General features: G+C 49.9%; 5 protein-coding genes and 2 long non-coding RNA genes across 11 annotated transcripts; 5 read left to right on the top strand and 2 right to left on the bottom strand.

The window, feature by feature from the left end:
• Nucleotides 1-18,554: 18,554 nt before the first annotated feature.
• On the top strand, nucleotides 18,555-31,129 carry LOC140911214 (regenerating islet-derived protein 4-like). The gene is made up of 4 exons (XM_073343836.1): nucleotides 18,555-18,621; nucleotides 21,390-21,484; nucleotides 21,775-21,912; nucleotides 31,040-31,129. Exons 1-4 carry the CDS (start codon nucleotides 18,555-18,557, stop codon nucleotides 31,127-31,129), a joined length of 390 nt encoding a protein of 129 aa, XP_073199937.1.
• A 12,605-nt stretch (nucleotides 31,130-43,734) lies between these two features.
• Nucleotides 43,735-51,100, top strand: LOC140911174 (C-type lectin BpLec-like). Its single transcript, XM_073343693.1, has 5 exons — nucleotides 43,735-43,845; nucleotides 46,881-47,099; nucleotides 47,484-47,621; nucleotides 49,184-49,298; nucleotides 51,033-51,100. The coding sequence occupies exons 1-5, from the start codon at nucleotides 43,735-43,737 to the stop codon at nucleotides 51,098-51,100; spliced, it is 651 nt and encodes a 216-aa protein (XP_073199794.1).
• A 14,053-nt stretch (nucleotides 51,101-65,153) lies between these two features.
• Nucleotides 65,154-73,887, top strand: LOC140905519 (C-type lectin mannose-binding isoform-like). 3 transcript variants are annotated; one of them, XM_073328983.1, is made up of 5 exons: nucleotides 65,154-65,274; nucleotides 68,459-68,576; nucleotides 68,873-69,010; nucleotides 70,451-70,529; nucleotides 73,735-73,887. In XM_073328983.1, exons 2-5 carry the CDS (start codon nucleotides 68,556-68,558, stop codon nucleotides 73,803-73,805), a joined length of 309 nt encoding a protein of 102 aa, XP_073185084.1. In that variant the 5' UTR covers nucleotides 65,154-65,274; nucleotides 68,459-68,555; the 3' UTR covers nucleotides 73,806-73,887. The 3 variants fall into 3 exon arrangements, with proteins under 3 accessions (XP_073185084.1, XP_073185083.1, XP_073185085.1); XM_073328982.1 differs by having other exon boundaries at nucleotides 70,451-70,532; XM_073328984.1 differs by having other exon boundaries at nucleotides 70,451-70,536; nucleotides 73,735-73,774.
• A 22,411-nt stretch (nucleotides 73,888-96,298) lies between these two features.
• Nucleotides 96,299-105,557, bottom strand: LOC140905514 (uncharacterized). The gene is made up of 4 exons (XR_012156873.1): nucleotides 105,139-105,557; nucleotides 103,512-104,538; nucleotides 99,486-99,592; nucleotides 96,299-99,344 (listed from the first exon to the last, which is right to left on the bottom strand). It is a non-coding gene; the product is annotated as an uncharacterized lncRNA (long non-coding RNA).
• LOC140905511 (interferon-induced protein with tetratricopeptide repeats 5-like) lies at nucleotides 103,907-107,351 on the top strand. The gene is made up of 2 exons (XM_073328970.1): nucleotides 103,907-104,170; nucleotides 105,248-107,351. The coding sequence occupies exons 1-2, from the start codon at nucleotides 104,166-104,168 to the stop codon at nucleotides 106,683-106,685; spliced, it is 1,443 nt and encodes a 480-aa protein (XP_073185071.1). The 5' UTR covers nucleotides 103,907-104,165; the 3' UTR covers nucleotides 106,686-107,351.
• A 1,507-nt stretch (nucleotides 107,352-108,858) lies between these two features.
• LOC140905515 (uncharacterized) lies at nucleotides 108,859-129,229 on the bottom strand. Of its 3 annotated transcripts, XR_012156875.1 has the most exons (5): nucleotides 128,811-129,229; nucleotides 127,184-128,210; nucleotides 123,154-123,251; nucleotides 122,860-123,012; nucleotides 108,859-115,620 (listed from the first exon to the last, which is right to left on the bottom strand). It is a non-coding gene; the product is annotated as an uncharacterized lncRNA (long non-coding RNA). The 3 variants fall into 3 exon arrangements; XR_012156876.1 differs by lacking the exon at nucleotides 108,859-115,620 and having other exon boundaries at nucleotides 119,957-123,012; nucleotides 123,154-123,260; XR_012156874.1 differs by lacking the exon at nucleotides 108,859-115,620 and having other exon boundaries at nucleotides 119,957-123,012.
• Nucleotides 127,540-131,023, top strand: LOC140905510 (interferon-induced protein with tetratricopeptide repeats 5-like). The gene is made up of 2 exons (XM_073328969.1): nucleotides 127,540-127,842; nucleotides 128,920-131,023. The coding sequence occupies exons 1-2, from the start codon at nucleotides 127,838-127,840 to the stop codon at nucleotides 130,355-130,357; spliced, it is 1,443 nt and encodes a 480-aa protein (XP_073185070.1). The 5' UTR covers nucleotides 127,540-127,837; the 3' UTR covers nucleotides 130,358-131,023.
• Nucleotides 131,024-141,565: the final 10,542 nt, after the last annotated feature.

Here is a 141,565-nt window from a genome sequence, read left to right as displayed (position 1 = left end):
CTGCTTCCAGTCAAGAATGATATGTGGGGATCTTGTTTGCGGGCAGCCCAGAGGAGGAGGACGGTGTAAAGGTTTGGGCTGCCCCTACAAGCTGCCTTGTGGCCTAGGGTGGTGCTGCAGGTGGGCCCCACCTGAATTCCCCACGAGTAGAGAGGGAACAGGTTTGCTTCAACAGCCCGGGGCAAGCAGAGACCAACACACACATTATCCAAACAGAACGTCCAATTTGACTGAGGCTTCAGGACAGGAGCAATTAGAACAAGCTGTTCATAAGGTCCTCTCCTGCACGGCTTCCACCCCCTCTCTCCTGCACAGCTACCTTCCTGTTCCTGTTTAAATAGCCCAGCCCTAGGGCCGCACCCCCTTGATTACCCCCCAGCCTGTCCCTTAAAGGGGTAGTGCACTCCTCCACAGACGGTCTGGGGTATAACTGTCCAGGCTGCGGGGGGCTGGAGCACACCAAGCCCCAAGGGAGCCAGTACCACGCTAGCTGGACAGCGATTTGGGGCCAGCACTGCAGGTGGCTCAGCAGCTTGGCCTTGTAGGTGCCTGCCCTGGTGGGCCCCAGATCCCTGGCTCAGGGAAAGGGAATTGTACTGGGCTGGCCGCGCCGGGAGGGTTGCCGATTCCCTAGGTCCGGAGGCTTAACGGTTACAGCTGAGGTGAGCAATAGCAGCTCTTGTTTCAGTCCAGTCGAGGTTCGGGGCTATTCCAGGCTGGTGCCTGCAGGGTCCTCTCCAGTCCAGTCTCCAGTCAAACAAACAGATGCTTGTGGGTTTCCAAGCCAGGCTCAGTTAGTTTCTCGCATTGCGGCCCCTCTGCGCTGGCTCGCTGCCCAGCCACCGCTTTTCCCCCATGAGGCTGACACAGACCTGCCCCAGCTGCGATGTCCGGCACGCACAGGCTGCTCCACACGTGGCTCCGCTTGTGGGTTCAGAGGAATCCTTTCTGCAGCCAGCTTCCCAGCAGCCCCTGGCCAGCCATGGGGCTGCTGCCTCCCTAGCAGAGCCAGACACTCCCGGATTCAGGACCTTTCCCCTCACCTGGCCAGGAGGAAGGGGATGTGCATTGGGGAGGGGCTGATGGGAGTAGTCCCCGGTTTCGCAGATCCATCCCAGGAAGGGTTGAAGCAGGGGCCAGGAGCAGGGAGATCCGGCTTCTGTACCAGTGACTCACTGAGTGCCCCAGGGAAAGTCCTAGATTCAGGCTCCTATTCGCATATTTACACAATTAGATCCATGCCCTGATTTCCAGAGAGACTGAGGCCCCGTTCTCACCCAGATGCCTTCAAAGGGGGACTCAGGATTATCGCTGTCCCTTGCTTTCTGGGGCAGGCGTTCCTGAAACGCGAGAGCTCCAAGCGGGCCGCATACGACACGGTCAGCAGCACTTCTTCAGGTTCTGGACAGGGCTGAACTACGACAATGACATCGGGAACTGGACGTGGGCTGACGGCTCCCCTTTCTCCTTCCAGCTGTACGTCTCTCCTTGCCCACCCAGGGGCACTGGTCGAGCTCTGTGCCAGCTCTGAATGGGGTGGCTCCTCCCCTGTCGATGGGGAAACCAGTCAGAGCCGACCCCTCATTTTCCACTGGGACGTTCTGGTCATTGGCAAATGGCTGTTGTGGAAAATTATAATTCTTGTCAACACTCGCCAATGGAAATGAAAAAAGTTTTGATAAAACCTTTCAGTGTTCAGTAAAAGGTTTTGGTTTTGAGAAAGCAGACATTTTTATCCAAGGCTGAAACTGTGTACCCAAAACGATGTTGGAAAACCAAACCAAAGCAAAACAAAAATTGGGAGAGGACATTTTGGTTTTCCATCAAAAAATCCATGTACAGGAAATGTAAGAAACCCACAATTTAAACAAATGTCCCCAAGGGAAATAATGGGCATTTTCTGAGCAGCTCGAGTGACACCATTTGCCTTTGCAAAGCGCTTTGGGACCTTTGGCTGGAAAGGGCCAGGCATCGGTTATTACTAGTGTCCCCGCGCCATCCCCATCCAGAAGGTGGCTTCGTGCAGAGTCTCCCTCACACTAGACAGCTGTTCACCAGCCCCCAGTCCCTGCCGCTCTCGTCATCTCCTACCTGGCACTGAGACACGTGGTGACGGAGGGGGCTGTGTAAAAACTTAGCAGAGACCTAGCTGGGGACTGACTCACCAGAGCCTGGCCCTGTGTGTCAGGCAAAGTGGGTGTTAAATAGCAGCGTTCAGGTGTGGTTTTCCTCCCACTTTGCACAGGGGTCAGTGACGACCCAGGTGCCGGGCAGGGGAGACTCACCAGGACTGTCCGTCTGGCCCCTCTTGTTTATGCACTATGGTGAATGCACTTGAAGACAATTCTTACCAGTGCAGCCGAGAAGGGGCAAATGCCCCAGCCTGCGGCTGTCCCCCCAGGGCTGGCAGTGAGACGGGGCTTGTGCTTGGCAGGTTCCAGGTCCCAGGAGCAGCTGGCTGCGTATACATGCAGGAGGGGGACATCCACATGCAGAGCTGCACCAAATGGGAGGTTAATATCTGCAAGAAGCCAGCCAGGTTTGGCAGCAACTAAGCAGCCAGGCAGGCGTGGAAGAAGGAGCAGCCTGGCGGTTCCTGTGGATCTACCCCGTCCTGGCACCTTGCAGGCGTCACACTCAGATCCTGTTCAGCACAACCGCACTGAGCGCAGCGGGGACGCGTGGCCAGGAGCCGGCTGCCAAGTTCTCCCTGTCACCTTCAGTTAAGGGGCTGAGGACAACAGTTGTAAGTTGCTCAGTTATTGATTGTGTTTGAGGCAGTAAATAAAATGCTGATGCTAAAGGCCCAGGCTTCCCTTGTGGTTTAGTCTGCGACTTCTTGTAAATCGCTCGGGGTGGGGCTCTTTAAATCGCTGTGCTCCGAGCAGTGGCGTTGCTGGAATGGCCCCATGTCCTGGCTGAGATGTGGCTGCTGGGCTAGTCAGTGCTGCTGCCGCCCCCTGCTGGCTAGTGCCGTACAGCCTGGGGCACCGGGACCTCCCCGCAGGCCTCCTCAGGTGGGCTCTTGAGGGTTCTCTTCTTTGATCAATACGACGTCAAATAATCACAGTCATTCAGATTTATTAACCAGTGGGTGTGAGTGAAAGATTAATCAGCAAAAATATAGAAAGATCTGGGTTAAATCCTTTCCACTCCATTGCTCTAGGGAGACAACCAGCAGCCTGGACGGTTCTGGAAATATAACTTTTAGCTGAGGAGTACATACCTTAGGCTGTTCCCATGGGCACAAACTCCCCCAGACTAGTTTGCCTCATTCTTACACTAATATTTCCATGTCCTTGCAGTCTGCACTTGCTAGCCAAGTTTGTTTGAAATTTGTACCTAGTGTCTAGCAACAATTATATCAAGTGATAATTTTTTTCATAAATCTCAGCAAAATACTACTTCAATTCTGTGTACAGCAAGAATAAAAACTTACACACAGTTCTTGATCTACGTTCGTAGACAGGGTGCTGGGGAAATGGTTCACTTTAGCATCAGTTTGGATTCTCTTACTGATACGCACTTCTTGGCTAAATAATGGCATTAACAGTCCCACTCTTGACGGTCTGATTAGACTGTTAGGGCCGCCCCTTCTTGCAATCCCACGTGGCCGATGGGAACGCATCCACAGGACAGTTACACTTTTTTTAACACATGGAAACAACAAAACAAAATTAGTACAGTCAGACCCCAAATCTCTTGGAAAAACAATCAAACCCTTGAAACGGAATTGCTGTCCATGGGTTAGAAATCACCATCATGTGTATGATCACCTGTCACTCTTTCTGCCATTTCCTCTAAGGTGCCCCACGTCCTCCTGTTCTTTTTGCGGCTACCGGCGAACACGGCTGCTGCTCTGGCACCTGCTGTTTCCTTATTATTGTTGATCTGAATGAGAAGGGAGGGGTCTGTGATTTAATAATAACTTCAGACTATTAAAATTGTAAAATATGTTTATTAAATATATAGAATGGAAAGAAAGCCGGTTAAAGCGCTTCCAGTGTAAAGTGTTAGGGGCAAGACTTTTTTATTTTAATGAGACACAGTGGGTGAGGTAATACCTTTCCTTGGACTGTAGAAGGGACTTTACTTCATCCACCTGCTCTGTTTAGTATCCTAGACTATCCGGGCTGGAAGGGACCTCAGGAGGTCATCTTGTCCGGCCCCCTGCTCAAAGCAGGACCAAGCCCCAGATCCCTAAATGGCCCCCTTAAAGATTGAACTCACAACCCTGGGTTTAGCAGGCCAATGCTCAGGCCACTGAGCTCTCCCTCCCCTCAGTATCCTGGGACTGACACAGCTGTAGTTACACTTGTATTTTAATAGCATTTTTTGTTTTCTTTTTAGCTAGGGAGAGTTTGTAAGAGGAAACGCCGCCCCCCTTCTCCCACTTGTGTGCCAGCTTTTCGATGGTGTTAAAGATGGTAATAACTATTCTGGGGGTGGGGAGAGAAGATGTGAGTTGATCTGGGCTGGAGCCATTCTTGCTGCCATAGATAAAATTTCATTTCATTTTGGGTGGTGTTTGGGACTCAGCGGGCGTGGGTGGAAGTGATTACGTTGGGCTTTTGGGTCTGGTTTGGTAAAAATATTTTTAGGATAAGGATGAAGAAGGGCCAGGGTCTAAGGAAACAGTGGGGATGCTAGCCAGGATGGTGACGTTTGTTTTAATAGCTTTTGTTTGATTTCTTTTTTTAGATTCATTGGTTGAGGGTTTTTAATTATTTTTTTTAATGACGTAAGGGAGGGGAAACAAAAAAAATCCATTAAATGATTAACGTTCATAACAAATTGATAATGGTCATGACCCCGTGATAATATTGACGATAATGTGGTACCACTAAAATATATATGTTTTAAAAAAAATATGAATTTGCTTGTAAAATTAATTCTGTGGTGGAAACAAAAAGTAAATAAGTGAAAAATAAAAAACCAAAATGAATTTTTTTTTAAATAGTTATGTGACACACAAAATCATTACTTTTAGGAAAACTTACACTTAAAGACAAATACAGAAAATAGCACATTAAAGAGAGGAGGGATAGCTTAATGGTTTGAGCATTGGCCTACTAAAGCAACGCTTGTGAGTTCAATCCTTGAGGGGGCCATTTAGGGATCTGGGGCAAAAATTGGGGATTGGTCCTGCTTTGAGGAGGGGGTTGCACTAGATGACCTCCTGAGGTCCCTTCCAACCCTGATATTCTAAGAACTTAAATTTAGGAAGATAATGCATACTGAAAAATTTAACAAGCAAACAAAATTATGCAATTGGTTAGGCAGATTATTTGTTGCCTTGTCCTTTAAAGACTTTTAATAAGAATTAATAAGCATTTTCCATTAATTGTATTCACCAATTTAACTGTATTAATCCAAATCTTAGGTACCGTCCCAAAGGCAGTGGAGGTGCGTTCAGTTAGAGTGTTATTAGGAGCTATGGGATTTGTTCAGGATTTTATACCAAATTTTGCTGAAATTTGCAGAGCCCTGTGGTCCCTAATAAATAGAAACCGACAATGGGCCTGGGGCCCAGACCATGATGAGGCGTTCAGAAAGTTAAAGGAAGCAGTTATGACTGCGCCGGCATGAGCAGATCCAGATCCAACTCCGTCTCTTTAGTGACCGGCATTGCACCGCTTGGCAGCTGCAGGTGCAGCACTGCAGCAGGAAAGCAGCGCCCTGTTGCTTATGGAAGCCGCAAATTAACACCCCATGAGTCCAGATTTTCCCCATGTGAACTGGAATGCTTGGCTATTATATGGGCCTTGCAGAAATAGAAATAGGACAGGACAAGCACCTAGTATTGTAACCACAGCTGTGACCAATGAAGAGGCGGGGGGAGTAGCTCCCTTTGATGGACAGCCAGCCAGCCCGTTAGCGATAAAATCCCTCTTGGTCTGTTCTCTGCTTGCTTTACCTGTAAAGGGTTAACAAGCCCACAGGTAAAAGAAAAGGAGTGAGCACCTGACCAAAAGAGCCAATGGGAAGGTAGAACTTTTTAAAATGGGGAAAGAAACTTTCCCTTTGTCTGTTGCTTTTGGGGCTGCAGAGACCGGCAGCAGGAATGCTGTGTAAAGTTTGAACCAGATATGAAAACCATCAGATCATATCTAGAACTCCTTTTAACAACCCAAATATGTAAGTAAATTAGGGATGTTTAGGAAGACACAATTAGGTTTATTTCTGTTTATTTTGGCTTGTGGATCTCCTCTCTGCTAACCCCTGATGCTTTTGTTTGCTTGTGTCATAAATATAAAGGGAAGGGTAAACCCCTTTGAAATCCCTCCTGGCCAGAGGAAAAATCCTCTCACCTGTAAAGGGTTAAGAAGCTAAAGGTAACCTCGCTGGCACCTGACCAAAATGACCAATGAGGAGACAAGATACTTTCAAAAGATGGGAGGAGGGAGAAAAACAAAGGGTCTGGGTCTCTCTGTATGCTGCTTTTGCCAGGGACAGAACAGGAATGGAGTCTTAGAACTTTTAGTAAGTAAGCTAGCTAGGTATGTGTTAGATTATGATTTCTTTAAATGGCTGAGAAAAGAACTGTGCTGAATAGAATGACTATCCCTGTCTGTGTGTCTTTTTTGTAACTTAAGGTTTTGCCTAGAGGGATTCTCTATGTTTTGAATCTAATTACCCTGTAAGGTATCTACCATCCTGATTTTACAGAGGTGATTCCTTTACTTCTATTAAAAGTCTTCTTGTAAGCAAACTGAATGCTTTTTCATTGTCCTAAGATCCAAGGGTTTGGGTCTGTGGTCACCTATGCAAATTGGTGAGGATTTTTACCAAACCTTCCCCAGGAAGTGGGGTGCAAGGGTTGGGAGGATTTTGGGGGGAAAGATGTGTCCAAACTACATTTCCCAGTAAACCCAGTTAAAGTTTGGTGGTGGCAGTGGAAATCCAGGGGCAAAGGATAAAATTAATTTGTACCTTGGGGAAGTTTTAACCTAAGCTGGTGAAAGTAAGCTTAGGAGGTTTTCATGCAGGTCCCCACATCTGTACCCTAGAGTTCAGAGTGGGGAAGGAACCTTGACAGCTTGTAACCTTTAAGCTGAACCCCCAAGAAAGCTACCTTGGGTGCTTAATTTTTGTAATTGTTTCTTTTAAGATCTCGCAAAAAGCTAAGTTCCAGATGTAATTTTTTTCCTTTTTGTTTTTAAAAAATTTACCTTTTTTAAGAACAGGATTGGATTTTTTGGTGTCCTAAGGGGTTTGTGCATGTTGCTTGATTAGCTGATAGAAAACAAAGGAAATTAGCTGTGGCTTTCTCAGCTCTTCCCCGGAGGGGGGATGAAAGGGCTTGAGGGTACCCCACAGGGAGGAATTCCCATGTGCTTCTTCCTGGGTTCAAAGGGAATGTTTTTGCATTTGGGCAGTGGCAGCATTTACCAAGCCAAGGTCAGAGAGAAGCTGTAACTTCTCTAAATACCGGGCCAAGCTCTTGAGCTTAGCCCACGATCATCCTAGTGGCCATGCTGGGGTGAACAGGACCAAAGACCGTTTGGGGGGGTCAGTCCACTGGGAGGGAATGGGCAAGGATGTTTCTACCTATGTCCAGTCTTGTGAGGTGTGCCAAAGAGTGGGAAAACCCCAAGACCAGGTCAAAGCCCCTCTCCAACCACTCCCCATCATTGAAGTTCCATTTCAGCGAGTAGCTGTGGATATTCTGGGTCCTTTTCTGAAAAAGACACCCAGAGGAAAGCAGTACATACTGACTTTCATGGATTTTGCCACCCGATGGCCGGAAGCAGTAGCTCTAAGCAACACCAGGGCTAAAAGTGTGTGCCAGGCACTAGCAGACATTTTTGCCAGGGTAGGTTGGCCCTCCGACATCCTCACAGATGCAGGGACTAATTTCCTGGCAGGAACTATGGAAAACCTCTGGGAAGCTCATGGGATAAATCACTCCTTACCGCCATCAAACAAATGGCATGGTGGAGAAGTTTAATGGAACTCTGGGGGCCATGATACATAAATTGGTAAATGAGCACTCCAATGATTGGGACCTAGTGTTGCAGCAGTTGCTCTTTGCCTACAGAGCTGTACCACACCCCAGTTTAGGGTTTTCCCCATTTGAACTTGTATATGGCCGTGAGGTTAAGGGGCCATTACAGTTGGTGAAGCAGCAATGGGAGGGATTTACACCTTCTCCAGGAACTAACATTCTGGACTTTGTAACCAACCTACAAAACACCCTCCAAACCTCTTTAGCCCTTGCTAAAGAAAACTTACAGGATGTTCAAAAAGAGCAAAAAACCTGGTATGATAAACATGCCAGAGAGCGTTCCTTCAAAGTAGGGGACCAGGTCATGGTCTTAAAGGCGCTCCAGGCCCATAAAATGGAAGCATCGTGGGAAGGGCCATTCATGCTCCAGGAGCGCCTGGGAGCTGTTAATTATCTCATAGCATTCCCCACCTCCAACCGAAAGCCTAAGGTGTACCATATTAATTCTCTAAAGCCCTTTTATTCCAGAGAATTAAAGGTTTGTCAGTTTACAGCCCAGGGAGGAGACGACGCTGAGTGGCCTGAAGGTGTCTACTACGAAGGGAAATGTGCTGGTGGTGTGGAAGAGGTGAACCTCTCCATGACCCTTGGGCGTATGCAGCGACAACAGATCAAGGAGCGGTGCACTAGCTACGCGCCAACGTTCTCAGCCACCCCAGGACTGACTGAATGGGCATACCACTCCATTGACACAGGTAATGCTCACCCAATTAAAGTCCAACCTTACCGGGTGTCTCCTCAAGCTAAAACTGCTATAGACCGGGAGATCCAGGATATGTTACAGATAGGTGTAATCTGCCCCTCTGGAAGTGCATGGGCATCTCCAGTGATTCTAGTTCCCAAACCAGATGGGGAGATATGTTTATGCGTGGACTACCGTAAGCTAAATGCTGTAACTCGCCCAGACAACTATCCAATGCCACGCACTGATGAACTATTAGAGAAACTGGGACGGGCCCAGTTCATCTCTACCTTGGACTTGACCAAGGGGTACTGGCAGGTACCGCTAGATGAATCTGCCAAGGAAAGGTCAGCCTTCACCACACATCTCGGGCTGTATGAATTAAATGTCCTCCCTTTCGGGCTGCGAAATGCACCCGCCACCTTCCAAAGACTTGTAGATGGTCTCCTAGCGGGATTAGGAGAATATGCAGTCGCCTACCTTGACGATGTGGCCATATTTTCGGATTCCTGGGCAGACCACCTGGAACATCTACAAAAAGTCCTTGAGCGCATAAGGGAGGCAGGACTAACTGTTAAGGCTAAGTAGTGTCAAATAGGCTTAAACAGAGTGACTTACCTTGGACACCAGGTGGGACAAGGAACAATCAGCCCCCTACAGGCCAAAGTGGATGCTATCCAAAAGTGGCCTGTCCCAAAGTCAAAGAAACAGGTTCAATCCTTCTTAGGCTTGGCCGGTTATTACAGACGATTTGTATAGCAATACAGCCAAATCGCCGCCCCACTGACAGACCTAACCAAAAAGAAACAGCCAAATGCTGTTCAGTGGACCGAAAAGTGTCAGAGGGCCTTTAACCAGCTTAAAGCGACACTCATGTCTGACCCTGTACTAAGGACCCCAGACTTTGACAAACCGTTCCTAATAACCACAGATGCATCCGAGCGTGGTGTGGGAGCAGTTTTAATGCAGAAAGGACCTGATCAAGAATTCCACCCTGCAGTTTTTCTCAGCAAAAAAACTGTCTGAGAGGGAAAGCAACTGGTCAGTCAGTGAAAAAGAATGTTACGCCATTGTCTATGCTCTGGAAAAGCTAAGCCCATATGTTTGGGGACGGCGTTTCCACCTGCAAACTGACCATGCTGCACTACAGTGGCTTCATACCGCCATGGGAAATAACAAAAAACTTATTTGGTGGACTTTAGCTCTCCAAGATTTTGATTTCGACATCCAACACATCTCAGGAGCTTCTAACAAAGTGGCTGATGTACTCTCCCGTGAAAGTTTCCCAGATTGGAAAGAGTGGTCAGGTCTGGTAAAGGTTATAATGAGGAGGAAGAACTGGATGTGGGAGATGGAGAAGCTTGGCACTATATGGTAACAGAAGCTGTTAATCCCTTTGGGACCAAAAAAAAGACACTCAAGGAATATGGACCTTTCATGTAATAAATAGAGCATGTGTTTCTGTATGGATACAAGAGTGAAACTCTAAAATATTGACAAAAGGCTGGCAAGGAACATCAAAAGAATACACTTTGGTAGTTGAATGGGAATATGATCCAGATAGTAAATGATGTGTATGGATCTCAAGTGTAACTAATTGTTTACATAAGTCAGGAATTCACGAATACCAAATTATCGATACTAGAAGTGGGGAACTGTGGAAAACAGATGTACCCCAAGAAAGGTCCTTCGAACCAAAGCACCCCAAGAATGTAGAATTCAAGGAGTTTGGTTTGAAAATGGGACTGAGGTTCCTGCCATAGATATAGGCGCAAGTGTGAAATTGTATAACATCGCTGAGAATATGGACATATGTCAGTGGGACTGTAATTGGTTTACCCAGACCACGTGTTCATTAGGGTATGGCAGTGAATCCGTGTTCGAATGGAAATTAGGAAATGAATGGATAATGGTGAAGGGACATTGCCATAACACCCGATTTGAGGGATGGGAAAACGTTCTGAGGAACAGCAATGTGCTTTAAGATGACATGCCTCATATACAGGGAGTATACAACATAGAAAAGGTAAAACATGGGTTAATATAACTAAAGTGACCCAGGAACATCATAATGTAACCAATTGTTCCCCAAACAAGCTTTGCGGAAAACTCATAAGATTGAGTTGTTGAATTATGCAACTAATAATTGTAAAACAATGCTTTAAGTTTTATAGAAACCAGAAAAGGAGACACATGATCTAACAGTTAGCGTACAAATTGCTGGTATGACTGATGTGATATTACAATTATCTTTGGTAACTGAATATCGAATGGGGGACTGTTGGGATGGTGCCAGATTGGTGTGGCCATGCTGAACGAATGGTGTGAGCATAACTTGATGTGACTTAAACATGGCTGAAGAGCTGCAGAGGATCCTGGGAGAAGGGTCCCTTTAAGCAGAAGCAGATTTGATAAAGGATTGGCAAAGCCTGTGTGTGCAATCAATATTGAACCTATTGGTCGGCAAATATGGGCCCATGCAAAAGTAAATATCACATGCATAAAGTTCCAGCGTGGAGCTCAGGCCGACCTAGTTATAGTGACCCTACAGCAAGGACACAACGCAGAGAGCCAGAGTGAATGATTGATGAGGTGAGTAAATGTGGAGTGATCTGCATTCGGTATCACACCACCCAGCTTCTTCTAAAATACTGATCAGATCAAATTAATAACCACATGCCCACTGGGCATGTTTTTGAGACATGTGACTCCTTGGAGGAAAAAGAGTATAAGAATCAAGCAAAGTAAATGACTGGGACTCTTGAAGATGCTGCTAGACAGAGTAGCCAAAACTCTGCTCCATGGGCTCGAATAGGACTGTGAACTAGAGGGGTTTCAGGGCAGCCAAGGCCTTGCCTTGAGGGAATCCAAGACAGAGCAGAGGGCTGAGGAGACCAGACATGGAGAGAAGAAATCATTAAGAGGAATGTATAGCTTTTAATGTATACTTCTTAATGTCTACCATAGGAGTTATGTTCTTAATGTAACCTTTTACCACTTGTGTAATTCCTTCTCAAATAAACTGCAGTGCATTGAAGATAATTACTGTGGACCTTTTTCACTGGTATGACAGTAATCTGCTGCACTGGGAGCCAGTAAAGATCCATTTCAGGGGTAGTAGCATCTCCTGGTGCCAACAGTGGATGGCCCCAAACTGGACACAATACTCCAGGTGTGGTCTCCCAGTGCCGAATAGAGGGGACTAATCACCTCCCTTGATCTGCTGGCAATGCTCCTACGAATACAGCTCAATCTGCCGTTGGCCTTCTTGGCAACAAGGGTACACTGCTGACTCATATCCAGCTTCTCATCCACTGTAATCCCCAGGTCTATTTCTGCAGAACTGTTGCCTAGCCAGTCAGTCCCCAGCTTGTAGCGGTGCATGGGATTCTTCCGTCCTAAGTGCAAGACTCTGCACTTGTCCCTGTTGAGCCTCATCAGATTTCTTTTGGCCCAATCCTCCAATTTGTCTAGGTCATTCTGGACCCTATCCCTACCCTTCAGGGTATCTACCTCTCCCCCAGTTTAGTGTCCTCTGCAAACTTGCTGAGGGTGCAATCCACACCATCCTCCAGATCATTCATGAAGATATTGAACAAAACTAGCCCCAGGACCTTAGGGCACTCCACTTGATACTGGCTGCCAACTAGACATGGAGCCATTCATCACTACCCATTGAGCCCAATGATCTGGCTAGCTTTCTATCCACCTTTATTGTCCTTCATCCAGCCCATACTTCTTTAACTTATTGGCAAGAATACTGTGGGAGACCATGTCAAAAGCTTTGCTAAAGGCAAGGAACAACATGTCCACTGCTTTCTCCTCATCCACAGAGCCAGTTATCTCATCACAGAAGGCAATTAGATTAGTCAGGCATGACTTGCCCTTGGTGAATCCATGCTGACTGTTCCTGATCACTTTCCTCTCATCTAAGTGCTTCAGAATTGATTCCTGCTCCATAATTTTTCCAGGGACTGAGCTGAGGCTGACTGGCCTGTAGTTCCCAGGATCCTCCTTCTTCCCTTTTTTAAAGATGGGCACTACATTAGCCTTTTTCCAGTTGTCTGGGACCTCCCCCGATCACCATGAGTTTTCAAAGATAATGGACAATGGCTCTGTAATCACATCCGCCAACTCCTTTAGCGCTCTCGGATGCAGCGTATCTGGCCCCATGGACTTGTGCACGTCCAGCTTTTCTAAATAGTCCCGAACCACTTCTTTCTCCACAGAGGGCTGGTCACCTCCTCCCCATGCTGTGCTGCCCAATGCAGTAGTCTGGGAGCTGACCTCGTCCGTGAAGACAGAGGCAAAAAAAGCATTGAGTACATTAGCTTTTTCCACATCCTCTCTCAGTAGGTTGCCTCCCTCATTCAGTAAGGGGCCCACACTTTCCTTGACTTTCTTCTTGTTGCTAACATACCTGAAGAAACCCTTCTTGTTACTCTTAACATCTCTTGCTAGCTGCAACTGCCGGTGTGATTTGGCCTTCCTGATTTCACTCCTGCATGCCCGAGCAATATTTTTATACTCTTTCCTGGTCATTTGTCCAATCTTCCACTTCTTGTAAGCTGCTTTTTTGTGTTTAAGATCAGCAAGATTTCACTGTGAAGCCAAGCTGGTCGCCTGCCATATTTACTATTTTTTCTACACATCGGGATGGTTTGTCCCTGTAACCTCAATAAGGATTCTTTAAAATACAGCCAGCTCTCCTGGACTCCTTTCCCCCTCATGTTATTCTCCCAGGGCATACTGCCCATCAGTTCCCTGAGGTTGTCAAAGTCTGCTTTTCCGAAATCCAGGGTCCGTATTCTGCTGCTCTCCTTTCTTCCCTGTGTCAGGATCCTGAACTCGATCATCTCATGGTCACTGCCTCCCAGGTTCCCATCCACTTTTGCTTCCCCTACTAATTCTTCCCGGTTTGTGAGCAGCAGGTCAAGAACAGCTCTGCCCCTACTTGGTTCCTCCAGCACTTGGACCAGGAAATTGTCCCCTACACTTTCCAAAAACTTTCTGGATTGTCTGTGCACCGCTGTATTGCTCTCCCAGCAGATATCAGGGTGATTGAAGTCTCCCATGAGAACCAGGGCCTGCGATCTAGTAACTTCCGTTAGTTGCCGGAAGAAAGCCTCGTCCACCTCATCCCCCTGATCTGGTGGTCTCTGTTATTCCAGTCACATCATAATTCCTTGACTGTGCCAGGACTTGCAGTTCTCCCTGCTTGTTTCCCAGGCTTCTTGCATTTGTGTATAGGCACTTGAGATAACGTGCTGTTTGTCCTGCTTTCTTAGTATGAGCCAGGAGCCCTCCCCTCTTGCGCTCTCCTGCTCGTGCTTCCTCCCGGTATCCCACGTCCCCACTTACCTCAGGGCTTTGGTCTCCTTCCCCTGGTGAACCTAGTTTAAAGCCCTCCTCACTAGGATAGCCAGCCTGCTTGCGAAGATGCTCTTCCCTCTCTTCGTTAGGTGGAGCCCGTCTCTGCCTAGCACTCCTCCTTCATGGAACACCATCCCATGGTCAAAGAATCCAAAGCCTTCTCTCCGACACCACCTGCGTAGCCATTCATTGACTTCCACGATTCAACGGTCTCTACCCAGGCCTTTTCCTTCCACGGGGAGGATGGATGAGAACACCACTTGCGCCTCAAACTCCTTTATCCTTCTTCCCAGAGCCACGTAGTCCGCAGTGATCCGCTCAAGGTCATTCTTGGCAGTATCATTGGTGCCCACGTGGAGAAGCAGGAAGGGGTAGCGATCCAAGGGCTTGATGAGTCTCGGCAGTCTCTCCGTCACATCGCGAATCTTAGCCCCTGGCAAGCAGCAGACTTCTCTGTTTACCTGGTCGGGGCGGCAGATAGATGACTCAGTCCCCCTGAGGAGAGAGTCCCTGACCACCACCACCTGCCTCCTTCTCTTGGTAGCGGTGGTCGTGGAACCCCATCCCTAGGATAGTGCATCCCATGCCTTCCAATCGGCGGAGTCTCCTTCTGTTCCCTTCCCTCAGACGTATCATCTAGTCCACTCTCCGCATTAGTACCTGCGGAGAGAACATGAAAACGGTTGCTTACCTGTATCTGCGCTGCTGGTACATGGACACTCCCCTTTCTTCTTCTGGAGGTCACATGCTGCCAAATTTCTTCACTGTCCTCCTGTCCCCGCTGCGTGGCCTGCTCTGAAACTTCAGAACATTGTGCCCGTAGAAGCATATCCTGACGTCTGTCCAGGAAATCTTCAGTTTCTCTTATGCAACGCAGGGTCGATACTTGTTTCTCCAGACCTTGAACTTTCTCTTCCAATATGGAGACCAGCTTGCACTTTGTACAGAGAAAGTCGCTTCTGTCCTGTGGAAGAAAGACAAACATGGCACATCCAGTGCAGGTCACAACAGCTGAACGTTCCCCATCCATATTACCTTCCTTCTGCGAGCTTCCTCAGGAGTTGTAGTAACTACTCAGAGAAACTGGCAAGATGTAAGTGTAACCCTTCTGCCCATCAGAGTTGGCAGCAACAAGGGCCGGGTTCAATATCTAGGGGATCCATTCCAATAACACAATGCAAACTGGCTCGAGCCCCCACCCAGTGACCTGGGACAAATATATACCACCCCCGCTGGGCGCCTCCTAGAGGCAATACTTCCCCTCTCGCAAGCACATAGTCTGAGTGTAGCAAAAGCCTTTTAATAACAGAGAGAAACACTGTGGCATTATGTTGGGGAAACACCACCAACAGGATTCATAACACAACCCATGAGCAAAAAAAACCCACCCCAGGCAAATTGGGGCATGCCCTTTTCCCTTTGGTTCTTGAGTCCAGCAACCCCAAATCACCCAAAGTCCCAGAAGTCCAATGCCCCAAAAGTCTCTGTCCCTGGTCAGGGCAGCCCCAGAGTTCGAAAGTTTATCTGCGGAGCTTTACCTCCCAACCTGGGTGGAAATGGGACGGGGGTAAGAGGCACCTTACGTGATCTGAAGCTGACCGCCCCATAGCTCCATAGCGGCACTCCACTCCGCCAGCCGCCCCACAAACTCCTTCGCTCAGCTGCGCTGCGCTCCGCCAGCCGCCCCACAAACTCCTTCGCGCAGCTGCGCTCCGCTCCGCCAGCCGCCCCACAAACTCCTTCGCTCAGCGGCGCTCCGCTCCGCCAGCCGCCCCACAAACTCCTTCGCTCAGCGGCGCTCCGCTCCGCCAGCCACCCCACAAACTCCTTCGCTCAGCTCCACGGCCCACAAGCAGCTCCTGCCATCCACACACTGCTCCGCGTCGAACTGCTTCACCAGCCGCCCCGCAAACTGCTCCACAATATAGCTTCAGGCTCCCCCACTACTTAACACAACACTCAGTGATTTCAGCTCTTAGGTGAATTCAGCTTATAGTAGGGGAGCCCCAGTGCTGGTGCACTGTCAGCCCAAAGTGAGCTCAGCAGCCTATAACTAGACTTCTAATGAAATCAAAATTAGCTCTGATATTCCACAGTGGAGAGAGGAGGAAGCGCAATTAGCATGTAAGGCCCTCACCAAGGGGCCCATGCCACCAAGTATTAATACTTGTCCCCAGCCTCTCTCTATTCACACAATTTTGGAACCCATGACCCTTGCCTAGCGAGTGCTACTTAGTTGATGGTGAATCCCTCCATCATAACAAAAGGCCACATGCAGTTCCAAGCACAGTTCCCATAATCAGGGTAATAACAATTTATTCTTCCTGCCCCAATAACAGAGACACTGGGGATCCCACAGCAGCCAAAGTGACCATTTGGGCAGCTATGGTCTCATTCTAGGCGTGGTGGGTGTGCCTATGCAAATGAGATCGGCCCCTGAAGTTCTTTTCCACAACTTGCCACACCTCACCACCAGATGTCAGGGTGGAGCTCATCCTGACACTGCTTACATAAGCCTCAGTGGGCTCTCCCCAGGCGAACTCCCTCACTTAGCTTCTCTGCTGTTTGCCACTCAGCTGGTTCGCTGCTGACTGGCTTTTTATAACAGTCAGGCCCACTCAAGGCTCACCTGGAACAAAGCACTCCCAGTTCACACTTTTCAAACAACCAGTCGAGCACACGGTCAAACTGTCCCCACAACAGACACTCAGACACTCACCAACACAGCCTCCCTAATGCAGTCCTTAGCGTAGCTCCTCTCAGACAGATCCCAAGCAAACTTCCTCTGTGAGCCTCTCTGCTGTTCCTCGCAGCAGAGAAGCTAACAAAGGGGGGATCCCACCCACTGACTTCAGTAGGCCTCCAGCTGATTTACACTCCCTGGGGATCTCCCAAAACTTTTCATTGCACAAGATGGACGTGAGCAGTTGGGCAAGTCAGGGCCAACGCATGAGGCTCATAACAGGGACACTGATCTCAGCGCTTACAGACGGGTGCAGGAGATGGGGGGACAGCTTTTATTTTATCTGTTATCTGAGCCCTGCCAAGTGCTTCTTCCTGGTCACTGCCTGGCTGGTGGCTAGGTCATGGCTCCTCTTATCTCTGTTTGCCTGGGCATTAAATTACTGTATCCGTCATCAGCACAGATTTGCGTGTTCAGTATTGACCCCTGGGCCCCTCCTACCCTGGACTGGTCTATAAATGCCCCAGGCACGGCCAGTGTCCCATGCAGGCTTCACTTGAACTGGTTTGCACCAAAGCGGCTACGCAGAGAGACAATCAGGTGAGACCCTGCATTCCTCCAGCTTCTTCCCCCTCCTGCACTGGGTGGCTGGCAGCAGCTGATCCGTTACAGGGGCGAGTGCCCTGTGTGAATCCTCTGACCCTGGGGCCGTCTCTGTCTCACCCCTTCCTCCCACCCAGCACAGTGTTGCACGTGGCACCCTAATGCCCTGCGTAGCTGTGTCGAGCCCTCTGCCCCTCCCAGAGCTGGGCCCAGCCTCCAGTCCTGTGTCCAGTCCCCAATGGAGTATCACTCTGCAGTGCAGCTCTCCCATTGGACCCCTTCACCCAGTCAAGGTGCAACGGGGATCCCAACCCCCATCACGAGGTGCAGTAACTATCACCCCTCCCCTCCTCCCCCCACCCCAAACACAGGGTGTTGGATTTCCAGACACTTGATCTCCCTGGAGACAGAAATAGGAGTGTGATTCAAACACCTATTAGTGAGGAAAAGGCCCCGGGATGGGTCAGTGGGTCTTTCGTGTACCAGGTGCTGGGTGATAACACAAGAGGACTTCATGTTTCTAACACTAAACTGTCTCTCTAGTCAGAGAACTATTGTAGAGGTGCTGCATCTGCAGTTGGCATTCCAGCCACGTGCACACAGACTGGCCTCCATCCTGGTGGCCCTGGTGCCTTTTCCAAACTCTTCCTTCCTCCCACCTGTGCTCCTCTCTCCAAGTTCTATGTAGGTGGCTACCGTGGGGACCTGCCAGCCCCAGAACTGGGGAGAGAGGGACAGCAGGAGATGGCAAATGCCCCTTCTGAGAACCGCTTTGTTCTGCAAATAGGACCCTGTTGCTTGAGACCCGGCCTCCCTGCTGCCCCCGGGCTCCTCCCTACCTTCAGCCCTGGTTCAGGGAGTCCCTGGCGGTGCGGCTTGCAGAACACAGCCACTGAGGAGCTGGGTCCTGGCTCCCTGCTTGGTGTCCTGTTCTGTCCCTGGGGCACAGCTCAGTGAGGGCTAGAGGTGGAAGGATCCTCCAGAACCAGGGACATGGGCTCCGAGCTGGGTCCCCCAGGGCTGGGAGGATGGGATCCCTCTTGGAGCCTTTCTAGCACAGCCAGGCCCTTTACCAAACATCCCCAGCTCCGAAGCACTTCCCCCTGTGAAATGCCACACAGGGGATACGGGTCTCTCGAGGGGGCGTCTCAGGCTGTCGTGGCCCCATCTCCCTTGTGTGTTTTCTCCCCAGGGGGAGCACGAAGATGGGACCAGTCGCCTACTTCAGCCTCTGCCTTCTTGGCTGCCTGATCTTTAACCCCTTGCTGGAAGGTGAGTCCCTGCCTGGACCCTTGTATCTGGAGACCCCAGGATCTATTTTCCCTTGATGGGAAATGAATTTATTTCACCACTAATCTGGACCCCAGAGAGGCTGCTTCCCGCTGCCCCTGGCTCTGAGTGCAGAGGGAATCTTTGAGACCTCCTGGGGCTGAGTGTGAGAGACAGGCTGGGAGCTAAACCCGCCCCATCTCCTGCTGCAGGTTAGAGGGTGACTCTCCCCACCGGGGCAGAGGGGTCCCGTCCCAACCAGGGAGAAGAATGTGCCAATAACATCCCAAACGAGTGACCACCATCTCTTTTCAGGGGGTTCAAAATGGCACCTCCTCATGAGCTTGATCCCTGTGCTATGGATAATCCAAACCCTTCCCCCCTCCTCCTGTGCCAAGAAGAGTCCTGGGACCCACAGACTATTTCTCTCCCCCGGCCCCCCTTCCTTACTTATCCCCACCAATCTCTGCACTTACTCCACATGCTCCTAATCCCTCCCCCCACCCCCCTGTCACTAGCTCCCTGCCTTCCCTGACCTCTCTGGGCCCTCAGCTATCAGAGAACCATAGAAATGGGGGGCTGGAAGGGACCTGCAGAGGTCACCTTGTCCAGCACCCCGCCATGCTAAGGCAGGATCAAGTAAATCTACATCATCCCTGACAGGTGTTTGTCCAACCTGTTCTTAAAATCCTCCAGTGACAGGGAACCCACAACCTCCCTCGGAATCCTCTTCCAGAGCTTAACTACCCTTAGTGTCAAGAAGTTTTTTCCCAATATCTAATCTAAATCTCCCTGCTGCAGATTAAGCCCATTGCTTCTTATCCTACCATCAGTGGATATGGAGAACAATTGTTCTCAATCCTCTTTATAACAGCTGTTCTCTGCTCACCCCTCAGTCTTCTTTTCTATAGACTGAACATGTCCATTTTTTTAAACTTTCCTCACAGGTCAGGTTTTTAAACCTTTTAGCATTTTTGTTGCTCTCCTCTGGACTCTTCCCATCTTATCCACGTCTTTCTGAGAGTGCGGCACCCAGACCTGGACACAGAACTCCCGCTGAGACCTCGCCAGAGCCAAGTAGAGCGGGACACTAACCATCCGTGTCTTCCATACAACACTCCTGTTAACGCACCCCAGAACGATATTAGCCTTTTTCTCAATTGCATCACACTGTTGACTCATATTTAATATGTGATCCACTAGAATCTCCAGATCCTCCTCAGCAGTACTACTGCCTAGCTAGTTATCCCCATTTTGTAGTTATGCTTTTGATTTTGCCTTTCTAAATGAAGTACTTTGTACCTGTCTTGATTGACGTTCTTCTTGTTGATTTCAGACCAAGTTTCCAGTTTCTTAATGCCATTTGGATTCTAATCCTGTCCTCCAAAGTACTGGCAACCCCTCCTGGCTGGGTGTCATCTACAAAATTTATAAGTGTACTCTCCACTCCATTATCCAAGTCATTCATGGAAATGTTGAATAGTACCAGACCCCGGACAGACCCCTGGGGGACTCCACCAGACATGTCTGCCCAGTTCGACAGTAAACAAGTACACCTCCCCAGTTACTCTTTGAGTAGGGTCTTCCAAACAGTTGTGCAACCACCTTATAGTAATTGCATCAGGATCACATTTCTATAGTTTGCTTATGAGAACATCATATGGAACTGTCAAAAGCATGACTAAAATCAAGATACACCAAGTCTACAGCTTCCCCTCTTTCCTGGGGCCACTAGCCCCGTTAAAGAAGAAAATTAGGTTGGCTTGGCATGATTTGATCTTGACAATTCCATGTTGGCTTTTTCTTTTAACCTAATCATCCTGTAGATGCTTACAAATTTATAGTTTCATAAATTGGTCCAGTATATTTCCAGGTTTTGAAGTTAAGCTACTGGTCTATAATTTCCCAGATCTTCTTTGTTCCCCTTTTAAAAGGCAGTTAATATGTTTGCCTGTCCTTCCTGAACAAGCTATAACTTTCCCTATATTCCAGTCATGAGATTTATCCCACCAAGTCTCTGGGATGCCGATTAAGTCATATACTAATACTTCCAGTTCTTCCATTTATTCCCCTTACTCCTTGCATTTGTGTATAGACATCTGAGATGCAGAGCAGATTCCTGCACTGTTATCTCTCTTCTTGCTCCTATGATTCAATTGTAATTTTCCATTTCCCTCCCAACATTTAGCCTTCTGATAAGGTCACCTGTGGGATTTTGTCACCTGCCACTTTTGAACCTACTTCAAAGCCCTCCTCACTAGGTTGGCAAATCGATGTGTGGGTGTCCCTTCAGCGTCTACTATACTCCAGTGCCCCCAACTTAACCTCTGCTCCCAGTCCCACCAGTATCCCCATGACACCCAGTGCTCTCCATCCTCATCCCACAGTCCCCTGTGTACTCTGACTCAACCCCCTTGATACCCGTCCCCGTCAGGTTCCCCAGTGCTCCTGCACAGAAGATAGGAGGCGACCATCTTCCCTGAGGACAGCCCAGCCCCTGTCCCCTTGGAAGGGAGACAGTGGTAATTCTTACTAGGACAGCCTCACTGCCACAGACAAAGGTGGCAAGGGAGGGGCAGCTGTTTTAACTGAGTGGCTTCAGCCCCACTGAAAGTAACAGGAGAAAGTGGCCATTTTGACAGAGGACAAAATTTCACAACATTTTTGGAGATCCAAATGAGCTAGAATGACGGCAACTGACAGCTCTTCTCCCATTCTCTTCTCCAAAACAGCCTCTCCCCACAGTGTCCTCTCTCCCCGTCTCGGACCAGGAATAGGGGTCACACCCTGTCCTAGTAGCTGGCTGCACTACAATGACCACTGCTATGGGTTCTTCCCCAAAAAGATGACCTGGTCAGCAGCTGAGGTACGAGACGCTTCTCAGGGATCCACAGTGTGGAGCAGGTTAATTGGGAGGGGCAGGGGCTGAAGGGGTTTGGTGACATCACCTCTGGTCCCTGGGTGTATCCCTGCAAAGGTGGGGTGGGGAAGGCTGGTGCCAGGCCCTGGGGCTCGGGAAGAGGCACTGAGATGGGGCTCTCTCCCCTCACAGCCGTCCCTGCTCCGGCTGCAGCCTGGTGGGGCAGGACGCCACACCGGTGCCAAACAGCGCCCCCTGCAGGGGGGTAACAGGCCTCGCTGATGTCCCTGCCGCAGGTGCAGTGTCAGCTTCACTGCAAAGGGGCCCATCTCGCCTCCATTCTCACTGAGGCAGAAAGGGACATGGTGGCCAACTATATGGCCAAGTCAGGCTCCAAGGATTACGTCTGGATCGGACTCCATGACCCCAACAAGGTGAGTGCCCAGCGCCTGGTTTGCCTCTGGCAGTTGCATCTCCCATTGGCTATTTCCCAGGGGCTGTGCAGAGACCCTGGCCCATGAGCCCTTCCTAGGGGCTGCCAGGCTCAGTTCCCTGTAGCCTATGAAGTGCCCCGCAGGCGCTCAGGGAACCTGCCCGGATGGGACCTGCCATGGCCGGGGGAGAGGCACTCCTCCCCTGGCCCCAACTCAGCCCCAGACCTGCCTCGACCAGGGGAGGGGGCCCCTCCCCAGGCCCCAACCCAGCCTCAGCCCTGGCCTTCCATGGCCGGGGGCAGGGCTCCTATCCCATGGCCCCAGCCCCAGAGCTGCTGAAGGGAGGGAGAGCTGGGGGGAGTCCTCTCTCCCCACCGTAGCCCCAGGGCAGCCTGCACCCCAAACCCCTCACCCCGGGCCCCACTCCAGAGTCCGCACCCCCAGCTGGAGCCCTCAGCCCCCCTCCCCACAACCCTATGTCCCAGCCCTGAGCCCCTCATCCCCGGCCCCACCCCATGGACCGCACCCCAAGCCGGAGTCCTCAGAGCCCACATACACACACAACCCTCTGCCCCAGCCCTGTGTCCTCTCCCACACTCTGATCCCCTCGGCCACACCCCCACCACATGAATTTTGTCCTGTGAACCAATATGGAGGTGATGTGTCACATATCACCTCCATATTGGTGCACATAACTGTGATGAAGTGGGAATGTTCTTAATGTTTTCTTTGAATATTGTGTGGGTGCCTCAATGTCCCCTATGAATTTCTTAAGTATCGAAGTGATGAGATAAGGGTGTGTGATTGTTGTGGAGCCCTAGAAGGCAGGGGTGTGCAGTGGTCTACACAGAGAATGGCTAAAACCCTGTCTTGTGGCAACTGATGGCCTGGGCCCCTCCCCTGCCAGGTGCCAACTGAAGGTGTTGGAGAACAAAGAGACCAGGTGGCCTCCTTGCCCAGGAAAGAGACAAAGGCCAGAGGAGGGGCTGGAGGGAGTTTCGGTTTGAAGCTGGCTGGGGAAATGGAGGGAGGCCCAGCACTGGGGTCTAGGCTCCCTACCCCCCAAGATGGACCTGACTAAGGGGTCCTGTTCTCTGTACCTACAAGCTCTGTTTTGGACTGTATTCCTGTCATCTAAAAAACCTTCTGTTTTACTGGCTGGCTGAGAGTCATGGTGAATCACAGGAGGCGGGTGCAGGGCCCTGACTCCTCCACACTCCGTGACAACTGGTGGGAGAAGTGGGATGTACTGCACCCAGTAGATGGCACTTCCTGCAGTAAGTGACTGGGGAGCAGTAACACGAAGGGGGATTGCCGAGGACCAGGCGTGCTGAAGGCTCAGAAAGGAGTAGTTTCAGGGGGTGGAGGAGCTACGCTTAACCCCTGGGAGTGCGTGACCAGTGATACCCTGGGGACTGCAGTGAGTGGTTCCAAGCTCAGAGGAATCTGCGGCTTGATCCTGGGAGAGAGAAGGGCTGTTGCAGTAATGGGGTCCCCCTGGGGACTCTGGTGAGCATTTCCAGGGGCAGAGGAGTCTGCTGCTTGGCCCTGGGAGAGAGGTGGTGACCTCGAGAAGGGCTGGCACACTAGGGGTTCTTCCTGGAAACCGTGGGGAGCTGAGAGCACACAGGCCTGCGAGTCCACAACAACTTGGGAACAGCGAAGTGATGGCCTGTCACCATCTCCTGAAGAAGGACATTGTAACCCTGTGCAAAAAGAGAGGGTTACGCATTGGAAAGTTCACCAAAGCACAGTTAACCCTGCAGCTGGAGGATGATGACCACTCCAAGGAGCAGATTCCTGACCCAAATGGGGCTACAAGAGGGTCTGGGGGCAGCTGGAGCAGTAGCCAGGCTTCCCCAAGACACTTGTCCCCGACCAGATGGGGGTCTTCACGATCGGGTTCCCCATCAGGTGATCAGAGACGGATGGGATTGGAGCTGAGTCCGAGAGAGCTGGAGGACAGTGAGAAGGAGCGAGAAGACTGTGGGAGACAGCGAGAGCCCGAGAAAGAGCTGCAGAAGCAGCAGCAGCACGAACTGGCTATGGTGGAGCGGAGATGGCATAAGGGACTTCCCAAGGGTGAGCGGGGATAGACCCTGGGGTGCCATTTCTGCAGGGAACCTCGATACTAATTTGCTGCCCCTGGTTAAGGGTAGGGGGATGTGCATGACCACCTCACTGCCTTCAAGCAGGCTGGTGATTTGAACCAGGGGGTTCCTGCGGAAAAGCCCCGATATCTAGCTCCCTTGCTGGGTCCCAAGGCCGTAGACTCCGTCAGCCAGATAGGTGGGGAGGTGGACAGGCTTCCACTCCTGGCCCCGGCCTATATATCTGCGTGGACTCTCCTGGGCTCAGGCCCCTCCGACCCCCCAGTGGGAGGAGAAGGGGATGGTCAATGGGGAGACATTCCTGGGGTGGTGAGACCCTGGGACACAGAGAACTGTTGTCAGGCCCTGGGTGGTGCAGCCCCCCCAGATGCTGCAGGGCTGAGAGACCTGGGTAAAGGTGCCAGGGACGAAGCCCCTCACCCTGCCTATGGCCCAGATCCCTGTGCAGACACAGGAGGGGTGGGGCTGGCTGGTGGTTGGGGTTCTCCAGGATATCAGCTGTGAGACCCTGTTGTGGGGTGACTGTGTCTCTTTGGGACAGGATCCAGGCCCGGCTCCTGTAACAGACAAGGGTTTGAATTTGAATCCAGGGAACCAATTGGCAGAGAGGGAAATGGTTAGTGAAAATGCAGATGACCTGGCTGGGGGGAGGAGCTGCTAGGCTTGGGCTACCTGCCTGCCTGTAATCAGAGCCCTGGGGCTGGGTGGGTCAGAGAGATGCTCCCCACCCCCCTGCACACCGGAGAGGGGCTCACGCTGGCTCTGATGCTGTGACCAAAGCAGCGAGCTCGCTGCCTGCCCCCGCTGGGACAGCAAGGGCAGCACTGAGCATGGGGGGAGCTGAGACCCCAGCTGAGCAGGGGGACCCACAGGCAGAGCAGGTCAGCTGCCAACTAGGTTTGACTTCTCCAGAGGCGCTGCTGGGAAGTGATCCCACGGCAGGAAGGGAGCGACCAGGGATAAGGTTCAGCGGGGCTGTGACCCCAGGCCCAGCCCGCGAGAGGGAGCAGGTCCCACTCCCTTCCCCAGCAGCTGAATCCCAGACCGAGCTGCAGAAGGATCCCTCCTTGGAGGAGCTGAGGGAACGTGCTGGCCGCAGGCTGCAAACCCCCTTGGGGAAGGCTGCAGGGACAGATTCCCGTGGGAGAAGGGATTCCTGTACCAGGAAGGGGCTCCCCAAGGGGAAGTAGAACTGTGGGGGATCAGGAGGCAGCTGGGGTTGCCCCAGAAGTATCACCGCAGGCTGTCGTATCTGGCCCACCATGTCCCTCTCTCGGGACACCAGGGGATCCAGGCCCCAGGCAGCGGCTGCTGCAGAACTGTGACTGGCCCAGAGTCTGGGACGCGGCCCAGCGGCACGGCAGGTCCTGCGACGCCGGCCAGAGAGGGGGGAAGGCCAGGATAAGGGAGAAGCCCCCTTGAGACCCCTGCCCATCACAGAGGAACCTTTCCAGAAGGTGGCTATGGACATTGTGGGGCCCCTCAGCAAGGCGACCCGGTCAGGGAAGGAATATGTCCTGGGGGTGATGGATTTTGCCACCCACTACCCAGGGGCGGTGGCTCCGTCCTCCACCGAGGCAGACACCAGGGCAGACGCGCTGCTGAACATCTTCAGCAGAGGGGGGGTCCCCAGCAAGGTCCTTACAGACCAGGGGTCCAATGACGTCAGCCCTGCTCCAGGGCTTGTGTCAGAAATGGGGGGTCTGGCCCACCTGGGCCTCTGCAGGTCACCCTCAGTCCAACGGGCTGGTGGAGAGATTTTATGGGACCCTCAGGATGATGCTGAGGACTTTTATGAATCAGCATCCGCAGGACAGAGACAAGGATCTGCCCCACCTGTGGTACGGGGAAGTGCCCCAGGAATCCACTGGGTTCTTCCCTTTGAGCTGCTGTATGGGAGGAGAGTGAGGGGACCCCTGGACCTGGTAAGGGACAGTCGGGAGGAGAAGGGGGAAGACCCCTGGTGGATCTCTTCCCTGAGATGGGAGCCAATCCTCCCGTCAGGTGTGCCCCGTTCAGAGTCCCCACTCAGCTGGGGTTGCATCCCAATGGAGCCTGCTCCTCCCATCCCAACACAAGACTGCTGCCTGGGATCAGGCTCTTGTGCGCAGTTGGGTGATTGGTTTCAGAGTAACAGCCGTGTTAGTCTGTGTCCGCAAAAAGAAAAGGAGGACTTGTGGCACCTTAGAGACTAACCAATTTATTTGAGCCTGAGCTTTCGTGAGCATCCGATGAAGTGAGCTGTAGCTCACGAAAGCTTAGGCTCAAATAAATTGGTTAGTCTCTAAGGTGCCACAAGTCCTCCTTTTCTCGTTGGGTGATTGGCTTTCCATGGATGGAGCCACCCGGACCCCTTCCTTCCCCGGCCGCATGTCACCACTCCCACCCCCAAACAAGCCTGCCCCACCCCCACCAGTTCCTGCTCCCTGTGTGACCTGGGGCCAGCGGGCAGGGAGGAGGCACCGAGCCAGCAGGGCCACAGCGCGGCAGCGACGCGGGACGTAGGGAGAACAGGACAGCGCAACGGGCTCCGTGCGACTGCCCGTGCCTGTGTGAAGACGCCACTGCTCCCTGGCCTGTCACTTCAGGTGAACCCCAACCGGTGGGGGATGGAGCCAGCTGCAGGGACTGGGGAGTGGGACTGTGGGGCGCAGCACCTCCCCGCCCCTGTGCGGGAACAGCACCCTGAGCCCCGCTGCTGGCAGACAGGCCAGCGGACATCGGGCCAGGGTACTGGAGGGGATGGAAGACACTTGCCCCCAGAGGCTCACGTCAAGCCTGGGGACATCTGAGGTCTGTGCTGTATTTTTTAAATACAATGTTGGCAACCCTAGCCGGCTGGGAGGAGTCACCCCAGCGCCCGACCCCACACCGCGCCTGGCTGGGGAAGGAAGCCACAGCTCCACACACAGGCTATGGTCCTCGGTGGGGATCCCACGGCCCTTGGGTGCTGAACGCACAGGGCCCAGACACACAGCTGAGCTCAAGGCATCTGGCTCCACCAGCCGTATACCCCTGGTACCCACTGGGCGCGTGCTACCATAACCCACAGCAGCGAGCGCCCCTCTGCCCGCCCCCTGATCGCCATGGGGGGCCGCCGAGCTGTGAGCGCGCTGCTGGGGGCTGCCAGGGGGTGGCACCACGTGTGTCCCTGCTGTGAGGGCCTGGGGTAAGGGCCGTGGTTCTAGCGGTTGCCGTGGAGGCCGGGAACCCCCTCCTGTCGCTGGGTTCTCCTGGCACAATCTACCTTTTGTAGCCCATGTTGGATTCTATCCAATTACCATTTGCCTCTGTGTCCTTCACTTCTCTCTCCTCAACATTTGTTCCAAGACCTTGCACACAGCTGATGTCAAATTAACAGGCCTGTAGTTTCCTTGATCACCTTTTTCCCCCGTCTTCAAAATAGGTCTTATGTTAGTAGTGCTCCAGTCACAGGGTACGACCCCTGAGTATACAGATTTATTAAAAATCCTTGCTATTGGGCTCCCAGTTTTCTATGCTGGTTCCTTTAGTATTCTTGAATGGAGACTATCCAGGCCCCTGATTTAGTCCCATGAAGACAGTGGTCCCTAATCTGTGGGGCACACCCCCTAGGGCAGGCATGAAGGAATGTTTGGAGGGCCGGGCCAGCCCCCATGGGAGCAGGGAAGCAGTGCCACCCAGCCCCACTCTGCCCCCAGCTCTGCTCCAGCCCTGCCTCTGGCCCCAGCCGCACCTTCGGCCTGCAGCTCCCAGCCCCACTCCTGGCTGCGGCCCCCAGCTGCAGCTCTGGCCCCGGCTCCCAACCACGGGCCCACCCTGGCCCCAGCCCAGCCCTGGCTCCGAACCACAGCTCTGGCCCCACTCCCAGGCCTGGCTCTGGCCCCGCTCCTGACCCTAGCTCCCGGTAATGGGGGCAAACCAATTTCATTACAGGTAAGGGTTGGCGAGAACTAAAAAGTTTGATGTATTAAGCTGTTTGACTTCCACCTTGGATGTGGTATTTTTGTATTTCCGTAACCTCGTTCCCATTGGCCCTACTCATTGCCTCTACCCCCAAGCTCTTCATTAGCCTCATTAAAAACTGACGCAAAGTATTTGTTTAGGTGTTGGGCCATGCCTAGATTATCTTTCATCTCCACCCCATCCTCAGTGCTTGGTGGTCCCACTTCTTCTTCCCTTGTTTTCTTTTTACTTCTAGAGCTACAGTACCTTTTACTAGTGGTTTTAATTTCCTTTACAGGGTCACCATCCAACTCTGCTTGGCTCTTGGCAGTTCTCACTTTATCCCTACACTTTCTGACCTCCAAGAGGCAGCTTTCCTTGCTGATCCCTCCCTTCTTCCATTCCTCGTAGATCTTTCTGCTTTCTCTTTAGCATGACTTTGAGATGCTTGGTCTGCAACCGTTCCCTGTGAATTTTCTCCCCTTGCTTGGGATGCAGGCTTCAGATAGTTTCTCCAACTTTGACTTAAAGTAACTCCAAGCCTCCTCCACATTCACATCCTTGAGTTCGTCAGTCCAGTCCACTTCCCTCGCCAATTCCTTTCATTTTTTTAAGTTTACCCTTTTGAAATTTTTTAAAGTTTACTCTTTACCCTTAGTTGCAGATCTGTTTTGGTTTATCCTTCCATTTAGTTTAAACTGAATTAGCTCATGATCATTCAAACCAAGGTTGTCCCTGACAACCAGCTCTTCTATGGCTTCCTCACTACTCACCAACACTAAATCGGAAACAGCATCACCTATTTATAAGGTCTAAATACCAAACACCCTCTCACAATGCTAATATCTGTCTTAACAACACTAACACACAGGCAAGCCAGCCTGGTTCCAGCTATGTATTTCTCAGTGATCACTGAGGCCTGGGGCCCAGTCATGAGCTGGCACCTGCTGGGCCAGCATCTCACACACACTGCTTAATATAGCTCTCCTATCTGATGATTTTCATAGTCACAGAGTCTTACAATGCAAATGCTGAAATATCGCCATATAACATGGGACACAGATGGTGTATGTGAGATGAATGCTGGTAGCAACTCACGAGCGTTCCATACATTCTAAACCCTCAACACATTCTTATAATTCTAATACAGGAGCTCCTCACTTAAAGTCGTCCCGGTTAACGTTGTTTCATTGTTACATTGCTGATCAATTAGGGAACATGCTCGTTTAAACTTGTGCAATGCTCCCTTACAACGTCGTTTGGCAGCTGCCTGCTTTGTCCACTGCTTGCAGGAAGAGCAGCCCATTGCAGCTAGCTGCTGGGGGCTTGGAACCAGGGTGGGCCGGCAGCTCCCCTATCAGCTCCCCACTCCCCTAAGTTCCCTGTGGGGCAGCCACCCAGCAGGCTATCAATTGCCTGCAGTTCAGCTGGCCCTCCCCCTACTGCCGTGTGCTGCTCCTGCCCTCTGTCTTGGAGCTGCTCCCCGAGCCGCCTCCTTTCTGGGGGCGAGGGGGGCTAATGTCAGGGTGTCCCCCTCCCCCTTGCTCCTGCACCCCGTGTACCCCATCTCCATAGAGCAGGGGGACACATGACAGGGCTCAGGATGGAGGAAGCTTCCTGGCAGCGGCTGTGGTCTCAGCTTGCTGATTAACTTAAAAAGGCAATGTATTTAAGAGTGGGTCAGCATACTTAAAGGGGAAATGCGCATCTCTCTCTCTCACACACACTGTGTGTGTGTCTCTGTCTCTTTCTGCCATGCTGTCTCCCCTCCCTCCATTCCTGCTGCTTTGTAGAGTGAGAGGCTACATTAACAACGAGTTAAGCCCTTGACGGCTCAGCCAATTGCTAGTTCATCATTTATCAGTAAGGCATTCCCTGGGAAACATCCTGCCTTCTGACTCCACCACCTCAACCAAGCTTCACAATCATCATTGCTGTGTATAGTATAAAATTGTTTGTTTAAAACTTATACTCTGAGTGTGTGTGTGTGTGTGTGTGTATATATATATATATATATATATATATATATATATATAATATAGTCTTTTGTCTGGCAAAAAAAAAATTTCCCTGAACCTAACCCCCCTATTTACATTCATTCTTACGGGGAAATTGGATTCGCTTAACATCGTTTCACTTAAAGTCGCATTTTTCAGGAACAGAATTACAACGTTAAGTGAGGAGTTACTGTACCTGTTTTAACGACCCTAACACCCAGGTGAGCTGGCCTAGTTACAGCTCTGTATTCTCAGTGGAGACGTGGGGATCTTGGCATGAGCTGGCCCCTGGTCTGCCAGCATCACAGTCAGCCTGAGCGACAAGGGGGGAAATAACATTTCCAATAGTTCCCACGTGTTAAGGCCAGACGGGTCTGATTTCCTGTAAAACACAGGCCAGAGTATCTCCCTGGCTGAGTCTGGCAGGAAGCCCATAGCTCATGGCTGAGCTAGAGCATGAAGGTGCTAGAGAAGGGGGGGGTGGGGGAAAGGTGGGGTGGTCCGTGAGCTGGCAGCAGGAAGAGATGTCAGCGAGACAGCTGGAGAGTTGGGCTTGACTGGGGGAGGAGAGGTAGGTTGGGAGTCACTGGCTGAATGGCCAGATACCAAATCATCAGCAAATATTGACCTGCTTTGCTTTTCATCTGGAGCAGAGCATTTGCCTACAAATTCTTATCATTTCTCTACTTCTCAGGGCTGATTAACTGGCCACCGGCATTTCTTAGAAACTAAGCTGCTGTTGATTTAAGGGGCACATGATCTTGCCCCAAATCAGCATTCGTCCCTGCTGTGGGGACACTGATGCTCTGCAGGCAGCCCATGGGGAGAAGCAGTGAGAGGCAATGGGGGTGCAAAGGGAAGGACCTTCCTGCTCACAGACACATTTGCCATGCTCCAGATAATTGCATTTAGCTGGCATTGGGGCAGTGCAGTGTCGGGGAGGGATTGGGCCCTAGGACCAGCCTGAGGCCCAGCAGAGCAGCTGCTTCCTATCAAGGGCTGCCAGGGTTGGGAAGTAGACGTTCAAGCCTCCCCAAAGTAATGTCACCCCGACCCTACCCACAATGCATCCCCTGCATCCCCTCTCCAATGCAGACGTCGTCAGCTGCCTCCAGAGCCCAGATGCCCGCTCACCCCTTCCGGCTGGGCAATGGCCGCCACTGCCCCTTCCCCAGCAGCCACTAGTCCCCACCCCTTCCCTGACCCCTTCTGCAACGCAGCAACATGCTACCAAGCCACCGCCCTGCACCAGCTGGGAAATCCGGGGCTGGGACTTAAAACATAGGGAATCTGAGTCATAGAATCATAGAATCATAGAATATCAGGGTTGGAAGGGACCCCAGAAGGTCATCTAGTCCAACCCCCTGCTCAAAGCAGGACCAATTCCCAGTTAAATCATCCCAGCCAGGGCTTTGTCAAGCCTGACCTTAAAAACCTCTAAGGAAGGAGATTCTACCACCTCCCTAGGTAACGCATTCCAGTGTTTCACCACCTTCTTAGTGAAAAAGTTTTTCCTAATATCCAATCTAAACCTCCCCCACTGCAACTTGAGACCATTACTCCTCGTTCTGTCATCTGCTACCATTGAGAACAGTCTAGAGCCATCCTCTTTGGAACCCCCTTTCAGGTAGTTGAAAGCAGCTATCAAATCCCCCCTCATTCTTCTCTTCTGCAGGCTAAACAATCCCAGCTCCCTCAGCCTCTCCTCATAACTCATGTGTTCCAGTCCCCTAATCATTTTTGTTGCCCTTCGCTGGACTCTCTCCAATTTATCCACATCCTTCGTGAAGTGTGGGGCCCAAAACTGGACACAGTACTCCAGATGAGGCCTCACCAATGTCGAATAGAGGGGAACGATCACGTCCCTCGATCTGCTCGCTATGCCCCTACTTATACATCCCAGAATGCCATTGGCCTTCTTGGCAACAAGGGCACACTGCTGACTCATATTGAGCTTCTCGTCCACTGTCACCCCTAGGTCTTTTTCCGCAGAACTGCTGCCTAGCCACTCGGTCCCTAGTCTGTAGCTGTGCATTGGGTTCTTCCGTCCTAAGTGCAGGACTTATCCTTATTGACCCTGCACTTATCCTTATTGAACCTCATCAGATTTCTTTTGGCCCAATCCTCCAATTTGTCTAGGTCCTTCTGTATCCTATCCCTCCCCTCCAGCGTATCTACCACTCCTCCCAGTTTAGTATCATCTGCAAATTTGCTGAGAGTGCAATCCACACCATCCTCCAGATCATTTATGAAGATATTGAACAAAATCGGCCCCAGGATCGATCCCTGGGGCACTCCACTCGATACCGGCGGCCAACTAGACATGGAGCCATTGATCACTACCCGTTGAGCCCGACAATCTAGCCAGCTTTCTACCCACCTTATAGTGCATTCATCCAGCCCATACTTCCTTAACTTGCTGACAAGAATACTGTGGGAGACCGTGTCAAAAGCTTTGCCAAAGTCAAGAAACAATACATCCACTGCTTTCCCTTCATCCACAGAACCAGTAATCTCATCATAAAAGGTGATTAGATTAGTCAGGCATGACCTTCCCTTGGTGAATCCATGCCGGCTGTTCCTGATCACTTTCCTCTCATGCAAGTGCTTCAGGATTGATTCTTTGGGGACCTGCTCCATGATTTTTCCAGGGACTGAGGTGAGGCTGACTGGCTTGTAGTTCCCAGGATCCTCCTTCTTCCCTTTTTTAAAGATTGGCACTACATTAGCCTTTTTCCAGTCATCCGGGACTTCCCCGGTTCGCCACGAGTTTTCAAAGATAATGGCCAATGGCTCTGCAATCACAGCCGCCAATTCCTTCAGCACTCTCGGATGCAACTTGTCCGGCCCCATGGACTTGTGAACGTCCAGCTTTTCTAAATAGTCCCTAACCACCTCTATCTCCACAGAGGGCTGGCCATCTCTTCCCCATTTTGTGATGCCCAGCGCAGCAGTCTGGGAGCTGACCTTGTTAGTTAAAACAGAGGCAAAAAAAGCATTGAGTACATTAGCTTTTTCCACATCCTCTGTCACTAGGTTGCCTCCCTCATTCAGTAAGGGGCCCACACTTTCCTTGGCTTTCTTATTGTTGCCAACATACCTGAAGAAACCCTTCTTGTTACTCTTGACATCTCTGGCTAGCTGCAGCTCCAGGTGCGATTTGGCCCTCCTGATATCATTCCTACATGCCCGAGCAATATTTTTATACTCTTCCCTGGTCATATGTCCAACCTTCCACTTCTTGTAAGCTTTTTTTTTATGTTTAAGATCTGCTAGGATTTCACCATTAAGCCAAGCTGGTCGCCTGCCATATTTACTATTCTTTCGACTCATCGGGATGGTTTGTCCCTGTAACCTCAACAGGGATTCCTTGAAATACAGCCAGCTCTCCTGGACTCCTTTCCCCTTCAAGTTAGTCCCCCAGGGGATCCTGGCCATCTATTCCCTGAGGGAGTCAAAGTCTGCTTACCTGAAGTCCAGGGTCCGTATCCTGCTGCTTACCTTTCTTCCCTGCGTCAGGATCCTGAACTCAACCAACTCATGGTCACTGCCTCCCAGATTCCCATCCACTTTTGCTTCCCCCACTAATTCTACCCGGTTTGTGAGCAGCAGGTCAAGAAAAGCGCCTCCCCTAGTTGGCTCCTCTAGCACTTGCGCCAGGAAATTGTCTCCTACGCTTTCCAAAAACTTCCTGGATTGTCTATGCACCGCTGTAGTGCTCTCCCAGCCGATATCAGGAAGATTAAAGTCACCCATGAGAATCAGGGCATGCGATCTAGTAGCTTCCGTGAGCTGCCGGAAGAAAGCCTCATCTACCTCATCCCTCTGGTCCGGTGGTCTATAGCAGACTCCCACCACTACATCACTCTTGTTGCTCACACTTCTAAACTTAATCCAGAGACACTCAGGTTTTTCTGCAGTTTCGTACCGGAGCTCTGAGCAGTCATACTGCTCCCTTACATACAGTGCTACTCCCCCACCTTTTCTGCCCTGCCTGTCCTTCCTGAACAGTTTATAACCATCCATGACAGTACTCCAGTCATGTGAGTTATCCCACCAAGTCTCTGTTATTCCGATCACGTCATAGTTCCTTGACATCACCAGGACCTCCAGTTCTCCCTGCTTGTTTCCAAGGCTTTGTGCATTTGTATATAAGCACTTGAGATAACCTGTTGATCGCCCCTCATTGCCAGTATGAGGCAGGAGCCCTCCCCTCACAGACATTGCTGCCTGTGCTTCCTCCCGGTATCCCGCTTTCCCACTTACCTCAGGGCTTTGGTATCCTTCCCCCGGTGAACCTAGTTTAAAGCCCTCCTCACTAGGTTAGCCAGCCTGCTGGCAAAGATGCTCTTCCCTCTCTTCGTAAGATGGAGCCCGTCTCTGCCCAGCACTCCTCCTTCATGGAACACCATCCCATGGTCAAAGAATCCAAAGCCTTCTCTCTGACACCACCTGCGTAGCCATTCGTTGACTTCCACGATTCGACGGTCCCTACCTAGGCCTTTTCCTTCCACGGGGAGGATGGACGAGAACACCACTTGCGCCTCCAACTCCTTTATCCTTCTTCCTAGAGCCACATAGTCCGCAGTGATCCGCTCAAGGTCATTCTTGGCAGTATCATTGGTGCCCACGTGGAGAAGCAGGAAGGGGTAGCGATCCGAGGGCTTGATGAGTCTCGGCAGTCTCTCCGTCACATCGCGAATCTTAGCCCCTGGCAAGCAGCAGACTTCTCGGTTTTCCCGGTCAGGGTGGCAGATAGATGACTCAGTCCCCCGGAAGAGAGAGTCCCCGACCACCACCACCCGCCTTCTCCTCTTGGGAGTGGTGGTCGTGGAACTCCCAACCTCAGGACATAGCATCTCATGCCTTCCAACCAGTGGAGTCTCCTTCTGCTTTCTCGCCCCAGACATATCATCTGGTCCACTCTCCGCAACGATACCTGTGGAGAGAACATGAAAGCGGTTAGTTACCTGTGTCTGTGTTACTGGAACCCGGACATTCCGCTTACCTCTTCTGGAGGTCACATGTTGCCAAGCTTCTTCACTAGCCTCTTGGCTCCTCTGTGCAACCTGCTGAGAGGAACAGGGCCAGGATGCTGGTTCTTCACCTTCCTGCTGAATTCAATGGAAACCTGCGTTTCCGAGAGACCGGTGACTCTGCCACCGAATGAATCTCCAGCCTGTCCCACAGCAGCACTGCAGAAAGTGAGGAGGGAGGAACCTTGCTGCAGATTTTACTGCCAGCTTGGCCCTGAGGATGGGGTAGAGATGTGCAAATCATCAGTATTTTGGTTCAGTGACTGAACTGAAAAACCAAAAGGAAAAAAATTGAGACTCTGGCAAAAAGAAAACATTTTGTTTCGGGTCAAAGAAATGTTTTGTTTCATTCTTGATGTTTTCAAACCTTTTTAAAAGTTTCTGTAAAATAAAACTCAATGCAATGCCAAAATGGCTTTCTCAAATGGAAAGTCAAAATGTTGCATTTGAGAAAGGCCGAGACAAACCATTTCAACATTTCCAAAATGTGTTCATTATAATCCAACAAAACCATTATCCAGAATCGACCTGAGTTCAGGAATTTTTGCAGTCGACTTGCATCTGCATTTTTCAGCACAAAAATAATTTGTATAAAAAATTCTCTATACACAGGGTCCTAGCCAGAGTTACCATGGGGTAGTGCTGATCGGTGTTCATGAGTGGGTCTCTCTTAAGAAGAGACCATGGTATAACGGTATCTGAGAGCTGCTGCCCCACACCCCATCCTCTCCTACAGCCCCCTGTTCCCAGGCGGCACCCACGTGGGAATATGGGGCAGAGCTGAAGGCTCAGCCACGCAATCCCCCTCTCAGTGTTGAAAGAGAACTGGAGCAAATGAGTGAAACTGCAGCTCTCAGCCAGACCTTCTATGTGAGAAGAATACGGACCCCTGAAGAGCCCACTTTCCCCACCCTGCCTGGGACTGCAGGTGCCGGGGGTCCCACAGTGAGGCCCAAATTGTTTAGATATTTTGGCTCTGCCCCCCCTTTGGTGCCTTTCACTGAACTTCTGGGTGTTTGACCATCCCTAAGGAGGGATCAACAGCTGCAAAATGAGCCAGAGGGTCAACTGGTCCCCACAGCTATTGGCTTCTGGGGGTTGATCATATTTATTCTATAATATATGATAGTCAGGGTGAGCAATAAAGCAGCTGCTATATGTGCAGGGGCTGATAACAGGTTCCAGAAATGGCAGTAAACTGTGAATCAGTGTTTGCTGATGGAAACATTTCTGAGGCAAACCTTTGGAGACCAGGATGTTAATTGTATTTGATGTCTGTTGCAGGAACTGGTAATTAATGAAGATGACAGGTCATTGGTATGTGTTTTAGTACAGCTAAATGGAAATGGAGACATCTAGGAACAAAGAACATAGGCCAGACTTACAGGATGCAGGACTCTGTCCTGTAAAAGATTTGGGGGTGGGGGTGGATAATCAGCTGAACATGAGCTCCTGGTGCGACACTGTGGCCTGAAGGGCTCATGGGATCCTGCGATGCACAAACAGGGGAATCTCGCTTAGCAGTGGAGAGGTTATTTTTTCCTCTGTTTCTCTATTTTTTCCTTTCCTTTGGCAGTGGTGCCTCTGCGGCTGGAATCCTATGGCTAGTTCTGGTGCCCACGGTTCAAGAAAGACGTTGATACCTTGGAGAGGGGTCAGAGAAGAGCCACGAGAACAATTAACGGATTACAAAACCTGCCTTATTGTGATAGACTCCAGGAGCTCAATCTGTTTAACTTAACAAAGAGAAGGTTGGGGTGACTGGATCATTCTATCAGTACCTACATGGGGAACAAATATTTAGTGATGGGCTCATCAGACTAGCAGACAAAGGTGCAACACAGTCCAGTGGCTGGAAGTTGAAGCTAAACAAGTTCAGACTGGAAATGAGGCATGAATTTTTAACAGTGAGGGTAATTGGAACAACTTACCAAGGGTCTTGGTAGAGTCCCCATCACTAGCAATTTTAGAATCAAGATTGGATGTTTTTTAATAAGCTCTGGTCTAGGAATGATTGTGGGGCAGGTCTCTGGCCTGTGTTTTACAGGGGGTCAGACGATATGATCACAATGTTTCCTCCTGGGATTGGAATCTATCCATAAAATTCATATTAGGAGTCAGCTGGTGCTTGAAAATGAAATGAGTGAAGTTACCACTTGTCATGAATTCACAGGGTCTGGTCTATGCCCGACCTTTTTAAACAGTCTCTGGAGCACAACCCCTTTGGTCTGTTGGACCCCAAAGCTCCAAGCTGTTGCAAAAGGGCAAGCCCACAACTTCAATGATTCCAAGTCTGGGCTTTTGGCTCCAGCAGCCACCATGTCTGTCTGTGGCTCCCTGCAGCAAGTCCACCTGAAGCCAGACTCCTGAGAGCGACATTTTACCCCTTCCGGATGTAATGCACTTCAGTGTTTGCAGCAACACTGGGTGACCGTCTCAAAACATGGTAACATTTATTAGTCACCGGATATCCAGCAGCTGGGAGAGTCTTTAGGCCAGCATGAGCGGTAAGCTTTGGACAGAATTCACCTTGGGGAAGCCAGGGCTTCGCCATACCCTGCTTCTCTGACCTCCTTCTTCTCTCTTCCGCTCTCTGAGTCCCAAAATGAAAGCTGCTGTGTCTGTGAACCCTGCTGTTAACAGGGGCCCCTGACACCTGCAGTCCATTGTCCTCCTGCTGCCAACCACGCTGAGTTCACATGTTCAGCCTGCCTCGACTTCCCAGTCATGAAGTGTTAGTGGCCTGGTCTTTGGCTCTTCCTTCGTGACGCCCGATCCTCCTCTCACCTGTGCAGGTTCTATTCTGTTCATGTTCATGATTCTGGTCTCCAACCTGAGAGCCACGGGAGTCAAACACCTCATCCCTTCCCTCCATTCCAGGGGAAGCATTTTAACCCCTCTATGCCCAGTGAGTAACTATGCAAAGGCCAGTGGGTAAACTGAAATGCACAGAGTTCATAAAAACATTACAGACCATTCCCAGTTCTGTCACACCAGGAGAGAACAGAGGCCCAGTGTGGGGATCATTTGTTTCAGACTGGATCTCCCTTATTCCCGTCATGACAGTGTAGGGACTAAGGCCCCAAAATTATGATTCATTGTTATTTAAGCTTTGGCTACACATCAGTGCCTTTTAGTAAAGATAGGACAAAGGCCCAAGAGAATTAAATAAAACCCTCAAAGTCTAATGGCAGGATCTTCAGAGTTTCTGAAGCCTTCCACAAGAGTGCAACACAGCCCAGAACTAACCTGTCAAACTAACTTGAGATTTTTTTTTGATGCAATCACAAATTTGGTTGATAAAGGTAACAGGGTTGATGTAATATACCTGACTTCTGCAAGGCATTTGACTTGGTATCACAGGGCATTTTGATTAAGAAGCTAGGACCATACAGACTCCACATGGCACACTCTGCGCCAGAGCCCAGTAGAAACCTAACCCTGTGGCAAAAGCCCCCACACGGTAACAGGAGCCATGATGACCATATCAGAGAGTCAGTAAATATCCCCAGATATAAGCAGCCAAACCACAGACATGTGAGAACAGAGTCACGTATAGTGCAAGTCTTACACCGCTGTCATCTTGCTATGGTCAGCACCTAGATACCAGGGCAATGGGCTCCCTGGAAATACAGTAGAGACGGACACAAGGGAGCGTGGGGAGCCCATTACAGGGCCAATACCTCGGCCACAGGCAGCACCCTCCAGTTATAATCCAGTCGTTGTGGGCCTGATTTTCCAGTCTGAATTTGTTTAGCTTCAACTTCCAGCCACTAGATTGTGTTGCACCTTTGTCTGCTAGATTGATGAGCCCATCACTAAATATTTGTTCCCCATGTAGGTATTTATAGAATGATCACTCGTCACCCCTTCACCTTCTCTTTGTTAAGCTAAACACATGTCACTATATGCACTAGGTGCAAAATGCCGCCCAGTCAGGATGGTGCATTTCCCAGTCTCTGCACAGGTGTAAAGGACAACACCCAGTGCAGGGCGCTGACTAGCCAAGCACAGGGTGCGTGATGGGCTGAGTGGCTCCCTGGGCTTGAGGGTCGGGAATTGGAAAAGTTTTCATTTTACCCTGCACTGACGGGGGCCAGGTCCCAGCTGGTGTGACTCCATTCACTCCAGTGGAGCTATGGCCAGTTTACACCCGCTGGGGTTCCAGCCCCAATGATTCCAATGGAGCTCTGAGCAATGCCCACCCGCTGGGGGTCTGACCCAAGGACTCCAATTGCCCTACACCAGACTGTACCCACTGGGGATCCTGCCCACTGACTTCAGTGGGACTCCAGCTGATTTGCAAATAGAGGAGTGGCCAACAGAGGGAGTTTGCCTGGGAGTTCACCTGCAGGGAGTTCCCGCAGTCTTTTTTTGCCTTTCTAGCTTCTGTGAGCAGTAAATACAACATCTGAAGAGGCTCTTAGAAGGAAGACAATATGGATAGTGAGCGAGCAGCTGTTGTGACCTGCACAGGATGTTCCACGTTTGTCTTTCTCCCAGACAATAGAAGCAACTTTGTCTGTACGAAGTGCAAGATGGTCTCCACACTGGAAGAGAAGGCTAAAGGACTAGAGACCCAAGTATCAACCCGGTGTTGCATCAGGGAGAACTGGAAGTCCTGGCAAAGTCAAGGAATTATGATGTGATTGGAATAACAGAGACTTGGTGGGATAACTCACATGACTGGAGTACTGTCATGGATGGATATAAGCTGTTCAGGAAGGACAGGAAGGGCAGAAAAGGTGGGGGAGTTACACTGTATGTAAGAGAGCAGTATGACTGCTCAGAACTCAAGTATGAAACTGCAGAAAAATCTGAGAGTCTCTGGATTAAGTTTAGAAGTGTGAGCAACAAGAGTGATGTCATGGTGGGAGTCTACTATAGACCACCGGACCAGGGGATGAGGTGGACGAGGCTTTCTTCCGGCAACTCCAGAAGTTACTAGATCGGACGCCCTGGTTCTCATGGGAGACTTCATTCACCCTGATATCTGCTGGGAGAGCAATACAGCGGTGCACAGACAATCCGGGGACAATTTCCTGGTGCAAGTACTGGAGGAACCAACTAGGGGCAGAGCTCTTCTTGACCTGCTGCTCACAAACAGAGAAGAATTAGTAGGGGAAGCAAAAGTAGATGGGAACCTGGGAGGCAGTGACCATGATATGGTAGAGTTCAGGATCCTGACACAAGGAAGAAAGGAAAGCAGCAGAATACAGACTCTGGACTTCAGAAAAGCAGACTTTGACTCCCTCAGGGAGCTGATGGGCAAGATTCCCTGGGAGAATAACATGAGGGGGAAAGGAGTCCAGGAGAGCTGGCTGTATTTTAAAGAATCCTTATTGAGGTTACAGGGACAAACCATCCCGATGTGTAGAAAGAATAGTAAATATGGCAGGCAACCAGCTTGGCTTAACAGTGATATCCTTGTTGATCTTAAATACAAAAAAGAAGCTTACAAGAAGTGGAAGATTGGACAAATGACCAGGAAAGAGTATAAAAATATTGCTCGGGCATGCAGGAGTGAAATCAGGAAGGCCAAATCACACCGGCAGTTGCAGCTAGCAAGAGATGTTAAGAGTAACAAGAAGGGTTTCTTCGGGTATGTTAGCAACAAGAAGAAAGTCAAGGAAAGTGTGGGCCCCTTACTGAATGAGGGAGGCAACCTACTGATGTGGAAATGTGATCTCATCCATCCTCCCTGTTGAAGGAAAAGGTGCAGGTAGGGACGATTGAATTGTGGAGGTGAATGCATGGTTACACAGGTAGTGCCGGAGAGAGGGCTTTGGATTCTTCGACCATGGGATGTTGTTCCCAGAAGAAGGATTGCTAGGAAGAGATGAGATCCACCTAATGAAGAGAGGGAAGAGCATCTTCGCAGGCAGGCTGACTAACCTAGTGAGGAGGACTTTAAACTAGATTCACCAGGGAATGGAGACCTAAGCCCTGAGGTAAGTGGGGAAGTGGGATACCAGGAGAAAACACAAAGAGGTGGGTGCAATAGGGGAGGCCTCCTGATTCAGACTGAGAACATAGGGCAATTGGCTAGTTATCTTAGGTGCCTGTACATGATCGCAAGAAGCCTGGGAAACAAGCAGGAAGAATTGGAAGGCCTGGCACAGTCAAGGAACTCTGATGTGATTGGAATAACAGAGACTCGGTGGGATAACTCACATGACTGGAGCACTGTCATGGAGGGGTATAAACTGTTCAGGAAGGACAGGTGGGGTAGAAAACTTGTGGCAATCAGGGGAGGTCCCGGACAATTGGAAAAAGGCAAATATGGTGCCCATCTTTAAAAAAGGGACGAAGGAGAATCTGGGGAACTACAGACCGGGCAGCCTCACCTCACCTCAGTCCTCAGAAAAATCATGGAGCAGGTCCTCAAGGAATCCATTTTGAAGCACTTGGAGGAGAGGAAGGTGATCAGGAACAATCAACATGGATTCACCAAGGGCAAGTCATGCCTGACCAACCTGATTGCCTTCTATGAGGAGATAACTGGCTCTGTGGATATGGGGAAAGCGGTGAATGTAATATACCTTGACATGAGCAAAGCTTTTGACGTAGTCTCCCACAATATTCTTGCCAACAAGTTAAAGAAGTATGGGCTGGATGAATGGACTATAAGATGGATAGAAAGCTGGCTAGATCATTGGTCTCAACGGGTGATGATCAACGGCTCGATGTATAGTTGGCAGCTGGTATCAAGCGGAGTGCCCCAGGGTTCGGTCCTGGAGCCGGTGTTGTTCAACATTTTTATTAATTATCTGGATGATGGGATGGATTGCACCCTCAGCAAATTCTCAGATAACACTAAACTGGAGGGAGAGGTAGATACACAGAGTGACTTAGACAAACGGAAGGGTTGGACCAAAAGAAGTCTGATGACTTTCAACAAGGATAAGTGCAGAGTCCTGCACTTAGGATGGAAGAATCCCATGCACCGCTACAGGCTGAGGACCGACTGGCTAAGTGGCAGTTCTGCAGAAAAGGACCGAGGGGTTACAGTGGATGAGAAGCTGGATATGAGTCAGCAGTGTGCCCTTGTTGCCAAGAAGGCCAATGGCATCTTGGGCTGAATTAGGAGGAGCACTGCCAGCAGATCAAGAGAAGTGATTATTCCCCTCTATTCAGCACTGGAGTACTGCATCCAGTTTTGGGCCCCCCAAAACAGAAGGGATGTGGACAAATTGGAGAGAGTCCAGCGGAGGGCAATGAAAATGATTAGGGGGCTGGGGCACATGATTTATGAGGAGAGGCTGAGGGAACTGGGCTTATTTAGGCTGCAGAAAAGAAGAATGAGGGGGGATTTGATAGCAGCCTTCAACTACCTGAAGGGGGGTTCCAAAGAGGATGGAGCTCGGCTGTTCTCAGTGGTGGCAGATGACAGAACAAGGAGCAGTGGTCTCAGGTTGCAGTGTGGGAGATCTAGGCTGGATGTTAGGAAACACTATTTCACTAGGAGTGTGGTGAAGCACTGGAATGGGTTTCCAAGGGAGATGGGGGAATCTCCATCCTTAGAGGTTTTTAAGGCCTGACTTGACAAAGCCCTTGCTGGGATGATTTAGTTGGGGATCGGTCCTGCTTTGAGCAGGGGGTTGGGCTAGATGACCTCCTGAGGTCTCTTCCAACCCTAATCTTCTATAATTCTATGATTTACACTCCCTGGGGATCTGCCCAGAACTTTTCACTGGACAAGATGGACGGGAGCAGTTGGGCCAGTCAGGGTCCGGGCATGATGGCTCCCAACAGCAACACTGATCTCAGGGCTGACAGACAAGGGGGAGGGAACAGCTCTTATTTTATCTGTTATCTGAGCCCTGACAAGCACTTTCTCCTGCTCACAGCCCAGGTGGTGGGTGTGTCAGGGCTCCTCTTATCTCTGTTTGCCATGGCTGTAAATTATTGTATCTGTCATCAGCACAGATTTGCATGTTCAGTATTCACCCCTGGGCCCCTCCTACCCTGGACTGGTCTATAAATGCCCCAGGCACGGCCAATGTCCCATGCTGGCTGCACTTGAACTGACCTTGCACCAGAGCGGCTACGCAGAGAGACAATCAGGTGAGACCCTGCATTCCTCCAGCTTCTTCCTCCTCCTGTGCTGGGTGGCTGGCAGCAGCTGATCCGTTACAGGGGCAGGTGCCCTGGGTGAGTCCCCTGATCCACGGCTGTCTCTGTCTCACCCCTTCCTCCCACCCAGCACAGCCCTGCATGTAGTACCCTCATGCCCTGCAGAGCCGTGCCGAGCCCTCTGCCCCTCCCAGAGCTTGACCCAGCATCCAGTCCTGTGTCCAGTCCTTGCTGGAGCATCACTCTGCAAGGCAGCTCTCCCATTGGACACCTTCTCCCAGTCAGAGTGCCACGGGGGTCCCAGCCCCCATCACGAGGTGCAGTAACTATCACCCCTGCCCTCCTTTCCCCGCCCCAACCACATGGTGTTAGCTTTCCAGACACTCGATCTCCCTGGAGCTGGAAATATGAGTGTGATTCAAACACCTGTTAGTGGAGGAAAGGCCCCAGGGGCAGGGGCAGTGGGTGTTTCGTGGACCAGGGGCTGGGTGATAACACGAGAGGACTCCATGTTTCTAAAACTAAACTGGCTCTCTAGTCGGGCCATTTAGCAAACAGCCCCAGTTCCAAAGCACTGAAATGCCCCATGAGGGATGGCAGGGGGTTGCTCTGGGGCGCATCTCAGGCTGTCGTGGCCCCATCTTCCTTGTGTGTTTTCTCCACAGGGGAAGCGAGAAGATGGGGCCAGTCACCTACTTCAGCCTCTGCCTCCTCGGCTGCCTCATCTTTAACCCCTCATTGGAAAGTGAGTCCCTGCCCGGCCCCTCGGAGCTGGAGACCCCGGACTCTGTTTGCCCTTGATGGGAAGTGAATTTATTTCACCCAGGGCCCCCAGCCCCACCATGTGGAAGCAGCCAACAAAGCCAACCCCAGCCAGCAGCTCAGCCCCTGCCCAAGGGGCGAGGCTGCTTCCTGCTGCCCCTGGCTCTGAATGCAGAGGGAATCCCTGAGACCTCCTGGGGCTGAGTGTGAGAGACAGGCTGGGAGCTAGACCCGCCCCATCTCCTCTTCCTGCTTACGGGGTGACTCTCCCCACCGGGGTGAGGGGGAGGCATCCCAACCAGGGAACAGACTGTGCCAATAACATCCCAAACGAGTGACCTCCATCTCTTTTCAGAGGGCTCAAAATGGAGCCTCTTCGTAAACTTAATCCTTCTGCTTTGGGATAATCCAAACCCTTCCCCCCTCCTCCCTGCCAAAGAAGAGTCCTGGGACCCACAGACTATTTCTCTCCCCCAGCCCCCCTTCCTTACTTATCCCCACCAATCTCTGCACTTACTCCACATGCTCCTAATCCCTCCCCCCACCTTCCCTGCCCTCTCTGGGCCCTCAGCTATCAGAGAACCATAGAAATGGGGGCTGGAAGAGACCTGCAGAGGTCACCTTGTCCAGCCCCTGGCACTGAGGCAGGACCAAGTAAAACTAGATTATCCCTGACAGATGTTTTTCCAACCTGTTATTAAAAACCACCGCTGACAGGGAACCCACAACCTCCCTCGGTAGCCTCTTCCAGAGCTTCACTACCCTGAGAGTTGGGAAGTTTTTTTTCCTAATATCGAACCTAAATCTCCCAAGCTGCAGATTATGCCCATTACGGCTTGTCCTAGCATAGGGGCCGGCAAACTTTTTGGCCCAAGGACCACATCTGGGAATAGAAATTGTATTGGGGGCCATGAATGTTCAGAAAATTTGGTTTGGGGTGCAGGAAGGAGTGAGGTCTCTGGTTGGGGTGCAGGCTCCAGGGTGGGGCCAGAAATGAGGAGTTCAGGGTAAGAGAGAGGCTCAGGGCTGGGGTGGGGGAATAGGGTGCGGAGGGGGTGAGGACTCTGGCTGGGGGTGCGGGCTCTGGGGTGGGGCGGGGGATGAGGAGTTTGGGGTGTAGGAGGGTGCTCTGGGCTGGGACCATGGGGTTCAGAGGGTGGGGAGAGGGATCAGGGATGGAATTAGGGGATTGGGGTGCGAGGAGAGGCTCAGGGGTGCAGGCTCCAGGTGGCTCTTATCTCAAGGGGCTCCCAGAAGCATTGGCCATGTCCCCACTCTGGGTCCTACACAGAGCCATGGCCAGGTGGCTCTGTTCACTGCTCTGTCTGCAGGCGCCGCCCCTGCAGCTGCCATTGGCCGCAGTTCCCAGCCAATGGGAGCTGTGGGGGTGGTGCTTTGGGTGGGGGCAGTGTGCAGAGCGGAGTCCCCTGGCTGCCCCTACACATAGGAGCCAGAGGGGGCCATGCCACTGCTTCTGGAAGCAGGATGGAGTGGCTCCCAACCCTACTCCCCAGCTGGAGCGTGGCAAGCCCCAGGCCCTGCTCCGCAGCAGGAGCTTGAGGACCAGATTAAAACGGCTGGTGGGCCAGATCCTGCCCATGGGCCATAGTTTGCCCACCCCTTGTCCTGCCATCAGCGGACACGGAAAACAATTGATCACCATCCTCTTTATAACAGCCCGTAACAGGTGTGAAGACTGTTCTCTGCTCACTCCTCAGTCTTCTTGTCTCTAGACTGAACAAGCCCAGCTTATTAACCTCTCCTCACAGGTCAGGTTTCAAAACCTTTTAGCATTTTTGTTGCTCTCATTTTCCGGACTCTCCCCATCTTATCCACGTCTTTCTGAGAGTGCGGCACCCAGACCAGGACACAGAACTCCAGCTAAGACCTCGCCTCATGGTCACTTTCACCCAAATATCTTCAGAGTTCAGATTTGCAACCAAATCCTCCCTGTTAGTCAGAATGAAGTCTAATGTGGCTCTTCCCCTTCTTACTTTCTCCACCTTAGGAAATAAGAAGTTATCCCCAATACATTCTAAGAACGATTTGAAAATTTTATGTTTTCCCATATTGCTTTTCCAACAGATATCTGGGAAGCTGAAGTCCCCCCATTAGTACCAGATATTGTCTTTTGGATATTTCTGTTATTTGTTCTAGAAATACCCTATCCACCTCCTTCTCCCCGAGATTTGGTGGACTATAGTAGACCCTTAACGTAACATCACCCCTCTTTTTTCCCCCTTTTATCTTTACCCAGAGACTTTCAGTTGGTCTGCCTCTCACCTTCTGGACCTCAGAACTATATATTCTTGATGTATAATGGAACACCTCTTCCTTTTTTCTCTGCCTGTCCTTCCTGAACAAGCTATACCTCTCTCTACCAATATTCCAGTCAGGAGATTTATCCCCCCGGGATGTTAATTAAGTAATAATTTAGCTTAAATACTAATACTTCCAGTTCTTCCATTTACTCCCCATACTCCTTGCATGTGTGTATAGACATCTGAGATGTACAGCAGATGCCCACACTGGTCTCCCTCTTGTTGCTCCTATGACCCCATTGTAATTTCCCTTGTCCCCCACCAACATTTGGCCTTCTGTTAAGGTCACCTGTGGGATTTTGTCACCCATCCCTTTTGAACCTAGTTCAAAGCCCTCCTCACTAGGTTAGCAAATCAGTGAGTGGTGTCCCTTCAGCCTCTACTATACTCCAATGCCCCCAACTTCCCCTCTGCTCCTAGTCACACCAGTGTCCCATGACACCCAGTGCTCTCCATTCTCACCCCCACAGTCCCTGTGTACTCTGATTCAACCCCCTTGATACCTCTCCCTGTCAGGTTCCCCAGTGCTCCTGCACAGAAGATAGGAGGAGACCATCTTCACTGAGGACAGCCCAGCTCCTGTCCCCTTGGAGAGGAGACGGTGGTAATTATTAGTACAACAGCCTCACTGCTACTGACAAAGGTGGCAAGGGAGGGGCAGCTGTTTTAAGAAAGTGGCTTCAGCCCTATTGAAAGTAATAGGAGATAGTGGCCATTCTGAGAGAGGGCAAACGTTCACAGGATTTGGGGAGAACTGGAAAAGCTGGAATGATGACAGCTGGCACCTCTGCTCCCATTCTCTTCTCTGAAACAGCCTCTCACCACACTGTTCTCTCTCCCTGTCCCATCCCCTCTCTCGGATCAGGAATAGGAGCCACGTCCTGTCTCCCTGAATGGCTGCTCTACCAAGGCCGCTGCTATGGGTTCTTCCCTGAAAAGGTGTCCTGGTCAGAAGCTGAGGTACGAGGCTCTTCTCAGGGATCCACGGGGTGGGTTAGTGGGCAGGGGCTGAAGGGGTTTGGTGACATCACCATTAGCCCCAGTGTGTACCCCTGCAGAGGATGGGTGGGGAGGCTGCAGAAGTGACGTGGCTGGTGCAGAAGCGGGCCAAGGAGGATGAGGGAGGAGCCAGGGTTGAGCTCAGGGGTGAGGGGCTCCTAGAGGGTGCCCGAGGGCAAAGCCCGGCACAGGGAGTTTTTTATTCAGCACTCAGTAGGGGTAAAACACGCCCAGCTCCCTCCTTTAGCTGTGTGTTCCTGTGACTGGGCCCTGCCCTTCCTTGTTGCCTGCCAAACAGCGCCCCCTGCAGGGGGGTAACAGGCCTCGCTGATGTCCCTGCCCCAGGTGCAGTGTCAATATCACCGCAAAGGGGCCCATCTCGCCTCCATTCTCCATGGTGCAGAAGGGAACACGGTGGCCAGATACATCACCGAGTCAGGCTCCAAGAATCATGTCTGGATCGGACTGCACGATCCCCGGGAGGTGAGTGCCCAGAGCCTGCTTTGCCTCTGGCAGTTGTTCACCCTCTCCATGACTCTGTTTCCCAGGGGCTGTGCAAAGACCATGTCCCATGAGACCTTCATAGGGGCTGCCAGGAGCTCCCTCCCCCACTCCTACACCCTTCCCCTGTCATGGGCACCAGACTCTCCCATATGCACTCCATCTTTAACCCCTGCCCTCCCGCACCCTTTCCATCTCCATCCTTCTGTAGGTTCTGACTCCCCTTTGGCTTTTCCCTGCTAAATACAACCAGGCCCTGGTCTCTCCGGTCATCAAACCAACCTTTGACCAGCACCTGCCTCTCCAACTACTGACCCATCTCCCTTCCCCCTTGCCAGCTCATGCAATGTGCCGTGCCCTCCCGCTGCACCCCGCATCCCGTCTCCACTCCACTCTGACGAAGTTTTCCAGCCACTTTTTCCTGCCCAAGACTTGAGCCTCTGCTCCCCCTTGACCTCTAAGCTGCCCCAACACTGCTGGTCACTCCCTCAGCTTGGGGATCCCGTCCTTGCCTGGTTCTTTGTAGGAGAGCCCCCAGCTCCTTAGGGCAGGGAAACAAAGGGGGAGCCGTCACAGGCTGGGAAGGAGCCCCAGTGGAGGAAGGAGTCATTATGAACAGAGGACTGGAAAGAACCTCTCGGGTCACCGAGTCCAGGCCGTGCTATGGCCGGCAACCCCGTCACGCCATCTCTGTCACGCCACCCCCTTCGTAAACTTACCAAGCTCCACCTGAAGCATTGTCTCCATCTGTTTCCTCTCCCTCCCCACCGCTAGGGAGGCGCTGGGGTCAGGAGGCTCCCCGAGCATGCACAGACTCAGGCCCTGGATCCCCCTCCCCAGACCAGAGGCTGGGCTGGACTCAGAACAGGAGGAGTGAGAGACTCTGTGTCCCGTTCTCTAGTCTCCTCAGGCATCCAGCTCCCCACAACCTGGCACTGGATTGGAACTAGTTCTCTGACCCCCAAAGCCAGCTAGTCCCCCCATGAGCTGAGGCCAGGCCAGAGCCAGCACCCCTAGAGAAGAAAGGGCCTGTGTCCCCTTCTCTGATTCTACTGAGCTAATCAGTCCTGCTAACCTGGGGTCAGACTGACGCTGAGCCCACTAGAGGGGAAAAGGTCCCGTGTCCCATTCCCTGATCCATCCAGCATCTCCATCACAGACGCCCTTTTATTTTGCTTAAGCAGGAGGAGATCACCCACCTTAAAACCACTAGTGCCCCCCAGCGGGCCTTGCCTATGGGGTTTAGGGACTAGAACACACTCCAGAGTGACTCTGCTCCATAACCAGGTAATTCATTAATTCAAGCAACGGGCTTGGAAGGTAGAAGGTGACGTTCATGTGCTGTGTTACTATTAGATCAGCGTCTCCAGGTCCTGTCCCCCTGAGCTGGTCTCTCCCCACTGACTGCCCCACGGCCCTTCCCCGACTCTCTCCCACTGCCTAAGTAGGGCACTTCTGTGTTGGGTTTAGGTGTTTCTATGGTGCCTTGTCACCAAGGTCTCTTCTCCGTGGGACCCCACAACCTTTCTCCCCTGTCTCTGCAGAACAGACGCTGGAGGTGGACAGATGGCTCCCCGTATCGCTACAAGGCTTGGAACGCCGGGGAACCAAACAATGATAATGGTGTCGAGTACTGTGTCGAGCTGCTGAGCTACACGGGTAAGCAGTCGGTTCAAACACACATGCACCAACAAAGAAGCCAAGACACACACCCTGGCCACACACTCCAGCTCTCTCTGCGGAGATGGCCTCCTGTCCTGTCACCCTGCCTCTCTCCCTCAGCTCACACTGCCACTCCCTCTCCCCTCACCTGGTAACTCCTCCTGCAAGCATCCCAGTCTGAGGCTCAGCTCCAGTCAGAGGAAGGCCATCCAGTACCTTTGGCCCCAGACAATCAGTTGAAACGAAAGACCAGAGCAGAGCTATTGCCCACTAGGTGCCATGTAGGTGGGGTCTGGGTCCTTCGGTTGGTGCCTCGGTGGCTTTTGGCACTCTGATTCTGGAGTCAGCCAGGGGCTATTTTGGCCCCAGGACAATTTAGAGCAGCCCCAGAGCTGCTCTGACAGTGGCAGTAACAAACTGGACGGCCAGAGCACAGGGGCTTCAGACACACCCCAGCCTGTCCCCTATGTTGGGGAGGCCAGGGCTGGGCAGGGCAGCTCTCTCTGCTGGGCTCTCCTATGTGAGAAGAATCCTCAGCTGGCCATTAAGCCCGCTTCCTGCTGTCCGTGTCGCTGGAGTGAAATAGGGGGGTGGAGCGGGGCTGAAAGTCTCGTCTCATTTGCTGGCAATAGGACGGAGAGCTGCGTGAACAGGGAAAGCTCACTCACTAATTCATGAGTGACTCATTCTTCATGGGCCACGCTAGTCACACGGACTCGCCCACCCATCCGATGCTCACGAGTCTGAGTGTTCAGCAGCGTTGGTACGAATGCTCCTTTCCCCACAAACTCACACTGGGCAGGATTTTTCCCCCCACTGTCCCCTACTTAAAAGTGTCACTCGTCCAATCCTGGAGTGGGAACAGTGCCATGTGACCTGCATGACCAATCACACACACAGCTAATAGTTGAAGTGAAAACTACTGCAAAACAAGTGTGGGAACCGTTTCTGAATAGCGCTCCCGGGGCTGTGTGGCTCTGCGAATGGGGAAGAGGGTGAAATTCATAGCAATTCATCAAACCGAATCCTTAGTGCTGTCCCCTGGGAAGAGATGCTGCCGCTGGGCCATGCCCAAACCCAGATGTGTAGGAGATGGAGGTAGGGCCGGCTCGTTCAGCACAGAGCGAGCCAGATTCCCTCTTCCTGAGCTTGTCTCCCCGCTGGCACCTGGCCAGGGCTCTGTGCTCTCCTTTCTGGCCTTTTGAGGGGCGTTGGTGGGGACGGAACAGCAGTCACAGATTGAGAGGCAGCCTGGTCTAGAGGACAGGTAAGGGATTGTGACACAGGAGACCTGGCTTCTATTTCCAGCCCTGTCATTGAGCTGTTGGGTAAACTTGAGCAACTCATTTCCCCATTCCATGCCTCAGTTTCCCCTCCCACCTCTTGTCTATTTAGACTGCGCGCTCTCTGGGCAGGGATACTCTGTCAGTGTGTGTGGACACAGCACCTAGCACCAAGAGGCCCCGTCCTGCTCTCATCAGACACTTTCCAACACAATAGAAGAGGGTCTTCCATGGTTACGCTGACTCAGCGTCCCTCAGGGAACAATGGAGCCTGTCCCTGTCTGAGGCACATGGGCCTTCATCTCCAGCCTCCTCATCCTTGCAGCCTCATGCACGGGAGCTGGGGTCTTCTCTCAGCAGGGTGCAATGAGGGGGGTTGTCACTGTAAGGGCAGGAATGGCCCCACTCGCCCTTCCCCTGCCCCAGTGATTTCTGTTTTGCCTTCTAGATTTTAAGAACTGGAATGATAAAGACTGTCATACGAAAAACGGCTATGTTTGCCAGTATGAACTCTAGCGAGGGGAGTCGCTCGCCTGCACCTTAAGGGGGAGCTCAGCGCCTGGGATGCAAAAGAACTGGGCTCCTTGGGCACGATCAGGCAACGTTCCAGACTTTCCGATGCCTTTGCTGCATCAAGGGACAGTCCTCTCCCTCCCTGAGAGGCCAGATCTCACTTCCCCAGCTGCCAACTCTCTTCCCCCAAGTGTCTCTGGTCTAGTTACACTCCTGCCCCTTCCCTCTCTTCCCCTCAGTGACAGAAGCCCACCACAAGAATAAACTTTCCTGAGCATGCAGTTCTGTGTGTGTCTCCTCTGTCCCAATCCTGGCCCCTGCATAGATTCGTCCATCCAGCCCCCTCTGACTGTGTCCTGAGGCGCCCAGATCCCACTCGAGGAGAAGAAGGGAACCCCCAGAGGGAGGCAGGATGGGCCTGGCCTTTGAGACTGTTAGGGGGCTTATTCCTTCACCCACTCACTTCCCTGGTCCTTCTCGCATGAACAGAGAGCAACAATACCCGAAGTCCGAAGGTGCAAACAATTCGATGTTTATTGGGGTGAACTTCCAGCAAGCTTAAATACAAGTTCCTTTTTTCCTTATTTTCGAATCCCAACTTACTTCCTGTTTGCCCCTAATTTATATAGTAATATTCTTAGCTATACCTTAACCAATCATTCTACTAAAATTTAACTAACCAATCCTAACATGGATTAGCTAACCAATTATATCCCACCACCTTAATTAGTTTACACCCAGCAAAATTAATTATACAGCAGACAGAAGCAATCACAGAACCAGACAGAGACCATGCCAATAAACAATAGCAAAGTGGGAACTATAATGACAAAACAATACAGAAGTGAGGATTTCACAACTACATCTGTAAAGACATAAGAGTTTCCCAGCTATGTCTATTGATAAGTGAGTTCTTACCAGACAGAAAACTATCAACCTCAATTTCCTTTTACAGCTTCTAGGCACTTCCCTTTCTCTGGAGGTGATAGGCACTATAAGGACAGGATTAAATTCCTAACAGCCCAATAGCACCTTATTTCAATGTGACTAGTTTGGAATGTGAGGATGTGACCATTCACTTCCCAGCTTATGGCTGCCTCTGTCGCTTAGCCAAAGGCCTTAGCCTAAGAACAGGGCCTCAGACTGTCACAGTAAGAGAAGGCCCTTACACTGGCAGACAGTGATTTTGATTCTTTCTTTTATACCTCTAACTAGCCAAGTGATAGGAATACACCTAAATTCTTAGAGTATAGGCCTTTACAGACAGGCCTGAATATCTATATCCTAACAGAGACAACAGACAAGACTTGTTTCAGAGTAGCAGCCGTGTTAGTCTGTATCCGCAAAAAGAAAAGGAGGACTTGTGGCACCTTAGAGACTAACCAATTTATTTGAGCATAAGCTTTCGTGAGCTACAGCTCACTTCATCGGATGCATACTGTGGAAACTGCAGAAGACATTATATACACAGAGACCATGAAACAATACCTCCTCCCATCCCACTCTCCTGCTGGTAATAGCTTATCTAAAGTGATCACTCTCCTTACAATATGTATGATAATCAAGGTGGGCCATTTCCAGCATAAATCCAAGTTTAACCAGAACGTCGGGGGGGAGGGTAGGAAAAAACAAGGGGAAATAGGCTACCTTGCATAATGACTTAGCCACTCCCAGTCTCTATTTAAGCCTAAATGTCTGGATTTGAAGTTTTTGTTGTAAGATAGCGACCTTCATATCTGTAATTGCGTGACCAGAGAGATTGAAGTGTTCTCCAACTCTTTTATGAATGTTATAATTCTTGACATCTGATTTGTGTCCATTTATTCTTTTACGTAGAGACTGTCCAGTTTGACCAATGTACATGGCAGAGGGGCATTGCTGGCACATGATGGCATAGATCACATTGGTGGATGTGCAGGTGAACGAGCCTCTGATAGTGTGGCTGATGTTATTAGGCCCTGTGATGGTGTCCCCTGAATAGATATGTGGGCACAGTTGGCAACAGGCTTTGTTGCAAGGATTGGTTCCTGGGTTAGTGGTTCTGTTGTGTGGTATGTGGTTGTTGGTGAGTATTTGCTTCAGGTTGGGGGGCTGTCTGTAGGCAAGGACTGGCCTGTCTCCCAAGATTTGTGAGAGTGTTGGGTCATCCTTCAGGATAGGTTGTAGATCCTTAATAATGCGTTGGAGGGGTTTTAGTTGGGGGCTGAAGGTGACGGCTAGTGGTCTTCTGTTATTTTCTTTGTTGGGCCTGTCCTGTAGCAGGTGACTTCTGGGTACTCTTCTGGCTCTGTCAGTTTGTTTCTTCACTTCAGCAGGTGGGTATTGTAGTTGTAAGAATGCTTGATAGAGATCTTGTAGGTGTTTGTCTCTGTCTGAGGGGTTGGAGCAAATGCGGTTGTATCATAGAGCTTGGCTGCGGAGGGTGAGAAAACCTGGATTTGTGCTGGAAATGGCCCAACTTGATTATCATACACATTGTAAGGAGAGTGATCACTTTAGATAAGCTATTACCAGCAGGAGAATGGGGTGGGAGGAGGTATTGTTTCATGGTCTCTGTGTATATAATGTCTTCTGCAGTTTCCACAGTATGCATCCGATGAAGTGAGCTGTAGCTCACGAAAGCTCATGCTCAAATAAATTGGTTAGTCTCTAAGGTGCCACAAGTCCTCCTTTTCTTTTTGTGGCACCTTAGAGACTAACCAATTTACTTGATCATAAGCTTAAGACCTAGGACAAGACTTGGTTTACCTCCAGATAACTGCAATACCCAGAGTTTCCTCTCTCTTCTGGCCCACCCATCTCCTCCTGGTCCCATCTCCACTCAGACACCGAGCTCCTCCAAGCAGGGTCGTGTCTAGCTGTTGTGTGAACATCAGGGCGTGGAAGTCTGAGCCTGCAGAACCGTAGCTGAGAGCTGTAGCAGACTCCTGGGGATCCGGCACTGAGAGGCAGGGGCGCCGGAATCGGGAGGGCTCTTCCCTCCCCCTTTTTAACACGAAGAAACCGGCCTCGGGGGCCGGCGAGAGCAGGGAGCGCCATCTCATCAGCGCCAGCCCCTGCTCAGCCAGGACGGGGGAGGAATCCAGCTGGGGGCTGGTTGCCGTGTTGGGAGACAGACAGGGAGGGGATGGACAGAGTTTGGGCGGGGGGCTGCTTGGGGGTCACGTGCAACTCCCCACTGCCCCAGCAGAGGGGGCTGGATGGAGCTGCTGTTCTCCAGCTGGGTGCTCTGCTCTGCAGCAGGACATGGCCTCCTGGGTCCTAGTGCCCACCCTTTCGCTGCACAAAGGTGAGTGCCCGGCGGGGGCGGGGAGGCAGGGCAAGAGGTGCTGGGGGAAGGGGGACGGGGGGGAGAGACAGTGGGGAATGGGGGTGGGATAGGGCAGAGGGGAGAGAAGGGGTTGGGGCAGGGGGCGGTGAGGAGAGGAAGGGGGATGGGGAAGAGAAGGGGATATGGGAATGGGGCGGGGAGCAGGAGCCTGGCATGCGCCATGCCCTCAGCAGCAGAAGCCGCCCCGAGAGGAAGGCAGCCGCAGCAGCACCAGGAGGCGCATCTCTGCAGCAGCTGGAGCTGGAGTGGCCGCATCGTTGCGGCAGCAGGGGGGCTCCCCCGATAACCTGGCCCATCTCCCCGCCTCCCCCGCTCCCCAGCACCGGCAGCCCAGGTACCACTCCAGGCAGGGGGAGAGAGCCAGGGAGCCAGGGGAAACGGCTTCAGTGCACACCTGCCCCAGCAAATACAGTAGGCAAAGTATGCCTACGGGGGACGCACCTAGCCGAAGGGGCTCACCTCGGCTCTCGCTGCTCTTTAGGCAGCGTTTCAATCCGCAGCTCATCCGAGCTCCCCACCCCGGTCATACGAACATAACGACGGCCATATTGGATCGGGCCAAAGGTCCATTTAGCCCAGTCTCCTGTCTTCTGACAGTGGCCAGTGCCAGGTGCCCCAGAGGGAATGAACAGAACAGGGAACCATCAAGTGATCCCTCCCCTGTCGCCTATTCCCGGCTTCTGGCAAACGGAGGCTAGGGTCACCCTCCCTGCCCATCCTGGCTAATAGCCATTGATGGACCTATCCTCCAGGAACTTCTCTAGTTCTTTTTTGAACGCTGTTATAGTCTTGGCCTTTACAACATTCTCTGGCAACAAGTTCCACAGGTTGACCGTGCGTTGTGTGAAGAAATATTTCCTTGTGTTTGTTTTAAACCTGCTGCCTATTAATTATTTGGTGACCCCTAGTTCTTATGTTATGTGAAGGAGTAAATAACACTTCCTTATTCATTTTCTCCACACCTGCCAAGATAGTATAGGCCTCTATCATATCCCCCCTTAGTCGTCTCTTTTCCAAGTTGAAAAGTCCCTGTCATTTTAATCTCTCCTCATACAGAAGCTATTCCATCCACCTAATCATTTTTGTTACCCTTCTCTGTTCCTTTTTTAATTCCAATATATCTTTTTTGAGATGGGGTAACCAGATCAGGCCAGAGAGAGGGACCCAGGTGACATCACCTCCTTTTGGGGCTTTGGCTGAATCCCAAACACCACCTGGGATTTGAACCAGGATTAGACTTTAACAACAGCACCAACGCCGGCTCCAGCCCATTGTACCTAACGTCTTCTTCCCCAAAAGGACAGTTATTACCACCTTTCATCCCACCGCAGAGATTGTCACACAGGGCGGGGAGGGGACCTTTTACACGGTCTCTGCTGCTAAGAGGAAAGGGAACAAGGGTGAAGATAAAAGCCTTGCTTAACACTACATTTCAATACTCCTGGCTCCCATTTGGGTTTTTTCCTTTTTGTGTTTCGGTCAATCCATTTCTAACTCTGCTCGGAATTTTATAGTGTATATGCCACAATTCTAAACTGGTTGAGGTCGCTAAATACCCACCGCTGGACCTTGTTTAACACTGTTCAGTGCTGGACAGCGACTGGGTTATGTTAACACCTTTCGCCTATACATTCCATCTAAATTAACACAACAGGCCCCGGCATGGGTGGGGCCTCTATGCATGGCCTACCACAATGTAACTTCATCCTTCAGCCAGGTGGAGTCGGCAGCACCCACAGACAGGTTCAATATCTGGGGGTTCCTCTTAACACTGCCACAAAGAACCAGCTCAAGCCCCCACCCAGTAATCTAGGGAAATTAAACACCATCCTCGGACATTCATAACCATCCCGGAGGCTTCCCCACTCACAGGCACTGAATCTGTGTGTAACCAAAGAGAACTGCTATTGATAGGGAAAGGGAACCCAGCATTAGTTTGGGAAAACACCACAACCACATTCAAACACATGTGATCATAAGCCAACCCAACCCCAGAGTACTCTGGGCAGTGTCCTTTGCCTCAGTTTCCCATCTTGTGGTTGGAAAGTCTGACAAACAAATGTCCCGTTAGCACATAGCTCCCCTCTCTCTCCACTGCACCCTACTCACAGTTGGCCGTCCTTGGTCATCAAAGACCCAGAGTTCAGAGGGGTCTTAATTTGGGTTCACCACCCACCCCCAGGACGTGCATCGAGCACAACTGACCCTGCTGCCACCATTCGCTCTGCCACCATCAGTCACTCCGGCGCTGCTGCTGCTGTGTTATTTTGGATTTAAGGGAAGTGTGTACTTTAGAATGTAATTAAGCTAACTGGAACTGTATTATGTGCATTTAATAAAATAAAAAACTACATAGTTAAGGGTTAATTAAAAAACAGGCTTTTAAAGGCAAGGTTAAAACTAGCTGGCAGTTTTCGCTAAGTAAAATTAAAAAAACGTCAACAAGTATAACTAAAAGCCTTGATCAACAAAAGACCTTAAATCTGGGCACCTTTAATATAAAAGTTTATTGAAACTCAGGAAATGTAATAATTTAGTAGGGGTCATTATAACCTATGTGTTTTGTGAATGTTAATTATAAAAAACTAGTTAATATAGTGTACTATACAACAGTCCTCTGAAGCCATCTTCAGAGACTTTTTCCCTGACACCTTTTCTCCCTGGTGGGCGAACAACTGGCCATTGTGCACCCGCTGTTAATTGACTCAATACCATTCCAGATTTTAGGTAAATATCTGAACTGTTCGAAACCTATTGCTTCTGTCTGTGTGCTTAAATCTAATAAACTGCAGTTTTAAATAAAGCAGGCTTACTTGCGTTAATCTTTTATCGGACGGAATTGCTATGTTCCCATTGATTTATTCGTGACACCGCCTAACATGAAAGAGTTAAGTTGCCCCTGCTGTGTTTTCTGAAAACCCTGGGTAACAGACTTTGGCAAGCTAGCCAGGAGTGGTGTAGAGGAAGGGAGTTTCTTTGTTTGTTGCAATAGGTGAAGGGGGCAGTAGAACAGGGTCGCAACCTATAATTCTCCACGCCATAGCCCTTGAGTTGATTTACAGTCCCATTCCGTTGTTGAGTTACGGGCTCAGGCTGAAAAGCCTGGTTGAGTAAAAGATATGTCAGAAGGACAGGGAACACCTGGAGAGAAAGAAAAGCTGGAAGTAGATTTGTGTAATAGCTTGGCAGATTTCATGCAGGAGCATGATAATGGTTTCGGAAGCCTGGGAGCTGTACCGGTCCCAGAGCCTTCCTGCAGCTTTATAAGTAGATGGTAGAATTAAAGACAAAAATTAAGAAGTTAAAAAAAATTAAAAAGACAAAGAAATACCCAGGCTAAGGGCAGCTCAGATAGTGGTACTGCAGAAGCAGACATGTGACAGTAAGAGAGAATGGAGCAGGCTGGGGCAGAAAGTGTCTGGATTGAATCAACAGCAAACTAAGAGTGGACTTTGCATGGGGAATCAGGGCTGGTGCGTTAGCTGGTATGTTGTGAGGTCCATGGTAGATCAGGGCTCTCTGGATAGACAAAGCCCAAAAGTGCCACCACGAGGGATTCTGGTTGTACAGGCTGGCTTTGAACTCCTGGACCATCAGGAGTCAAAGGTTATTGCCATGGCCATTGGAATGGTAACTGTAGGTGCCTAAGTACCATGGTGATGGATACTAGAGAGAGAGATTCTTCCCTTAGTGTGTGCCCAGAGGCACTCTGGTCCTGTGGTGACACTGGCTGTATAAATACCTGCTTAGGTACACATTAGTATAAGAAGGATTTGTCCAGCGACCTCTAGGTCATGGGATGTTGCAGCTCTCCCTCTACAAACATACAGCCTTGAGTACATTTGCTGGAATATCTTGGATGTAAATGGTGACAGTTCTGTTCCCGGGATGGGGGATGGATCCAGTGGCCAAAGAGGTCTTTGTCATCCATCATGTAATGAGTTCACTAACGTTTGTCATCCCCATCTGAAATGTATGATATGCAAGTGCCAAGCATTGTGATTGCTGTTACTGGATAAAACGCAGGGAGTGCCCATCTCCAATATTTCCTGCAGAGACTCCAGTTTCAAAACAATGGTGTCGATTCCCCCCTTTCATAAATATAAAGGGAAGGGTAACAACCTTTATGTATGCAGTAACATAAAATCCCTCCTGGCCAGAGGTACAGAATCACTTTACCTGAAGGGGTTAAGAAGCTCAAATAACGTGGTTGGCACCTGACCAAAAGGACCAATAAAGAAAGAAGATACTTTCAAATCTGGGTGGGGGAAAGAGAGATTTTGTTTGTGCTCTCTTTGTTGTTCCCTCTCTGGACAGAGAGAGAGATCAAGCAGGAAAAACATCTCCTGAAAACATACATCTAAAATTACAGAAGTTGTAAGTAAAGACAAGGAAATGCGTTAGATTATCTTTTGTTTTTGCTTGTCAATTTTCCCTATGCTAAGAGGGAGTTTTATTCCTGCTTTTTGTAACTTTGAAGCTGAGCCTAGAGGGGAATCCTCTGTGTTTAAATCTTTTTATTACCCTGTAAAGTTACCTTCCATCCTGATTTTGCAGGTGTGATTCTTTTACTTTTTTCTTTAAATAAAGTTCTTCCTTTAAGAACCTGTTTGATTTTCAGCATCCTAGGGACAAAGGGTCTGGTCAGTACTCACATTATTTTCAAGCCTCCCCAGGAAAGGGGGTGAAAGGGCTTGGGGGAATATTTTGGGGAACAAGGGACTCCAAGTGAGCCTTTTCCTGAATTTTTGTCTAAATCACTTTGTGGCGGCAGCAAATACCGTCCAAGGACAAGGAAAGGATTCGTGCCTTGGGGAAGTTTTTAGACTCAGCTGGTAAAAATAAGCTTAGGGGGTCCCCACAGCTGTACCCCAGAGTTCAGAGTGAGGAGGGAACCCTGACATGGTGGCAGCACGGTGGGATCATTTTGAACCAGAAGCACAGACCTCAGGATTTTAAAAGGACACATTTTTTCTTTTCGCTACTTGAAAACCAAGGAGAGTGTTTTTGGTTTTTTTTAAAAGGACAATTTTTTAGGTTTTTTTTTTTTTTTTTTTAGTTGAGAGCAGCTGGAGTTTTTTTTTTCTTTGCTTGAGGGCAGAGTAGTTAAGTTACAGCAAGGGAATTCACAAGCTGTTTTTTTTTTCTTTCTTTCTAGCTGTCATAAATATAAAGGGAAAGGTAAATCCCTTTAAAATCCCTCCTGGCCAGAGGAAAAATCCTCTCACCTGTAAAGGGTTAAGAAGCTAAAGGTAACCTCGCTGGCACCTGACCAAAATGACCAATGAGGGGACAAGATACTTTCAAAAGCTGGGAGGAGGGAGAGAAACAAAGGGTCTGGGTCTGTCTGTGTGATGCTTTTTCCGGGGACAGAACAGGAATGGAGCCTTAGAACTTAGTAAGTAATCTAGCTAGGTATGTGTTAGATTATGATTTCTTTAAATGGCTGAGAAAATAGCTGTGCTGAATAGAATGAATATTCCTGTCTGTGTGTCTTTTTTGTAACTTAAGGTTTTGCTAGAGGGATTCTCTATGTTTTGAATCTAATTACCCTGTAAGGTATCTACCATCCTGATTTTACAGAGGTGATTCCTTTTCTACTTCTATTAAAAGTCTTCTTGTAAGAAAACTGAATGCTTTTTCATTGTTCTAAGATCCAGGTGTTTGGGTCTGTGGTCACCTATGCAAATTGGTGAGGATTTTTACCAAACCTTCCCCAGGAAGTGGGATGCAAGGGTTAGGAGGATTTTGGGGGGAAAGACGTGTCCAAATTACATTTTTTCAGGAACCCAGATAAAGTTTGGTGGTGGCAGTGGAAATCCAAGGGCAAGGGGTAAAATAATTTGTACCTTGGGGAAGTTTTAACCTAAGCTGGTAAAAGTAAGCTTAGGAGGTTTTCATGCAGGTCCCCACATCTGTACCCTAGAGTTCAGAGTGGGGAAGGAACCTTGACACTAGCTCTCGGGTTAGGCTAGGCTAAGCGCAGGAAGGCTGGGATGATGGAAAGTGAGGTCCAGAAAAAATGGGAATTAGCCAGATTGAAGGATGACCAAAAACAGAAAGAACATGATAGACAAATGGATTTAAAATGCTTGGAGTTGGAAGCAGAGGAGAGGAAAAAGAGGTGAAACGCTTGGAGGCGGAAATGCAGGCAAAATGCTTGGAGACGGAGTTAGAGCGGAAGCGCTTAGCTCTGGAAAGGGTAAGCTGGGTCTACCAGACAACCCTAACAATCCTTCTCCAGGTACCGCTCCCCATTCCAAAAACTTCCCCACCTACAAACTAGGCAATGATACAGAGGCCTTCTTAGAAAATTTCAAAAGGGCCTGACTTGGGTACAGCATCTCTCCACACCAGTATATGGTGGAGCTGATACCTCAGCTCAGTGGACCCTAACAGAGGTGGCAGCTGAAATGCCAAGGAACACAAGAACAGCTACAAACCTTTTTTAAAAAGGCCAGAATTAGAATGGAGCTAACACCTGAGCATGCCTGTCAGTGGTTCAGAGCCCTAACGTGGAAACCAGACGTGGCATTTTTCCGGCACGCCAACCACATAGTGAAAAATTGGGATGTCTGGATATCAGGAGCAAGCGTTAAATCTCTGGAAGATCTGTCTCTCCTAATGCAAATGGAGCAGTTCTTAGAGGGGGTTCCTGAGGGTGTTGTCCTGCTGTTAATTATTTGTCAGAGTGGGGAGGGAACCTTGACAGCTGCTGTGTGGATTATGTATCAGGCTGTGAACAAGTAGCGGGAGATTTGGAAACAGGAGAAGGAAAGTTTGCAATAGGAGCTGGAGAAACTGAGATTGCAAAATGAGGGGATGAAAAGAGACCTGCAAACTGCTCTGACACAAAATGTAACTAACATCCAGCAGATGGCCACTTTCACTCAGATTTGTCAGGAATTGGCATGTGATATGGATGCACAAACTAAACAGGCTACAAAGCCACCTGGAAAAGAGCATCATAAGAAATGCATTGAAGTGATTAATAAGATGGAATCTGCTTTGGTGGCTAGGAAAACTATGTGCAGCATGGCTTTTGAACATAATCGCTGGGACGAGGAGGATAGGGAAAATGCTGTGACGGAGTGGCAGAGGGGAAAAGCGCAAGACAAGGAGGAGGAATATGTAAAGCCAAGTGCCCTACCACCTCCACATGAATATATGAAAGAGGAAAAGAAGGGCAAAAGGGAGGGGGTGTTATTATGACCTGGCAAAAAGTATGGGAGTGAAGCAGCAAGTCAGCCCACCTACCATAACATTGATATACCGATGTGAGCAGAGTCAGGATGAGCTCTACCCTGACATCTGGTGGCGAGTCATGGTGGGTTGTGGAAAAGAACTTCAGGGCCTGATCTCATTTTGCATAGACACTCCCACCCCACCTAGATGGTCACTTTGGCTGCTGTAGGAGCCCTAGTTTCTCTGTTATTGGGGCAGGAATAAACTGTTATTATCCTGATTATGTGAATCAAGGACAGTGGAACTGTACGTGGCCTTTTGTTATGATGGAGGGACTCACCATCACCTAAGCAGCACTCGCTAGGCAAGGGTCATGGATTCCAATTCCTAGTGAATGGAAAATGGCTGGGGATAGGTATTGATACCTGGTGGTATGAGTCCCCTGGTGGGGGCCTTACATTCTAATTGCACTTTCTTCACTGTGGAATATCAGAGCTAATTTTGATTCCGTTAGGAGTCTAGTTACAGGCTGCTGAGCTGAATTCACTTTGGGCCAATGGTGCACCAGCATTGAAGCTCCTCTACTACAAGCTGAAATCCCAAAAGAGCTGAACTGACTAAGAGCTGAAATCCCTGAGTGTTGTGTTAAGTAGCGGGGGAGCCTGAAGAAATAGTGCGGAGCAGTTTGGGGACAGCTGGCAGAGCAGAGTGGCTGGTGGAGTGGAGCAGTTTGTGGGATGCCTGGAGCAGCTCATGGGGGCGGCTGGCAGAGCTGAGTGATTTGTGGGACAGCTGGTGGAGCGATCATCTTTGGACCATGTAAGGTGCCCCTTAACCTCCCTCCATCTCCACCCAGGTGGGGAGGTAAAACTCTGCAGATAAACTTTCAAACTCTGGGGCTGCACTGAACAGGGGCAGAGACTTTTTGGTTGTTGGACTTTTGGGACTTTGGGTGATTTGGGGTTGCTGGACTCCAGAACCAAAGGGAAAGGACATGGCCCAATTTGCTTGGGGTGGGTTTTTTGCTCATGGGTTGTGTTCTGAATCCTGTTGGGGGTGTTTCCCCAACATAATGCCACATTGTTTCTCTCTGTTATTAAAAGGCTTTTGCTACACTCAGACTCTGTGCTTGCAAGAGGGGAAGTATTGCCTCTAGGAGGCGCCCAGCGGGGGTGGTAACAGATTTGTTATATGATGGTTTCAGGGAACCTATTAAGGTGTTTATAGGATCTCAAGAGGAGTTGGACTGATTAACTGGCCCGGGAGGCAGAGAAGGTCGTAAGCAGAATAAGTGGCTGCTCCTGGAAGGCAGTCAGCGAGGTTTCTTAGAGCCACCAAGCAGGCTACAGGGGTCCTAATCATGCCGGTATGAGACGTGGAGTGGGACGATCCAACAAAGGACGGGGTGGGTCCGGTGGAGGATCAGTGTGAGCACCAATATGGGCTTTGCTCCAGGAGAAAGGCGCAGATCTGGTTTGTTTAGATGGACAGCCTTTAGAGGTTTTGTTAAATGCTGTGAGTGATTTGGCAGGGACCAAGTCACAGCCTGTGCCACAACCTGGGGCTAAGGCTGTTGAGATTGTGGGAACAGGTGCGGAGATCTGGTAGGCCCTTACGGCTTGTTAACCCAGGAATTGGCTCAGATGGACGTGGCAGCTTCCCATCAGGGTAGCTCCACCTCTCAGTAGCGTTGCCTCACCCTTAGCAACCCCAGCCCCCAAGACTGGACATTAGTGGCTAAATTGCAGCCCCACCTAGACCTTAGGTGGAAGCGGGGCAGGTGGGGGCGGGAGGAAACATACAATGGATGCTAGTATTAATTGATACAGGAGCGGAGGTAAATCTGATGAAATCGGGGCAGGGGGATGTGCAGAAAGGACAGACTATTCCTTTATTTGGATTTCAGGGCACAGGAGTGAAAGGGATTTTATTAAAAAATCTGTCATGGATGATAGGACACAGTAAGTTTTGGACAGATGCAGTGGTCTGGAACAGCATGACCGAAAATGCCATCTTAGGTGCAGATGTGGTACAGCAGGAGAAACGGATGATTGATCTGGCAGGAGGTTGGCTGTAGAAAAGGGAGACCAGGATTGTGAGTGAGCAGGTGATTTCAGGAGGATTAAGGAAAGGAGCTTGCAAAGCCATAGCAGCTGTGGCGTTACCAGATAACGAATGGACACAGGAGGTCCCTGTGGTGTGGGCCGAGAAGAAATCCGAATTGGGGCATACAAGCAGCAGTGGAAATAGTAGGAGACTTTGTAAAACCAGTTCCTCAATATCCCTGTCCTGCAGAAGCTGTTCCGCATGTAGAAGAATTGCTACAGGATTTAAAAGAACGAGAAGTGGTGGCGGAGTGCCAAAGTCCATACAATTCTCCGCTCTGGCCTGTGCGGAAAGTGGACGGAAGGTGGCGCCTCACAATTGATTATAGAAAAATCAAGGCAGCTATAGTCCCGATGGCACCAGTCGTAGTAATCTCCCAGCTATACCGGCTGGCACAGCGGCAGCTGCTAAGTGTTTCTCTGTATTGGATATTGCTGACTGTTTCTTTGCCGTTCCGTTAACCCCTGAGAGTCAGTCTCGATTTGCTTGTACGTTCCAGAACAAACAGCTGACATTTCGACGTGTCCCCATGGGATACCACGATGCTCCAGCTACAGCACATGCAACGTGACAAGGGTGTGGGCTCAACTCCCTGATTCGGATAAGCCGTGGGTTACTTCTTATGTGGATGACATACTGATAACAGCCGCTTCCCAGGAGGAGTGTAAACATCGAACTAAGCTGGTCCTGGGAATAGTGGAGAAAACAGGCTTTACATTATCCTGGGACAAGGCACAGCTGGTACAACGAGAAGTTGAATACTTAGGTACTATCAGTAACCAAAGAGTGGAAATCATAAGTACCGTCCCAAAGGCAGTGGAGGTGCGTTCAGTTAGAGTGTTATTAGGAGCTATGGGATTTGTTCAGGATTTTATACCAAATTTTGCTGAAATTTGCAGAGCCCTGTGGTCCCTAATAAATAGAAACCGACAATGGGCCTGGGGCCCAGACCATGATGAGGCGTTCAGAAAGTTAAAGGAAGCAGTTATGACTGCGCCGGCATGAGCAGATCCAGATCCAACTCCGTCTCTTTAGTGACCGGCATTGCACCGCTTGGCAGCTGCAGGTGCAGCACTGCAGCAGGAAAGCAGCGCCCTGTTGCTTATGGAAGCCGCAAATTAACACCCCATGAGTCCAGATTTTCCCCATGTGAACTGGAATGCTTGGCTATTATATGGGGCCTTGCAGAAATAGAAATAGGACAGGACAAGCACCTAGTATTGTAACCACAGCTGTGACCAATGAAGAGGCGGGGGGAGTAGCTCCCTTTGATGGACAGCCAGCCAGCCCGTTAGCGATAAAATCCCTCTTGGTCTGTTCTCTTCTTGCTTTACCTGTAAAGGGTTAACAAGCCCACAGGTAAAAGAAAAAGAGTGAGCACCTGACCAAAAGAGCCAATGGGAAGGTAGAACTTTTTAAAATGGGGAAAGAAACTTTCCCTTTGTCTGTTGCTTTTGGGGCTGCAGAGACCGGCAGCAGGAATGCTGTGTAAAGTTTGAACCAGATATGAAAACCATCAGATCATATCTAGAACTCCTTTTAACAACCCAAATATGTAAGTAAATTAGGGATGTTTAGGAAGACACAATTAGGTTTATTTCTTTTATTTTGGCTTGTGGATCTCCTCTCTGCTAACCCCTGATGCTTTTGTTTGCTTGTGTCATAAATATAAAGGGAAGGGTAAACCCCTTTGAAATCCCTCCTGGCCAGAGGAAAAATCCTCTCACCTGTAAAGGGTTAAGAAGCTAAAGGTAACCTCGCTGGCACCTGACCAAAATGACCAATGAGGAGACCAGATACTTTCAAAAGATGGGAGGAGGGAGAAAAACAAAGGGTCTGGGTCTCTTTGTATGCTGCTTTTGCCAGGGACAGAACAGGAATGGAGTCTTAGAACTTTTAGTAAGTAATCTAGCTAGGTATGTGTTAGATTATGATTTCTTTAAATGGCTGAAAAAAGAACTGTGTTGAATAGAATGACTATCCCTGTCTGTGTGTCTTTTTTGTAACTTAAGGTTTTGCCTAGAGGGATTCTCTATGTTTTGAATCTAATTACCCTGTAAGGTATCTACCATCCTGATTTTACAGAGGTGATTCCTTTACTTCTATTAAAGGTCTTCTTGTAAGCAAACTGAATGCTTTTTCATTGTCCTAAGATCCAAGGGTTTGGGTCTGTGGTCACCTATGCAAATTGGTGAGGATTTTTACCAAACCTTCCCCAGGAAGTGGGGTGCAAGGGTTGGGAGGATTTTGGGGGGAAAGATGTGTCCAAACTACATTTCCCAGTAAACCCAGTTAAAGTTTGGTGGTGGCAGTGGAAATCCAGGGGCAAAGGATAAAATTAATTTGTACCTTGGGGAAGTTTTAACCTAAGCTGGTGAAAGTAAGCTTAGGAGGTTTTCATGCAGGTCCCCACATCTGTACCCTAGAGTTCAGAGTGGGGAAGGAACCTTGACAGCTTGTAACCTTTAAGCTGAACCCCCAAGAAAGCTACCTTGGGTGCTTAATTTTTGTAATTGTTTCTTTTAAGATCTCGCAAAAAGCTAAGTTCCAGATGTAATTTTTTTCCTTTTTGTTTTTAAAAAATTTACCTTTTTTAAGAACAGGATTGGATTTTTTGGTGTCCTAAGGGGTTTGTGCATGTTGCTTGATTAGCTGATAGAAAACAAAGGAAATTAGCTGTGGCTTTCTCAGCTCTTCCCCGGAGGGGGGATGAAAGGGCTTGAGGGTCCATTGTGTTTATTCTGTTGCTGTAATTCCTACAGCAACTCCAAGAGTAGGAGCAAGAACTCTGTTGCTGTAATTCCTACTCTTCCTTAGAATCATAAAATCTTTCATTGCATGGTCACTTTCACCAAATTATCTTCAAACTTCAGATTCACAGCCAAATCCTCCCTGCTGGTCAGAATTAAGTCTAATGCGGCTTTTCCCCTTTTTATTTCTCCACTCTTGGAAATAATAAGTTATTCCCAATACATTCTAAGAATGTTTTGAAATGTTATGTTTTGCCATATTACTTTTCCAGTAGATATCTGGGAAGTTGAAGTCCCCCCATTACTACCAGGTCTTGTCTTTTGGATATTTCCGTTATTTGTTCTAGAAATACCCCATCCTCCTCCTGATGTGGTGGGCTAGAGGAGATCCCTACCATGACATCACCTCTCTTTTTTCCCCTTTTTTCTTTACCCAGAGACTTTCAGTTGGTCTGCTTCTCACCTTCTGGACCTCAGAACAAGTTAATATTCTTGATATCTAATACAACACCCCTTCCTTTTTTCTCTGCCTGTCCTTCCTGAATTAGCTATGCCTCTCTCTACCAATATTCCAGTCAGGAGATTTATCCCACCAACTCACTTTGATACCAATTAAGTCATAGTGTAGCTTATATACTAATACTTCCAGTTCTTCCATTTATTCCCCATACTCCTTCCATTTGTGTATAGACGTCTGAGATGTACAGCAGATTCCCGCACTGTTCTCCCTCTTGTTGCTCCTAAGACCCCATTGTAATTTTCCTTCTCCCCTCCCCCACCAACATTTAGCCTCTGTTAAGGTCACATGTGGGATTTTGTCACCCATCCCTTTTGAACCTAGTTTAAAGCCCTCCTCACTAGGTTGGCAAATCACCACAGGGCTGTGGTGTCCCTTCAGCCTCTACTATACTCCAGTGTCCCCAACCTCCCCTCTGCTCCCAGTCCCACCAGTGTCCATGACACCCGGTGCTTCCCACCCTTACCCCACCATCCCCTGTGTACTCTGACTCAACCCCCTTAATACCCCTCCCTGTCAGGTTCCCCAGTGCTCGTGCACAGATCATCTTCCATGAGGCAAGCCCAGTCCCTGTCCCCTTGGGAAGGAGACAGTGGTAATTTTTACTAGGACAGCCTCACTGCATGGCTTCAGCCCCATTGAAAGTAACAGGATTTTTGGAGATCCGGGGAAGCTGGAATGATTCAGACTAGGGACCGAATGGCTAGGCAGCAGTTCTGCGGAAAAGGACCTAGGGGTGACAGTGGACAAGAAGCTGGATATGAGTCAGCAGTGTGCCCTTGTTGCCAAGAAGGCCAATGGCATTTTGGGATGTATAAGTAGGGGCATAGCGAGCAGATCGAGGGACGTGATCGTTCCCCTCTATTCGACATTGGTGAGGCCTCATCTGGAGTACTGTGTCCAGTTTTGGGCCCCACGCTTCAAGAAGGATGTGGATAAATTGGAGAGAGTCCAGCGAAGGGCAACAAAAATGATTAGGGGACTGGAACACATGAGTTATGAGGAGAGGCTGAGGGAGCTGGGATTGTTTAGCCTGCAGAAGAGAAGAATGAGGGGGGATTTGATAGCTGCTTTCAACTACCTGAAAGGGGGTTCCAAAGAGGATGGCTCTAGACTGTTCTCAATGGTAGCAGATGACAGAACGAGGAGTAATGGTCTCAAGTTGCAGTGGGGGAGGTTTAGATTGGATATTAGGAAAAACTTTTTCACTAAGAGGGTGGTGAAACACTGGAATGCGTTACCTAGGGAGGTGGTAGAATCTCCTTCCTTAGAGGTTTTTAAGGTCAGGCTTGACCAAGCCCTGGCTGGGATGATTTAACTGGGAATTGGTCCTGCTTTGAGCAGGGGGTTGGACTAGATGACCTTCTGGGGTCCCTTCCAACCCTGATATTCTATGATTCTATGAGAGCTGGCAGCTCTGCTCCCATTCTTTTCTCCGAAACAGCCTCTCACCACACTATTCTCTCCCCCAGTCCCATCTCCTCTCTCGGATCAGGAATAGGGGCCACGTCCTGTCTCCCTAACTGGCTGCTCTACGAAGGCCACTGCTATGGGTATTTCCTTGAAAAGATGACCTGGTCAGATGCTGAGGTACGAGGCTCTTCTCAGGGATCCACGGGGTGGGTTAGTGGGCAGGGGCTGAAGGGGTTTGGTGACATCACCATTTACCCCAGTGTGTACCCCTGCAGAGGATGGGTGGGGAGGCTGCAGAAGTGACGTGGCTGGTGCCAGGCCCTGGGGCTCGGGAAGAGGCACTGAGAGGGGGCTCCCTCCCCTCACAGCCGTCCCTGCTCCTGCTGCAGCCTGGTGGGGCAGGACCCCACACCAGTGCCAAACTGCGTCCTCCTGCAGGGGGGTAACAGGCCTCGCTGATGTCCCTGCCACAGATGCAGTGTCAGTACCTCCACAAAGGGGCCCATCTCGCCTCCATTCTCACTGAGGCAGAAGGGGACAGGGTGGCCAGCTACATCAGCAACTCGCACTCCAAGGATAGCGTCTGGATCGGACTGCACGACCACCGGCAGGTGAGTGCCCAGAGCCTGCTTTGCCTCTGACAGCTGCTCCTCCTATTGGAGGCTTCCCAGGTTGTCAGAGACAATGACCTATGAGCCCTTCATAGGGGCTGCCAGGGTCTCCCATCTGCACCTCACCCTTAACTCCTGTCCTCCTGTACTCTTTCCATCTCCATCCTACCATAAGCTCCGACTCCCCTTTGGATTTTCCCTTCTAAATACAGCCAGGGCCTGGTCTCCCCCATCATCAAACTGACCTATGACCCACACCTGCCTCTCCAACTACTGTCCCATCGCCCTTCCCCGCTGCCAGCTCACGCAATGTGCCGTGCCCTCCCCCTGCACCCCGCATCCTGTCTCCACTCCACTCTGACCAAGTTTTCTAGCCACTTTTTCCAGCTCAAGACTTGAGCCTCTGCTCCCCCTTGACCTCTGCGCTGTCCCCGACACTGCTGGTCGCTCCCTCAGCTTGGGGATCCCGTCCTCGCCTGGTTCTTTGTAGGAGAGCCCCCAGCTCCTTAGGGTAGGGGCACGAAGGGGGAGGAGTCACAGGCTGGGAAGGAGGCCCGAGAGTGGGATGGAGCCGTTATGAACATAGGACTGGAAAGAACCTCCAGGGTCACTGAGTCCAGCCCGTGCTATGGCCGGCAACCCCGTCACGCCACCCCCTTCGTAAACTTATCAAGCTCCATCTGAAACGTTGTCTCCATCTGTTTCCTTTCCCTCCCCTCTGCTAGGGAGGCGCTGGGGTCAGGAAGCTCCCCAAATAGCACGCACAGACTCAGGCCCTGGATCCCCCGACCTGGGACTAGACTGGACCCAGAGTGAGAGAAGTGAGAGGCTCTGTATCCCATTCTTTAGTCTCCTCAGCCATCCAGCTCCCCCTGGCCTCGCAATGGATTGGAACTAGTTCTCTGACCCCCAAAGCCAGCTAGTCCCCCCACGAGCTGAGGCCAGGCCAGAGCCAGCACACGTAGAGGTGAAAGGCCCCGTGTCCCATGCCCTGATTCTACTGCACTAGCCAGTCCTCTTAACTTGGGGTCAGACTGGTGCTGGTGCTGAGTCCCATTCCCTGATCCATCCAGCATCTCCATCACAAATGCCGTTTTATTTTGCTTAAGCAGGATGAGATCACCCACCTTAAACCAACAGTGCCCCCTGGCGGGCCTTGCCGACACTCCAGAGTGACTCTGCTCCATCACGAGATAATTAGTTAATTCAGGCTTGTAAGGTAGAAAATGAGGTTTATGTGCTAAGTGTTAATATCAGCATCTCCAGGGCCCCTCCCCCTGAGCTGGCCTCTCCCCACTGACTGCCCCACGGCCCTTCCCCGACTCTCTCCCACTGCCTGAATAGGGCACTTCTGTATTGGGTTTAGGTGTTTCTATGGTGCCTTGTCACCAAAGTCTCTTCTCCGTGGGACCCCACAACCTTTCTCCCCTGTCTCTGCAGACCAGAAGCTGGAGGTGGACAGATCGCTCCCCGTATTGCTACAATGCTTGGGAAGCCAAGGAACCAAACAATGATAATGGTGGCGAGTACTGTGTCGAGCTGCTGAGCAAAACGGTTCAAACACACATGCACCAACAAAGAAGCCAAGACACACACCCTGGCCACACACTCCAGCTCTCTCTGTGGAGATGGCCTCCTGTCCTGTCACCCTGCCTCTCTCCCTCAACTCACACTGCCACTCCCTCTCCCCTCATCTCACCTGGTAACTCCTCCTGCAAGCATCCCAGTTTGAGGCTCAGCTCCAGTCAGAGGAAGGCCATCCAGTACATTTGGCCCCAGACGATCAGTTGAAGCGAAAGACCAGAGCAGAGCTATTGCCCACTAGTTGATACGTAGGCAGGACATGGGTTCTTCGGTTGGTGCCACTGTGGCTTTTGCCACCCTGATTCTGGAGTCAGCCAGGGGGCTATTTTGGCCCCAGGACAATTTAGAGCAGCCCCAGAGCTGCTCTGATAGTGGCAGTAGGAACCTGTACAGCCAGAGCACAGAGGCTTGGGGAGGCCAGGACTGGGCAGGGCAGCTCCCTCTGCTGGGTTCCCCTACACAAGAGAACCCCCAGCTGGCCATTAAGCCAGCTTCCTGCTGTCCGTGTTGCTGGAGTGGTGTAGGGGGGGAAGAACGGGGCTGAAGGCCTCGTCCCCGTGGCTGACAATAGGACGGAGAGCTGGCTGAACAGGGAGAGCTGGCTGAACAGCTCACTCGCCAATTCATGAGCAACTCTGTCAAGGCTAATTCCCCACTCTGGCACTTTGAGTGCAGAAGGTGGGCGTCTGCAAGGACTCTAAAATTAATACTTGCCACTCCAGGCTTGTATTATTTCCAAGGTTACAACTTTTCTCTGCCCTTGGATTGGTAGATGCTACTACCACCCAAGTGCAGACCCCCTTTGAGAACCCAGGAAGGCACACTTGGGAATTCCTTCCTGTGGGGTACCCTCAAGCCCTTTCACACACCCCCTCCAGGGGATAGCTGAGAAAGAAAAAGAAGGAAATCAGCTGTTGCCACAAGCTAATTAAACAACATGTGCACAAACCTCTTAAGACACAGAAATCCTATTCTGTTCTTTAAAAGGTAAATTTTATTGAGAAAGAAAGAAAGAAAGAATCTGGAAACTCAGGCTATTGCTAGATTTGGAAAGAGTAACTACAAGGATTAAGCACCAAGAATAGCTTTCTTGAGGTCCCGCTTGAAGGTTACAAGCAAAACAAAAAGCACCGGGGTTAGCACAGAGGAGTCCACAAGCCATAAAGAAATCAAAGGGATAAACCTAATTGCATCTTCCTAGACAATTCCTGATCTACATACATATCTGGGGTTCAAATGAGCAGTTTCTAGGTATGATACTGAGGATTTTTCATACCTGGCCCCAAGCTTCTTATAGCATCGCTCTGCCCTGTCCGCCTCTCTCCAGGAGAGGAATAACAAACAGACAAAAGGGGAGTTTTTTCTCAATTTTAAAAAGTTCTAGCCTTCCCATTGGCTCTTTTGGCCAGCTGCCCACTCCCTTCCTTTTACCTATCCATCGCAGTGAGACTTTTTAACCCTTTACAGGTAAAGCAAGTAGAGAACAATTACTAAGAGAGATTTTATAGTTAACTGGCTGGCTGGGTGTCCATAAAAGGGAGCTACCCCCACCCTTTCATTTATCACAGACTCATTCTTCAGGGCCCATGTTAGACACACAGACTCACCCACCCATCCGATGCTCTCAGGTCTGAGTGTTCAGCAGCGTTGGTACGAATGCTCCTTCCCCCACAAACTCACACTGGGCAGGATTTTTTCCCCCATTGTCTCCTACTTTAAAGTGTCACTCATCCAATCATGGAGCAGAAATGATGCCATGTGACCTGCATGACCAATCACACACAGAGCTAAAAGTTGATGTGAAAACTTCTTCAAAACAGTTGTGGGAGCCGTTTCTGAATAACGCTCCTGGGGCTGTGTGGCTCTGCGAACAGGAATGAGGGTGAAATTCACAGCAATTCATCAACCTGAATCCTTAGTGCTGTCCTGTGGGGAGAGATGATACCTCTGGGCCACATACAAACCCAGATGTGTAGGAGATGGAGGTTGGGACAGCTCGTTCAGCACAGAGCGAGCTGGCTTCCCTCTTCCTGAGCTTGTCTCCCAGCTGGCAGCTGGCCAGGGCTCTGTGTTCTCCTTTCTGTCTTTTTGTTGGGAGCCGGGGGGTAATGGGAGGTAACAGCAGTTGCAGGTGGAGGAGCAGTGTGGCCTAGTGGACATGTACGGACTGTGACTCAGGAGACCTGGCTTCTATTCCCAGCCCTGCCACTGCTCTGCTGGGTGACCTTGGTCAACTCACTTCCCCACTCTGGGCCTTAGTTTCCCCTTCCACCTCTTGTCTATTTAGACTGTGCGCTCTCGAGGGCAGGGATTATCTGCCTGGACACAGCACCTAGCACCAAGAGGCCCTGTCGTGCTCTCATCAGACACATTCCAACACAATAGAAGAGGGTCTTCCACTGTTACGCTGACACGCGTCCCTCAGGGAACGAAGGAGCCTGTCCCTGTCTGAGGCACATGGGGCTTCACCTCCAGCCTCTTTGTCAGGGGCGGCACGATGCTCTGGCACCTGGGGAGGCTGATGCAAGCTTCAGAAGCTTCCCCGGTGCCCAGACCATGAACCCCCCACCCAAGGCCTTCTCACACTCGGCCTCCTCCCCAAGGCCCCACCCATGCCCCGTCCACACTCCATCCCAAGCCCCGCCCCAAGCCCCAGTCCCGCTCAGCCCCCTTCCTGCTCGGCCCCGCCCGCCCACCTCTCAGCGTCGCCACTCGCTCCTTTCCTCTCCTCCTCCTTGGGTTGGAGGAGAAGAACGACGCGGCGAGGAAGGGAAGAGATGGAGTGGGGACGGGAAAAGGTGGAGCAAGGGCAGGCCTCAGGGGAGAAGAGGAGGAGCGGCGGCAGAAAGGGGCGGAGCGAGGCTGGGCCCAAAGGGGAAGAGCCGGAGAGGGGCCTCGGGGGGGAGTGCAGGTGGGGCCAAGGCCCAGACTCCTAAAGGCAGCGGGTTGACGGCTGGTTGCGGAGTCTTATCCTCCTCTGGCCTATTATACCTGCCGTCCATGCTCCTCCTCCTCGCAGCCTCCTGCACGGGAGCTGGGGTCTTCTCTCAGCAGGGTGCAATGAGGGGGGGTCACTGTAAGGGCAGGAATGGCCCCACTCGCCCTTCCCCTGCCCTGGTGATTTCTGTTTTGCCTTCTAGGTTTTAAGAAATGGAACGATATTCCCTGTAATAAGCAAACCAACTACATTTGCAAGTATGAACTCTACTGAGGGGAGTCGCTCGCCTGCGCCTGAAGGGGGAGCTCAGCACCTGGGATGCAAAAGAACTGGGCTCCTTGGGCACGATCAGGCAACGTCCCAGACTTTCCAATGCCTTTGCTGCATCAAGGGCCTGTCCTCTCCCTCCCTGAGACACCAGATCTCACTTCCCCAGCTGCCAACTCTCTTCCCCCAAGCGTCTCTGGTCTAGTTACGCTCCTGCCCCTTCCCTCTCTTCCCCTCAGTGGCTGCAGCCCACCACAAGAATAAACTTTCCTGAGCATGCAGTTGTGTGTGTGTGTCAAGGTTCCCTCCCCACTCTGAACTCTAGGGTACAGATGTGGGGACCCACATGAAAGACCCCCTAAGCTTATATTCCACCAGTTTCGGTTAAAAACTTCCCCAAGGCACAAATTCCTTTCCTTGTCCTTGGATGGTATTGCTGCCACCACCAAGTGATTTAAACAAACATTCAAGGAGGGGCCAATTGGAGCCCTATCTCCCCCCCACACCCGCTTTCCTGGGGAGGCTTAAGAATAATATACCAACCAATAGGTTAACAAGGTGAGCACAGACCAGACCCTTGGGTTTTTAGGACACTGAAAACCAATCAAGTTCTTAAAAGAACTTTATTACAAAGACAAAAGTAAAAGAAGCACCTCTGTAAAATCAGGATGGAAGGTCATTTTACAGGATAATGAAAAGATTTAAAACACAGAGGAGTCCCCTCTCGGCTCAACTTCAAAGTTACAAAACAGGAATAAACCTCCCTCTTAGCATAGGGAAAATTCACAAGCTAAAACAAAAGATAATCTAATACATTTCCTTGCTTTACTTACAATTTTTGTAATCTTAGATGCTTATTTCAGGGAGGGTTTTAGGAGATGTTTTTTCCTGCCTGGTCCCTCTCTCTGTCCCAGGGGGCACACACAAAGAGAGCACAAACAAAACCTCCTCCCCGTCCCCCCCAGATTTGAAAGTATCTTCTTTCCCCATTGGTCCTTCTGGTCAGGTGGGATTTTATATTACTCCATACATAAAGGTTGTTACCCTTCCCTTTATATTTATGACAGTGTGTCTACTCTGTCCCATTCCTGGCCCCCGCGTAGATGCATCCATCCAGCAGCCTCTGACTGTGTCCTGAGCAGCCCAGATTCCACTAGAGGAAAGGAAGGGGACCCCCAGAGGGAGGCAGCATGGGCCTGACCTTTTGGATAAGGAACAGGACTTGATCTCCCTCCAGATATCTGCAATACCCAGAGTTTCCTCTCTCTTTGGGCCCACCCATGTCCTACTGGTTCTGTCTCCACTCAGACACTGATCTCCTCAAAGCAGGGACGTGTCTAGCTGTTCTGTAAACAACAGGCCCCACCAGAGCTGGAAGCGTGACCCTGCACAGCTGCAGCTAAAGGACTCAGAGCCCGTGGCCGAGAGCTGTAGCAGCCTCCTGGGATCAGGCACTGAGTGGGACACACAGCTCACACTTCGCACTGGTACATGGATGCCATGCACATCTTTGGTGCTATAGAAATCAAACACCATTAATAACAACAAAAGACTGAGCCAGGGTTCCTGGGTTCCATTCCTGGCTTGGCCACCATCGGTTTCCTGTGTGAACATGCCTGGGGAAAGCTCCTCCCCATCTCAGTCTGTGCAGGGGGGCTAATGACACCAACTTGCCGCTCAGGGAGGGGGAGAGGGTAACGCCAGGAGTGTCTGTGATGCACTTGGGGATCCTTCTATGGATGGTTCTCCGGGGAACGTTGTTAGTGTGGCCCCAGCTCTGCACCTCGAGGGGAGGGCGGCTGGAGAGTGGTGGCTGCTGGACGAGGGCCCAAGTCTGCAGGCAGCAGCCCAGAAGTAAGGGTAGAAATACTGCACCAGGCCATCCTCCCTTCTGCGCTGCTGCTGGCGGCAGCTCTGCCTTCGGAGCTGGGCTCCCAGCCCGCAGCTGCTGCTCTCTGGCTGCCCAGCTCTGAAGGCAGAGCCAGAAGCAGTGCAGAAGTAAGGGAGGCAATACCCTGACCCCCGTACAATAACCTTGAACCCCTCCCCCACCCACTACCCACTTTTGGGTCAGGACCCCTACAGTTACAACACCATGAAATTTCAGATTTAAATAGCTGAAATCATGACATTTATGATTTTTTAAATCCTATGATCGTGAAATTGACCAAAATGCAAAGTGAACTTGGTAGGGCCCTACTTACAACCCACGAATGTTCGACTCCAACTCTTTCCCTGCAAACATCCACCCTGTTGAGCCATGCGGATCACCAGAATCAGCAAGATCAGGCAGATGGGCCCAAGGACGATGGCACAGAGCCGCCATGCAGATACCTTGAGAGGCACTGACAGGAAGGAAAGGGAGAACATGAAGACATGAAAAAGCCTCTGTCCTGAGATTCTGGGGTTTATTACGGCAGCCCCAGGCTCCCAGAAGCCAAATCGCCCCACAGGACTGGACAGCCCACTCAAAAATAGCTGCCACTGATTGGGGGCTCACTATCTCTGGTGACCAGTGGGAGGGCCGGCAGCAAGCATCTCCCATTGGCAGCAAGGGGGCTGACTCCCTGAGCAGGGAGAGGCTGAGGGTCTTGTGCTCATCCCTGTCTGAATGTGTTGAGACCCCTGGCCCCCTATGGACACTAACCCACTCTGCCCGCGGACACACAGAGATCACAACTTGGCCCTTCCCTGGAAGCACTTCACACCAGCTCCTCCCAGCTGTGAGTTCATCACATCCTGGCCTGCCCACCCCTCCTTCCCCAGGTAATGAATATGAGTGCAGAGCACCCCCACCCCACCCCCGCTACCCCCGGTTTGTCTCATCCCCTGTTACATCTGCTCTGTTTGGACTGCCGGCTCTTTGGGGCTGACACTGTTACAGGGTGTGCGCAGCACCGTGCACCATGGGGCCTGGTGTGATAACGGGGCCTACACCTTTACCCTCATTGTCAGCTCATCTGTGAAAAGTGAGTGTGAGCTCATAAGGTGTCACAATAACCTCTGACAACAACTATCAGTGGAAACAGAAGCACAGAATTTCATGGTTAATTTTCAAGCAGGCAAAAAGTTATCGGCAAAGTTGTCACAGCAAAACCCCAGAACGATAGCCTGTTTCTTAGCTGCATCACATTCTACTTGTGATCCACTAGAACGCTCAGATCCTCGCCAGCAGCATCGCCACCTCGCTCTTCTTCCCCGTTTTACAGTTGTACGTTTTGTTTTTCCTTCCTCAGTGCTCTACTTTGCACTTGTCTTTACTGAATTTCATCTTGCTGACTTCAGACCAATCCTCAGAGATGTTCTGGCCAGAGCGGGCAGGAGAGAGGGACCCAGTGACATCGCCACCTTCACAGGCTTCGGCTGAATCCCTAGCACCACCTGGGATTGAACCAGGATTAGACTTTAACAACAGCACCAACGCCGGATCCAGCCCATTGTACCTAACGTCTTCTCCTCCAAAGGGACAGTTATTACCATCTTTCATCACCCCACAGAGACTGTCACACAGGGGGGAGGGGACCTTTTACACGCTCTCTCCTGCTAAGAGGAAAGGGAAGAAGGGATGTTGTGAAGATAAAAGCCTCGCTGAACACTTCACATTTCAATGCTCCTGGCCCCATTCTGGTTTATTTCCTTTTTCTGTTTCAGTCAATCCATTTCTAACTCTGCTCAGAATTTTATAATGTATTTGTCACGGCGCTGAGCATGGTGAGGTCTCTGAATACCAACCCCCAGACCTTGTTTAACACTGTTCAGTGCTGGGCAGCGACTGGATCATGTTAACACCTTTGGCCTACACATTCCATCCAAATTAATACAACAGGCTCTGGCATGGATGAGGCCTCTAGACACAGCCTTCCACAATGTAACTGTCACCCTTCTGCCAGCTGGAGAAGGCAGCACCCACAGACAGGTTCAATATTTAGGGGTACCTCTTAACACTGCCACAAAGAACCAGCTCAAGTCCCCACCCACTAATCTGGGAAAATTTAACACCACCCCGGGTGCCTTCCTTTCTCCTACTCTGGGGCTTTCTCCTCTTGTCACCAGATGAGGAAGTACAGTAAGGCCTCCAGGGAATCCAGTCCCTTGCAAAGAAGTACCACTGAAGAGTGTCAGTGGGGAAGAAGGCCCGGCAGATGGACCTCAGATATTCCCCTCCCCGAGTTTGTCTTCTACAGCCTCTTGACCTCCATCCCCAGCCACTCACAAAGCCAGAGAACTGCCTGACCCTTAATGCAAGTAACTCCTCACTTAACGTAGTTCTGTTCCTGAAAACTGAGACTTTAAGCGAAACGATGGTAAGCGAATCCAATTTCCCCGTAAAAATTAATGTAAATAGGGGGGGTTAGGTTCCAGGGAAATTTTTTTCACCAGACAAAAACCTATATTATATATATATATACACACACAGTATAACCCACAGCAGCGAGCGCCCCTCTGCCCGCCCCCTGATCGCCATGGGGGGCCGCCGAGCTGTGAGCGCGCTGCTGGGGGCTGTCAGGAGGAGGCACCACGTGTGTCCCTGCTGTGAGGGCCTGGGGTAAGGGCCGTGGTTCTAGCGGTTGCCGTGGAGGCCGGGAACCCCCTCCTGTCGCTGGGTTCTCCTGGCACAATCTACCTTTTGTAGCCCATGTTGGATTCTATCCAATTACCATTTGCCTCTGTGTCCTTCACTTCTCTCTCCTCAACATTTGTTCCAAGACCTTGCACACAGCTGATGTCAAATTAACAGGCCTGTAGTTTCCTTGATCACCTTTTTCCCCCGTCTTCAAAATAGGTCTTATGTTAGCAGTGCTCCAGTCACAGGGTACGACCCATGAGTATACAGATTTATTAAAAATCCTTGCTATTGGGCTCCCAGTTTTCTATGCTGGTTCCTTTAGTATTCTTGGATGGAGATTATCCAGGCCCCCAATTTAGTCCCATTAAGTCAGTCGTCCCTAATCTGTGGGGCACACCCCCTAGGGCAGGCATGCAGGAATGTTTGGAAGGCCAAGCCAGCCCCCATGGGAGCAGGGAAGCAGTGCCACCCAGCCCCACTCTGCCCCCAGCTCTGCTCCGGCCCCGCCTCTGGCCCCAGCCGCACCTTCGGCCTCCAGCTCCAAGCTCCACCCTGGCTGTGGCCGCAGCTGCAGCTCTGGCCCTGGCTCCTGACCGTGGGCCCACCCTGGCCCCAGCCCAGCCCTGGCTCCAGATCATGACTCTGGCCCCGCTCCTGACCCCGGCTCCCGGGGAGTGGGGGCAAACAAATTTCATTACAGGTAAGGGGTGGCGAGAACTAAAAAGTTTGACTGCATGAAGCAGTTTGACTTCCACCTTGGATGTGGTCATTTGTATTTCTGTAACCTCGTTCCCATTGCCCCTACTCACTGCCTCTACCCCTAAGCTCTTCATTAGCCTTATTCAAAACTGAGGCAAAGTATTTGTTTAGGTGTTGGGCCATGCCTAGATTATCTTTAATCTCTACCCCATCCTCAGTGCTTGGTGGTCCCACTTCTTCTTCCCTTGTTTTCTTTTTACTTCTACAGCTATAGAACGTTTCACTAGTGGTTTAATTTCCTTTGCAAGGTCACCATCCAACTCTGCTTGGCTCTTGGCAGTTCTCACTTTATCCCTACACTTTCTGACCTCCAAGAGGTAGTTTTCCTTGCTGATCCCTCCCTTCTTCCATTCCTTGTATGCTTTCTGCTTTCTCTTTATCCCCTCCTTGAGATGCTTGGTCTGCAACCCTTCCCTATGAATTTTTCCCCCGTGCTTGGGATGCAGGCTTCAGATAGTTTCTCCAACTTTGACTTAAAGTAACTTCAAGCCTCCTCCACATTTAGATCCTTGAGTTCTTCAGTCCAGTTCAATTCCCTTGCCAATTCCCTTCATTTTTTAAAGTTTACCCTTTTGAAATGAAGGACCTTAGTTGCAGACCTGTTTTGGTTTATCCTTCCATTTAGTTTAAATTGAATTAGCTCATGATCACTCAAACCAAAGTTGTCCCCGACAACCAGCTCTTCTATGGGTTCCTCACTACTCACCAATACTAAATTGGAAATGGCATCACTGATTTATAAGGTCTAAACACCAAACACCCTCTTACAACGCTAATATCTGTCTTAACAACACTAACACACAGGCAAGCCAGACTGGTTTCCAGCTATGCATTTCTCAGTGATCAGTGAGGCCTGGGGCCCAGGCATGAGCTGGCACCTGCTCGGCCAGCATCTCACACACACTGAGAGAATAACATGATGGGGAAAGGAATCCAGGAGAGCTGGTTGTATTTTAAAGAATCCTTATTGAGGTTGCAGGAACAAACCATTCCGATGTGTATAAAGAATAGTAATATGGCAGGCGACCAGCTTGGCTTAACAGTGAAATCCTTGCTGATCTTAAACACAAGAAGTGCAAGATTGGACAAATGACCAGGAATGAGTTTAAAAATATTGCTCGGGCATGCAGGAGTGAAATCAGGAAGGCCAAATCACACCTGGAGTTGCAGGTAGCAAGGGATGATAAGAGTAACAAGAAGGGTTTCTTCAGGTATGTTAGCAACAAGAAGAAAGTCAAGGAAAGTGTGGGCTCCTTACTGAATGGGGGAGGCAACCTAGTGACAGAGGACGTGGAAAAAGCTAATGTACTCAATGCTTTTTTTGCCTCTGTCTTCACGAACAAGGTCAGCTCCCAGACTACTGCACTGGGCAGCACAGCATGGGGAGGAGGTGACCAGCCCTCTGTGGAAAAAGAAGTGGTTCGGGACTATTTAGAAAAGCTGGATGAGCACAAGACCATGGGCCTGGATGCGCTGCATCCAAGAGTGCTAAAGGAGTTGGCGGATGTGCTTGCAGAGCCATTGGTCACTATCTCTGAAAACTCATGGAGATTTGGGGAGGTCCCACATGACTGGAAAAAGGCTAATGTAGTGCCCTTCTTTAAAAAAGGGAAAAAGGAGGATCCTGGGAACTACAGGCCAGTCAGCCTCACCTCAGTCCCTGGAAAACTCATGGAGCAGGTCCTCAAGGAATCAATTCAGAAGCACTTAGAGGAGAGGAAAGTGATCAGGAACAGTCAGCATGGATTCACCAAGGGCAAGTCATGCCTGACTAATCTAATTGCCTTCTATGATGAGATAACTGGCTCTGTGGATGAGGAGAAAGCAGTGAACGTGTTCTTCCTTGACTTTAGCAAAGCTTTTGACACAGTCTCCCACAGTATTCTTGCCAGCAAGTTAAAGAAGTATGGGCTAGATGACTGGACTATAAGGCGAATAGAAAGTTGGTTAGATCGTCGGGCTCAACGGGTAGTGATCAATGGCTCCATGTCTAGTTGGCAGCAGGTATCAAGCGGAGTGCCCCAAGAGTTGGTCCTGGGGCTGGTTTTGTTCAATATCTTCATAAATGATCTGGAGGATGGTGTGGATTGCACCCTCAGCAAGTTTGGAGATGACACTAAACTGTGAGGAGAGGCAGATATGCTGGAGGGTAGGGATAGGATACAGAGGGACCTAGACAAATTGGAGGATTGGGCCAAAAGAAATCTGATGAGGTTCAACAAGGACAAGTGCAGAGTCCTGCACTTAGGACGGAAGAATCCCAAGCACCGCTACAGACTAGGGACCGAATGGCTCGGCAGAAGTTCTGCAGAAAAGGACCTAGGGGTCACAGTAGACGAGAAGCTGGATATGAGTCAACAGTGTGCCCTTGTTGCCAAGAAGGCCAATGGCATTTTGGGCTGTATAAGTAGGGGCATTGCCAGCATGTCCCTCGATCTGCTGGCAATGCCCCACACTGCAAGACGGATGTGCAAAAATTGGAAAGCGTCCAGCGGAAGGCAATAAAAATGATTAGGGGACTGGAACACATGGACTTACGAAGAGAGCTGAGGGAACTGGGCTTGTTTAGTCTGCAGAAGAGAAGTGTGAGGGGGTATTTGATAGCTGCTTTCAACTACCTGAAAGGGGGTTCCAAAGAAGATGAATCTAGCGTGTTCTCAGTGGTAGCAGATGACAGAACAAGGAGTAATGGTCTCAAGTTGCAGTGGGGGAGGTTTAGGTTGGATATTAGGAAAAACTTTTTCACTAAGAGGGTGGTGAAACACTGGAATGCGTTACCTAGGGAGGTGGTGGAATCTTCTTCCTTAGAGGTTTTTAAGGTCAGGCTTGACGACAAAGCCCTGGCTGGGATGATTTAGTTGGGGATTGGTCCTGCTTTGAGCAGGGGATTGTACTCGATGACTTCCTGAGGTCCCTTCCAACCCTGATATTTTATGATTGTAATATTTTCTCTCCTATCTGATGATTTACATAGTCACAGAGTCTTACAATGCAAATGCTAACATGGGACACAGATGGTGAATATAAGATGAATGCTGGTAGCAACTCACGAGCGTTCCATAAAGTCTAAACCCTCAACACATTCTTATAAATCTAATACCTGTTTTAACAACCCTAACACCCAGGTGAGCCGGCCTGGTTACAGCTCTGTATTGTCAGTGGAGACGTGGGGATCTTGGCATGAGCTGGCCCCTGGTCTGCCTGCGTCACAGTCTGCCTGAGCGACAAGGGGGGGAATAACATTTCCAATAGTTCCCACATAGAATCATAGAATCATAGAATATCAGGGTTGGAAGGGACCCCAGAAGGTCATCTAGTCCAACCCCCTGCTCAAAGCAGGACCAATTCCCAGTTAAATCATCCCAGCCAGGGCTTGGTCAAGCCTGACCTTAAAAACCTCTAAGGAAGGAGATTCTACCACCTCCCTAGGTAACGCATTCCAGTGTTTCACCACCCTCTTAGTGAAAAAGTTTTTCCTAATATCCAATCTAAACCTCCCCCACTGCAACTTGAGACCATTACTCCTCGTTCTGTCATCTGCTACCATTGAGAACAGTCTAGAGCCATCCTCTTTGGAACCCCCTTTCAGGTAGTTGAAAGCAGCTATCAAATCCCCCCTCATTCTTGTCTTCTGCAGGCTAAACAATCCCAGCTCCCTCAGCCTCTCCTCATAACTCATGTGTTCCAGTCCCCTAATCATTTTTGTTGCCCTTCGCTGGACTCTCTCCAATTTATCCACATCCTTCTTGAAGTGTGGGGCTCAAAACTGGACACAGTACTCCAGATGAGGCCTCACCAATGTCGAATAGAGGGGAACGATCACGTCCCTCGATCTGCTCGCTATGCCCCTACCTACATGTTAAGGCCAGACGGGTCTGATCTCCTGTAAAACACAGGCCAGAGAATCTCCCCAGCTGAGTCTGGCAGGAAGCCCATAGCTCATGGCTGAGCTAGAGCATGAAGGTGCTAGAGAAGCGGTGAGGCTGGAGGAAAGGTGGGGTGGTCCGTGATCTGGCAGCAGGAAGAGATGTCAGAGAGACAGCTGGAGAGTTGGGCTTGACTGGGGGAGGAGAGGTAGGTGGGGAGTCACAGGCTGAACCCCAGACACCAAATCATCAGCAAATATTGACGTGCTTTGCATTTCAACTGGAGCAGAGCATTTGCCTGCAGACTCTTATCATTCCTCTGCTTCTCAGGGCTCATTAAGTGCCAACCAGCATTTCTTGGAAACTAAGCTGTTGTTGATTTAAGGGGCACATGATCCAGCCCCAAATTAGCATTCGTCCCTGCTGTGGGGACACTGGTGCTCTGCAGGCAGCCCATGGGGAGAAGCAGTGAGAGGCAATGGGGGTGCAAAGGGAAGGACCTCCCTGCTCACAGACACATTCCCCTGTCCTCACCCTGGCAGCTGCTTCCTCAAGGAGTTCAAGCCTCCCCAAAGTATCGTAACCCCGAGCCTGCCCACAAACAGGAGGGAGAGCTGCATCCCCTCCCCAATGCAGACGTCGTCGTCAGCTGCCTCCAAAGCCCAGATGCCCTCTGTCATAAATATAAAGGGAAGGGTAACCACCTTTCTGTATACAGTGCTGTAAAATCCCTCCTGGTCAGAGGCAACATCCTGTTACTTGTGAAGGGTTAAGAAGCTCAGCTAACCTGGCTGGCACCTGACCCAAAGGACCAATAAGGAGACAAGATACTTTCAAATATTTGTGGGGGGAAGGCTTCTGTTTTGTGCTCTTTGTTTACGGGGTTGTTCTCTCTTGGGACTGAGAGAGGCTAGACAGAAGTCCATCTTCTCCAACCCATCCTAATCCAAGTCTCCAATATTACAACCAGTAGAGGTAAGCCAGGCAAGGCAGATTAGTTTATCTTTTGGTTTATGTGAATTTTCCCTGTGTTAAGAGGGAGGTTTATTCCTGTTTTCTGTAACTTTAAGGTTTTGCCCAGGGGGGGATCCTCTGTGTTTTGAATCTGAATACCCTGTAAAGTATTTTCCATCCTGATTTTACAGAGGTGATTCTTTTACCTCTCTTTTTTTTAATAAAATCCTTCTTTTAAGAACCTGACTGATTTTTCCATTGTTCCTACATCCAGGGGTTTGGGTCTTTGATGATTTTGTAACCAAGTGGTTAGGATATTATTCTCAAGCCTCCCCAGGAAAGGGGGTGTGTAGGGCTTGGGGGGATATTTTGGGGGAAGACGTCTCCAAGTGGGCTCTTTCCCTGTTCTTTGTTTAAAAGGCTTGGTGGTGGCAGCATACTGTTCAAGGACAAGGCAAAGTCTGTACCTTGGGGAAGTTTTTAACCTAAGCTGGTAAGAATAAGCTTAGGGGGTCTTTCATGCAGGTCCCCACATCTGTACCCTAGAGTTCAGAGTAGGGAAGGAACTCTGACACCCTCTCACCCCTTCCGGCTGGGCAATGGCCGCCACTGCCCCTTCCCCAGCAGCCACTAGTCCCCACCCCTTCCCTGACCTCTTCTGCAACGCAGCAACATGCTACCAAGCCACCGCCCTGCACCAGCCGGGAAATCTGGGGCTAGGGCTTAAAACAGAGGGAATCCGAGTCTGAGAGGAATAGGGCCAGGATGCTGGTTCTTCACCTTCCTGCTGAATTCAGTGGAAACCTGCATTTCCAAGAGACCGGTGACTCTGCCACCAAATCTCCAGCCTGTCCCACAGCAGCGCTGCAGAAAGTGAGGCGGGAGGAACCTTGCTGCAGATTTTACTGCCAGCTTGGCCCTGAGGATGGGGTAGAGATGTGCAAATCATCAGTATTTTGGTTCAGTGGTTGAACTGAAAAACCAAAAGGAAAAAAACTGAGACTCTGGCAAAAAGAAAACATTTTGTTTCAGGTCAAAGAAATGTTTCATTTCATTCTTGATGTTTTCAAACCTTTTTAAAAGTTTCTGTAAAATAAAACTCAATGCAATGCCAAAATGGCTTTCTCAAATGGAAAGTCAAAATGTTGCATTTGAGAAAGGCCGAGACAAACCATTTTAACATTTCCAAAATTTGTTCATTATAACCCAACAAAACCATTATCCAGAATCGACCTGAGTTCAGGAATTGTTGCAGTCAACCTGCATCTGCATTTTTCAGCACAAAAATAATTTGTATAAAACATTCTCTATACACGGGGTCCTAGCTAGTGTTACCATGGGGTAGTGTTGATCAGTGTTCATGAGTGGGTCTCCCTCTTAAGAAGGTGAGGTGAATGAGGCTTTTTTCCAGCAACTCGCAGAAGCTACTAGATCGCACGCCCTGGTTCTCATGGGTGACTTTAATTTTCCTGACATCTGCTGGGAGAGCAATACAGTGGTGAATAAACAATCCAGGAAGTTTTTGGAAAATGTAGGGGACAATTTCCTGGTGCAAGTGCTAGAGGAGCCAACTAGGGGGGGCGCTTTTCTTGACCTGCTGCTCACAAAATGGGAAGAATTAGTGGGGGAAGCAAAAGTGGATGGGAATCTGGAAGGCAGTGACCATGAGTTGGTTGAGTTCAGGATCCTGACACACGGAAGAAAGGTAAGCAGCAGGATACGAACCCTGGACTTCAGGAAAGCAGACTTTGACTCCCTCAGGGAACGGATGGGTAGGATCCCCTAGGGGACTAACATGAAGGGGAAAGGAGTCCAGGAGAGCTGGCTGTATTTCAAGGAATCCCTGTTAAGGTTACAGGGACAAACCATCCCGATGAGTCGAAAGAATAGTAAATATGGCAGGCGACCAGCTTGGCTTAACGGTGAAATCCTAGCGGATCTTAAACATAAAAAAGAAGCTTACAAGAAGTGGAAGGTTGGACATATGACCAGGGAAGAGTATAAAAATATTGCTCAGGCATGTAGGAATGAAATCAGGAGGGCCAAATCGCACCTGGAGCTGCAGCTAGAAAGAGATGTCAAGAGTAACAAGAAGGGTTTCTTCAGGTATGTTGGCAACCAGAAGAAAGCCAAGGAAAGTGTGGGCCCCTTACTGAATGAGGGAGGCAACCTAGTGACAGAGGATGTGGAAAAAGCTAATGTACTCAATGCTTTTTTTGCCTCTGTCTTCACTAACGAGGTCAGCTCCCAGACTGCTGCACTGCGCAGCACAGCATGGGGAGGAGGTGACCAGCCCTCTGTGGAGAAAGAGGTGGTTTGGGACTATTTAGAAAAGTTGGACGTGCACAAGTCCATGGTGCCGGACGTGTTGCATCCGAGAGTGCTAAAGGAATTGGCGGCTGTGATTGCAGAGCCATTGGCCATTATCTTTGAAAACTCGTGGCGAACGGGGGAAGTCCCAGATGACCGGAAAAAGGCTAATGTACTGCCAATCTTTAAAGAAGGGAAGAAGGAGGATCCTGGGAACTACAGGCCAGTCAGCCTCACCTCAGTCCCCAGAAAAATCATGGAGCAGGTCCTCAAGGAATCAATCCTGAAGCACTTACATGGGAGGAAATTGATCAGGAACAGTCAGCATGGATTCGCCAAGGGAAGGTCATGCCTGACTAATCTAATCGCCTTCTATGATGAGATTACTGGTTCTGTGGATGAAGGGAAAGCAGTGGATGTGTTGTTTCTTGACTTTAGCAAAGCTTTTGACACGGTCTCCCACTGTATTCTTGTCAGCAAGTTAAGGAAGTATGGGCTGGATGAATGCAGTATAAGGTGGGTAGAAAGTTGGCTAGATTGTCGGGCTCAACGGGTAGTGATCAATGGCTCCATGTCTAGTTGGCAGCCGGTGTCAAGTGGAGTGTCCCAGTGGTCGGTCCTGGGGCCGGTTTTGTTCAATATCTTCATAAATGATCTGGAGGATGGTGTGGATTGCACTCTCAGCAAATTTGCGGATGATACTAAACTAGGAGGAGTGGTAGATACGCTGGAGGGCAGGGATAGGATACAGAGGGACCTAGACAAATTGGAGGATTGGGCCAAAAGAAATCTGATGAGGTTCAATAAGGATAAGTGCAGGGTCCTGCACTTAGGACGGAAGAACCCAATGCACAGCTACAGACTAGGGATCGAATGGCTAGGCAGCAGTTCTGCGGAAAAGGACCTGGGGTGACAGTGGACGAGAAGCTGGATATGAGTCAGCAGCGTGCCCTTGTTGCCAAGAAGACCAATGGCACTTTGGGATGTATAAGTAGGGGCATAACGAGCAGATTGAGGGACGTGATCGTCCCCCTCTATTCGACATTGGTGAGGCCTCATCTGGAGTGCTGTGTTCAGTTTTGGGCCCCACACTACAAGAAGGATGTGGATAAATTGGAGAGAGTCCAGCGAAGGGCAACAAAAATGATTAGTGGTCTGGAACACATGACTTCTGAGGAGAGGCTGAGGGAACTGGGATTGTTTAGTCTGCAGAAGAGAAGAATGAGGGGGGATTTGATAGCTGCTTTCAACTACCTGAGAGGTGGTTCCAGAGAGGATGGTTCTAGATTATTCTCAGTGATAGAAGAGGACAGGACAAGGAGTAATGGTCTCAAGTTGCAGTGGGGGAGGTTTAGGTTGGATATTAGGAAAAAAATTTTCACTAATTGGGTGGTGAAACACTGGAATGCATTACCTAGGGAGGTGGTAGAATCCCCTTCTTTAGAAGTTTTTAAGGTCAGGCTTGACAAAGCCCTGGCTGGGATGATTTAATTGGGGATTGGTCTTGCTCTGAGCAGGGGGTTGGACTAGATGACCTCCTGAGGTCCCTTCCAACCCTGATATTCTATGATTCTATGAAGAGACCATGGTATAACAATACCTGAGAACTGCTGCCCCACACCCCATCCTCTCCTACAGCCCCCTGTTCCCAGGCAGCACCCACGTGGGAATATGGGGCAGAGCTGAAGGCTCAGCCACGCAATCCCCCTCTCAGTGTTGAAAGAGAACTGGAGCAAAGGAGTGAAACTGCAGCTCTCAGCCAGACCTTCTATGTGAGAAGAATACGGACCCCTGAAGAGCCCACTTTCCCCACCCTGCCTGGGACTGCAGGTGCCGGGGGTCCCACAGTGAGGCCCAAATTGTTTAGATATTTTGGCTCTGCCCCACACGTTGGTGCCTTTCACTGAACTTCTGGGTGTTTGACCATCCCTAAGTGGAGGGTTCATGTAGCGTTCATGCACCTGGAAACAGTCAGGGCACACCCTGACTGTTGTGTAGGAGCAATGCACACATTGCTCTGTTCTGTCCAAGGACATGGACCATGAAAACCTGGACCATCTGGGAAGTCAAAATAAGGACATCAGCCGTGGGAAGCTTCCTCGGCCGAAGCTCAAGGCCTGAGAATAAAGATTGTAGTAGATAGAGGCTAGTAAATAGGAATATTAATCAAAGTCATATTATTTCCTTTGTTCATGCCTTTTGCGGTCGGTTGGGGTATGTGATGCACAGGGGGGAGAGAAATAAAAGAGGTGGAAAAGCTGACAGGGGTAATCCCATCAGCAGACCAGCCTGCTTGCTTGCCTAAAGCCGTGTCCTGTCTTGTATTGAACCGCCACACTTAAGGAGGGTTCAACAGCTGCAAAATGGGCCAGTGGGCAGCTACTGGCTTCTGGGGGTTGATCATAATTATTCTATAACATGTGATAGTCAGGGTGAGCAATAAAGCTGGCTGCTCTATGTGCCGGGGCTGATAACAGGTTCCAGGACTGGCAGTAAACTGTGAATCAGTGTTTGCTGAGGAAAACATTTCTGAGGCATATCTTTGAAGACCAGGATGCTTATTGTATTTGATGTCTGTTGCAGGAACTGGTAAATAATGAAGAGGACAGGTCATTGGTATGTACTGTAATACAGCTAAATGTAAAAGGAGACATCTAGGAACAAAGAACATAGGCCAGACTTACAGGATGCAGGACTCTACCCTGGAAAGCAGCGACTCTGTAAAAGATTTGGGGGTGGGGGTGGATAATCAGCTGAACATCAGCTCCCAGTGCAACACTGTGGCCTAAAGGGCTCATGGGATCCTGGGATGCACAAACAGGGGAATCTCGTTTAGCGGTGGAGAGGGGTTTTTTCCTCTGTGTTTGGCAGTGGTGCAACCGTCTAGTTGGCAACTGGTATCAAGCAGAGTGCCCCAAGGGTCGGTCCTGGGGCCAGTTTTGTTCAATATCTTCATTAATGATCTGGAGGATGGTGTGGATTGCACCCTCTGCAAGTTTGCAGATGACACTAAACTGGGAGGGGAGGTAGATACGCTGGAGGGTAGGGATAGGATACAGAGAGACATAGACAAATTAGAGGATTGGGCCAAAAGAAATCTGATGAGGTTCAACAAGGACAAGTGCAGAGTCCTGCACTTAGGATGGAAGAATCCCAAGCACCGCTACAGACTGGGGACCGAATGGCTCGGCAGCAGTTCTGCAGAAAAAGACCTAGGGGTTACAGTGGCTGAGAAGCTGGATATGAGTCAACAGTGTGCCCTTGTTGCCAAGAAGGCCAATGGCATTTTGGGATGTGTAAGTAGGGTCATTGCCAGCATGTCCCTCAATCTGCTGGCAATGCCCCACACTGCAAGACGGATGTGCAAAAATTGGAAAGCGTCCAGCGGAAGGCAATAAAAATGATTAGGGGACTGGAACACATGACTTACGAGGAGAGCTGAGGGAACTGGGATTGTTTAGTCTGCAGACAAGAAGAATGAGGGGGGATTTGATAGCTGCTCTCAACTACCTGAAAGGGGGTTCCAAAGAGGATGGATCTAGAGTGTTCTCAGTGGTAGCAGATGACGGAACAAGGAGTAATGGTCTCAAGTTGCAGTGGGGAAGGTTTAGGTTGGATATTAGGAAAAACTTTTTCACTAGGAGGGTGGTGAAGCACTGGAATGGGTTACCTAGGGAGGTGGTGGAATCTCCTTTCTTAGAGGTTTTTAAGGTCAGGCTTGACAAAGCCCTGGCTGGGATGATTTAGTTGGGGATTGGTCCTGCTTCGAGCAGGGGGTTGGACTAGATGACCTCCTGAGGTCCCTTCCAACCCTGATATTCTATGTTTCTATGAACTGCTGCTGGAATCCTATGGCTAGTTCTGGTGTCCACAGTTCAAGAAAGACATTGATACTTTGGAGAGGGTTTAAAGAAGAGCCACAAGAACAATTAAAGGATTAGAAAACCTGCCTTATTGTGATAGACTCAAGGAGCTCAATCTGTTTAACTTAACAGAGAGAAGGTTGGGGTGACTGGATCATTCTATCAGTACCTACATGGGGAACAAATATTTAGTGATGGGCTCATCAGACTAGCAGAGAAAGGTGCAACACAGTCCAGTGGCTGGAAGTTGAAGCTAAACAAATTCAGACTGGAAATGAGGCATGAATTTTTAACAGTGAGGGTAACTGGAACAACTTATCAAGGGTCTTGGTAGAGTCCCCATCACTAGCAATTTTAGAATCAAGATTGGATGTTTTTTAATAAGCTCTGATCTAGGAATTATTGTGGGGCAGGTCTCTGGCCTGTGTTTTACAGGGGGTCAGACGATATGATCACAATGTTTCCTCCTGGGATTGGAATCTATCCATAAAATTCGTATTAGGAGTCAGCTGGTGCTTGGAAATGAAATGAGTGAAGTTACCACTTGTCATGAATTCACAGGGTCTGGTCTATGCCCGACCTTTTAAACAGTCTCTGGAGCACAACCCCTTTGGTCTGTTGGACCCCAAAGCTCCAAGCTGTTGCACAAGGGCAAGCCCACGACTTCAATGATTCCAAGTCTGGGCTTTTGGCTCCAGCAGCCCCCATGTCTGTCTGCGGCTCCCTGCAGTGAGTCCACCTGAAGTCAGACTCCTGAGAGCGACATTTTACCCCTTCCGGGTGCAATGCACTTCAGTGTTTGCAGCAACACTGGGCAGCCTTCTCAAAACATGGTAACGTTTATTAGTCACCGGAAATCCAGCAGCTGGGAGAGTCTTTAGGCCAGCATGAGCGGTAAGCTTTGGACAGAATTCACCTTGGGGAAGCCAGGGCTTCGCCATACCCTGCTTCTCTGACCTCCTTCTTCTCTCTTCCGCTCTCTGAGTCCCAAAATGAAAGCTGCTGTGTCTGTGAACTCCACTCTTAACGCAGGCCCCTGACACCTGCAGTCCATTGTCCTCCTGCTGCCAACCACGCTGAGTTCACATGTTCAGCCTGCCTCAACTTCCCAGGCATGAAGTGTTAGTGGCCTGGTCTTTGGCTCTTCCTTCATATTGCCTGATCCTCCTCTCACCTGTGCAGGTTCTATTCCGTTCATGTTCATGATTCTGGTCTCCAACCTGAGAGCCACGTGAGTCAAACACCTCATCCCTTCCCTCCATTCCAGGGGAAGCATTTTAACCCCTCTGTGCCCAGTGAGTAACAATACAAAGGCCAGTGGGTAAACTGAAATGCATAGTGTTCATAAAAACATTACAGACCAGTTCTGTCACACCAGAAGAGAACAGAGGCCCCTCCTGGGGCTGAGTGTGAGAGACAGGCTGGGAGCTAGACCCTCCCCGATCTCCTGCTGCGGCTTAGACTCTCCCCACCGGGGCAGAGGGGTCCCGTCCCAACCAGGAAACAGACTGTGCCAATAACATCCCAAATGAGTGACCGCCATCTCTTTTCAGGGGGCTCAAAATGGCAGCTCTTCATGAGCTTGATCCCTGTGCTATGGATAATCCAAACCCTTCCCCCCTCCTCCTGTGCCAAGAAGAGTCCTGGGACCCACAGACTATTTCTCTCCCCCGGCCCCCCTTCCTTACTTATCCCCACCAATCTCTGCACTTACTCCACATGCTCCTAATCCCTCCGCCCACCCACCTGTCACTAGCTCCCTGCCTTCCCTGACCTCTCTGGGCCCTCAGCTATCAGAGAACCATAGAAATGGGGGGCTGGAAGGGACCTGCAGAGGTCATCTTGTCCAGCCCCCCACACTGAGGCAGGACCAAGTAAACCTAGATCATCCCTGACAGGTGTTTGTCCAACCTGTTCTTAAAATCCTCCAGTGACAGGGAACCCACAAACACACTTGGATGCCTATTCCAGAGTTTAACTACTCTGAAAGTTAGCAAATTTTTCCTAATATCGAACTTAAATCTCTCTTGCTGCGGATTAAGCCAATTCCTTCTTGTCCTGCCATCAGTGGACACGAAGAACAATTGATCACCATCCTCTTTATAACAGCCCGTAATAGATGTGAAGACTGTTCCTCAGGAGGGATCCTAGTTTTCCATGATAAAAAAATTCTCCAATTAAAAAAAGCATAAAAATCTGTGTTTTTCTGTGATTATTATTAAATGCTGAACTTTAGTTTCCCTTGCCACAATATATATAGGTATCAGTTGAACACAATGTTTTACTGATATATTTACAGTTGTAAAACGATGGAATGATCCAGTCACAGTGCATTGATTCGTTGCTGTAGTCGATGGCCCTGCCTGTTCTCGATCAGCCTCTTGTTTTTGCTTCTTTTCATTCAGTTTACGTTTAGCACTTTCCTTGTGTTCTACAGTTGTGTGCCATCGAACGTAATCTACAGCCTTACCGCATACAGAATAGAACAGCACATTACCATCAACGTGAAATTTGTCCTTGCCAACTCAGTGACATAATCTTTAGGGGTGATTTTGAAAGTTTTTGGTATCTTCTCATAACTTTAATTACTCACAGCTGGAGGCTGAAGTGAAATTTGAGATGCATTAAAACACAAACCACTATATGCCATTCAGTAAGATCTGTACGCCGGAAGTAGTTTATTGGAGTATGTTTAGCTATGTAGCACATTCAAAAATCAACCACAAGAGTGGAAGGTTGCATGCATTGAATAAGTGGCACTGGTACTTTCAATAAAATTTATTTAATAGTTAATACTGTATATCTTTTTATTTTTTCACAAAATGTAAAAACTAAAGATTCTCTGTAAAAAACACAAATTCCGCATTTTTCCACAGCAAATGGATTTCTAGGATCTCTGGTTGTCAGGTTTCCCCTCAGTCTTCTTTTCTGTAGACTAAACATACCTGTTAGGATATAGATATTCAGGCCTGTCTGCAAAGGCCTATACTTTAAGAATTTAGGTGTATTCTTATCGCTTGGCTAGTTCTAGAGGTATAAAAGAAAGAAATCACTGTCTGCCGGTGTAAGGGCCTTCTCTTACTGTGACAGATTGAGGCCCTGTTCTTAGGCTCAGGCCTTTGGTTAAGCAGCAGAGGCAGCCATAAGCTGGGAAGCGAACGGTCACATCCTCACATTCCAAACTAGTCACATTGAAATAAGGTGCTATTGGGCTGTTAGGCACTATCAGGACAGGATTGTATTCCTATCACCTCCAGAGAAAGGGAAGTGCCTAGAAAATGTAAAAGGAAACTTAATTTGATAGCATCCTGTCTGGCAAGAACTCACTTATCAATAGCTGGGATGTGAAATCCTCACTTCTGTGTTGTCTTGTCATTGTAGTTCCCACTTTGCTATTGTTTGTCTGTATAATCTCTGTCTGGTTCTGTGATTGTTCCTGTCTGCTGTATAATTAATTTTGCTGGGTGTAAACTAATTAAGGTGGTGGGATATAATTGGACAATATGTTAAGATTGGTTAGTTAAATTTCAGGAAAATGATTGGTTAAGGTATAGTTAAGCAGAAGTCAAGTTTTACTATATAATCTGTAGTCAATGAGGAAGTGAGTGGGTGTGGGTGGGGGTGGGCATGGGCATGTGGGTGAGGGAAATGGGAGCAGGGAATGGGGGTAAGAAAATTGGAATCATGTTTTGCTAAAGGGGGAAATGGGAACAGGGAATGGGAGTAAGGAAATTGGAATCATGTTTGGCTAAGGGCAGGAATGGGAACAGGGACACAGGTGTAAGGCTCTGTGGTGTCAGAGCTGGGAAGGAGGACACTAAGGAAGGAAACTGGAATCATGCTTGCTGGAAGTTCATCCCAATAAACATCGAATTGTTTGCACCTTTGGACTTCGGGTATTGTTGCTCTCTGTTCATGCGAGAAGGACCAGGGAAGTAAGTGGGTGAAGGAATAAGCCCCCTAACAATACCCATTATTTAACCATTTCTCATAGGGAAGGTTTTCTAAAACTTTTATCATTTTCGTTCCTCTTAGAATCATAGAATCATAGAATCATAGAATATCAGGGTTAGAAGGGACCCCAGAAGGTCATCTAGTCCAACCCCCTGCTCGAAGCAGGACCAATTCCCAGTTAAATCATCCCAGCCAGGGCTTTGTGAAGCCTGACCTTAAAAACCTCTACGGAAGGAGATTCTACCACCTCCCTAGGTAACGCATTCCAGTGTTTCACCACCCTCATAGTGAAAAAGTTTTTCCTAATATCCAATCTAAACCTCCCCCACTGCAACTTGAGACCATTACTCCTCGTTTTGTCATCTGCTACCATTGAGAACAGTCTAGAGCCATCCTCTTTGGAACCCCCTTTCAGGTAGTTGAAAGCAGCTATCAAATCCCCCCTCATTCTTCTCTTCTGCAGACTAAACAATCCCAGCTCCCTCAGCCTCTCCTCATAAGTCATGTGTTCTAGACCCCTAATCATTTTTGTTGCCCTTCGCTGGACTCTCTCCAATTTATCCACATCCTTCTTGTAGTGTGGGGCCCAAAACTGGACACAGTACTCCAGATGAGGCCTCACCAATGTCGAATAGAGGGGAACGATCACGTCCCTCGATCTGCTCGCTATGCCCCTACTTATACATCCCAAAATGCCATTGGCCTTCTTGGCAACAAGGGCACACTGCTGACTCATATCCAGCTTCTCATCCACTGTCACCCCTAGGTCCTCTTCCGCAGAACTGCTGCCTAGCTATTCGGCCCCTAGTCTGTAGCTGTGCATTGGGTTCTTCCGTCCTAAGTGCAGGACCCTGCACTTATCCTTATTGAACCTCATCAGATTTCTTTTGGCCCAATCCTCCAATTTGTCTAGGTCCCTCTGTATCCTATCCCTCCCCTCCAGTGTATCTACCACTCCTCCCAGTTTAGTATCATCCGCAAATTTGCTGAGAGTGCAATCTACACCATCCTCCAGATCATTTATGAAGATATTGAACAAAACTGGCCCCAGGACCGACCCCTGGGGCACTCCACTTGACACCGGCTGACAACTAGACATGGAGCCATTGATCACTACCCGTTGAGCCCGACAATCTAGACAGCCTTCTACCCACCTTATAGTGCATTCATCCAGCCCATACTTCCTTAACTTGCTGACAAGAATACTGTGGGAGACCGTGTCAAAAGCTTTGCTAAAGTCAAGAAACAATACATCCACTGCTTTCCCTTCATCCACAGAACCAGTAATCTCATCATAAAAGGCGATTAGATTAGTCAGGCATGACCTTCCCTTGGTGAATCCATGCTGGCTGTCCCTGATCACTTTTCTCTCATGCAAGTGCTTCAGGATTGATTCCTTGAGGACCTGCTCCATGATTTTTCCAGGGACTGAGGTGAGGCTGACTGGCCTGTAGTTCCCAGGATCCTCCTTCTTCCCTTTTTTAAAGATTGGCACTACATTAGCCTTTTTCCAGTCATCCGGGACTTCCCCCGTTCGCCACGAGTTTTCAAAGATAATGGCCAATGGCTCTGCAATCACAGCCGCCAATTCCTTCAGCACTCTCGGATGCAACTCGTCCGGCCCCATGGACTTGTGCACGTCCAGCTTTTCTAAATAGTCCCTAACCACCTCTATCTCCACAGAGGGCTGGCCATCTCTTCCGCATTTTGTGATGCCCAGCGCAGCAGTCTGGGAGCTGACCTTGTTAGTGAAAACAGAGGCAAAAAAAGCATTGAGTACATTAGCTTTTTCCACATCCTCTGTCACTAGGTTGCCTCCCTCATTCAGTAAGGGGCCCACACTTTCCTTGGCTTTCTTCTTGTTGCCAACATACCTTCAGTGCCCTGCCTGGTTTGAGCCAGACATGCTTACCTGCTGCAAACACAGCCCCAGGTCTGAACCATGTCCCCCAACAGCTGCAGGCTTAACTGAAAACAGCTTAAGTAGTGTTCCTGTCTCTAACACTCAGATGCCCAGCTCCCAGTGGGGTCCAAACCCCAAATAAATCTGTTTTACCCTGTATAAAGCTTATACAGGATAAACTCATAGATTCTTCGCCCTCTATAACACTGTTAGAGAGATATGCACAGCTGTTTCTCCCCCTCCCCCCCAACCAGGTATTAATACATAATCTGGGTTAATTAATAAGTAAAAAGTGATTTCATTAAATACAAAAAGTAGGGTTTAAGAGTTTCCAAGTAGTAACAGACAGAACAAAGTGAATTACCAAGCAAAATAAAATAAAACACACAAGTCTAAACCTAATACAGTAAGAAAGTGATTACAGATGAAGCCACACCCTCAGAGATGTTCCAGTAAGCTTCTTTTGCAGACTAGGCTCCTTCTAGTCTGGGTCCAGCAATCACTCACACCTCTATGGTTACTGTCCTTTGTTCCAGTTTCTTTCAGGTATCCTTGGGTGTGGAGAGGCTATCTCTTGAGCCAGCTGAAGACAAAATGGAGAGGTCTCCTAGGGGTTTAAATAGACTCTCTTGTGGGCGGACACCCCTCCCTCTCCCTATGTAGAATACAGCTACAAACAGGAGTTTTAGGTCACATGGGCAAGTCACATGTCCATGCATGACTCAGAACTTACAGGTAGCAGCCATTGTTCACATGCTACCTTGAACGTCCTAAGGTAGACTTCTTATGTGGATTGGAGTCGTCCAAGATCCATTGTCTATTAATTGTTTCTTGATTGGACACTTAACTTGCAAATTCCTTTCTAAGGAAGCTGACCAAATGCCTTACTAAAGCTACTTAAAATCAAACAAGTACACAGCCAGTATTCATAACTTTGAGTACAAAAATGATACACGCATTCAGATATAGTCAGTAGATCATAACCTTTGCAGAGATATGTTACATAGCCTATCTAGCATAAAATATATTCCAGTTATGTCCTATTTACTTTCATAAGCATATTTCCATAAAGCATTATGGGGTGCAATGTCACAAGGGTCTTCCACTGTCACTCTGACACAGCATCCCTCATGGAACGATGGTGCCTGTCCCTGTCTGAGGCACATGGGCCTTCATCTCCAGCGTCCTCATCCTCGCAGCCTCATGCACAGGAACTGGGGTCTTCTCTCAGCAGTGTGCAATGAGGAGAGACATCACTATAAGGGCAGGAATGGCCCCACTCGCCCTTCCATTGCCCCAGTGATTGGTTTTGCCTTCTACATTTTAAGAACTGGAATGATAAAGACTGTCATACGAAAAATGGCTACGTTTGCAAGTATCGACCCTAACGAGGAGAGTCACTCGCCTGCGCCTGAAGGGGGAGCTCAGCGCCTCGGATGCAAAAGAACTGGGCTCCTTGGGCATGATCAGACAAGGTCCCAGACTTTCCGATGCCTTTGCTGCATCAAGGGACAGTCCTCTCCCTCCCTGAGAGACCAGATCTCACTTCCCCAGCTGCAAACTCTCTTCTCCGAACTGTGTCTGTTCTAGTTACACTCCTGCCCCTTCCCCTCAGTGGCTGCAGCCCACAACAAGAATAAACTCTCCTGAGCATGCAGTTCTGTGTGTGTCTCCTCTGTCCCAATCCTGGCCCTGCATAGAGGCATCCATCCAGCCCCCTCTGACTGTGTTCTGAACTGCCCAGATCTCAGTGGAGGAGAGGAAGGGGACCCTCAGAGGGAGGCAGGATGGGCCTGGCCTTTTGGATAAGGGACAGGACTTGGTCTCCCTCTAGATATCTGCAATAACCAGAGTTTCTTCTCTCTTCTGGCCCACCCATCTCCTCCTGGTCTCATCTCCACTCAGACACACAAAGCAGGGACGTTTCTAGCGGTTGTGTAAACATCAGGCCCCACCAGAGCTGGAAGCATTTGCCACAGTACTAAGCAGGCTGAGGTCCCTGAATACCACCCCTTGGACCTTTTTCCAACTGGTCAGTGTTGGACAGTGACTGGGTTATGTTACTATTCCTGGGGGAATTCTGCACCACTGTGTGTGCAGAAAACATGCCCCTGCCCCCCACACTAAGCCCTTCCACACTTGGATCCTGCTGGGCTGAGCCTGCCTGCCCACACCTGGTGTGCCCGGTGCAGAGGGGCAGGGCCCTGGGAGTTTCGGGGGAGGTCCAGCCCTTGCGCTGTATCAGGGTCCAGAGCAACCTCACTGCCGAGTCCTGTCCTGGGGGGTCGGGGGGTGCTGCAGCGTGATCTCCCACTTCCGTGCAGCCAGTGGCCTGTGCTCCCCACTGCCACACTGGAGCATCCACATTAACTTATTAACAAATAAAATTTGCAGAATTTTAAAATACTGTGCACAGAATTTTTATTTTTTTGGTGCAGAATTCCCTCAGGAGTAGTTAACACCTTTGGCCCATCTAAATTAATACAACAGGCCCTGACCTGAGTGGCACCTCTAGGCGTGGCCTACCACAATGTAACTTCACCCTTCTGCATGGTGGAGTCAGCAGCACCCACACAGGTTCAATATCTAGGGGTTCCTCCTAACACTGCCACAAAGAACTGGCTCGAGCCCCCCCACCGCAGTAATCTGGGAAAACTTAACACCGCCCCGGGCGCCTCCAAGAGACAATACGTCCCCACTCACAGGCACTGACTCTGTGTTTTACAAAAGAGAACTGCTATTGAAAGGGAAAGGGAACCCAGCATTAGTTTGGGAAAACATCACAACCACATTCAAACACATGTGATCATAAGCCAAGCCAACCCCACAGCACACTTTTGTTAGGTGGGTTCATTTTCATATGTTTTGTGACTACAGGAATCCATGTTGGTTTCAAAATGGAATTTTATGCCCACGTGAGCTATAGGTCCATTTTCCCGCTCTTTTATTTCTCCTGGAGTTGTAAACAATTTCCAGTCAGAATTGGTTTTCCTAAGGGGTTTCCCAGAAGGGGCTTCCCGCCTTTTCTAAGGGGTTTCCCGGGCAAGTGTATAAAAAGCTGCCCCGAACATGGCCTCAGGGCTGTCCAACTGAGTGGCAGCTAGGGACGGTCACGGGTCGTGGGTCTTACCTGCAGACATCTATCCATCCTAGGGATTTTCATCCAACAGCTTCCTCACCTCTAAAGAGAAGAGAGGAGAAGAAACAGCACTTACCTTTCTCATCGTCCATTGCTGTCCTCCTGAGCATACCATTTGTTCTGTTTTCCTGTGGCCCCGAAGGAACATCAAGGGACTCCTTGGAGCTCCTCTCCAAAGCCTTGCCGTTAGCCAGAGGATTGAGGTCCCAAGCACCTGCTGTCGCTTTGATCTGTGAAGATGGTTTTTATATCTGTATTGTAGGGTTGAGTTTGGGGGTAATCACTGTATTGTGCAATTTTGCTCTTTATTCCCCTTCTTATTTCTCCCACTCTTTGTTATAAACCCTTCAATACACTTTATTTGATTTTACCTTTACTGATTGACTCCTCATTATTTAGGGTGGGAGGGGTCCTCTTTGCAGGAGAAGGGATCCTTCCAGATGACAGACGCTGGACAGGGAGGCCGAACCTAGGGAGACTGAAAGCATAAGGATCTCTTTTCTTATCACACACACACACTCCTCCTTTGCCTTTCAGTCCTTTTCCCCTTTAACACAGGGCAGTGTCTTTTGCCTCAGTTTCCCAGCTGCTGGTGGGAAAGTCCGAGGAATGAATGTCCCATTAGCACATCGCTCCCCTCTCCCTCCACTGCACCCCACTCACAGTTGGCTGTCCTTGGTCAGCAAAGACCCAGAGCTCAGAGGGTCCTTCATGTGGGTTCGCCTCCCACCCCCACCCAGGACGTGCATCGAGCACAACGGACCCTGCTGCCACCCTTCCCTCTGCCACCATCGGTCACCCCGGCGCTGCTGCTGCTTCTCTGCCGCCACCCGCTGCTCTCTGCGATGCCACGTTCTCAGGTCCCACCACTGAACCCAGCGCTCGGTGGGTAGCGGGAAACCTCACTGCTCAGGCGCTCTCTTTCCCTGCACCACTGTCCTTCACCAGGTCGATGGCTCGGCAGCTAGAGCTCATCATCAGTGATTTCAGCCCTAGTGACCCCTTAACAGAACAGCTCTCAATTGCGTCAAGTAGCTCTGTCTTTACACCAGGCCTTCTCACAACAAAATTTGTGGTGGCCACCATGCATCCACCAACTCTTGCTGGTGGCTGCTCTGACAATTCTTCCCAAAAGACTTAATTAACTTTAGGAAAAACAAACAAATATGCACATGGACACGTCCATGCCATTGTAATTTATCTAAATGTAGGGTTTGTATTTTGCAGACTCAATAATAAAAATAATGTACAGGTGTCTCTATTGTTTACTAGACCCAAATGCAATAGAAACACAAATAAGGTGCTTTGAACGTTCTTATCTTTTTTGTTGTTTCTTTGGCTTTTTTGGTAAAAGGTGGATGTCTGTACGACAGTTTGACCCGGACGTTGCTCCTAGTCTTGTGCTCTGGGCAGGAGCGACTCACCGTGCCAGGGAGCTGCCAAACCCTGTAGTTACAGCAACTTTAGGAAGTTTATGTCCAACCTAAACCTCCCTGGCTGCAATTTAAGCCCATTGCTTCTTGTCCTGTCCTCAGAGGTTAAGAAAAACAATTTTTCTCCCTCCTCCTTGTAACAACCTTTTACGTACTCATGTAAATACAGAAGTCTTTTTCCCCCATCCCATCACTAGATGTTAGAGGAGAGCTCAGTCACTCCCTGCTCACATAGCCACTGGGAGCTGACAACAGGAAGGGGTTCGGAGGGTTAACAGCCCATGGGGAATGCGGCTCCCTCCCACCAGCTGGACACCCCACTTACTCAACTCTGCACAGAGACCAGGCATGAGGGGCAGACGCAGCCCGGCTTCTATGCCACCCAACCCCTGCAACCCTCTGCAGGGCCCCTCAGAGCCAGGATCAGCCCCAGCACAGCAGTGTGGGGGGGGTGTGTGTGCGGGGGGAATGTGTTCACAGGGGCATGCATGTGAGTCGTGCAAGTGTTCGCAGGAGGGGGGTGTGGGGAGGGGGATGTTCAGAGGGGAAGGTGGGTGACGTCTCTCCTGCTGCCCCCCCTCCCCGTCCTGGGCACCTGCCAGCTCTTTGTACAGAGATCAGGAAGCTGAAACGCAGAGAAATGAAACCTAAAGGGAGCCTGAGGAATCAGAAAGAGCTGGGCCGGAAATGCAGCAGGCTATGGTGAGGCCCCACCCCCTGCCAGCCTGCCTCACTCTGGGGAGAATGCATTCGGCTGGCAAGGCCTCGGGCTGCTCTGAGAGCCTCGGATGACCGGGGCTGGGGAGCACACGGGACATGATGGGATTTGTCCCTTTAAGGAGCATTTATGCATCTCCAGCAAGGAGCTCTCAGCTGGGAGCTGGTCAGGGCCCGTTAACCCTCGCAAGCCCAGGCCTCAGGCATCGACACCCCCCAACAAAGAGCAACCGCGGCTTTGCATCCCCTTTAAATAAATTGCTCTAGATGTGGCCCTAGGGTGCTGGCTGTTCCCCCCTCACCCCTCAATGATGGGACAGTCCCCCCTACCGATCGAGGGCAGAGAACCAGGCAAACGATTCCCTGAGTGTGTTGAAATCGGCTTTTTAAGTGTATTGTCTTTATGCTGCTGCTCCCCCTGCTTCCTTCTCCTAGGATCACAAACTCTTTATCGCTGTGTTGTCACTTTCACCCAAGTTGCCTTCCACCTTCAGATTCACAGCCAGCTCCTCCCTATTAGTGAGAAGGAAATGGCAACTAGCCACCAGCCTTCCCCCCTTTACATCCTCCACCTTCTGAAACAAAACAAAATGTATATTTAAAAAACCCTCTGGAAAGACGCTTCTCCCTCTGGGAGAGGAGAAACCAAACATGTGACAGGTGTGAGTCACAGTAATTAATGCACAGCTGGAAAGCGCTCAGACACTGCAATGAGGAGCAGAGCGTAAGAACCGATGTAGGACGGAACAGAAGAGACCCCCACACTGTCCCCACAGCGCAGTGAACCAGGCAGGGGCCCCACGGAGATAGAACGCGATCGTCTCATTGAGGAGCGCACCAGCATGCGGCAGTACAAAGGGAAGAGATGAGGCTGCACAGGGAACCTGGGTAACGATGCAGCCTCTGGCAGGACACAACGGAGAGTATCAGTTCAGGACAAATTGCTTAGAGCAGGGCAGTTACAGCCCAAGGTTGGGTTTCCTTTACTATTAAGGCACACTGAACCAGCCAAACAGATCACTTCGGTCTCACCCCACTGACTAACCATAAGTCACACAAGCAATTCCCTTCGACACTCCGGTTCCCCAGTATCACCACCAGGGCCACTCGTTATGGGGACGACTGGTTATGAAAACCAATACCCCAATAAAAAAAAACGGTTCTCCCAAACCTAAAGGACCAAGCCCCAGACCCAGGTCAATATACAAGTCAGATCTTACCCACAAATCACACTGTTGCCAATCCTTTAGAATCTAAAAGTTTACTCATTGAAAGAAAGAAATATAGATGAGAGCTAAAATTGCTTAAATGGAATCAATGACATACAGTGATGGCAAAGTTCTTGGTTCAGGCATGTCGTAGTGATGGAATAAACGGCAGGTTCAAATCAAGTCTCTGGAGAACATCCCCAGCTGGGATGGGTCATTCAGTCCTTTGTTCAGAACTTCAGTGTAGCAAAGTCTCTCCAAAGGTAAGAAACAGGATTGAAGATAAAATGGAGGGATTTCCAGGGCCTTTTATATCCTCTGCCATGTGGAAGGACACCCCTTTGTTCTTACTGTGGAAAATCACAGCAGCAAGATGGCGTCTGGAGTCACTTGGGCAAGTCACATGTCCCTGCATGACTCAATTCTTTTACAGGGAGAGCAGCCATTGCTCACATGCTACCTTGAACATTCCCAGGAAGACTTCTCATGTGAATTGGAGTCTCCCAAGGTCCACTGTCAGTTAAGCGTTTCTTGACTGGGCACTTATTGAGAATAGTCCCTTCTCAAGAAGCTGACCAAATGCTTCCCTGAGCCTACTTAGAATCAAGCACATTGAGATACAAGTACATAGCCAATGTTCATCGCTTCAATCACAACAACGATAGACCCATACAGACAGCATAATCCTACCCAGCCAACCCTAACCTCTCCATAGACACCTCACACCACAACCTCTGTACAATATTTGCTGCAACTATATAACAGTGGTTGCAACAATGATCTGTACGGTCACAGGTCATGTCAATAACGTCACAACCTGACTATTATTTCCTCACTTTAGAGGGTTTCATTTGTATGTGGGGGAGGCATTTTCAAAAGTGCCCAAGTGACTGAGGAGCAGGGATCACGCTGGCAGCCAATGGGGCCTGGGTGACTAAACCGGGCGGGGGGCCTTTGGAAAGTCGCACCCTGCGCGGATAAAGCTGGGGGAGGTTCAGGGAGAGGCGGAGACCTGGGGGAGCAGGTACAAAGCTCTCACCTTTGGCTAATTGCCCTGCCTCCGTCATCGCCCTCTGCTCCTCGCTGCTCCGTGCCCCAGGCAGGGCCCTGGAAGTGCGTGAGGGCGATACGAACACCCCCCGGTGGTGGGGAAGGGCTGGCCGGGGCCGGGACGCGGGCAACCGGTTCGGGGCAGGGGGCTGTGGAGCTGGTTGGGGGCTAGCAGGGAGCGCCCGCGGCGCGGTGATGGTGAGTGACCCCGTCCGTGCCCTGGGAAGCCCAGGCCAGGATTGTACGTGTGCAAGAGCGTGTGTGCACACACCCCCCCACACACACACAAACACACACACCCATAACTAGTCCCATGTCACCCAGGGAGCTGCAGGTGGCGACTCAGGCTGAGGGGACGCTGAAGCTGACAAGTGGAAGGGAAAGTTAAGTTTCAGTTTCCTTTTCTCCTGCTCACTGCCGCTTTCCGGGGAAATGCAGCTCCCCAGCCAAACCAGTGAGATCCCCAGCTAGCAACCCGCCCTGCATAAGAAGGGCAGCATCGTCCGGGCGGCCACAGTCCAGCCTGCCCGGGCAGAACTCGGGTCTCTCCCAGAACCGGGCACGTCCACACCTTGGGAAGAAACCCGGGGCAGTGAAAGGAGCCGTCACCTCCCCTGGCCGGGCTGGGACTCAGCGGATCGCAATGAGGTAGGAGCATTGGGGTCGCTGGGCGGGGGGGACATTTCCAGCCAGGGCTAAAGTCAGGCAGCTTTCCACCCCCCTCTGCGCATTTCTGGGGCTGTAAATCTCCGGCTTTGAAAGCTCTGGGGCGGGGTCACTCTGGGGTAATTCTGCGTCCTGTTGACTCTCCAGGCTGGTGCCTCTCAGGTCAAGTGCAGGTCACTGTTGGCACCTCGCCCTGCGAGCTCCCCTCGCTCCACCTTCACGGAGAGCTCCCCCTCTGGCCAGCTGTCACTCCGGCTTCGCTCCGCATCAACGGAGGAGTCGGTAAGAGAGTGCCCCCCCAGCCCTGTCCCCCCCTCTCCGTTGTGTTTCAGAGTAGCAGCCGTCTTAGTCTGTATTCACAAAAAGAAAAGGAGGATTTGTGGCACCTTAGAGATGAACCAATTTATTTGAGCATAAGCTTTCCTGAGCTACAGCTCAGGAAACCTGGCTGCTGGGGGGGAGAGATTAACTCTGATCCCTGGGGAGCTGGAGCCAAGGGGCAGCCGGGGGGGTGGGATGGGACCAGCCCAGGAACTGCAGAGAGAAAAGGCAGCAGCAGCAGGAGCCCGGAGCTACAGCGCCGGGGAGGCTGCAGGGAGGGGAACCAGCTGCTTGCAAGGGGGGGCGGGGGGCTCTTGTGAACGCTCAGCCTGGAGCTGAGACCACGTCACCCCACTGCCCCCCCAGCACCACCCTGAGCGCAGGGACAGCTGGAGGGAGTGCGGGGGGGGGCGGCTATGTGTCTAGCAAGGCAGAGGGGGAAGTCCTGTGAGTCTAACAAGGCGGGGGGGGGGGGATTGTTCTATTGTTCAGTGTGGTGCTTGTTCCAGGGTGACCATATTTCAGGTTCCCAAAAAGAGGACACTGCCGAGTGGGGAGGGGGAGGGAATGTGGGGGTGGGAGTACAATTGGTGGGTGCTGAAGGGGATACCTGCAGCAGGGGTACTCACTGGAGGTGGGGGGCAGTGTCGCTCCCTGTCATGGTGGTGGGGATGATTGTAGCATGTAGTGGAAATTCATTCAGCCCAGATGGAGTCTCATTTTCCCCTCTCTTTGCAGCACCCTGCGTCTGAAGGAGAAGCTGCAGGCCCTCCAGTGCCACTTCACCTGGAACTTTGAAATCAGAGACAAGGTAGATGCAGTTCACCTCCTCCAAACTCTGGCTCTCAGGATTGCCCACACTCACTACCAGAACCAGCCCACGCTCCTTGCCATGCAGGCTTATCTCTGCCACCTGCAAGGGCAATATGAAGACGCTCTGCAAAGCCTTAGAGAAGCCGAAGAGATTCTGCAAAGAGATCATCCAGATAACTTCCCCCGGCAGGTCCTGGTCATTTATGCAAACTACGCCTGGATCTATTATCACTTGGCCCACTATGATTTGGTTGAGTTTTATCTGGACAAGGTTAGAAAGATCTGCAGCTCCCTGAAGAGCCGCTCTCCACATGCAGCTCAGATCCCTGAGATACATGCACAGAAAGGCTGGTCTCTCCTGGCAGCAGGCTTCCGCAATGGCATTGAAGCCACAAAGTGTTTCCAAATGGCATTAAGAGAAGATGAAGCAAATGGGGAATTTCTTGCTGGGTTGGCAATTGCGGTCTTTGCATCATGGACTCACTCACACAAGCCTGTACATCGGGAAGCAGCCAAAAAGAAGTTGGTTGCCATTCTCCATGAACAGCAGCAAAACTATGAAGCTAAGGTGTATTTAGCCAAGATCCTTAAGAAGTGTGATAGACAGCAAGCCGAAGCCCTCTTAGAAGATGTTGTTCAGAATAGCCTGGACCCTGAGGTCCTGAGACATGCAGCCAAGTTCTTTCAACCAGAAATCATAGAAAAAGCAATCTCTGTTCTAGAGCAAGCAATCTCTCTGAACCCCAATTATCATCTCCTTCACTATGACCTTGGCGTCTGCTACAAGAAACAACTGGAGGAGGCCAAGTCAGGCAGAAGAGAAGAAATATTGGCAGCAGCTATTGAGGCCTTCAAAAAGGCTGTGCAGAAAGATCCAGCCTCTGTGTTTTCAAGGCTGGCTTTAGCTGAAATGTATGGAGAAAACACACCTCACTACCAAGAAGAGATTTATCTCAATCTCCTGAGTGAAATGCCCAGCCTCAGCAAGAAGTGTCAGCAGGCAGTCTACCTTCACTGGGGGGATTTCCTCTTCTATAAGCAGAAGTCAGTGTGGGAGGCAGCTAAGATGTACAAAGCAGGTTTCACCATTCCAGACAACAACCTGGAGAGGCAACAACTGAAAAGCAGGTTGGAAGAGGTGTCAGGAGAATTCCAGCAGAGCTCCCAGACCACAGAGGCTGAGGCCATACATTACTTCATTCAAGAGAATGAAAGTCCGTGGTACATGGGGAGATCCACTGGTGGCAACAACAGAGCAGGAGACTGGAGAAGGAGAGAAAATGTGGGATCCTTTCCTTTCCCTTCCGTGGACACACCATGTCACTTTCTTACCGTGGACACACCAGGTCACTTTCTTAAGTGAGTCACTTTCCCCACCTGTGTAACAGTGATATTCATGTTGCAAATGATTCTGGGTTCCCTGAATTGTTCAGACCACAGCACATCCTGCTGCTGTTTCTTATCATTATTATTAGCTACCTTTCTTCTGATAGCACCTAGAAGCCCAGACATGGACCAGGACCCCGTTGCATCTGGCCCCAAAGAGTCTACCATCTGCAACAAGAGACAACAGGAGGGAACCAGCAGACAGACAGGGGAACACAAAGGGACAATACTGGTCAGCAAAATGACAGTGGTCTCAGCCCACCAGCTCCCCAGCCGTTGTCAAGTGTTTTGTAAGTATCACCGCAGAGGACAGTTTAGCTTCTGATACTGAGCAGCTGTTTCTACTCAGAGGGGACAGTGCGACCATCCTTGTCTCTAAGCAAACCTACCTTCCAGCTCTGCTGCCTTCTAACGTCCACGCAGCAAATAAGTGTGGAGTTTCTTCTAACAGCGTTGAGTTTTTGTATTTGCATGGCTCAGTGCCGGTAGTGTGCCCATATCATGAGTCCCATCTTTGCTTTCAGCACCTCTCACTGACAATGACTCACATTGACATGGCACCTTCATCCCCGGCTTGTCACTGATCTGCTATGGTTTTATTTCATTTACAATAAAAGTAACTGAGAAAACAGAAATCAGTCAATTACACCATCTTGGAACATTCCTTTCCGTGCCCTTAGATTGCATCGGGGTGAGCAGCACACACAGGACCCCACGGGCGCGTCGAACTCACAGTAAACCACCGTGACAGTCACTAATAGAGCAGGAGCCAAGGCTGGAGTTTCAGAAGCTCACTTGGTGGAAATGAGTGTCCAGATTTACCAAAGAGCTCAGCACACAGCAGCTCCCATTGTTCTCAGCTGGGGTCCAAGACCCCTGCAGTATTCTCAGGGGGGCGGGGGGCGGTGGAATCCTCTATTGTTCTCATTGGGGTGGGGTGAGGTGAGGAAGATTCTCCATGGTTTTCAGTAGACACTGCTAGCCCTTTTGAAAAGCAGCCATAGACACTTAGACAGCTAAGGGGGTACCTTTGAGGTCTGCTGGGCACTCAAGGGATTACCTTAAAGGACCCTAAACTCCCAGGTGGGTGAGATGGACAAAGGGGTGGGACAGGAGTAAAGGCTCCTTACCTGGCACGTTCAAAAGCCCTCCCCGGGGTCCTGTGTGCTCCAACCCCTCAGGCACAGCGACCCCATCAGGTGCAGGTGAACACGCTCACCCCAGCGCTGCCAACTGGCCAGGCGCATCCAAACACCACGGGCCCCTTTGCGCTGCGATGAAGGGATAAGCAGACAGCCAGGGCAGGCTGGGTGTGAGTGAGTGAGAGGGGGGTTGGAACTGGCAGGTTTGCCCTGTCGGGGGATGCTGGAGGGGACGGGGCGTAGATCCACGGGGAGCTTGGGGAAGGGGCAAAACACAGGAAAGCTCTTATCTGGTTGGGGGCTGCTTTGCACGCAGAGCAGGTGCCCTGCTTCCAGCCGCAATCCCTTTCTACAGCAAACCTGGGCAGTCAGCAGGTACCTGCCCCAGGGCTGTCCGGGGTTGTGGGCCCCTCCCAGAAGCTGTTTGTGGATGGATGTATCACCACTCAGAGCTGGAAAGGAGCCGCAGAGACCCAGCTACGGGGGTTCAGGCAGTTTTATGGGGACCAGCGCGGCCATTCTGTGGGCACAGTGGAGAGCTGAGATGGCGTGACGGGGTTGGTGCTACTCACCCCTCGGCAGCACCGTCTTCTGGCTCATCTGGGGAATTACCTCGGACGCCCCTTCCCGTGGTTACTCAGCCCGTCAACCCCCTTGGTCATGCCCTGGCCTCTCGCGCTGGGAGCAGCCGCGCTTCCCTCTCCCTGAGCCCCCCCGACCACCTCACGTTAACGTTCTGCCCCTGCCGGGTGTCATCGCAGGCTGCTCCAGACGGCCCCCACCGCCCCCAGGGGCTCTCCCTCATGTCTCACCCCAGCACTGACTGGGGGGGGAACCCGGCCCACCCTCTGTCCCGGATGCCAGTCCAAGGACCTCAACCCAGCAGCTGTGGGGTATTCCTCTCCCAGCCCTTCCTGCTCCTCCCCTGTGTAAACACCCCCAAGCCCAGGCTGCTCCGGCTCCAGCACCCCCCACCCCACCCCACCCCCGGGCTGCTCCGGCTCCAGCCCCTGCCCATGGTTGCTTTACACCAAAGATAACAAAATATTCAGGTTAGTCTCACTCACAAAGGACCACTCACTTACACCCAGCTCAATTTGCACCTTAGATCTCACACCAAAGACAACACTTGTAGACATTTCTCTAGTAAACTAGGATTTATTAACCAGGAAAAAGAAATAAGAGCATTATTTACAAAGTTAAAACAAGTAACCATACACACAAAAACGTGTTGCAGTCTTAGGATTCACATGGTGCCAGAGCTGATGAAATATGCCAGCTCGATGTGTCCATTAGGGCTAACCCAGGTTAGTCCTGCGGATCTCTTGCTTGTGTTTAGGAATCTTTGCCCCTGAGAATCTAAACAGGATAAAAGGACCATAATTCCTTCTGCTCCGAGATTTTTATCCCCATCTCCCTAGAGTCTGGACGAGTGCTTCTACATGCTTGATTTAGTTCTAAACGGGAGCACAGGGTCCAGCCCAAGAGGTGAATCTAGCTGAACCGCTTTGTAATAGCATCCATAAAATAATTCAATTGAACATATCTGGGGGGAGGGGACCACCAAAGAAGTCCAACACAGGAGCATTTAATTTCAGAAAGGGGAACTACACAAAAATGAGGAAGCTAGTTAAACAGAAATGAAATGTACAGTCCTAAAACCTATGCATGTAACCTATCATTTAAACCAGCTTCTGTACCAGATGACTGGAGGATAGCCAATGTGACACCAATTTCTAAAAAATCTCCAGAGGTGATCCTGGCAATTACAATCCAGTAAGCCTCACTTCACTACCAGGCAAAGTGATTGAAACTATAATGAGGAACAGAATTGTCAGACACAGATGAACACAATTTCATAGAATCATAGCACTGGAAGGGACCTCGAGAGGTCTTCTAGTTCAGTGCCCTGCACTCAAGGCAGGACTAAGTATTATCTAGACCATCACCGACAGGGGATTGTCTAACCTACTCTTTGACAGAGATTCCACAACCTCCCTGTGACGGGATGGGAGTCACCACTGTGGCGCCTCCTGCTGGCTGTGATGGGAATTAGCTCTACTCCCAGGGCCCCCTCCTCTGGTGGTGCCTTGTTGCCATCACTTTTGTTCCAGGACCCACGCCACTCCCAGAACCGTAGAGTCCTCTTCAGTGACACTGCTGTTAGGGGGCTTATTCCTTCACCCACTTACTTCCCTGGTCTTTCTCGCATGAACAGAGAGCAACAATACCCGAAGTCCAAAGGTGCAAACAATTCGATGTTTATTGGGGTGAACTTCCAGCAAGCATGATTCCAGTTTCCTTCCTTAGTATCCTCCTTCCCAGCTCTGACACCACAGAGCCTTACACCTGTGTCCCTGATCCCATTCCTACCCTTAGCCAAACATGATTCCATCTTCCTTACTCCCATTCCCTGTTCCCATCTCCCCCTTTAGCAAAACATGATTCCAATTTTCTTACCCCCATTCCCTGTTCCCATCTCACACACCCACATGCCCACCCCCACCCACACCCCAGTCACTTCCTCATTGACTACAGATTATATAGTAAAACTTGAGTTCTGCTTAGCTATACCTTAACCAATCATTTTCCTGAAATTTAACTAACCAATCCTAACATATTGTAACATGATTATGTAACCAATTATATCCCACCACCTCAATTAGTTTACACCCAGCAAAATTAATTATACAGCAGACAGGAACAATCACAGAACCAGACAGAGATTATACAGACAAACAACAGCAAAGTGGGAACTATAATGACAAAACAATGCAGAAGTGAGGATTTCACATCCCAGCTATTGATAAGTGAGTTCTTGCCAGACAGGATGCTATCAAACTAAGTTTCCTTTTACATTTTCTAGGCACTTCCCTTTCTCTGGAGGTGATAGGAATACAATCCTGTCCTGATAGTGCCTAACAGCCCAATAGCACCTTATTTCAATGTGACTAGTTTGGAATGTGAGGATGTGACCGTTCGCTTCCCAGCTTATGGCTGCCTCTGCTGCTTAGCCAAAGGCCTGAGCCTAAGCACAGGGCCACAAACTGTCACAGTAAGAGAAGGCCCTTACACTGGCAGACAGTGGTTTTGATTCTTTCTTTTATACCTCTATCTCTAGCCAAGTGATAAGAATACACCTAAATTCTTAGAGTATAGGCCTTTACAGACAGGCCTGAATATCTATATCCTAACAACTGCCCTCTGGCCGTGCCACACTCTGTATTCTCCCCCCTCCAGGGGACCCACAGTCTCTGTTCAAAAAGAAAAGGAGGACTTGTGGCACCTTAGAGACTAACCAATTTATTAGAGCATAAGCTTTCGTGAGCTACAGCTCACTTCCTCAGTTCCTCAGTTCCTCACTTCCTCTGTTCAGCCACTCCTCCAGTGGCAACTTCAGTCCATTGTCCCAGGGCCACTTCCCATGTAGCTGCAGCACCCTTTCTGCCCATACCTCAGGTCCTCAGCCTGCAGGTTGTAGCAACCAGCCCAGAGCTCTCCCTAGCTCCCCCAGCCCCTGCTTGCAGCACTGCTCTATCCCAGGTGCTGGCACTCCTTCTTCCTGCTCAGAGCCTGGTCTTCTCCCCACAAACTCCATTCGGCTACTGAACTCTGCTACGCCGTGCAGCCCTTCTTATATGCGCCTGCCAGGTCATGATTGCCTGCTTCTCTCAGCCCCTTTCTAATTGGCTGCCTACAGCTCACTCTCCGTAGGGCTGCTTTTAACCCCATTTCTGCCAGTGGCAGGCAGCCACGCCATCACACTCCCTAGGCACTTTATTCCAGTGCATAACCACCCTGACAGTCAGGAAGTTTTTCCTAATGTCCAACCTAAAACACCCTTGCTGCAATTTAAGTCCATTGATTCTTACCCTATCCTCAGAGGTTAACAAGAATAATTTTTCTCCCTCCTCCTTGTAACAATCTTTATAACCGTTTTCAAGTATATAAATGACCCCTCCCAGTCTTCTCTTCTCCAGCCTAAACCCAGATTTTTCAATCTTTCCTCATAAGTCATCTTTTATAGACCTTGAATCATTTTTGTTGCTCTCCTCTGGACTTTCTCCAGTTTGTCCACATCTTTCCTGAAATGTGGTGCCCAGAGCTGGACGCAATGCTCCAGCTGAAGCTGTATCAGCGTGGAATAGAGCAGAAAAATTACTTCTTGTGTCTTGCTTACGACGCTCCTGCTAATACATCCTATTTGTTGGGGAAGAGTCAACATGGGTTTTGTCAAGGGAAATCATGCCTCACCAACCTATTACAATTCTCGGAGGAGGTCAACAAATATATGGACAAGGCTGATCCAGGGGAAGTAGTGTACTTGCACTTTCAGAAAGCCTTTGACAAGGTCCCTCAACACAGGCTCATAAGCAAAGTAAGCTGTTATGAGATAAGAAGGAAGGTCCTCTCATGGATCAATAACCGATTAAAAGACAGGAAACAAAGGGTAGGAATAAATGGTCAGTTTTTAGAATGGAGAGAGGTGAGTAGTGGTGTTCCCCAAGGGTCAGTACTGGGACCAGGACTGTTCAATATTTTCATAAATAATCTGGAAAAGGGGGTAAACAGTGATGTGGCAAAATTTGCAGATGATACAAAATTGCATCCACAGAGTCCATAAGAACGGCCACAGTGGGTCAGACCAAAGGTCAATCTAGCCCATTGTCCTGTCTTCCAACATTGGCCAATGGCAGGTGCCCCAGAGGGAATGAACAGAACAGGGAATCCTCAGGTGATCCATCCCCTGTCACCCATTTCCAGCTTCCGGCAAACAGAGGCCAGGGACACCATCCCTACCCATCCTGGCTAATAGTCATTGATGGACCTGTCCTCCATGAACGTCTCTAGTTCTTTTTTGGCCTTCACAACAAAGAGTTCCACAGGTTGACTGTGCATCGTGGGAAGAAATACTTCCATTTCTTTGTTTGAAACCTGCTGCCTATTCATTTCATTTGGTGACCGATAGTTCTTGGGTTATGAGGAATAAATAACACTTCCTTATTTACTTTCTCCACACCAGTCATCATTGCATAGACCTCACTCATATCCCCCCTTAGTCGTCTCTTTTCCAAGATGAGCAGTCCCAGTCTTATTAATCTCTCCTAACATGAAAGCCGTTCCATGCCCCTAATCATTTTTGTTGTCCTTTTCTAAACCTTTTCCAATTCCAATTTATCTGTTTCGAGATGGGGCAACCACATCTGCATGCAGGATGCACAGCAGGGGGAGGGGTGTAACAGGCCTCGATTGTCTCAATTAAATGTCCGGAGACAGAATATTTACCTTCTGCCGACCCTCAGAATCTCCCCATTACATTTCTCTCCTGCCTTCTGACTAGAGTGGGCCCCGTTCCCACTGATACTAAGGTTATGGCTACAGTGCAGTCGCAGGTGTGTCTAGCTCAGGTAGGCATCCCCGTGCGAGCTTTAATCTAACTAGTGGGACTAAAACGAGCAGTGAAGCCGCAGTGGCACAGACCCGGATGTGGGCTAGAAACACAAGTACGTACCTGGGGGGCCAGACGGGCTTGCAGGTCCTGCACCGCCAAGCGTCACTGCTGTTTTTAGCTGTGATATCTAGGTTACGCTAGTGCCGGAAGGGCAGCCCATGCTACGGTCCCACCTCTCACTCCAGGGTAGGCACACCCTGCGGCCATTTCACAGCACCCTGGCCGTGCGAAGGGGCCTTTCCATTTACACTCGCTTTACGCTGCCAGCATGCTGGGAACTAGCCTTTGTGTAAATGAGAGTCAGGCCCTTCCTGTCTCCTTGGATAAATGGCCCCCATTGAAGTCAGTGCGAGACTCTCTCTCCACACACACATATACGTATCCCAGGACATAAATGACCCCAGTGGGCAGCCAGATGATTTCCAATGTTTGAGGGGGTTTAAGCGCACCCTGAAGATTCAATTTTCTAGATGTCAGCTCCTTAAAAGTTACATTTCTATTTAGGTTAACCCCCATACCTTACATTATTGGTCCATACTGCATTTGCAACCTTAGCTCCAGATTCACCAAGTTCTTACATGGGAAATCCCTTTGTTTTGTGGGCTCTGTTTTGTGACATCATGATGTACATTTTGGCTTGGAATAACACGCATCAAATATTCCAGTTAATAGCTAGCTTCAGCCCTAAAGGTGAACTGCACAACAAAATAGTCACTTCTAAATACTCTCACTTAGCAGCTCTGGTGCTGGAGGAGCATTCAAACAGGGAAACACATTTTGAACAAATGTTTTGTACATTGTTATTTCCCCCCTGAGAAATTCTCCTGACATTACAAAGAGGGGAGCTTTCTGTGACATAACAAATACCACGGGCTGCATCTATTGCAATGAGTCATGGGGTTTTGCAGTGTTGCTTTCTAGGACACAAGAAGTACTAAGAGGATTTCACAAAGGTTAGATTCAACCCATTCATACTGGTCCCATGCATGGGAGAGTGAGGACGTCAGACACTGAAATCCAGGCTTAGTTCTTTGTTGCCGCTTAGCAATTTGCTTTTAACCAGAAAGAAACCCTGTCACTCTGTAATCACTGCCCCATGATTGTAGCATGTAGTGGAAATTCATTCAGCCCAAATGGAGTCTCATTTTTCCCTTTCAACTAGAATTTCAAGTTCTTTCAACTAGAATTTGTAGGGAAAAAAATTTCTATTCTAGAGCGAGCAATCTCTCTGAACCCCAATTATCATCTCCTTCACTATGACCTTGGTTATTGCTACAAGATACAGTTGTGGAGGGCCAAATCCAGCAGAAGAGAAGAAATATTGGCAGCAGCTATTGAGGCCTTCAAAAAGGCTGTGCAGAAAGATCCAGCCTCTGTGTTTTCAAGGCTGGCTTTAGCTGACATGTATGGAGAAAACACACCTCACTACCGAGAAGAGATTTATCTCAATCTCCTGAGTGAAATGCCCAGCCTCAGCAAGAGGTGTTAGCGGGCAGTCTGCCGTCACTGGGGAAATTTCCTCTTGTACCAGCAGAAGTCAGTGTGGGAGGCAGCTGAGATGTATAAAGCAGGTTTCGCCATTCCAGACAACTACCCGGAGAGGCAACTACTGAAAAGGAAGTTGGAAAAGGTGGCAGAAATATTCCAGCAGAACTCCCAAACCACTGAGGCTGAGACCATACGTGACTTCGTTCACGAGACTGAAAGTCGTTCTCTTGAATAAAGGAGGAAGTCCACTCATGGCAACAATAGAGCAGGAGACTGGAGATGTGGAGAACATGGGGGATCCTTTCCCTTCCCTGGGCACCCCAAGACCTCCTTCTGAAGTGAGTCACTTTCCCCACCTGTGTAACAATGACATTCGTGTTGCAAATGATTCAGACCATGGCACATGCTGCTGCTGCTGCTGCTAATTATTATTAGCTACCTGTCTTGTGGTCACACCTAGGAGCCCAGACATGGACCAGGACCCCATTGTGTCTGGCCCCAAAGAGTCTACAGTCTGCAACAAGAGACAACAGGAGGGAACCAGCAGACGGACAGGGGAGCACAGGGAGACAATACTGGTCAGCGAAATGGACAGTGGCCTCAGCCCACCAGCTATCCAGCCATTGTCAAGTGTTTTGTAAGTATCACCGCAGAGGAGAGTTTAGCTTCTGATACTGAGCAGCTGTTTCTCCTCAGAGGGGACGGTGTGACCATCCTTGTCTCTACGCAAACCTACCCTCCAGCTCTGCGGCCTTCCAACATCCACGCAGAAAATAGGTGTGGAGATTCTTCTAACAGCGTTGAGTTTTTGCATTTGCATAGATGAGTGCCTGTAATGGGAATAATTATATAGACACATCTTTGCTTTCCACATCTCACCCTGACCATGACTCACATTTACATGGCACCAGTTTCCCCAGCTTGTTGTGGATCTGATTTATTGTAAATGAAGTAAAAACATAAGTTACAGAGAAAACAGAAATAAATCAGTCTCTTCCTTTGTGTTGGAACATTGCTTCTCCTGTCTCTAGACTGCATCAGGGTGAGCAGCACACACAGGACCCCACGGGCACGTCGAGCTCACAGTAAAGCACCGTGACAGTCACTAACAGAACACGAACTGTCCCACATTGAGGTGTCATTACAGGAGGTTTTGCAACAAATTGATAAACTAAACAGTAATAAGTCACCAGGACGAGATGGCATCACCCAAGAGTTCTGAAGGAACTCAAATGTGACATTGCAGAACTACTAACTGTCGTCTGTAACCAATCATTTAAATCGGCTTCTTCACCAAATGACTGGAAGACAGCTAATGTGAGGCCATTTTTTTTAAAAGGCTCCAGAAGTGACTCTGGCAATTACAGGCCAGTAAACCTGACTTCAGTACTGTTACAAATTACACCTGGTAGGACACACACACAAATGCTACGAATTACACCTGGTAGGACACGCACACAAATGCTGCAAATTATACCTGATAGGACACGCACAGTTCGAATCTAGGCTGAGGCACATAAACAAAGTCCACAACTGCAGAGTTCCCAAAAGACACTAAGTTTATTACGCTCGAGCGTGGTGCCCCCCGCTAGCCAGGAGGGGACCCTGAGTACAGATTATACAAAGGTTATATACTTTTTAGCAAAGCATGTTGCCTTCGTGCATCGGAAACCTTAGCCAATAAACAAACCCTTGTCTTATCTACCACCTATCCCTGCTTGGTGCATTCCTCGTGCTATACCAGTATGTTAATTACACAGCATGGTCCTAAAGCCATGCATCAGTAACCTTTTTTATCAGGATGGGAGGCCTCACATCAAGTCCAAGAGACAGAGAGTTAGAGACTGACAAAAACCAGATACTGGGAGTCAAGGCAGGCTGGAGACAAGGAGGAGGATTTTCACAGGGATTCAGTATCTAACGATCACTCCTCCTGGTGTATGATGTGCTGGCATTTAAACAATGGTGGGCCCCAAACCAAAATGGAGTCACATGTGCTAACTTTTCCTTAACAGTACCAGGAAAACTGGTTGAAACTAACTATAGGAAAGAACAGAATTATCAGCCACATTGATGAACAGGATTTGCTGGGAAAGTGTCAACATGTATTTAGATTTTCAGAAAGCCTTTGGCAAGGTCCCTCACCAAAGGCTCTTAAGCAAAGTAAGCGGTCATGGGATAAGAAGGAAGGTCTTCTCGCAAAGAGATCTCACAAAACTGGGTGAGTGGGCAACAAAATGGCAGATGAAATTCAATGTTGATAAATGAAAAGTAATGCACATTGGAAAACATAATCCCAACTATACATAGAAAATGATGGGGTCTAAATTAGCTGTTACCACTCAAGAAAGATCTTGGAGTCATTGTGGAGAGTTCTCTGAAAACATCCACACAATGTGCAGCGACAGTCAAAAAACCAAACAGAATGTTGGGAATCATTAGGAGAAGGATAGATAAGAAGACACAAAATATCTTATTGCCTCTCTTTAAATCCATGGTACGCCCACCTCTTGAATACTGCATGCAGATGTGGTTCCCCCATCTCAAAAAAGATATATTGGAATTGGAAAAGTTTCAGAAAAGGGCAACAAAAATGACTAGGGGTATGGAACGGTTTCCATATGGGGAGGGATTAATAAGACTGGGATTTTTCAGCTTGGGGGTCACCAAATGAAATGAATAGGCAGCAGGTTTAAAACAAACAAAAGGAAATATTTCTTCACCCAACACACAGTCAACCTGTGGAACTCTTTGTTGTGAAGGCCAAGACTATAACAGGGTTCAATAAAGAACTAGATCAGTTCCTGGAGGATAGGACCATCAATGGCTATTAGCCAGGATGGGCAGGGATGGTGTCCCTAGCCCCTGTTTGCCAGAAACTGGGAATGGGCGACAGGGGATGGATCACTTGATGATTCCCTGTTCTGCTCATTCCCTCTCAAGCACCTGGCAGTGGCCGCTGTGCGAAGACAGGAGACTGGGCTAGATGGACCATTGGTCTGACTCAGTATGGCCGTTCTTATGTACTTAAGAGCCAAGGCTGAAGTTTCACAAGTGCCAGAGCGGTGTCAGTGAGAAGTAAATGAGAATCAGGCCTTGTGACACTTTACTACGTTTTCCGTCTGTTGCTAAGGGCTTGTCTACACACAAACACGGAGCTGCTTTCGCTCCATTGGTACAGCCCTCCAGGGTGGCTGCCACTGTTAGGCCACTTGTCCCCGCCATGGTTGAGGTCACCTGTGCTAGACGCTTAGCAGGCTGCTGGGATTGGCTCCCAGAACTGGATGGGTGTATTTCTGATATCCCTCGGCAGAGGTGCCGACTTCCTGAGTTCCCCAGGGGGCGGGCTCAACCCCTTCCCCGCCCCAGGCCCCACGCCCACTCCAGCCCTTCCCCAAGCCCCCACTCCTACCCCACCTCTTCCTGCCTCCGCTCCTCCCCCTCGCCCCAGCACCTCCTGCATGAGGTTACTATTAGATCAGCGTCTCCAGGTCCTGTCCCCCTGAGCTGGTCTCTTCCCACCCACTGCCCCACGGCCCTTTGCCCTACTCAGGCAGTGGGAGAGAGTCGGGGCTTCTCTATTGGGTTTAGGTGTTTCTATGGTGCCTTATCATCGAGATCTCTTCTTTCAGGGACCCAAAGGCTTTTCTCCCCTGTCTCTGCAGTACAGACGCTGGAGGTGGACAGATCGCTCCCTGTATCACTACAAAGCTTGGAACACCGGGGAACCAAACAATGATCATGGTGTCGAGTACTGTACTGAGCTGCTGAATTACAGGGGTAAGCAGATGGTTCAAACACACATGCACCAACAAAGCAGCCAAGACAGGACCCTAGCCACACCCTCCAGCTCTCTCTGTGGAGATGGCCCCCTGTCCTGTCAGCCTGCCTGTCTCCCTCAGCTCACACTGCCACTCCCTCTCCTCTCAACTCACCTGGTAACTCCTCCCCCACGCATCCCAGTTTGAGGTTCAGCTCCAGTCAAAGGCAGGCCATACAGTACATTTGGCCCCAGACAATCAGTTAAACGGAAAGACCCAAGCAGAGCTATTGTCCACTAGATGATGTGCAGGCAGGGTATGGGTTCTTCAGTTGGTGCCTTTGGCACCCTGATTCTGGAGGCAGCCGGGGGGCTATTTTGGCCCCGGGGCAATTTAGAGCAGCCTCAGGACTGCTTTGACAGCGGCAGTAACAACCTGGACGGCCAGAGCACAGGAGCTTCCGCCACATCCCAGCCTGTCCCCTATGCTGGGGAGGCCAGGGTTGGGCAAAGGCAGATGTCTCTCTTCTGGGTTCCCCTATGCAAGAGGAATCCCCAGCTGGCCATTTAAGCCAGCTTTCTGCTGTCCATGTTGCTGGAGTGGCGTGGGGGGTGGAGCGGGGCTGTAGGTCTCATCCCATTCACTGACAATAGGACAGAGAGCTGGGTGAACAGGGAAAGCTCACTCGCTAATTCATGAATTAGCCCCATTCTTCATGGGGCTCTGCTAGTCACACAGATTCGCCCAGCCTCAGATGCTCACGAGTCTGAGTGTTCTATTCCCAGCCCTGCCACTGATCTCCTGGGTGACCTTGGGCAAGTCACTTCCCCACTGTGGGCCTCACTTTCCCCTCCCACCTCTTGTCTCCTTAGACTGTGCACTCTCCGGAGCAGGGATTGTCTGTTAGTATGTGCATGCATAGCACCTAGCACCAAGAGGCCCCGTCGTGCTCTCATCAGACATATTCCAACACAATAGAAGAGGGTTGTGACGGGTTGAATCACAGAAAACCCCTTGGGGCTGCCAACTGATGTGCCAAGACTACTTCTGCCCCTGTTTTCCCTGGCAGCTTGGGACTTCAGTGCCCTGCCTGGTTTGAGCCAGACATGCTTACCTGCTGCAAACACAGGCCCAGGTCTGAACCATGTCCCCCAACAGCTGCAGGCTTAACTGAAAACAGCTTAAGAAGTGTTCCTGTCTCTAACACTCAGATGCCCAGCTCCCAATGGGGTCCAAACCCCAAATAAATCTGTTTTACCTTGTATAAAGCTTATACAGGATAAACTCATAGATTCTTCGCCCTCTATAACACTGTTAGAGAGATATGCACAGCTGTTTCTCCCCCTCACCCCCCCCCAACCAAGTATTAATACATAATCTGGGTTAATTAATCAGTAAAAAGTGATTTCATTAAATACAAAAAGTAGGGTTTAAGTGGTTCCAAGTAGTAACAGACAGAACAAAGTGAATTACCAAGCAAAATAAAATAAAGCACACAAGTCTAAACCTAATACAGTAAGAAAGTGATTACAGAGGAAACCTCACGCTCAGAGATGTTTCAGTAAGCTTCTTTTGCAGACTAGGCTCCTTCTAGTCTGGGTCCAGCAATCACTCACACCCCTATGGTTACGGTCCTTTGTTCCAGTTTCTTTCAGGTATCCCTTGGGGTGGAGAGGCTATCTCTTGAGCCAGCTGACGACAAAATGGAGAGGTCTCCTAGGGGTTTAAATAGACTCTTGTGGGCGGACACCCCTCCCTCTCTCTATGTAGAATACAGCTACAAACAGGAGTTTTAGGTCACATGGGCAAGTCACATGTCCATGCATGACTCAGAACTTACAGGTAGCAGCTATTGTTCACATGCTACCTTGAACGTCCTCAGGTAGACTTCTTATGTGGATTGGAGTCTTCCAAGATCCATTGTCTGTTAAGTGTTTCTTGATTGGGCACTTAACTTGCAAATTCCTTTCTAACGAAGCTGACCAAATGCCTTACTAAAGCTACTTAAAATCAAACAAGTACACAGCCAATATTCATAACTTTGAGTACAAAAATGATACATGCATACAGATATATTCAGTAGACCATAACCTTTGCAGAGATATGTTACCTAAAATATATTCCAGTTATGTCCTATTTACTTTCATAAGCAGATTTCCATAAAGCATTATGGGGTGCAATGTCACAAGGGTCTTCCACTATCACTCTTACACAGCATCTCTCATGGAATGATGGAGCCTGTCCCTGTCTGAGACACATGGGCCTTCATCTCCAGCCTCCTCATCCTTGCAGCCTCATGCACAGGAGCTGGGGTCTTCTCTCAGCAGTGTGCAATGAGGAGAGACATCACTATAAGGGCAGGAATGGCCCCACTCGCCCTTCCATTGCCCCAGTGATTGGTTTTGCCTTCTACATTTTAAGAACTGGAATGATAAAGACTGTCATACGAAAAATGGCTACGTTTGCAAGTATCGACCCTAACGAGGAGAGTCGCTCGCCTGCGCCTGAAGGGGGAGCTCAGCGCCTCGGATGCAAAAGAACTGGGCTCCTTGGGCATGATCAGACAAGGTCCCAGACTTTCCGATGCCTTTGCTGCATCAAGGGACAGTCCTCTCCCTCCCTGAGAGACCAGATCTCACTTCCCCAGCTGCAAACTCTCTTCTCCGAAGTGTGTCTGTTCTAGTTACACTCCTGCCCCTTCCCCTCAGTGGCTGCAGCCCACAACAAGAATAAACTCTCCTGAGCATGCAGTTCTGTGTGTGTCTCCTCTGTCCCAATCCTGGCCCTGCATAGAGGCATCCATCCAGCCCCCTCTGACTGTGTTCTGAACTGCCCAGATCTCAGTGGAGGAGAGGAAGGGGACCCTCAGAGGGAGGCAGGATGGGCCTGGCCTTTTGGATAAGGGACAGGACTTGGTCTCCCTCTAGATATCTGCAATAACCAGAGTTTCTTCTCTCTTCTGACCCACCCATCTCCTCCTGATCTCATCTCCACTCAGACACACAAAGCAGGGACGTTTCTAGCGGTTGTGTAAACATCAGGCCCCACCAGAGCTGGAAGCATTTGCCACAGTACTAAGCAGGCTGAGGTCCCTGAATACCACCCCTTGGACCTTTTTCCAACTGGTCAGTGTTGGACAGTGACTGGGTTATGTTACTATTCCTGGGGGAATTCTGCACCACTGTGTGTGCAGAAAACATGCCCCTGCCCCCCACACTAAGCCCTTCCACACTTGGATCCTGCTGGGCTGAGCCTGCCTGCCCACACCTGGTGTGCCCGGTGCAGAGGGGCAGGGCCCTGGGAGTTTCGGGGGAGGTCCAGCCCTTGCGCTGTATCAGGGTCCAGAGCAACCTCACTGCCGAGTCCTGTCCTGGGGGGTCGGGGGGTGCTGCAGCGTGATCTCCCACTTCCGTGCAGCCAGTGGCCTGTGCTCCCCACTGCCACACTGGAGCATCCACATTTACTTATTAACAAATAAAATTTGCAGAATTTTAAAATACTGTGCACAGAATTTTTATTTTTTTGGTGCAGAATTCCCTCAGGAGTAGTTAACACCTTTGGCCCATCTAAATTAATACAACAGGCCCTGACCTGAGTGGCACCTCTAGGCGTGGCCTACCACAATGTAACTTCAGCCTTCTGCATGGTGGAGTCAGCAGCACCCACACAGGTTCAATATCTAGGGGTTCCTCCTAACACTGCCACAAAGAACTGGCTCGAGCCCCCCCACCGCAGTAATCTGGGAAAACTTAACACCGCCCCGGGTGCCTCCAAGAGACAATACGTCCCCACTCACAGGCACTGACTCTGTGTTTTACAAAAGAGAACTGCTATTGAAAGGGAAAGGGAACCCAGCATTAGTTTGGGAAAACATCACAACCACATTCAAACACATGTGATCATAAGCCAAGCCAACCCCACAGCACACTTTTGTTAGGTGGGTTCATTTTCGTATGTTTTGTGACTACAGGAATCCATGTTGGTTTCAAAATGGAATTTTATGCCCACGTGAGCTATAGGTCCATTTTCCCGCTCTTTTATTTCTCCTGGAGTTGTAAACAACTTCCAGTCAGAATTGGTTTTCCTAAGGGGTTTCCCAGAAGGGGCTTCCCACCTTTTCTAAGGGGTTTCCCGGGCAAGTGTATAAAAAGCTGCCCCGAACATGGCCTCAGGGCTGTCCAACTGAGTGGCAGCTAGGGACGGTCACGGGTCGTGGGTCTTACCTGCAGACATCTATCCATCCTAGGGATTTTCCTCCAACAGCTTCCTCACCTCTAAAGAGAAGAGAGGAGAAGAAACAGCACTTACCTTTCTCATCGTCCATCGCTGTGCTCCTGAGCGTACCATTTGTTCTGTTTTCCTGTGGCCCCGAAGGAACATCAAGGGACTCCTTGGAGCTCCTCTCCAAAGCCTTGCCGTTAGCCAGAGGATTGAGGTCCCAAGCACCTGTGGCGCTTTGATCTGTGAAGATGGTTTTTATATCTGTATTGTAGGGTTGAGTTTGGGGGTAATCACTGTATTGTGCAATTTTGCTCTTTATTCCCCTTCTTATTTCTCCCACTCTTTGTTATAAACCCTTCAATACACTTTATTTGATTTTACCTTTACTGATTGACTCCTCATTATTTAGGGTGGGAGGGGTCCTCTTTGCAGGAGAAGGGATCCTTCCAGATGACAGACGCTGGACAGGGAGGCCGAACCTAGGGAGACTGAAAGCATAAGGATCTCTTTTCTTATCACACACACACACACACACTCCTCCTTTGCCTTTCAGTCCTTTTCCCCTTTAACACAGGGCAGTGTCTTTTGCCTCAGTTTCCCAGCTGCTGGTGGGAAAGTCCGAGGAATGAATGTCCCATTAGCACATCGCTCCCCTCTCCCTCCACTGCACCCCACTCACAGTTGGCTGTCCTTGGTCAGCAAAGACCCAGAGCTCAGAGGGGCCTTCATGTGGGTTCGCCTCCCACCCCCACCCAGGACGTGCATCGAGCACAACGGACCCTGCTGCCACCCTTCCCTCTGCCACCATCGGTCACCCCGGCGCTGCTGCTGCTTCTCTGCCGCCACCCGCTGCTCTCTGCGATGCCACGTTCTCAGGTCCCACCACTGAACCCAGCGCTCGGTGGGTAGCGGGAAACCTCACTGCTCAGGCGCTCTCTTTCCCTGCACCACTGTCCTTCACCAGGTCGATGGCTCGGCAGCTAGAGCTCATCATCAGCGATTTCAGCCCTAGTGACCCCTTAACAGAACAGCTCTCAATTGCGTCAAGTAGCTCTGTCTTTACACCAGGCCTTCTCACAACAAAATTTGTGGTGGCCACCATGCATCCACCAACTCTTGCTGGTGGCTGCTCTGACAATTCTTCCCAAAAGACTTAATTAACTTTAGGAAAAACAAACAAATATGCACATGGACACGTCCATGCCATTGTAATTTATCTAAATGTAGGGTTTGTATTTTGCAGACTCAATAATAAAAATAATGTACAGGTGTCTCTATTGTTTACTAGACCCAAATGCAATAGAAACACAAATAAGGTGCTTTGAACGTTCTTATCTTTTTTGTTGTTTCTTTGGCTTTTTTGGTAAAAGGTGGATGTCTGTATGACAGTTTGACCCGGACGTTGCTCCTAGTCTTGTGCTCTGGGCAGGAGCGACTCACCGTGCCAGGGAGCTGCCAAACCCTGTAGTTACAGCAACTGTAGGAAGTTTATGTCCAACCTAAACCTCCCTGGCTGCAATTTAAGCCCATTGCTTCTTGTCCTGTCCTCAGAGGTTAAGAAAAACAATTTTTCTCCCTCCTCCTTGTAACAACCTTTTACGTACTCATGTAAATACAGAAGTCTTTTTCCCCCATCCCATCACTAGATGTTAGAGGAGAGCTCAGTCACTCCCTGCTCACATAGCCACTGGGAGCTGACAACAGGAAGGGGTTCGGAGGGTTAACAGCCCATGGGGAACACGGATCCCTCCCACCAGCTGGACACCCCAGTTTCTCAACCCTGCACAGAAACCAGGCATGAGGGGCAGACGCAGCCCGGCTTCTATGCCACCCAACCCCTGCAACCCTCTGCAGGGCCCCACAGAGCCAGGATCAGCCCCAGCACAGCAGTTGGGGGGGGGGTGTGCGGGGGGGAATGTGTTCACAGGGGCATGCATGTGAGTCGTGCAAGTGTTCGCAGGAGGGGGGTGTGGGGAGGGGGATGTTCAGAGGGGAAGGTGGGTGACATCTCTCCTGCTGCCCCCCCTCCCCGTCCTGGGCACCTGCCAGCTCTTTGTACAGAGATCAGGAAGCTGAAACGCAGAGAAATGAAACCTAAAGGGAGCCTGAGGAATCAGAAAGAGCTGGGCCGGAAACGCAGCAGGCTATGGTGAGGCCCCACCCCCTGCCAGCCTGCCTCACTCTGGGGAGAATGCATTCGGCTGGCAAGGCCTCGGGCTGCTCTGAGAGCCTCGGATGACCGGGGCTGGGGAGCCCACGGGACATGATGGGATTTGTCCCTTTAAGGAGCATTTATGCATCTCCAGCAAGGAGCTCTCAGCTGGGAGCTGGTCAGGGCCCGTTAACCCTCGCAAGCCCAGGCCTCAGGCACCGACACCCCCCAACAAAAAGCAACCGCGGCTTTGCATCCCCTTTAAATAAATTGCTCTAGATGTGGCCCTAGGGTGCTGGCTGTTCCCCCCTCACCCCTCAATGATGGGACAGTCCCCCCTACCGATCGAGGGCAGAGAACCAGGCAAACGATTCCCTGAGTGTGTTGAAATCGGCTTTTTAAGTGTATTGTCTTTATGCTGCTGCTCCCCCTGCTTCCTTCTCCTAGGATCACAAACTCTTTATCGCTGTGTAGTCACTTTCACCCAAGTTGCCTTCCACCTTCAGATTCACAGCCAGCTCCTCCCTATTAGTGAGAAGGAAATGGCAACTAGCCACCGGCCTTCCCCCCTTTACATCCTCCACCTTCTGAAACAAAACAAAATGTATATTTAAAAAACCCTCTGGAAAGACGCTTCTCCCTCTGGGAGAGGAGAAACCAAACATGTGACAGGTGTGAGTCACAGTAATTAATGCACAGCTGGAAAGCGCTCAGACACTGCAATGAGGAGCAGAGCGTAAGAACCGATGTAGGACGGAACAGAAGAGACCCCCACACTGTCCCCACAGCGCAGTGAACCAGGCAGGGGCCCCACGGAGATAGAACGCGATCGTCTCATTGAGGAGCGCACCAGCATGCGGCAGTACAAAGGGAAGAGATGAGGCTGCACAGGGAACCTGGGTAACGATGCAGCCTCTGGCGGGACACAACGGAGAGTATCAGTTCAGGACAAATTGCTTGGAGCAGGGCAGTTACAGCCCAAGGTTGGGTTTCCTTTACTATTAAGGCACACCGAACCAGCCAAACAGATCACATGGTCTCACCCCACTGGCTAACTGTAAGTCACACAAGCAATTCCCTTCGACACTCCGGTTCCCCAGTATCACCACCAGGGCCACTCGTTATGGGGACGACTGGTTATGAAAACCAATACCCCAGTAAAAGAAAAACGGTTCTCCCAAACCTAAAGGACCAAGCCCCAGACCCAGGTCAATATACAAGTCAGATCTTACCCACAAATCACACTGTTGCCAATCCTTTAGAATCTAAAAGTTTACTCATTGAAAGAAAGAAATATAGATGAGAGCTAAAATTGCTTAAATGGAATCAATGACATACAGTGATGGCAAAGTTCTTGGTTCAGGCAAGTCGTAGTGATGGAATAAACGGCAGGTTCAAATCAAGTCTCTGGAGAACATCCCCAGCTGGGATGGGTCATTCAGTCCTTTGTTCAGAGCATCAGTGTAGCAAAGTCTCTCCAAAGGTAAGAAACAGGATTGAAGATAAAATGGAGGTATTTCCAGGGCCTTTTATATCCTCTGCCATGTGGAAGGACACCCCTTTGTTCTTACTGTGGAAAATCACAGCAGCAAGATGGTGTCTGGAGTCACTTGGGCAAGTCACATGTCCCTGCATGACTCAATTCTTTTACAGGGAGAGCAGCCATTGCTCACATGCTACCTTGAACATTCCCAGGAAGACTTCTCATGTGAATTGGAGTCTCCCAAGGTCCACTGTCAGTTAAGTGTTTCTTGACTGGGCACTTATTGAGAATAGTCCCTTCTCAAGAAGCTGACCAAATGCTTCCCTGAGGCTACTTAGAATCAAGCACATTGAGATACAAGTACATAGCCAATGTTCATCACTTCAATCACAACAACGATAGACCCATACAGACAGCATAATCCTACCCAGCCAGCCCTAACCTCTCCATAGACACCTCACACCACAACCTCTGTACAATATTTGCTGCAACTATATAACAGTGGTTGCAACAATGATCTGTACGGTCACAGGTCATGTCAATAACGTCACAACCTGACTATTATTTCCTCACTTTAGAGGGTTTCATTTGTATGTGGGGGAGGCATTTTCAAAAGTGCCCAAGTGACTGAGGAGCAGGGATCACGCTGGCAGCCAATGGGGCCTGGGTGACTAAACCGGGCGGGGGGCCTTTGGAAAGTCGCACCCTGCGCGGATAAAGCTGGGGGAGGTTCAGGGAGAGGCGGAGACCTGGGGGAGCAGGTACAAAGCTCTCACCTTTGGCTAATTGCCCTGCCTCCGTCATCGCCCTCTGCTCCTCGCTGCTCCGTGCCCCAGGCAGGGCCCTGGAAGTGCGTGAGGGCGATACGAACACCCCCCGGTGGTGGGGAAGGGCTGGCCGGGGCCGGGACGCGGGCAACCGGTTCGGGGCAGGGGGCTGTGGAGCTGGTTGGGGGCTAGCAGGGAGCGCCCGCGGCGCGGTGATGGTGAGTGACCCCGTCCGTGCCCTGGGAAGCCCAGGCCAGGATTGTACGTGTGCAAGCGCGTGTGTGCACACACCCCCCCACACACACACAAACACACACACCCATAACTAGTCCCATGTCACCCAGGGAGCTGCAGGTGGCGACTCAGGCTGAGGGGACGCTGAAGCTGACAAGTGGAAGGGAAAGTTAAGTTTCAGTTTCCTTTTCTGCTGCTCACTCCCGCTTTCCGGGGAAATGCAGCTCCCCAGCCAAACCAGTGAGATCCCCAGCTAGCAACCCGCCCTGCATAAGAAGGGCAGCATCGTCCGGGCGGCCACAGTCCAGCCTGCCCGGGCAGAACTCGGGTCTCTCCCAGAACCGGGCACGTCCACACCTTGGGAAGAAACCCGGGGCAGTGAAAGGAGCCGTCACCTCCCCTGGCCGGGCTGGGACTCAGCGGATCGCAATGAGGTAGGAGCATTGGGGTCGCTGGGCGGGGGGGACATTTCCAGCCAGGGCTAAAGTCAGGCAGCTTTCCACCCCCCTCTGCGCATTTCTGGGGCTGTAAATCTCCGGCTTTGAAAGCTCTGGGGCGGGGTCACTCTGGGGTAATTCTGCGTCCTGTTGACTCTCCAGGCTGGTGCCTCTCAGGTCAAGTGCAGGTCACTGTTGGCACCTCGCCCTGCGAGCTCCCCTCGCTCCACCTTCACGGAGAGCTCCCCCTCTGGCCAGCTGTCACTCCGGCTTCGCTCCGCATCAACGGAGGAGTCGGTAAGAGAGTGCCCCCCCAGCCCTGTCCCCCCCTCTCCGTTGTGTTTCAGAGTAGCAGCCGTCTTAGTCTGTATTCACAAAAAGAAAAGGAGGATTTGTGGCACCTTAGAGATGAACCAATTTATTTGAGCATAAGCTTTCCTGAGCTACAGCTCAGGAAACCTGGCTGCTGGGGGGAGAGATTAATTCTGATCCCTGGGGAGCTGGAGCCAAGGGGCAGCCGGGGGGGTGGGATGGGACCAGCCCAGGAACTGCAGAGAGAAAAGGCAGCAGCAGCAGGAGCCCGGAGCTACAGCGCCGGGGAGGCTGCAGGGAGGGGAACCAGCTGCTTGCAAGGGGGGGCGGGGGGCTCTTGTGAACGCTCAGCCTGGAGCTGAGACCACGTCACCCCACTGCCCCCCCAGCACCACCCTGAGCGCAGGGACAGCTGGAGGGAGTGCGGGGGGGGGCGGCTATGTGTCTAGCAAGGCAGAGGGGGAAGTCCTGTGAGTCTAACAAGGCGGGGGGGGGGGGGATTGTTCTATTGTTCAGTGTGGTGCTTGTTCCAGGGTGACCATATTTCAGGTTCCCAAAAAGAGGACACTGCCGAGTGGGGAGGGGGAGGGAATGTGGGGGTGGGAGTACAATTGGTGGGTGCTGAAGGGGATACCTGCAGCAGGGGTACTCACTGGAGGTGGGGGGCAGTGTCGCTCCCTGTCATGGTGGTGGGGATGATTGTAGCATGTAGTGGAAATTCATTCAGCCCAGATGGAGTCTCATTTTCCCCTCTCTTTGCAGCACCCTGCGTCTGAAGGAGAAGCTGCAGGCCCTCCAGTGCCACTTCACCTGGAACTTTGAAATCAGAGACAAGGTAGATGCAGTTCACCTCCTCCAAACTCTGGCTCTCAGGATTGCCCACACTCACTACCAGAACCAGCCCACGCTCCTTGCCATGCAGGCTTATCTCTGCCACCTGCAAGGGCAATATGAAGACGCTCTGCAAAGCCTTAGAGAAGCCGAAGAGATTCTGCAAAGAGATCATCCAGATAACTTCCCCCGGCAGGTCCTGGTCATTTATGCAAACTACGCCTGGATCTATTATCACTTGGCCCACTATGATTTGGTTGAGTTTTATCTGGACAAGGTTAGAAAGATCTGCAGCTCCCTGAAGAGCCGCTCTCCACATGCAGCTCAGATCCCTGAGATACATGCACAGAAAGGCTGGTCTCTCCTGGCAGCAGGCTTCCGCAATGGCATTGAAGCCACAAAGTGTTTCCAAATGGCATTAAGAGAAGATGAAGCAAATGGGGAATTTCTTGCTGGGTTGGCAATTGCGGTCTTTGCATCATGGACTCACTCACACAAGCCTGTACATCGGGAAGCAGCCAAAAAGAAGTTGGTTGCCATTCTCCATGAACAGCAGCAAAACTATGAAGCTAAGGTGTATTTAGCCAAGATCCTTAAGAAGTGTGATAGACAGCAAGCCGAAGCCCTCTTAGAAGATGTTGTTCAGAATAGCCTGGACCCTGAGGTCCTGAGACATGCAGCCAAGTTCTTTCAACCAGAAATCATAGAAAAAGCAATCTCTGTTCTAGAGCAAGCAATCTCTCTGAAGCCCAATTATCATCTCCTTCACTATGACCTTGGCGTCTGCTACAAGAAACAACTGGAGGAGGCCAAGTCAGGCAGAAGAGAAGAAATATTGGCAGCAGCTATTGAGGCCTTCAAAAAGGCTGTGCAGAAAGATCCAGCCTCTGTGTTTTCAAGGCTGGCTTTAGCTGAAATGTATGGAGAAAACACACCTCACTACCAAGAAGAGATTTATCTCAATCTCCTGAGTGAAATGCCCAGCCTCAGCAAGAAGTGTCAGCAGGCAGTCTACCTTCACTGGGGGGATTTCCTCTTCTATAAGCAGAAGTCAGTGTGGGAGGCAGCTAAGATGTACAAAGCAGGTTTCACCATTCCAGACAACAACCTGGAGAGGCAACAACTGAAAAGCAGGTTGGAAGAGGTGTCAGGAGAATTCCAGCAGAGCTCCCAGACCACAGAGGCTGAGGCCATACATTACTTCATTCAAGAGAATGAAAGTCCGTGGTACATGGGGAGATCCACTGGTGGCAACAACAGAGCAGGAGACTGGAGAAGGAGAGAAAATGTGGGATCCTTTCCTTTCCCTTCCGTGGACACACCATGTCACTTTCTTACCGTGGACACACCAGGTCACTTTCTTAAGTGAGTCACTTTCCCCACCTGTGTAACAGTGATATTCATGTTGCAAATGATTCTGGGTTCCCTGAATTGTTCAGACCACAGCACATCCTGCTGCTGTTTCTTATCATTATTATTAGCTACCTTTCTTCTGATAGCACCTAGAAGCCCAGACATGGACCAGGACCCCGTTGCATCTGGCCCCAAAGAGTCTACCATCTGCAACAAGAGACAACAGGAGGGAACCAGCAGACAGACAGGGGAACACAAAGGGACAATACTGGTCAGCAAAATGACAGTGGTCTCAGCCCACCAGCTCCCCAGCCGTTGTCAAGTGTTTTGTAAGTATCACCGCAGAGGACAGTTTAGCTTCTGATACTGAGCAGCTGTTTCTACTCAGAGGGGACAATGCGACCATCCTTGTCTCTAAGCAAACCTACCTTCCAGCTCTGCTGCCTTCTAACGTCCACGCAGCAAATAAGTGTGGAGTTTCTTCTAACAGCGTTGAGTTTTTGTATTTGCATGGCTCAGTGCCGGTAGTGTGCCCATATCATGAGTCCCATCTTTGCTTTCAGCACCTCTCACTGACAATGACTCACATTGACATGGCACCTTCATCCCCGGCTTGTCACTGATCTGCTATGGTTTTATTTCATTTACAATAAAAGTAACTGAGAAAACAGAAATCAGTCAATTACACCATCTTGGAACATTCCTTTCCGTGCCCTTAGATTGCATCGGGGTGAGCAGCACACACAGGACCCCACGGGCGCGTCGAACTCACAGTAAACCACCGTGACAGTCACTAATAGAGCAGGAGCCAAGGCTGGAGTTTCAGAAGCTCACTTGGTGGAAATGAGTGTCCAGATTTACCAAAGAGCTCAGCACACAGCAGCTCCCATTGTTCTCAGCTGGGGTCCAAGACCCCTGCAGTATTCTCAGGGGGGCGGGGGGCGGTGGAATCCTCTATTGTTCTCATTGGGGTGGGGTGAGGTGAGGAAGATTCTCCATGGTTTTCAGTAGACACTGCTAGCCCTTTTGAAAAGCAGCCATAGACACTTAGACAGCTAAGGGGGTACCTTTGAGGTCTGCTGGGCACTCAAGGGATTACCTTAAAGGACCCTAAACTCCCAGGTGGGTGAGATGGACAAAGGGGTGGGACAGGAGTAAAGGCTCCTTACCTGGCACGTTCAAAAGCCCTCCCCGGGGTCCTGTGTGCTCCAACCCCTCAGGCACAGCGACCCCATCAGGTGCAGGTGAACACGCTCACCCCAGCGCTGCCAACTGGCCAGGCGCATCCAAACACCACGGGCCCCTTTGCGCTGCGATGAAGGAATAAGCAGACAGCCAGGGCAGGCTGGGTGTGAGTGAGTGAGAGGGGGGTTGGAACTGGCAGGTTTGCCCTGTCGGGGGATGCTGGAGGGGACGGGGCGTAGATCCACGGGGAGCTTGGGGAAGGGGCAAAACACAGGAAAGCTCTTATCTGGTTGGGGGCTGCTTTGCACGCAGAGCAGGTGCCCTGCTTCCAGCCGCAATCCCTTTCTACAGCAAACCTGGGCAGTCAGCAGGTACCTGCCCCAGGGCTGTCCGGGGTTGTGGGCCCCTCCCAGAAGCTGTTTGTGGATGGATGTATCACCACTCAGAGCTGGAAAGGAGCCGCAGAGACCCAGCTACGGGGGTTCAGGCAGTTTTATGGGGACCAGCGCGGCCATTCTGTGGGCACAGTGGAGAGCTGAGATGGCGTGACGGGGTTGGTGCTACTCACCCCTCGGCAGCACCGTCTTCTGGCTCATCTGGGGAATTACCTCGGACGCCCCTTCCCGTGGTTACTCAGCCCGTCAACCCCCTTGGTCATGCCCTGGCTTCTCGCGCTGGGAGCAGCCGCGCTTCCCTCTCCCTGAGCCCCCCCGACCACCTCACGTTAACGTTCTGCCCCTGCCGGGTGTCATCGCAGGCTGCTCCAGACGGCCCCCACCGCCCCCAGGGGCTCTCCCTCATGTCTCACCCCAGCACTGACTGGGGGGGGAACCCGGCCCACCCTCTGTCCCGGATGCCAGTCCAAGGACCTCAACCCAGCAGCTGTGGGGTATTCCTCTCCCAGCCCTTCCTGCTCCTCCCCTGTGTAAACACCCCCAAGTCCAGGCTGCTCCGGCTCCAGCACCCCCCACCCCACCCCACCCCCGGGCTGCTCCGGCTCCAGCCCCTGCCCATGGTTGCTTTACACCAAAGATAACAAAATATTCAGGTTAGTCTCACTCACAAAGGACCACTCACTTACACCCAGCTCAATTTGCACCTTAGATCTCACACCAAAGACAACACTTGTAGACATTTCTCTAGTAAACTAGGATTTATTAACCAGGAAAAAGAAATAAGAGCATTATTTACAAAGTTAAAACAAGTAACCATACACACAAAAACGTGTTGCAGTCTTAGGATTCACATGGTGCCAGAGCTGATGAAATATGCCAGCTCGATGTGTCCATTAGGGCTAACCCAGGTTAGTCCTGCGGATCTCTTGCTTGTGTTTAGGAATCTTTGCCCCTGAGAATCTAAACAGGATAAAAGGACCATAATTCCTTCTGCTCCGAGATTTTTATCCCCATCTCCCTAGAGTCTGGACGAGTGCTTCTACATGCTTGATTTAGTTCTAAACGGGAGCACAGGGTCCAGCCCAAGAGGTGAATCTAGCTGAACCGCTTTGTAATAGCATCCATAAAATAATTCAATTGAACATATCTGGGGGGAGGGGACCACCAAAGAAGTCCAACACAGGAGCATTTAATTTCAGAAAGGGGAACTACACAAAAATGAGGAAGCTAGTTAAACAGAAATGAAATGTACAGTCCTAAAACCTATGCATGTAACCTATCATTTAAACCAGCTTCTGTACCAGATGACTGGAGGATAGCCAATGTGACACCAATTTCTAAAAAATCTCCAGAGGTGATCCTGGCAATTACAATCCAGTAAGCCTCACTTCACTACCAGGCAAAGTGATTGAAACTATAATGAGGAACAGAATTGTCAGACACAGATGAACACAATTTCATAGAATCATAGCACTGGAAGGGACCTCGAGAGGTCTTCTAGTTCAGTGCCCTGCACTCAAGGCAGGACTAAGTATTATCTAGACCATCACCGACAGGGGATTGTCTAACCTACTCTTTGACAGAGATTCCACAACCTCCCTGTGACGGGATGGGAGTCACCACTGTGGCGCCTCCTGCTGGCTGTGATGGGAATTAGCTCTACTCCCAGGGCCCCCTCCTCTGGTGGTGCCTTGTTGCCATCACTTTTGTTCCAGGACCCACGCCACTCCCAGAACCGTAGAGTCCTCTTCAGTGACACTGCTGTTAGGGGGCTTATTCCTTCACCCACTTACTTCCCTGGTCTTTCTCGCATGAACAGAGAGCAACAATACCCGAAGTCCAAAGGTGCAAACAATTCGATGTTTATTGGGGTGAACTTCCAGCAAGCATGATTCCAGTTTCCTTCCTTAGTATCCTCCTTCCCAGCTCTGACACCACAGAGCCTTACACCTGTGTCCCTGATCCCATTCCTACCCTTAGCCAAACATGATTCCATCTTCCTTACTCCCATTCCCTGTTCCCATCTCCCCCTTTAGCAAAACATGATTCCAATTTTCTTACCCCCATTCCCTGTTCCCATCTCACACACCCACATGCCCACCCCCACCCACACCCAGTCACTTCCTCATTGACTACAGATTATATAGTAAAACTTGAGTTCTGCTTAGCTATACCTTAACCAATCATTTTCCTGAAATTTAACTAACCAATCCTAACATATTGTAACATGATTATGTAACCAATTATATCCCACCACCTCAATTAGTTTACACCCAGCAAAATTAATTATACAGCAGACAGGAACAATCACAGAACCAGACAGAGATTATACAGACAAACAACAGCAAAGTGGGAACTATAATGACAAAACAATGCAGAAGTGAGGATTTCACATCCCAGCTATTGATAAGTGAGTTCTTGCCAGACAGGATGCTATCAAACTAAGTTTCCTTTTACATTTTCTAGGCACTTCCCTTTCTCTGGAGGTGATAGGAATACAATCCTGTCCTGATAGTGCCTAACAGCCCAATAGCACCTTATTTCAATGTGACTAGTTTGGAATGTGAGGATGTGACCGTTCGCTTCCCAGCTTATGGCTGCCTCTGCTGCTTAGCCAAAGGCCTGAGCCTAAGCACAGGGCCACAAACTGTCACAGTAAGAGAAGGCCCTTACACTGGCAGACAGTGGTTTTGATTCTTTCTTTTATACCTCTATCTCTAGCCAAGTGATAAGAATACACCTAAATTCTTAGAGTATAGGCCTTTACAGACAGGCCTGAATATCTATATCCTAACAACTGCCCTCTGGCCGTGCCACACTCTGTATTCTCCCCCCTCCAGGGGACCCACAGTCTCTGTTCAAAAAGAAAAGGAGGACTTGTGGCACCTTAGAGACTAACCAATTTATTAGAGCATAAGCTTTCGTGAGCTACAGCTCACTTCCTCAGTTCCTCACTTCCTCTGTTCAGCCACTCCTCCAGTGGCAACTTCAGTCCATTGTCCCAGGGCCACTTCCCATGTAGCTGCAGCACCCTTTCTGCCCATACCTCAGGTCCTCAGCCTGCAGGTTGTAGCAACCAGCCCAGAGCTCTCCCTAGCTCCCCCAGCCCTTGCTTGCAGCACTGCTCTATCCCAGGTGCTGGCACTCCTTCTTCCTGCTCAGAGCCTGGTCTTCTCCCCACAAACTCCATTCGGCTACTGAACTCTGCTACGCCGTGCAGCCCTTCTTATATGCGCCTGCCAGGTCATGATTGCCTGCTTCTCTCAGCCCCTTTCTAATTGGCTGCCTACAGCTCACTCTCCGTAGGGCTGCTTTTAACCCCATTTCTGCCAGTGGCAGGCAGCCACGCCATCACACTCCCTAGGCACTTTATTCCAGTGCATAACCACCCTGACAGTCAGGAAGTTTTTCCTAATGTCCAACCTAAAACACCCTTGCTGCAATTTAAGTCCATTGATTCTTACCCTATCCTCAGAGGTTAACAAGAATAATTTTTCTCCCTCCTCCTTGTAACAATCTTTATAACCGTTTTCAAGTATATAAATGACCCTTCCCAGTCTTCTCTTCTCCAGCCTAAACCCAGATTTTTCAATCTTTCCTCATAAGTCATCTTTTATAGACCTTGAATCATTTTTGTTGCTCTCCTCTGGACTTTCTCCAGTTTGTCCACATCTTTCCTGAAATGTGGTGCCCAGAGCTGGACGCAATGCTCCAGCTGAAGCTGTATCAGCGTGGAATAGAGCAGAAAAATTACTTCTTGTGTCTTGCTTACGACGCTCCTGCTAATACATCCTATTTGTTGGGGAAGAGTCAACATGGGTTTTGTCAAGGGAAATCATGCCTCACCAACCTATTACAATTCTCGGAGGAGGTCAACAAATATATGGACAAGGCTGATCCAGGGGAAGTAGTGTACTTGCACTTTCAGAAAGCCTTTGACAAGGTCCCTCAACACAGGCTCATAAGCAAAGTAAGCTGTTATGAGATAAGAAGGAAGGTCCTCTCATGGATCAATAACCGATTAAAAGACAGGAAACAAAGGGTAGGAATAAATGGTCAGTTTTTAGAATGGAGAGAGGTGAGTAGTGGTGTTCCCCAAGGGTCAGTACTGGGACCAGGACTGTTCAATATTTTCATAAATAATCTGGAAAAGGGGGTAAACAGTGATGTGGCAAAATTTGCAGATGATACAAAATTGCATCCACAGAGTCCATAAGAACGGCCACAGTGGGTCAGACCAAAGGTCAATCTAGCCCATTGTCCTGTCTTCCAACATTGGCCAATGGCAGGTGCCCCAGAGGGAATGAACAGAACAGGGAATCCTCAGGTGATCCATCCCCTGTCACCCATTTCCAGCTTCCGGCAAACAGAGGCCAGGGACACCATCCCTACCCATCCTGGCTAATAGTCATTGATGGACCTGTCCTCCATGAACGTCTCTAGTTCTTTTTTGGCCTTCACAACAAAGAGTTCCACAGGTTGACTGTGCATCGTGGGAAGAAATACTTCCATTTCTTTGTTTGAAACCTGCTGCCTATTCATTTCATTTGGTGACCGATAGTTCTTGGGTTATGAGGAATAAATAACACTTCCTTATTTACTTTCTCCACACCAGTCATCATTGCATAGACCTCACTCATATCCCCCCTTAGTCGTCTCTTTTCCAAGATGAGCAGTCCCAGTCTTATTAATCTCTCCTAACATGAAAGCCGTTCCATGCCCCTAATCATTTTTGTTGTCCTTTTCTAAACCTTTTCCAATTCCAATTTATCTGTTTCGAGATGGGGCAACCACATCTGCATGCAGGATGCACAGCAGGGGGAGGGGTGTAACAGGCCTCGATTGTCTCAATTAAATGTCCGGAGACAGAATATTTACCTTCTGCCGACCCTCAGAATCTCCCCATTACATTTCTCTCCTGCCTTCTGACTAGAGTGGGCCCCGTTCCCACTGATACTAAGGTTATGGCTACAGTGCAGTCGCAGGTGTGTCTAGCTCAGGTAGGCATCCCCGTGCGAGCTTTAATCTAACTAGTGGGACTAAAACGAGCAGTGAAGCCGCAGTGGCACAGACCCGGATGTGGGCTAGAAACACAAGTACGTACCTGGGGGGCCAGACGGGCTTGCAGGTCCTGCACCGCCAAGCGTCACTGCTGTTTTTAGCTGTGATATCTAGGTTACGCTAGTGCCGGAAGGGCAGCCCATGCTACGGTCCCACCTCTCACTCCAGGGTAGGCACACCCTGCGGCCATTTCACAGCACCCTGGCCGTGCGAAGGGGCCTTTCCATTTACACTCGCTTTACGCTGCCAGCATGCTGGGAACTAGCCTTTGTGTAAATGAGAGTCAGGCCCTTCCTGTCTCCTTGGATAAATGGCCCCCATTGAAGTCAGTGCGAGACTCTCTCTCCACACACACATATACGTATCCCAGGACATAAATGACCCCAGTGGGCAGCCAGATGATTTCCAATGTTTGAGGGGGTTTAAGCGCACCCTGAAGATTCAATTTTCTAGATGTCAGCTCCTTAAAAGTTACATTTCTATTTAGGTTAACCCCCATACCTTACATTATTGGTCCATACTGCATTTGCAACCTTAGCTCCAGATTCACCAAGTTCTTACATGGGAAATCCCTTTGTTTTGTGGGCTCTGTTTTGTGACATCATGATGTACATTTTGGCTTGGAATAACACGCATCAAATATTCCAGTTAATAGCTAGCTTCAGCCCTAAAGGTGAACTGCACAACAAAATAGTCACTTCTAAATACTCTCACTTAGCAGCTCTGGTGCTGGAGGAGCATTCAAACAGGGAAACACATTTTGAACAAATGTTTTGTACATTGTTATTTCCCCCCTGAGAAATTCTCCTGACATTACAAAGAGGGGAGCTTTCTGTGACATAACAAATACCACGGGCTGCATCTATTGCAATGAGTCATGGGGTTTTGCAGTGTTGCTTTCTAGGACACAAGAAGTACTAAGAGGATTTCACAAAGGTTAGATTCAACCCATTCATACTGGTCCCATGCATGGGAGAGTGAGGACGTCAGACACTGAAATCCAGGCTTAGTTCTTTGTTGCCGCTTAGCAATTTGCTTTTAACCAGAAAGAAACCCTGTCACTCTGTAATCACTGCCCCATGATTGTAGCATGTAGTGGAAATTCATTCAGCCCAAATGGAGTCTCATTTTTCCCTTTCAACTAGAATTTCAAGTTCTTTCAACTAGAATTTGTAGGGAAAAAAATTTCTATTCTAGAGCGAGCAATCTCTCTGAACCCCAATTATCATCTCCTTCACTATGACCTTGGTTATTGCTACAAGATACAGTTGTGGAGGGCCAAATCCAGCAGAAGAGAAGAAATATTGGCAGCAGCTATTGAGGCCTTCAAAAAGGCTGTGCAGAAAGATCCAGCCTCTGTGTTTTCAAGGCTGGCTTTAGCTGACATGTATGGAGAAAACACACCTCACTACCGAGAAGAGATTTATCTCAATCTCCTGAGTGAAATGCCCAGCCTCAGCAAGAGGTGTTAGCGGGCAGTCTGCCGTCACTGGGGAAATTTCCTCTTGTACCAGCAGAAGTCAGTGTGGGAGGCAGCTGAGATGTATAAAGCAGGTTTCGCCATTCCAGACAACTACCCGGAGAGGCAACTACTGAAAAGGAAGTTGGAAAAGGTGGCAGAAATATTCCAGCAGAACTCCCAAACCACTGAGGCTGAGACCATACGTGACTTCATTCACGATACTGAAAGTCGTTCTCTTGAATAAAGGAGGAAGTCCACTCATGGCAACAATAGAGCAGGAGACTGGAGATGTGGAGAACATGGGGGATCCTTTCCCTTCCCTGGGCACCCCAAGACCTCCTTCTGAAGTGAGTCACTTTCCCCACCTGTGTAACAATGACATTCGTGTTGCAAATGATTCAGACCATGGCACATGCTGCTGCTGCTGCTGCTAATTATTATTAGCTACCTGTCTTGTGGTCACACCTAGGAGCCCAGACATGGACCAGGACCCCATTGTGTCTGGCCCCAAAGAGTCTACAGTCTGCAACAAGAGACAACAGGAGGGAACCAGCAGACGGACAGGGGAGCACAGGGAGACAATACTGGTCAGCGAAATGGACAGTGGCCTCAGCCCACCAGCTATCCAGCCATTGTCAAGTGTTTTGTAAGTATCACCGCAGAGGAGAGTTTAGCTTCTGATACTGAGCAGCTGTTTCTCCTCAGAGGGGACGGTGTGACCATCCTTGTCTCTACGCAAACCTACCCTCCAGCTCTGCGGCCTTCCAACATCCACGCAGAAAATAGGTGTGGAGATTCTTCTAACAGCGTTGAGTTTTTGCATTTGCATAGATGAGTGCCTGTAATGGGAATAATTATATAGACACATCTTTGCTTTCCACATCTCACCCTGACCATGACTCACATTTACATGGCACCAGTTTCCCCAGCTTGTTGTGGATCTGATTTATTGTAAATGAAGTAAAAACATAAGTTACAGAGAAAACAGAAATAAATCAGTCTCTTCCTTTGTGTTGGAACATTGCTTCTCCTGTCTCTAGACTGCATCAGGGTGAGCAGCACACACAGGACCCCACGGGCACGTCGAGCTCACAGTAAAGCACCGTGACAGTCACTAACAGAACACGAACTGTCCCACATTGAGGTGTCATTACAGGAGGTTTTGCAACAAATTGATAAACTAAACAGTAATAAGTCACCAGGACGAGATGGCATCACCCAAGAGTTCTGAAGGAACTCAAATGTGACATTGCAGAACTACTAACTGTCGTCTGTAACCAATCATTTAAATCGGCTTCTTCACCAAATGACTGGAAGACAGCTAATGTGAGGCCATTTTTTTTAAAAGGCTCCAGAAGTGACTCTGGCAATTACAGGCCAGTAAACCTGACTTCAGTACTGTTACAAATTACACCTGGTAGGACACACACACAAATGCTACGAATTACACCTGGTAGGACACGCACACAAATGCTGCAAATTATACCTGATAGGACACGCACAGTTCGAATCTAGGCTGAGGCACATAAACAAAGTCCACAACTGCAGAGTTCCCAAAAGACACTAAGTTTATTACGCTCGAGCGTGGTGCCCCCCGCTAGCCAGGAGGGGACCCTGAGTACAGATTATACAAAGGTTATATACTTTTTAGCAAAGCATGTTGCCTTCATGCATCGGAAACCTTAGCCAATAAACAAACCCTTGTCTTATCTACCACCTATCCCTGCTTGGTGCATTCCTCGTGCTATACCAGTATGTTAATTACACAGCATGGTCCTAAAGCCATGCATCAGTAACCTTTTTTATCAGGATGGGAGGCCTCACATCAAGTCCAAGAGACAGAGAGTTAGAGACTGACAAAAACCAGATACTGGGAGTCAAGGCAGGCTGGAGACAAGGAGGAGGATTTTCACGGGGATTCAGTATCTAACGATCACTCCTCCTGGTGTATGATGTGCTGGCATTTAAACAATGGTGGGCCCCAAACCAAAATGGAGTCACATGTGCTAACTTTTCCTTAACAGTACCAGGAAAACTGGTTGAAACTAACTATAGGAAAGAACAGAATTATCAGCCACATTGATGAACAGGATTTGCTGGGAAAGTGTCAACATGTATTTAGATTTTCAGAAAGCCTTTGGCAAGGTCCCTCACCAAAGGCTCTTAAGCAAAGTAAGCGGTCATGGGATAAGAAGGAAGGTCTTCTCGCAAAGAGATCTCACAAAACTGGGTGAGTGGGCAACAAAATGGCAGATGAAATTCAATGTTGATAAATGAAAAGTAATGCACATTGGAAAACATAATCCCAACTATACATAGAAAATGATGGGGTCTAAATTAGCTGTTACCACTCAAGAAAGATCTTGGAGTCATTGTGGAGAGTTCTCTGAAAACATCCACACAATGTGCAGCGACAGTCAAAAAACCAAACAGAATGTTGGGAATCATTAGGAGAAGGATAGATAAGAAGACACAAAATATCTTATTACCTCTCTTTAAATCCATGGTACGCCCACCTCTTGAATACTGCATGCAGATGTGGTTCCCCCATCTCAAAAAAGATATATTGGAATTGGAAAAGTTTCAGAAAAGGGCAACAAAAATGACTAGGGGTATGGAACGGTTTCCATATGGGGAGGGATTAATAAGACTGGGATTTTTCAGCTTGGGGGTCACCAAATGAAATGAATAGGCAGCAGGTTTAAAACAAACAAAAGGAAATATTTCTTCACCCAACACACAGTCAACCTGTGGAACTCTTTGTTGTGAAGGCCAAGACTATAACAGGGTTCAATAAAGAACTAGATCAGTTCCTGGAGGATAGGACCATCAATGGCTATTAGCCAGGATGGGCAGGGATGGTGTCCCTAGCCCCTGTTTGCCAGAAACTGGGAATGGGCGACAGGGGATGGATCACTTGATGATTCCCTGTTCTGCTCATTCCCTCTCAAGCACCTGGCAGTGGCCGCTGTGCGAAGACAGGAGACTGGGCTAGATGGACCATTGGTCTGACTCAGTATGGCCGTTCTTATGTACTTAAGAGCCAAGGCTGAAGTTTCACAAGTGCCAGAGCGGTGTCAGTGAGAAGTAAATGAGAATCAGGCCTTGTGACACTTTACTA

The sequence above is a fragment of the Lepidochelys kempii genome, chromosome 1 (genome assembly GCF_965140265.1).
Source record: "Lepidochelys kempii isolate rLepKem1 chromosome 1, rLepKem1.hap2, whole genome shotgun sequence".
Taxonomy (NCBI): Eukaryota; Metazoa; Chordata; order Testudines; family Cheloniidae; genus Lepidochelys; species Lepidochelys kempii.
Note: the sequence above shows the minus strand (reverse complement) of the source record. Positions and strands in the feature narration are given on the sequence as shown.

Coding starts and splice junctions, on each gene's coding strand:
- LOC140905519 (XM_073328982.1), top strand. CDS start 68,556: ATGACCTGGTCAGATGCTGAG. Junction 68,577..68,872: donor TGACCTGGTCAGATGCTGAG/GTACGAGGCTCT, acceptor TCCCTGCCACAG/ATGCAGTGTCAGTACCTCCA. Junction 70,533..73,734: donor ACCAAACAATGATAATGGTG/GCGAGTACTGTG, acceptor TTTGCCTTCTAG/GTTTTAAGAAATGGAACGAT.
- LOC140911174 (XM_073343693.1), top strand. CDS start 43,735: ATGGGGCCAGTCACCTACTTCAGCCTCTGCCTCCTCGGCTGCCTCATC. Junction 43,846..46,880: donor AGCTGGAGACCCCGGACTCT/GTTTGCCCTTGA, acceptor AAACGTTCACAG/GATTTGGGGAGAACTGGAAA. Junction 47,622..49,183: donor GACTGCACGATCCCCGGGAG/GTGAGTGCCCAG, acceptor CTGTCTCTGCAG/AACAGACGCTGGAGGTGGAC.
- LOC140911214 (XM_073343836.1), top strand. CDS start 18,555: ATGGGACCAGTCGCCTACTTCAGCCTCTGCCTTCTTGGCTGCCTGATC. Junction 18,622..21,389: donor CTTTAACCCCTTGCTGGAAG/GTGAGTCCCTGC, acceptor GTCTCGGACCAG/GAATAGGGGTCACACCCTGT. Junction 21,485..21,774: donor TGACCTGGTCAGCAGCTGAG/GTACGAGACGCT, acceptor TCCCTGCCGCAG/GTGCAGTGTCAGCTTCACTG.